This window comes from Bos taurus, chromosome 26 (genome assembly GCF_002263795.3).
Source record: "Bos taurus isolate L1 Dominette 01449 registration number 42190680 breed Hereford chromosome 26, ARS-UCD2.0, whole genome shotgun sequence".
Lineage (NCBI taxonomy): Eukaryota > Metazoa > Chordata > Mammalia > Artiodactyla > Bovidae > Bos > Bos taurus.
In genome coordinates this window covers 21,579,155-21,721,372 of record NC_037353.1, presented here as the reverse complement: position 1 = coordinate 21,721,372, position 142,218 = coordinate 21,579,155, and the positions used below count along the sequence as shown (strand labels likewise).

Sequence of the window (142,218 nt, the reverse complement as noted above, 5' to 3'; positions counted from 1 at the left end):
CGCATAGCCTTTCTGCCCTCTCGCTGGGAGGTGCAGGCAGGAGGCTAGGGGCCCTGGGGCCCAGGAGATGGGGCAAGGGGGCCTTTCAGAGTCAACCTAGCCAGGGGTTGGGGGCAGGGCCCTGGGGGAGCACACACAATGGCTGGAGGTTGGAGGGTCTGAAACTGGAGACTTTAATAAAAGCCACTGACAGCAAATAAAGCTGCCAGGGGAGTCCCATTACCCACAACAAGGACCCTTTGTGAGCTGAGCAGTGCTGAACTGACCCTTCTCCACCAGCCTGGCCCCATACCCACCCACCTCGGCCCCATCGCCCTGCTAGTGGGCTCCTTAGCCCCCTCCCCAGCCCAGCAGGACTCAGCTCAGGGGCTCTCCAATGCTAAAGGAACCCAAACAATGTGTCACAGACTGAAAATCCTCCTCTCTGTCTAACCCTAATTTCTCTACTTTCTCATGCTATTAGCCTTTGGTTGTTTTGTCCTCTTAACAAGCATCCAGTAGGTCTGCTGCAGGAGCGTGCATGTATGGTGCTAAGTCGCTTAGTCGTGTCCGACTCTGTGTGACCCTATGGACTGTAGCCCGCCAGGCTTCTCTGGCCCTGGGATTCTCCAGGCAAGAATACTGGAGTGGGTTGCCATGCCCTCCTCCAGGGGATCTTCCTGACCCAGGGATCAAACCCATATCTCCTATGCCTCCTGCATTGGCAGGCGGGTCTTTACCACCAGTGCCACCTGGGAAGACCCTGCGGCAGGAGCACCTTCTGTTAAATGAGAGGGAAAACTGAGCTGGGACATGGGATTCACCCGCCTTGGTCCAGAGGTGGGACAGAGGATGGAAATTCATGGCTATCCTAACCCTGATACACATCCTGCTGCAGTCCTTAATCCTGAGACTACCCTGACCCTCGTGACCCAGTGCCGACCCCAGCACTGTGGTAGATCAGCAGGGCCACTGAACCAGGGGTCAGGAAGACCTGTATTGAGTCCTGGGACTGGTACCTATGAGCTGTGTGAGCAAATCATTTCTCCTCCGGAGCCTCAGTTTCCTCATCTTAAAATTAGGCTGATTTAAAAGGGCTCCATGGGCATAACACATAAAATCTTTAAAGCACCCCACGAATTGGGGTCATTATAACCACTTGCCTCACCCTCAGTGGGGAACCAAATTATGACCTGAACATCGATCTTCACAGATTCTGGGTCCTGCACTGATACCCATACTGGCAACAATATTAAGGACATAGGAAGCTTGATGAATAGCTGTTACGTGAAAAATTGAAGAAAGGGATGGAACGTAGTCTAATCTCTGATATCAGGCAAGAAGCTGGCCTGGTCAGTGGAGAGTTTGGGGGAGTCAGCTGGGGAATAGAGAAAGTCGGGTTGGACCATTGACCTGGAGTTGGGGAGACTTTGGGGGAATCAGGAAAAGCTTGTTCAGGGCCATTGGGGGGCTCTGAAGCAGAGTTGGGGATGTGCAGAGGGCAAGTCTGAGGTTGGATGGTAAGGCAAGACTTGGAAAAGGGGGGCCACCCTGGGATTTGAGGTTGCAGCTGTAAGGGTGAGGTGGGGCCCCAGCACGAAATTGGAAGGTGGGGGTCCAGCCAACATAAGTCTCTGGGGTCTGGCAGGAGGGGATTCTGGTGCTGGGCGGGGAGGGGGATTAGGAGGCGCTCTCAATTGCCTTAATGGGCTCTAAGAGGCGGGATCCTATTACAGCTCGGGGTGCCCCGGGGTGCCTTGCTGGGAAGACAAGCTAATCTGCCATGCAAATTAAATCCTGCCTCAAGACGCAAGGCCTGCTTAATGTGATCCATTACACAGTTTACTTGTTTATATCTAATATTGGAACAGGCAGCCCGGGCGGGCGGCAGCGGCAGGCGGAGCGGCCCAAAAGCAGGAGAGTAAATTACCAGCAAAATGAGCTTTTCCATCCTCAGCCGCCGCCGCCCGCGCCTCCGCGGCTCTCCGCGTCCTGGGCGCCCCCTCCCGCCGCCCGCCCGCAGCGTCCCCTCGCTCTCCCGGCTGTCCCGCGCTCTCTGGGTGGGTCTTCAGGGCTCGCTCTTCTCTTTGTCTTTCTCTCTCTGTTCTTTGGCCGGAGTCTCTGCCTCTCTCTGTGACCTCGTCTTCTTATCTCCCAGTCTCTGTCTCAGGCTCAGTCTTCTCAGTCTTTTTGGCTGTTTCTTGCTCTGGGGCTTGGGTTTCTATTGCTCACCTGGGCTTTTCTCCTCCTGCAAGAGGGTCAGGGACCCGGAGAGCCCCAGGAGGCTTCAGAATGCAGTGTGGATGCAGGGGATGGCGAGCCCAGGCCCGGGATACCCACAGTGTACACACCTGCTGAAAGAGGCCAGGCCTTGGAACGCCTGGCTTGGGACTCAGTGGCCACAGAGTTACTGTTTTAGTGGCAACTCTGATCCTGGTTTCGAGGGCCTTGAGATGTGTATATAGGAAGTGTCTTTGTGACCTCGTTTGTGTGTGTGTGGCCATGTGCATCTGTGAGCGGCTGTGGATGGGACCCGCCTCCATGGGCCTGTGAGCCTGCATTTAAGATAGTGTTTGAATAATCCCTGGGAGAGGTTCCCACCCTCTGTCCCACAAAGGTTTCAGTGGGTCCTCCCTTCTTTCACCAGGTCAGCCTCAAAGGGGACGTGAGGCTTCCTTCCCCTTCCTCACACTTTATGGCCTTCAGGCCACTCTCTTTCCAGTTCCCTGAACTGCCATGAGGCTTTCAATGCCCCAGGATCACCCAAATGTCCACCATGGGAGTTCCTTGGGTCTAATGCTTTGTCCTGCTTCGTCTCTGTCCAGCTTCTTATGCTCCCTCTGGCCTGTACCCCTCTGTGGAGCCACCACCCATCTGGCTGGACATCAGTGAGGCTCTAACCTGTACTTCCAGGAGGGTCAGAGGCCAAAACAGAGCCAGAGGCGGACAGAAGAGACTGAGAGATGAGAGAGACAAAAACTAACACAGAAGTTGAGAGAGACAAACAGAACACTGAGTCAGAGGTGAAAAGAAGTGCTGGATAAGGAAGGGCCATAGACAGGGGTCAGGCCACAGGAAGGCAGAAGAGGGTAGGAGGGGTCCCACAGAGGCCAACCACCTGGTACTAAGGGGCCATCCCAGCCTGGCAGGCTACAGTCCATGGGTCACAAGAGTTGGACACGACTTAGTAACTAAATCATCACCCAGACTCTGAAGCTGTTTGGGGCTGGAGGGGTATGGGAAGAGAGGCTGCCCAGCCTCTGGACTTGATGGGGCACCTGCCCTGAGGCCTCCTGCTAAGGAGGAGACATGAGTAACTCGTCTAAGCCTCTGGACCCCTGGTCTGTGACTTTGGTCCCAAGAGGAGGCAGCTCTCTCTGCAAGGGTCTGAGAGCCTCAGGCCCCAGGGAAGACAGGGGGCAGAGGGAGAGGAAGCTCCCACAGCCGCTGATGTGCACAGCTGCTGCTTTCGTGCCCTCCCCTGCTCACACGCTTTGCTCACATGTGCCACGTGCCAGACTGGAGGCTTGCCAATGAGGCTCCCCTGGCCCTGGTCCATGCTTCCTGTACCAGGGACCCAACCACACTGTTTATGCCCAGGACTCCTGACTGCCTCACCTCTTGCTTCCCAAGGGCCTTGCCCCTTCCCAGGCCAGTGGGTGGGTGGTCCTAACCCTAACTCTCCCTTCCTCAAGAACCCTGGAGTCCCCAGCTTTCCAACTTCCAGGCACATGTCTTCTTGTCCCTGACCCTTGGCTCAGATCTGTGGGGGGGAATCCTGACGGGTGGAGGAGGTAGGAGGGAAGGTGTGAGTCTGTATGTCTGTGTGGAACGGGGGCTGTTTAGATAAACAGATGGCAACAAATGGCATAAAATTATATACCCATAATGTCAGTTCATAACATTTTGTTCGACATACTTGATTTAATCGCTTAGCTGACGATTTGGCTTTTGGGCCCATATGGTGGGGAATGAAGCTGCGTGGCACCCGCTCCAATCTGGCTCTTTTATCACCGAGGCTGGGGGGGTGGAGATGGGGGGGTGAGAAGCGGGGAGGAGAAGGGATGCAGATGGAAAGAGAATGAGCTGACAGGAGGGGGGCCAGGGAGGGGTTGACTATAGGGACTGGAGAGGGCCGGACCCTGGCTGGGCAGGGAAGGCTGTCTGGAGACAGGGTGGGTCAGCCCTGAGTCAGGGGGGATGGATGGGACTGGCGCAAGGAATCCAGGCCCCATGAGTGACCTCACTGGACTCTCTAGGGTGATGGCCACAGATCTGCCTCCATGAGCCTGGGAGCCTGTGACTGTCTTTTCTTTTCAAATCTGAGACCCAGACATCCAGCTCCCAATCTTTGGGGATATTCCCATTGCTTTTGCCAAACTGAGTAATCTGTGTGTGTGTATATATGTGAGTGCATGTGTGCCCACCCACTTATGGGTATGAGTGAGGGGCCTGGGCGATGGTGAGATCCCTTGTGTGATGAATTATGTCTGTGTGGATTGCTTGATTTGCTCTCGGAGCCACTGGGAGGGGTTGAATGAGTGTTGGTGGCTGTCTGTGATAGGGTATGTGGCAGTGAGTGGGGGTATGACACTTTAGGTCAGCCTGGGGCTTGTGACCTGTGGACACATGAGTGCTTGAGGGTATGTAGGAGGGATGATGGGTGATGGCAGGGGGATGAGTGTGGGTGTGGCACTGATCTGTGGGGTTGAGGGTTGTGTGGGGTGTGACTGTGTGAATGGTTCAGAGGGGCTGTGGCATGTAATAGGCGCTCAAATAGTGTTGCTGACTTTGTCCATCCAGACACCTTGCAGTGCTTGGCTCTGAGTGTGAATGCTGGGCTAGGGAATGGTGTGAGTGTGAGTGCGTGTGTGTGTGTGTGTGTGTGTGTGTTTGTGTGTGGCTATTCCTACTCCCTGCTCCACTGTGACTGCCCCTTCAGGGGACCCACCCTGTACTCTCTGCACACAGAAGTCAGGCACCTGCAGGGAGTGCTGCTCTCGAGTCCTTGGTCGCCTGGACTCCAGCTAGCACTCAGAGAAGAGAACTAGGCACTTCCCCAGACTGATGGCTGGTCAGCCCCACATTCGCCCAGTCCACCCCCTCCCGGTCTCGGAACTGTGCCAGGCCCCCCAAGCACCTCGAATCTGGGTCCAAATCCGCGCCCATCACTCACGTTGCAGCCTCATCTGCCCCCTGCTGCGTGCCGCCCGCCAGCCTGTTGGCTCAGGAATGGGGGTGGGGAGTCTGCTTAAGATAAGGGGGCATCTGCAGGGGAGTTGGGAGCCTGCTGTCTTCTCCCCGGCCCCTGGGACCCTGTCCCCCAGCTTCAGCCTTGTCGATGTGAGCCCAGAGGCTTCCGGGCTGCACTTGGGGTCTTGCTGCCCCCCTGCCCATCCTGTGTCTCTACTGCAGTCTCTCTTTGTCTCTTCCCCTTTGTGCCTTCATAAGGACCACCCTCCCTCTCCCCCTTTCCCTGTCTCTGCCTTTCTTTCACATCCTGCTCCCCTCTGCCCACTGCTTTCCTCTCCTTGTGCCTCTGGGGGTTTCTAAAGGTGGTCATCAGGCTGGGCCAGAGCTGAGGTCAAGGTCTCCAGGAATTTCCTCCCTAGTTGGGAAATTCTGTTACCACCGTACCCTTCAGCAAGGAGACAGGGGTCCTGGCTGGTAGTAGTCGCAGGTACTTAGGTCTGTGACAGGGCCCTATGGCCAGGCAAGCTTACTGTTCTTCCTGTCTCTGAGATTAAGTGCCTCCAACACCCTACTTCCCACAGAATGCTGTGGCTGGACCAAACCCTCACCTCCGTCTCAGGCCATTTGGTCATTCTTTCGTTCAACAATCAGAGGGCACGTATGATCTGCTAAGCATTATGCCAGCCAACCTGAGGGACAGACCCTTGAGGGAGGGAGGACTTGAGGGAGACAGGTGTGCAAACAGATCAAGATTCTGGTTTTCCAGGGGGTGGGAGAGAGGGCCCAGTGAGGACCAAAGAAGGCTGAAAATTCTATGGGTAGGGTGTGGAAGCCTGGGGAGAATCATAGAGAAGGGGGCTTTTTGCTGCACTCAAAACATTTTCTCTTTACAAAAATAATCTTGCTCAATGCAGAATGCTGAGAGAGCACAAGAAAGTTCAAAGGAAAACAAAAACAAAATAGAGCCTCTGAAGAAAACTGTGGAGGGTCTTACACAATGATTGAGTTTTACCTAGTGAATAGTAGGTGGTGATGGGGAAACTGGGGGTGGTGTTGGAGAAGGGCATTCCGGGCAGGGGTGGGGCATGAGTCCAGGCACCCTGGCATAAATTCATGAAGCTTGATAGCTGTGGGAGGAAGGGTTCTGCAGGCTGGCTGAGAGGCCTGGCCCTTGTTCGATAGAGGGGCCACCCTGGAGAACAGGGAGCAAGTGACTGGTGCCATCCTATTTTCCAAGTTAGGATAGTTATTCTGGAGGATGGATTGAGGTGGTTGAGGCTTGAAGCAGGGAGATGAATTAGGAAATCAGTGCAAGAGAGACAATGAGAAGTCATGACTGGGTTATTACAGTGGGAGAGGAAACCATTGGGAAGGCAGAATGAATAGGACAGGAGACTGGTGCAATGTGGGGGTAGGGGTGAGAGACAGGGAGGAGCCAAGAATGAAGGCCGGGCCCTTGGCTTGGTCACTAGTGTGGCTGGTGGTGCCATTCATTAGGAAGGGAAACTCAGAAGAGGGGCAGGATCAGCGTGGGGGTCGGGGGTGGGGGGGCTGAGTGTGAGATGGAAATAACCAGATAGAAATGTTCAGTTGACAGTGGAATACAAAGGTCTAGAGCTTGGGGGGGTACATTTGGAAGTCACTGTTCATTTCTACATATTAATCAAGTATTTACTGAGTGTGATATTATAGATTGGGCTGGGGATGTGGTGGTGAGTGAGGCAGGCTGTGCTCCTCCCTGGTGGGGCTCACAGCCATCATTGGAGAGGTGGTCACTGCAGCCATGAGTGTGGATGAACTTCCCAGAGGAAGAAGAGAGGAAAGAGTCAGCATCACAGGGTTGGAAGAGCAGTGGCCATGGAACCACGGTCTCTGTCTCCCTCAAATCCTGGAAGTTCGTCCAGGACGCTTGTTCCATTTTCTTCCTAGATAAGCTTTGCTTGGATGTCGCCTGCGGTCCCCAGCTCTCCCGGCTTGCTCCCTGCCAGTGAGCCCATGGACACACACACGTGTGTGTGAAGCAGCCAGGCTCCCTGTGTCTGCCCTGCTTCCACATATCGGGTCATGGAAGATCAGCCCAACAGACTCCAGTTCTAGCTGACATGTCAATCCTCTTTCAGCTCCCGACTTTGTTTGAAAGACAATGAGACTCCAAACCCCTTCTTGATCTGGCCTCTGCCCAGGTACCCCGACTCAACTCCAGCCCAACCTCCAGAAGCTCCAATGGCTATCTTCCCAAACTAACTCCCAACCTCTGGTCAGCCCTTGCTCTCCCCACCTCCAAGCCTGGAACATGCTCTTTCTCTGACACCATCTCCCTCTTTCATCCAGCCAGGTCAGCTAACTCTTAGTTACCCAGCTCAAGTGTCTCCCAACTGAGGGCTTTTCCTCTCTGTCAGAGCCCTCTGAGGGTCCCTGTCATGAGCTTCTCTTTATGAAGAGCTTATTAGCTCTGTAGTGATTTGTCTATTTGCTTGTCTGTCTCTAACTCTATGTAAGGAGATACTTTAAGGTAAGGCTTGTTTTTTGTTCATGTTTATAGTCCCAGTGACTAGTGCAGGTGCTCAAAATTATAGGCTGTGCATATTGAAGGTGGGCTGATGTTGAGATAGGGCTGGGGTTGGAGGTGGGGCATGTTGAGATAGGGCTGGGGTTGGAGGTGGGGCTGGGTGTTGAGGGGAGGTGGGCTTGGGCATACGGGTAGGGCCGGTGGGGGTAGGACAGAATATTGAAGGAGGGGCTGGGTGTTAGAGGTGGAATGGGTGGGTGCAAGAGAAAGGGTGGTTGTTGAGGTAGGGCTGTGTTGAAGGTGGGCTAGGTGCTAGAGGTGGGGTGGTGTTTGTGTAGTGCTGTTTGGGGTCTGGAGGGACGATAGTAAAGCAGTGTTGAGTGGTGAATAGGCAACTGGGTGTGGGAGAAAGGGGGCTGGGTGTTAAGGGAGATGCATTTGGGAGCACAAGAAGAGCCCCCTGGAGACCTCTTCAGAGTTCTGACTTTTAATGCTGCTGATCCAGCTCTTCCTCGCAACCAGCTTCTCCCCAGAAGGGGAGAAGAAGAAGAGAGGAGACCCGGGGAGAAGAGCCTAAAAGGGTGAAGAAGGATTTTCATTATGAAGTTAATTAGCTTCAGAGCCGCTGCACCTTTCAGGACGAGGAATTAGAGGGATTTAATTGCTTTATCAGCCTTCCCTTTGATTTTCAGCAATCAGGCCGATTCCATTTAATTTAACTGCCACAGACGAGGAGAAAATTGATGCGCTCACCTGCCTCCGAGCAGAAAGAGAGAGAGTGGGGAAGAGGGAGAGGGGGAGCCAGAGAGACTGGCGAACAGAGTCTGCAGATTAATGAAAACCAACAGCATTTGCTCGCAACTGGAGATGAAGTGTGCTCTCGAGATGTTTAGAATTGTGTGTGTGGCTGTGTGATTGTGTGCGCACGACCGTGTGGGAGTGTTTGTGACTCTGAGTAACTTGGTTGATGTGGAGGTAGGAATGCGGGTGAATGTTGGTACTTGGCTGTAGGTGAGTGACAGCAGAGGTGTGTGACAGACTCTTGAAGACTCCTCATACATGAAGAACAGCAGTGTGCACACGGATGATTGTGTCTGCTGTGTAGCCACGAATGGTGACTACCTGTGTGTCACTCATAGGTAAGAATTTCGCTGTTTGTAAAGTGCACACCTATTAGTTCATTTCTTCAGCAAGCACTCAGTGAATCCCTGCTTAGAGCCAGATGCAGTGCTGTGGGGCAAAGATGATGAAGATAGGGTCCCTGGCTTAGGATTCATAGTCCAACAGAGAAGACGGATGAGTAAATAAATGTCATAGTATTGTGCTGCATGGCTTGCTCTGGGAGCACTGTTCTGGAAGGCCTCCCGGAAGAGGTGACTTAAAAGACAAGGAAGTTTCCAAGAGGAGGAGGGATTGATGGAGTTGTGGTGTAAGAAGGGCATTCACCCAGAGGGAACAGTGTATGGCGCGTAAGGAAAGGTGGGCTTCCCAGGAGGGCAGACCCCAGAGCAAGAAGGATTTTGGGTCAGACTAAGAGATGGACTTTTCCTATAGGGTACTGAGTGGGAAGTAACCCTGCCAGATATGTGTATTAGAAAGGCTTTGACAGAGGATGGATTAGCAAAAGCAAGAGCCAGAAGTCAGGAAGCTAGTAACAACCATTGCAAGATCCAGGGGTGAGACTGTGAGGTCAGAGGGAAGGTGGAAGAAAGAATGGATTAGATGGAATGGGCAGAATTTGGGGAGAGGGATAGGGCAGAAAGTATTGAAAATTTATAAGCATCTTAGTAGTAGGTGATTACATAATGGGAGGTATTAGAGGAAGAGCAAGTTGGGAGATAAAGTCTTGAATATGTACGGTTTGAGATGAAACTGAATATCCAGGTTCAGGTATACAGCAGGCAGCTGGATATGAGTCTGAAAGCTCAGCAGAGACTTCTAGCCTAGAGACAAAATGAAAAGAGCCATCAGCATGTGCGGGTAGAAAATAATGCCATAGGAATGGATGCGACTAGCCAGGGGAGGTATGGAGATCAAGAAAAGAAAAGGGTCAAGGGCAAAATCCTGGAGATCACTCATGTGAGTGAGACTGGAGGAAGAAACAGAATCAGGGAAAGATGATGAAGAATCAGACAAAATTGAGAGAAAGTTAGAAAAGAGGAGAACATTGAGAGGTTGAGTTTGGTTTTGGAAACATTGAATTTGAGCTTTGCTATGAGACATCCATGTGGAGGTGTCCAGGGGACAGGATTTAGGACTCAGAGCTCTCAGCATGAGTGAAAGCTTGGGGCTGTGAAAGTTCATGATGGAACCTGGTACGGCTGACATATAGGATGAATGGATGTAGAAGACAATGAGATTGGAGAAGAGTTGGAGTATATAGGGTTGTGAATAGCAGCTTATAGGTTAGTACTTTAATCTGAGGGCACGAGTTTTTGACTGTTTTGAGTAAGGCAGATGACTTAATCAAATGTTCATTTGATAAATATCATTCTATATTTAGAGGCAGATGACTTGATCAAATGTTCATTTGATATATATCATTCTATATCTAGAGATTTCCCCTTCAAATCAGAGCTTGAGACAAAGACTTTATTTGGGAGATGATCCCAGGGAGGAGTAGTGGAGGAGTGGGAAGGGTGAGACAGAACAAAGCTGGTGGCCATTGTGGGTAACTGGGGCCCAATCCTTGGCCCCCTCAGTAATCATGTAGAATGTATGTCAGAATTGTCCCTCTAAAGCATAGGAAGCTGAGTGTTTATATACTGACTGGTTGAAGGTTGCCCTCTGGGCCATTACATTCCCTTTCTTAGGCAAGCTGCACTGAAATCAGAAGTGGGCTGAGAAAAGGAGTTGCTCAAAGTAATAAAAGCATCTGCTATTTTCTGACAGTCACTTGGGAGATGGATTAAAGAGAGAGAGGTGAGAGATAGAGATACCAGTGAGATGACTGTCATATTCAGACAATTCGAGATGAAGAATGTAGGTAGGAACTGATGGAAGGATCATTTTAGAAGCATAAAATTAATGGGATTTGAAGATAGGGCATTTGGGGTTTGTGGTAGGTAGAATAAGGGCCCCTCAATATCCATATCCTAATCCCAAGAACTGGTGAATATGTTGTGTTACATGGCAGGGAGAAGTAAGGTTGCAGATGGAATTAAAGTTGATAATCAGGTCCAAGAGATTATTTTACATTATCTAAGTGGCCCAGTGTACTCACAACGGCCTTTGAAAGTGAAAGGAAAGCAGGAAAGTCAGAGAGTAGCTATGCTACTGGTTTTGAAGATGGAGAAAGGAGCTATTAGCCAAGGAATGTACACAGCCTCCAGAAGTTGGAAAAGTCAAGGGAACAGATTCTCCCCTACAACCTTCAAGAAGGAATGCAGCCTTGCCAACACCTTGATTTGAATGCAGTGAGACCCCTTTTAGACTTCTGATCTCCAGACCTGAAAGATATTATTGTTTGAAGCTGAGCTTGTGGTAATTTGTTAAAGCCACGACAGAAAACTTATTAGTTTAATAAAGGGTCCAAGAAAGAGGACTCTCAAATGATTCCAAGATTTCTAGCTTGGGCTAGATAGGGAGGAATTCACTGAGAAAGGGAAGAGAAGTAAATCTGGGCAAAAAGCTTCTGAGCTATTTTAACCATGCTTTGTGTAGCTAGAGAGACGTCCATGTGGAGCTACACCTATGGAATATGAAACCAGAGTAGGAAAGAGTGAGGGTAAGAACTCTCCATCAGTGCAGTGCCATTTAAAGCTGTGGAAGCAGATGAAGTTACCTAGCAGAGGATGAGGACAGAACCTTGGGGAAATGCCAGTGAGTTGGAGTTGATGGTGTTGTTGCTGATGTTGGCGGTCTGTTGATTTTTGTTTCCTCTTCTTTTATTTTAATAATTTTATATTTTTATATTTTGGCTGTGATGGGTCTTTATCATTACTTGGGCTTTTCTCTTTGTCACGGCAAGCAGGGGCAACTCTCTAGTTGCAGTGCATGGGCTTCTTTTTGCGGTGGCTTCTCTTATTGCTGAGCATGGGCTCTAGGGCATGGGCGTCGGTAGTTGCAACTTCCAGGCTCTAGAGCACAGACTCAGCAGTTGTGGCGCACAGGCTTAGTTGCTCCTCGGCATGTGGGATCTTCCCGGATCAGGGATTGAACCCTTATCTTCTGCATTGGCAGGTGGATTCTTTACCACTGAGTCACCAGGGAAGCCCAATCTCCGTTTCCTCTTTTTTTTTTTTTTTAAATTTTTATTTATTATTATTATTTTTTACTTTACAATATTGTATTGGTTTTGCCATACATCAACATGCATCCGCCACTGGTGTACACGTGTTCCCCATCCTCCCACCCTCCCATCTCCCTCCCCATACCATCCCTCTGGGTCATCCCAGTGCACCAGCCCCAAGCTTCCTGCATCGAACCTGGACTGGCGATTCATTCCCTCTTAATGAACTGTTTGATTTCCAGTGTTAGTTTGGTGGCTTCTACTCTCAATCCTTCACTGTCCCCCACCTTCCCTAGTCCCTTTCTCAGGAGGTGGCCTGCTGGGCTGCTCTGTACTGTTGTACAGGTTGTACACTGCACAACTCTAAGGACGTCATTCACCAGACTTTGGTATGAATATGGTGCCCTCCTAGAGTTGTCAGTGTACAACCTTGCTAACAGTCCATGAAGGCTTCCTCAGCCTGTTTAGAGAGATAAGGAAAGAGACTCTTCCTAGCCTCTGACTATATATCCAGAGTGTCAGCCTTGGCTTGAATCCAAGATGCAAAAGAGGTCTCAGGAGCAAGGCCCAGACTGAGACTGGGAGCAGCCTCTGGAAGGGATGGGACCCTGGAGGCAGGCTGTCAGGTGTTCAGGCCTGGGCCTTCTGTCAACCCCCATTCCTTGGGAGGACGGCTCTTCCCTCTTCCCCTGGCACCCCACCCCTGTTGACTGCCTTTTGATTAGAATGTGGGCTCTAACTTGGAATTAACCTGATTAATGTAATGAAGGCAGGGCCGGCTCAGCACCGCCTGGTGATGAGGGGAGATGGATCGGGAGCGAAGGCGCTCAGATGGAGGCGAGGCCGTAATTGCTGCGTTTACTGCTACCTGCCTCGCTGACCCTGCTGTTTAGCCCATTAATGATGATGCACAAACCTCACTTTCCAGAGATAATGACAGAGGATCTCAGGGGAGGGGACAATTGGAAGCAGAGGGAACTGGGGGTATGGGGTCTCAGGAAGACATGGGTCTGAGGATGGCTTCCTGGAGAGGGTGAGAGATGAGGGACATAAGGCACAGAAGTGTATGGGGAGACAGAGGGTGCAAAGGTAAAATCTGGGGGCTTTCTCTAGGCGCCTGCCTCCTTAGGATAGTTTAGGAGAACTGCCTGGAGCAGGGGCTGCTACAGCTGGCAGGGCTCTCTGCCTGGGCGGGAGGCCAACACCGCTGCCTCCCCAACTCAGGAGGACTTCCTGAAGAAGGGGCCTTGGGAAGAGGAAAGAAAGCCCAGGGAGCTGGGCAAGGGCTAGCAGTGCCTTTCACCTTGCCTCCAGCACTGGCCTAGGGCAGGGAGGAAAGCATTGTGGGAGGTCAAGCAGAGTCTGAGGGGGCATGGTGTGGGCACATATATGTGCACTCATGTATTCAGCACGAAGAATCTGTGGGTAAGTCAGTGGGAAGCCTTATCACCTTGATTAACTCCTTTTGTTTTATTTTTGGCTGCGCTGGGTCTTTGTTGCTGCAGTGGGCTTTCTCTAGTTGTGACAGAGAGGGGGCTACTCTGTAGTTGCAGTTCATGGGCTTTTCATTGCAGTGGCCTCTTTTGTTGTGGAGCCAGGCTCTAGCGCACAAGGACTTCAGTAGTTACAGCACTTGGGCTCAGTAGTTGCAGCTTGGGTGCTCTAGAGCACGGGCTCAGTAGTTGCCGTGCACAGGCTTAGTTGCTCTGCAGCCTTTGGGATCTTCCCCTGGACCAGGGATTGAACCCATATTCCCTGCACTGGCAGGTGGATTCCTAACCACTGGACCACCAGGGAAGTCTCTGATTAAACTCCTTGATGCCTCGAAGAAGATGAAACATGTGTTCCTGATCTTATATGCTGCCTTTCCATGTACTTTATCCTTATCCATCCATGTACTTCATTCATTCCTTCAAGACAGTTCAAGGATTGTACTGGTTCTGCTGCAAACCTGCTGACCCCACTGGGCCCTTTCCCCTTCTGGCCTCAGTTGGCAACTCTGTAAATGAGGGGCTGGAGCAGGGGATTAGCCCTGATGTGTGGTGCAGGGGTCCAGCCTCTCTTTACTGACACCTGTAGTCTGCCTGGGACTCCCAGTGGGTGGAGGGCCCTCTCAGAGGAGCCCTGAGACAGTGGGAAGCTTCCCTGCGTCTGCTGGACCCCGCTGGGGCTCCTACACCTATGTCCTAGCTTTCTAGTAGTTGCTTTGAATTTAGTAGTGGCTTTGAGAACCCACATTAAGCTCATCAACAGCAACTCCCTGGTTACTCTCACATGTTGTTGTTTGTTTGCTAAGTCATGTCTGACCCTTTTGTGACCCTAGGGACTTGTAGCCCACCAGGCTCCTCTGTTTGTGGGATTTCCTAGGCAAGAATACTAGAGTGAGTTGCCATTTCCTTTTCCAGGGGATCTTCCTGACCCAGAGACCGAATCTGAATCTCCTGCTTGGCAGGCGATTGTTTACCACTGTGCCACCGGGGAAGCCCTGTTCTCATATGAGCCGCTGACAAACTCTGTCTTGGGGCACTGGAGTGATCGATTTGTGACACAAATCCAGACTTTGTATTTATCCCTTAAATTACATTATGTTAATTTTGATCCATTACTCCAAGCTGTCTCTGAGACCCTAATTTTTTCCTCTACCATTTAACAAATTTTATATCTTCTGATAATCGGATGAGCTTGGAGGTCATTAACAAAAACAGAGAATAGGAGGGCCAATAATGCAGTCATGGGAGCAAGCTCTGGCAAATTCTTTTCAACCTTACAGCATCTCCTTTTTCCTTTCCTTTCTGCATTTTGACCACTGGTTCTCGGTGAACCTACCCTGGTTTTTCTGTGCACAGATGTTCTCTGTTTAGTGCTCATGCACTGTGAGTGATGCATTTTCCAGCCAGAGTGCAAACCCCATGAAGACAAGAACCACAATTTCCCTGTTTGTCATGGAATCACCAGTGTCTGGCTCTTCTGAGACTTAGAGGGTGCTTACTATAGAGTCATTGAGAGACTTAACGACGTAAATGACTCCTCTGACAGAAATGAGGGTGGTACTGGTATTAGGGTAGGACAATTATGGTACAGTTGTGCAAAATGTTGGGAACATAATATGTGTATGGGGCTTCCCGGGTGACTCACTGGTAAAGAATCAACCTGCCAATGCAGGAGACGCAGATTGGATCCCTAAGTCAGGAAAGTCCCCTGGAGGAGGAAATAGTGACCCACTCCAGTATTCTTGCCTAAGAAATTGCATGTACAGGAGAGCCTGGCAGGCTGCAGTCAAGGGGTGGTAAGATTCAGACACAACTGGGCCACTGAGCACACACACATACACTGTGTACTCAGACCCCCACCTTCCAGCCTCTGCCACTAAGCCTTTGGTGTGAACGGGTAGAGAGGAGAGGGATATTTGGTGGAAAATTTTAAGCAAGAACTCTGGAGTACTTCTAAAGAGAGAGAGAGTGTGTATGGAAAGTGGGGAAAGAGTGCAAGTGAGCATGCTTTGGGGTTGGGTAGATTTGGCTTTGAATTTTTTTTGTTCATTAGCTGAATAATGGAAGGTGATTGCTTATCATTTTAGAGCCTCCATTTTTCATCTGTAAAATGAGCCTAATAATATCTATCCCCCTCAGTTATTGTGAGGAGTAAACACAATGACAAAGTCCCTTAGTCCCCGGCTGAGGCTCAGCTCTGTGCCAGTGAACAGGAGCCCCACCTCCTTCTCCCCTCCCCTCCTTCTTCATTATAATGGAGATTGAAACTTTCAGGGAGAAAGACACAAGAGAGTGTGAGGAATGTTATTTGTGCTCCAAAATTAGTATTTTCTGCACAATTACCTGGGAATTCAACTTTAGTCTGGGAAGTCAACTTTGAAACTTTTTTAAAAAAAGCTGTTTCCCCTCATTATATGGATTCAGTTCAGTTCAGTCACTCAGTTGTGTCTGACTCTTTGTGACTCCATGGACTGCAGCATGCCAGGCTTCCCTGTCCATCACCAACTCCCAGAGGTTGCTCAAAATCATGTCCATCGAGTCGGTGATGCCATCCAACCATCTCATCCTCTGTCGTCCCCTTCTCCTCCTGCCTTCAATCCCTGCCAGCATCAGGATATTTTCCAATGAGTCAGTTCTTCGCATCAGGTGGCCAAAGTATTGGAGTTTCAATTTCAGCATCAGTCCTACCAATGAATATTCAGGATTGATTTCCTTTAGAATTGTCTGGTTTGATCTTCTTGCTGTCCAAGGGACTCTCAAGAGTCTTATCCAATGCCACAGTTAAAAAGCATCAATTCTTCGGTGCTCAGCTTTCTTTATGGTCCAACTCTCATATCCATACATGACTACTGGAAAAACCATAGCTTTGGCTACACAGACCTTTGTCAGCAAAGTCATGTCTCTGTTTTTTAATATGCTGTCTAGGTTTGTCATAACTTTTCTTCCAAGGAGCAATTGTCTTTTAATTTCTTGGCTGCAGTCACTATCTGCAGTGATTTTGGAGCTCAAGAAAATAAAGTCTGTCACTGTTTCCATTGTTTCCCCATCTATTTGCCATGAAGTGATGAGACTGGATGCCATGATCTTAGTTTTTTGAATGTTGAGTTTTAAGCCAACTTTTTCACTCTCCTCTTTCATTTTCATCAAGAGGCTCTTTAGTTCTTCTTCACTATCTGCCATAAGGGTGGTGTCATCTGCGTTTCTGAGGTTATTGATATTTCTCCCAGCAATCATGATTCCAGCTTGTGCTTCATCCAACCTGGCATTTCACATGATTTACTTTGCATATAAGTTAAATAAGCAAGGTGACAGTATACAGCCTTGGCATACTCCTTTCCCAATTTGGAACCAGTCCGGTGTTCCATGCCCAGTTCTAACTTGCTTCTTGACCTGCATATGGATTTCTCAGGAGGCAGGTAAGGTGGTCTGGTATTCCCATCTCCTTAAGAATTTTCCACAGTTTGTTGTGATCCACACAGTCAAAGGTTTTAGCATACTCCATGAAGCAGAAGTAGATGTTTTTCTGGAATTCTCTTGCTTTAACATCCATAACCCATTATATGGGCTATGGCTGTTAATTGAAGAAAAACTAGAAAATTCAGATATCCAAAATATAGCATTTAATCCTACCACCCACAAATGTGTGTGTGCTTATGGGGAACATGTTGCACTATTTAGTTTTAAACACATTGACTTGGGGTTGCAGAGGAACTTCCAGGTGGAGGTGTCTGTTAGGCTGATGGACATGTGAAACTGGGAGACAGTGAGCAGAGCTGAAGATAACAGGTTAGGAGTTGTCAGTGTGTCTGTGTGACCTCTGCAGCTGTGGAAAGGGTCACGGTGACTGAGGAGGGGTCGGGTTGACGGCTAAGGGTGGGACCTGGCAGCATCAGCCTGTGAGGGGCAGGTAGAGTTGGAGCAGCCAGTGATTAAGGCTGAGCATCCCCATCAGAGAGGCTGGGAAAAAATCAGGAGTGTGTCATCAGGAAGCTGAGAGAGAAGAGTGGCCCAAGCAGGTGGGAGTGGGCAGCAGTGTGACCTGCTGCAGGGATGTCAGAGAGACCAGTGGGGTTTGCAATGGGAGCACATGAAGACTGTGGCTTTGTAAATCAACTATACTCCAATATAAAATAAAAATTAAGAAAAAGACCTTGGTTGAAACAGTTTGCCTAGGATAGTGGGGGTGGAAGACAGGTGATAATGTGATGCTTTTGAGATTCATCCATGTTATAGCCTATATCAGAACTTCATTCCTTTCTATGACCAAGTGACATATTCCATTGTACAGATAAACCACATTATATACCACATTTTGTTTCTCTTTTTGTTGATGAATGGGCATTTTCCCTCTAAATCAGAAATCCATTCATTCAAATGAAACATTCTTTATCAAAATACTAACTTGGAGCCTGTTTTCCATTATTTTAAACGGGAAAAATGGAAACAGGTTGTGTGTCAACTTGAATCTTTCAACAAATTTCCTAAAAAATATAACTCAGTTCAGTTCAGTTGTTCAGTCATGTCCGACTCTTTGTGACCCCATGAATTGCAGCACGCCGGGCCTCCCTGTCCATCACCATCTCCTGGAGTTCACTCAAATTCACGTCCATCGAGTCGGTGATGCCATCCAGCCACCTCATCCTCTGTCGTCCCCTTTTCCTCCTGCCCCCAATCCCTCCCAGCATCAGAGTCTTTTCCAATGAGTCAACTCTTCGCATGAGGTGGCCACAGTACTGGAGTTTCAGCTTTAGCATCATTCCTTCCAAAGAACACCCAGAGCTGATCTCCTTTAGAATGAACTGGTTGGATCTCCTTGCAGTCCAAGAGACTCTCAAGAGTCTTCTCCAACAACACAGTTCAAAAGCATCAATCCTTCAGCTCTCAGCTTTCTTCACAGTCCAACTCTCACATCCATACATGACCACTGGTAAAACCATAGCCTTGACTAGACAGACCTTTGTTGGCAAAGTAATGTCTCTGCTTTTGAATATGCTATCTAGGTTGGTCATAACTTTTCTTCCAAGGAGTAAGTGTCTTTTAATTTCATGGCTGCAGTCACCATCTGCAGTGATTTTGGAGCCAAAAAAAAAAAAAAAGTCTGATACTGTTTCCACTGTTTCCCCATCTTTTCTCATGAAGTGATGGGACCAGATGCCATGATCTTCATTTTCTGAATGTTGAGCTTTAAGCCAACTTTTTCACTCTCCTCTTTCACTCTCATCAAAATGTAACTAGATCCCAGTAAATGCCTATACAGAATTAACAAATTATTACATTAGGATGTAAAAAGCTCAGTATATTGCTTCGTGATAACCAAACAAGAATATAGCTGTAATGAATGGTTGCTTTGTTAGCAGTAAGTCTTCTTAGCCTCAGTCACACTCCAGACTCACATCCCATTTGTTGACACTTTTCAAAACATTTACACATGATTCTGATACCCTATCAATTCTATTTGAAATGTAACTTGGGATTTTTCCCATCCATCAATATGTTTAGAATGCCATATTGAGCTTTGGGGATGCAAATACATATATATTTTCCCTCTGTAAACAAAAACTGACAAACATTACTGTGATTGATATACATGGGTTCTCTAAGGTTGGGGTACTAAAAGCCTAATGGTGTTTTTCCGGAAAATATTAATAAGGGAACATTTTCTACAGGATATGCCAACATAGTTAAACAAAAAATCCAAAGTATATGTTCTATATGTACATGTGTGTGTGTAAGTGCATGGAAGAACATACACCAATCTAGTAACAATAAAGAATGGGCAGAGATCTATAGAGATATTTCTCCAAAGAAGACATACAGATGGCCAAGAGGCACATGGAAAGATGATCAACATCACTAATTATTAGAGAAATGCAAATCAAAACTACAATGAGATATCACCTTACACAAGTCAGAATGGCCATCACCAAAAAATCTGCAAACAATGAATGCTGGAGAGGGGGTAGAGAGAAAGGAACCCTCCTACACTGTTGGTAGGAATGAAATTGATACAGCCACCACAGAGAACAGTATGGAGATTCCTTAAAAAACTAAAAATAGAGCTACCATGTTATCAAGTAAGCCCACTTTTTGCCATATATTCAGAGAAAAAACATGGTTTGAAAGGATATATGCACCCCAGTGTTCACTGCAGCACTGTTTACAATAGCCAAAACATGAAAGCAACCTAAATGTCCACCAGCAGATGAATGGATAAAGAAGATTTCGTACATATATACAATGGAATATAACCCAGCCATTAAAAAGCATGAAATAATGCCATTTGCAGCAACATGGATGGGCCTAGAGTTTATCATACTAATTGAAGTAAGTTAGTCAGAGAAAGACAAATATCATGTGATATTGCTTATATGCAGAATCTAAAAAAATGATGAAAATGAACTTATTTTCAAAACAGTAACAGACTCAAAGACTTATAGAATGAACTTGGGGTTACAGGGAGGGATAGAATGGGAGTTTGGGATTGACATGTACACACTTCTATATTTCAAATAAAATGCCTTTCCAAATATAAAATAAAAATGAGAAATAAAAAAATGAATATAATAAAAGAATGAACTAGAATTAGAAGGACTGATCAATGATAAAGGTTTGGCTTTATCTGTAATATTTGCATTTTAATAAGTATGTAATACTTGTGTGATTAAACATAAATGAATGAATGGATGGGTGAATGAATTAATGAATGAATAAATAAGTAAATAAAATTTTAAAATGTGTTTAATACCCAGAACAACCTTTGGGTTGTTGACGTTATCCAAAGACAGAGAAAAGAGCTGCTATCTATTCTTTTTCCTTCTTTCCAGAGTGTTGAGGAGAATGACTTTAAATCAGAAATAGCAGGAAAAATTATGATTAAAAAGATCTAGGTCCAGACAAGTGTCAAAATCACATGCAATTAGGAATCTGCTTTTGGTGACCTTCATGGAATCCTGGCAGGTCAGAGGGGTGCTACAGCATGTAAATGGACAAGGACTACCGTAATGCTCAGCAAGGAGTAGACAATAGATTTGGAAATTGAGGACTGTCAAGATTGAGATTGACTCCTGGCAAAATTCTAGAAATGATTATTATATATAGGGTCTGGCAATGCCTAACAAGGAAAACATGTCTACCTTTTGGCAGAAGCCAACATGAGTTCTTTAGGAATACATGCCAAAGAGTAGATAAGGACACTTTTGTTGATAAGGACACTGAACAAGGAGGTTAGGGGAATCCTGAAGATACTGTTCTTTGATTTCAACAGGGGATGAAGCAGTTTGTCCTATTATCTTTGTGGATGCAATGAAGAAATGTGGGCTGATGATGACCCTGCTTGGAGCATTCATAAATGGTGACTCACTGTACCCAAAGAAGTGTGATGATGGTAGGGGTTATGTCTTTCCAGTTGGAGGTTTTTGAACCTGGTCATGTGATGTTTCTATCAGTGGCTCAAATGAAGATGTAGGTGTCCAGCTCATCACACTTCCAGATGACAAAAAGAGGACCAGAATCACTAACAGGCTGGATGACAGAATTGCAATTAGAATGATCATGACAGGCTGGAACAATGATCCTACATGAACAAATGACACTTGGAGGAGAGTGGATGTGGAGTCCTACAGGCAGGCTAAAAAGGTCAGAGATGCAAACATAGGCCTGGGAGTCCTGGTTTAGGGATGAATCACTTGAAAAAGACTGAGTTTATGTGACAGCTAATTCATTGTGGATCAATTGTATGATCCGGAAGTATGATGACTCCCAGGCTCCCTACCTGCCTTAGTAGATGCAGAAAGCTTGAAACAGGAAAGATTAATGGTCCCACTAAGGGTCCATATTTGGAGAAGGAAATGGCAACCCACTCCAGTGTTCTTGCCTGGAAAATCCCAGCAACGGGGGAGCCTGGTGGTCTGCCATCTATGGGGTTGCACAGAGTTGGACACGACTGAAGTGACTTAGCAGCAGTAGCAGCAGACTAGTTTTTGGAGAAGGAAATGACAACCCACTCCAGTACTCTTGCCTGGAAAATCCCATGGACAGAGGAGCCTGGTGGGCTGCAGTCCATGGGGTCGCTGAGTCAGACATGACTGAGCGACTTCACTTTCACTTTTCACTTTCATGCATTGGAGGAGGAAATGGCAACCCACCCCAGTGTTCTTGCCTGGAGAATCCCAGGGACAGAGGAGCCTGGTGGGCTGCAGTCCATGGGGTCGCTGAGTCAGACACGACTGAGCGACTTCACTTTCACTTTTCACTTTCATGCATTGGAGAAGGAAATGGCAACCCACTCCAGTGTTCTTGCCTGGAGAATCCCAGGAACGGCGGAGCCTGGTGGGCTGCCGTCTATGGGGTCGCACAGAGTCGGACATGACTGAAGCGACTTAGCAGCAGCAGCAGCAAGGGTTCATATTTTGCTAGGTTCAAGGCTGAAGACACTTCTTCAGAGTAATGTCCAGGGTAGGGCAACCCACATTGGAAAGGACCTAAATACCAAATCCTATTAGAAGAGTGGCCATAAAATATTACCTAAACTACAGTACATTTGACAGTAAAAGAAAGTGTTATTAACAATTGCAATGCATAATAATTCTACTTTTGAAGCATCATTGGAAGAACTGGGATTTTTATACAAAAAAAGAAAAGGAAAAAAAAAAGAATGCTGGTAGCCAAATGGCTATCATATGAGAAGGGGAATAGATTTCTATGGTCTATTTTTTCTTGACAGGTAAGTAGGTTTTACTTTTTTACTAGTGGGTATGAGTTAAGAGGGGACAGTACTGTGTCTCTCATGAGTGCAGGACCCACCATTTGTCCAGGGAGCCACAATTAGGGATATATTTGACCCCACAGCCATCTGGGGAGAGCCGCTCTTCTGCCACTATCTTTTCAAAGTCATCTCCATTAAACTTAGTAACTCAGCTGGTTAAGAATCCTCCTGCAGTGCAGGAGACCCTAATTTGATTCTTGGGTAGGGAAGATAAAATACTGAAAATTCAAATAAATCATACTGTATTTTTGAAAGTTAGTCTTAAAAGGTACAACCTTTTCCCTGGAGAAGGGATAGGGTACCTATTCTAGTATTCTTGGGCTTCCCTGGTGGCTCAGATAAAGAATCCACCTGCAATGCTGGAGACCTGGGTTCGATGCCTGGGTTGGGAAGATCTGCTGGAGGAGGGCATGGCAATCCCCATGGACTGAGAAGCCTGGTGGGCTACAGTCCATGAAATCGCAGAGTCGGACACGACTGAGCAACTAAGCACACACACAAACTTAGTAAATCCTCACTTCTTGGAGATGTGGATCTTCTGATGGCCAGGGAGCTTGAACCTGGCCCTGAGGAGGGCCTCAGCCACACGCTCTTTGTTCTGCAGCTTGGTGCAGATAGACACTATGATTTGGCCAACGTGGACCCTGGTCGCTGTGCCCTGGGGCCTTCCAAAGGCACTGCGCCTACCGGTCTGGAACCTAGATTGAGGACAGCACGCCAGCATGAAGGTCCTGGAAAGGGCTGTCTCCAGGGTCCCTTTGAGCAACCCACATGGACAACAGGCTGCATATACTGTTTGCAGGCATTGCACACTCGACCCTGATGGGGAAAAGCGCACAGTCGGTTTAACTGGCTGCAAATCTATGGCCTATTTAAAAAAATTATTGTTTAAAAAGGGATACTTTCTCACTGAAAAAACTTGAAATGATAGCCAACTCTTTTCTGTCAAATTGGGATGATAGTAGTATCCACCTCAAACTGTTCTGAGGGTCAAATGAACAGTGAATGTATGAATTTGTAAGATAGCATTTAAAATGTAACTGTTTACATTTGTTTTTTCTGTTTAACAGAAAAAAATTCTCCCTTTCCTCACTACATTTCATCCCCTATATCCATCATGTGCCTCAGAGGTAGCCATATTATTGATTTGTTAACATTTTTTAATGAAAAAAATTTAAACTTTATGCCTACATGATACAGGTGTGGCAACATCTTGATATTGGCTAACTCTGAGTGGTTAGAATATGGGAATTCACTGACTATTCTATTTTCTTATATCTCCGAAATTTTCATTAAAGATAATTATGTAACTCAAAAATTTAACTAATAAAGGTGAGAGCTATTCCGTATTAGGTCCTCATGGACTACCATTGAAAATTGTTGAGTGACATCTTCTGATATTTGCTTCCCTATTTCTATTGAAATATCATGTTTATCTTGCTTTTTTGACTTTTCATTTTTTAGATACTTTTATTGACTATCTATTATGGAAGATGAGAATTGGGCTATCTTATACCATCATCTATATTCATTTTATCTATGTTCATTCTTTCAATATACTTTTGTCACAATTCAGAGTAAAATCAATATTTTGTGTTTATGTATATAAAAGTGTAAATATTTCTTTTCTTTTTTTTAACGGCTGAGTTATGTTGTGACTTTCATCACATTTTATTTCTTGCATATCTTTTCTGTTTTTCTTGGAGTTAATAATTGCTTCAGGTCCTCCCCTGCCACCAGTGGTTTGCTAAATTTTCTAGTTACTTATTTCTAATCATTTCCAAATTCTCAACAGAAATATGAAATATTTTATTATTGTCAAGCATATTTTGTAATCTACTGTTACCATATTTTTATTGGTGGCATCCTTTTCGGACCTATAATTTTCCTATTCAAGGCCATCACTAACACACATGTCCCTTCTGAGTAAATTTTAAATTAATTAATTAATTAATTTTTGCCCATACCATGCAGCTTATGGGATCTTAATTCCCTGACCAGAGATTGAACCCACACCCTTGACGGTGAAAGACCAGAGTCCTAACCACTGGACCACCAGGAAATTCCCTTGAGCAAAATTTTTTATAAGGAAGCCCCTCTGGCCAGAAGGATTGTAGAAAAGAGCTTCTTGAGTTGACAAATTACAGAATAGTGCTCTCTTTGGGAAGACTGATTAGTAAGGGTATCTTCTTCCCCAAGGTTTGATGCACCCCTTCACCAGAAATGTGACTTGGGAAGCAGAGCACTAAATGGGTTTTGGTTCTCACTCATGGTCCCCACACGAGACATCTTTGGTCAATTACACAGCTGTATGTGGTATACCTGTTCTAGTTCCTGTGTGTACTGGTTCCATGGATACACAGCACACCTGTCATTTTGGGTTTTTCCTTCTCCATAATTTTTGTGATTCCCCTCATTTTTCTCCTGTGTTAGATCTTTTGCTTACTGAGTTGCAAGTATTCCTCTTTCTTAGTTTGGCCTCTTTTTTTTTTTTTTGGCTGCACCATGTACCTTGTAGGATCTTCGTTCCCTGACCAGGAATGGAATCCAGGTCCATGACAGTGAAAGCGCAGTCCTAAGCACTGGACTGCCAGGGAATTCCCTAGTCATCCAGTTATTTTTAAGGAAAGAAAGCATGGGGATTTTTGGAAGCTTTGGAATTGTGAAAAATATTTTATTCTCACACTTGAGTGATATTTTGTTTGAATATAGAATTATACATTTGAAATCCTTTTTTCCTAAGAATTTTGAGGGTATTGTTCTTTTATCTAATAGTTCCGTTGTTGCTGTTGAGACGTTTGCTGCCATTATTATTTTCAAATTGCTGTATTTCCCCTCTTTCTTTCATTCTGGAAGCTTCTTTTTAACTTTCGGTGTTCTAAAACTTTATTATTATGTGCTTTGATGTGGTACTTTGTAAATCCTTTGTGCTGGGTATTTGATTGTCCTTTTCAATCTAGAAATTTCGTGCCCTTCAACTTGGGAAAATTTTTGGAATTATTTTAAAAATAATTTTAAACTTTTAACTTTAATGAACCTTTTAACTTTCATTTTCTTTGTCCTATTTTTTTTTTTTCTGAGAGTCCCATTAGATGTTTATACTTTCTGTACTTATCCTTTATTTTTCTTATTTTTTTCTTTTCTAATTTTATCTCTGAGACTGTTCTTCTACCTTCTGGATATTTTCTTAACTTTACCTTGAAAATCTTCTATTAAATATTTTTACTTTTGATGTTATGTTTATGAATATACACCTATTCATATATGCACATATCAGTTCAGTCAGTTCAGTCACTCAGTCATGTCCAACTCTTTGCGACCCCATGAATTGCAGCATGCCAGGCCTCCTTGTCCATCACCAACTCCCGGAGTCCACCCAGACTCACGTCCATCGAGTCAGTGATGCCATCCAGCCATCTCGTCCTCTGTCGTCCCCTTCTCCTCCTGCTCCCAATACCTCCCAGCATCAGAGTCTTTTCCAATGAGTCAACTCTTCGCATGAGGTGGCCAAAGTACTGGAGTTTCAGCTTTAGCATCATTCCTTCCAAAGAAATCCCAGGGCTGATCTCCTTCAGGATGGACTGGTTGGATCTCCTTGCAGTCCCAAGGGACTCTCAAGAGTCTTCTCCAACAACACAATTCAAAAGCATCAATTCTTCGGCTCTCAGCCGTCTTCACAGTCCAACTCTCACATCCATACATGACCACAGGAAAAACCATAGCCTTGACTAGACGGACCTTTGTTGGCAAAGTAATGTCTCTGCTTTTCAATATACTATCTAGGTTGGTCATAACTTTCCTTCCAAGGAGTAAGCATCTTTTAATTTCATGGCTGCAGTCACCATCTGCAGTGATTTTGGAGCCCAAAAAAATAAAGTCTGACACTGTTTCCACTGTTTCCCCATCTATTTCCCATGAAGTGATGGGACCAGATGCCATGATCTTCGTTTTCTGAATGTTGAGCTTTAAGCCAACTTTTTCACTCTCCTCTTTCACTTTCATCAAAAGGCTTTTAAATTCCTCTTCACTTTCTGCCATAAGAGTGGTGTCATCTGCATATCTGAGGTTATTGATATTTCTCCCGGCAATCTTGATTCCAGCTTGTGCTTCTTCCAATCCAGCGTTTCTCATGATGTACTCTGCATATGAGTTAAATAAGCAGGGTGACAATATACAGCCTTGATGTACTCCTTTTCCTTTATACATAGGTATTAATATCTAGAAGATTACTAATTATTATTATTCTCTGAATGTGCCTTAAAAATACACAATTTTTGTTTCACAGAGGTCAGTTTCTTTACATCTCAGACTATTAATTATAGATTTTGGGGGGGGGGATTGTTTTTAGTTTTATTCTTTTCCCTGAACTGACTTTGATTCTTTCACATTTTTTTTTGTGGTAGTTAATTCTGGCCTTTATTTCAAGTTAGAAGCTTATTTTAAATCATTAGTATCCTTTCTAGTCCATCAACACAAAAGTAAGGCAATAAAAGATTGAAAACACTGTGTGCATGTTTGAGATCTGTTGATTAGGAGATACCATTTAAAAGTGATAAGGTGGGGACCCAGATGTTTTGTGGAAGACCCCAATTGCCAGAATCTAGAGGTATTTTATTTTGGACTGGTCATTTTCTTCAGAATCTCTATCTTGGACAACTAAGCAACTGAATTTCTAAAAAGTCAAAAGAGAGGAGACAGAGATCCCCAAATTTAACTAGTTTATTTTAATACAAAAGTGGTTTAAAATTTTATTATTTCAAACATATATAAAAATAGAGGGACTAGTATAACAAGCATAACTAACAATTATCCATTTATAGCCAGTCTTGTTTTATATAGTTCCCCACCACTCCAACCCCCAGACTTGTTTCATAGCAAATCCCAGACACCATATCATATAATTTGTATATAAGTTTATATTTCTAAAATAAAATGACTTCTTAAAATGATCATCATATCACTAGCACATCTGAATGTGTAATTTGTGTCATATTTATTTTTTCCTGATTACCTTGTAACTTCTCCTCTTCCTAATCCTCTTCCTCTTTTTAACTACTTGCAGGATTCAAGTATATTGCAATTAGTGAATATGTTTTTTAAGTCTCTTTTAGTCCACCCTTTTCCCCCCTTGCAATTTCTTCATTGAAGAAGAGATTATTTGCACTAAAGTTTCTCACAGTCTGTGGAAACTATGCAAAGAAGAGCCTAGATCATAGGACTTCTTAGTGGTCCCGTGGCTAAGACGCCATGCTTTGATTCGATCCCTGGTCAGGGAAGTAGATCTCACATACCACAACTAAGAGTTTGAAGGCTGCAACCAAAGATCCTGTGAGCGTCTACTAAGACCCAGAATAACCAAATAAATAAATATTAAAAAGAAAAAAGAGAAGAAGAAGAGCTTGGATCAGATTGCATCCTTGCGATTTCTCTATTTGCTTATTTTTGGCTGTACTGGGTCTTTGTTGCTGTGCTCGGGCTTTCTCTAGTTGCAATGAGTAGGGGCTACGCTCCAGCTGTGGTGCACGGGTTTCTCATTTGTGGTGGCTTCTTTTATTGTGCAGCATGGGTTCTAGAGCATACAGGCTCAGTAGTTGTGGTGCACGGGCTTAGTTGCCACACAGCATGTGGAATCCTTCGTGATCAGGTTTCAAACTCATGTCTGCTGAATTGGCAGGTAGATTTTTAACCACTGGACCACCAGGGAAGTCCCTTGTGGTTTCTTTGTTTATTCTGTTTCCTGTAAAATGGTAGTTACAGCTAAAGGCTTGATCAGATTCAGGTTTGATTTTTTTTTAAATACTACTTTTAAAGATTTTTTTGTTTCTTTGTATTTTCATTAAGAGGCACATAGTGTTCTGTTGTTTCTCTTTTTGTGAAACTAACAGCCATTGACAATCACTGAAATCTGTTACTCCACTGGGGTCGCAAAATGGTGATGCTCTAATTTTATCCATTCCTTCTTCCTTTGTTAGTTGGAAGACTTCTATAAAGAGAAACTTCCCTTCTTCCACTATTTGATTTCCTGAAGTACAGTTCTTATAAGAAAAGTAGTAGAAATGCTTGATTCCTTTTATTTATCAGTTTCCCAAATAATGAGTTAGTTCCCTCCCTCCTCTAAAGAAGATCATGAAGATTTTTCTTTTAAGTATAATGATGAACTCATGGGTTTAAATATGTCTGATGAATTTCAGTCAGATCATTGATGCTCAATTATTGGTCAATAGGAGCCTCTAATGGGCACCTAAGTCCTTTTAACATGATCCTAGTAATCTTTGATAGCTTTCTCGCTTCCTGTTATGACAAGATTTCCTTGATCATCTTGTGTATTAATTTTTCAAATCTGACATCTTCCGTTTCCCCAAAGAGTCCTGGGTGCTTTTAGTGCAAAGTGGTATTTAAAGACCAGAGTCTAGGAACAAGAGGTGCTTACAGCTATCGAGTTGGTTAGTTTCTTGTCCTTTTCAGTGCACAGAGCCAGGAATTGAATTTTTTAAAAGATAAAATGCATCAAGAGTTACTATTTATACATCCAATTAAATCCAGAACTATGGGGGTTTTACTTATCTTAATTGATCTTCCATTTGGTTTGTTTGCTTCTCCCACACCAAAAAAAAAAAAAAAACTCCAAGCATACAAATATCATTGCTTATTTGCTTAATCAGTGTATGCCCCACTAGAGAATATATATTTGGTCAACTACTAGGTTTCAAATTACTTGGAATAATTTCTCTATATGTGGTTATTATACGAATTCAATAGAGTTAAGTTCATTTGTTTTATTTGGCTTTTGCTTTTGGGGGGATTGCTTATTGATTTAATTTTGTTGTGACATTATGTAAAATATTTACATGGTTCTAAAGTCATATCTCGGAGAAGGCAATGGCACCCCACTCCAGTGCTCTTGCCTGGAAAATCCCATGGATGGAGGAGCCTGGAAGGCTGCAGTCCATGGGGTCGCTGAGGGTCGGACATGACTGAACGACTTCACTTTCACTTTTCACTTTCATGTTTTGGAGAAGGAAATGGCAACCCACTCCAGTGTTCTTGCCTGGAGAATCCCAGGGATGGGCGAGCCTGGTGGGCTGCCGTCTATGGAGTCGCACAGAGTCGGACATGACTGAAGTGACTTAGCAGCAGCAGCAGCAGCAAAGTCATATCTACAATATAAGATATCAGTGATGGCAACCTTCTACCCTGTCTTCTCCATTTTGTTTCCTCATTTCTTCTATAGATGAATGTTTTAAAAAACCTTGTTATCTTTCCATTTTGTAAAATGATACATTCATAAAATATGCATTCATATTCCTCCTTTCTTATATAAATACTTGCCTATTATACACACTTTATCCACCTTAATATTGACCTTTTAATAAAATTTATGTCTAGGAATATGTTACATTATTTATGTTGTGATTCAACTTGTTCCCTGTTTTGCTTCTTACCTAGAGGGCCAAACTTCTTAAAGCAGATAACGCAATGTCAAGGGCATGGATGTACTTTAAAAGGGAGATGGACCTTGAATTCCAGCTCTACCCCTTTCTTGCCACATTACCACAATATAACTTCAGATTATTCACCAGTAAGGTCACCCATCATTTCCTGGTTGACATTAGTAAATTGTTGTATGGTTGTGCTGTTTTTGGATTATGCCACTACAGCCCTACCGAATCACTTATACCAGCTGACACATCCTTACACACTATATTATATCAGGGCCACAAGAACACGCAGAAGAACTATGCCAACAGGTCTTAATGACCCGAATAACCACGATGGTGAGATCACTCACCTAGAACCAGACATCCTGGAGTGTGAAGTCAAGTGGGCCTTAGGAAGCATTACTATGAGCAAAGCTAGTGGAAGTGATGGAATTCCAACTGAGCTATTTCAAATCCTGGAAGATGATGCTGTTAAAGTGTTGCACTCAATATGTCAGCAAAGTTGGAAAACTCAGCAGTGGCCACAGGACTGGAAAGGGTTAGTTTTCATCCCAATTCCAAAGAAAAGCAATGCCAAAGAACGTCCAAACTACTGCACGATTGTGCTCATTTCACATGCTAACAAGGTAATGCTCAAAATCCTTCAAGTTAGGCTTCAGCAGTATGCGAAATGAGAACTTTCAGATGTACAAGCTGGATTCAGAAAAGGCAGAGGAACTGTTGCAGGAAGGGGAACCCTTTCCAGGGCCTGAAACTGGGCTCTTATCTAACGCTCAGAAATGAATTGTCTGAGGAGACACATGTGTTGACAAAGCAAGAGATTTTATTGGGAAAGGGCACCCAGGTGGAGAGCAGTAGGGTAAGGGAACCCAGGAGAACTGCTCTGTCACGTGGCTCGCAGTCTCGGGTTTTATGGTGATGGGATTAGTTTCCAGGTTGTCTTTAGCCAATCATTCTGACTCAGAGTCCTTCCTGGTGGTGCACGCCTTGTTCAGCCAAGATGGGTGCCAGAGAGAAGGATTCTGGGAGGTGGTCGGACATGTGGTGTCTCCTTTTGACCTTTCCTGAACTCTTCCAGTTGCTGGAGGCTTATTAGTTCTGTGTTCCTTACCAGGACCTCTTGTCATAAAATAACTCATGCAAATGGTTACTATGGTGCCTGGCCAGGGTGGGCGGTTTCAATCAGTGTGCTTCTCCTAACAGAACCAGAGATCAAATTGCCAACATCTGTTGCATCATAGAAAAAGCAAGAGGCTTTTTCTGCTTCTCTATGCTAAAGCCTTTGACAGTGTGGATCACAATAAACTGTGGAAAATTCTTCAAGAGATGGGAATACCAGACCACCTTACCTGTCTCCTGAGAAACCTATATGCAGGACAAGAAGCAACAGTTAGAAACAGACATGGAACAATGGACTGGTTTAAAATTGGGAAAGGAGTATGTCAAGGCTGTATATTGTCACCCTGTTTACTTAACTTCTATGCAGAGTACATCATATGAAATGTTGAGCTGGATGAATCACAAGCTGGAATCAAGATTGCCAGGAGAAATACCAACAAACTCAGGCATGCAGATAACACCATGCTAATGGCAGAAAGTGAAGAGGAATTATAGAAGAGAGTGAAAAAGCTGGCTTAAAACTCAACATTCAAAAAACTAAGATCATGGCATCTGGTACCATCACTTCATGGTAAATAGATGGGGAAAAATTGAAAACAGTGACAGATTTTATTTTCTTAGGCTCCAAAATCACTGTGAATGGTGACTGCAGTCATGAAATTAAAAGATGCTTGCTCCTTAGAAGGAAAACTGTGACAAACCTAGGCAGCATATTAAAGAGCAGGAACATCACTTTGCCAAGAGTTTTTCCTTCTCCTCCTCGGATCAGCCCTGTGTTTCACATGCATCCACATTGCAGCACAGAGCATGCTTCCTCAGATCCTGGGTTTTGCTCTTTTAGCAAGCCCTGGCCATTTTCTCTACCATTCTAACCTCCAACTACCTGCAGCCTCCTTGGAACCCACCCAGCACAACTGACTTAAGTCAGTCTGATGGGCTCACAGATTGACTGAGTGTTCTCTGAGGGTTTCTCATCTTTCCAGCCACCCCAACATATCTTGGGTTCCCAAGAGAGGTCTGGCTCTGGGGAACATGGCTCCAGAGTCAGGCCAGGCTTAGGGCCAAGACAAGATTAGGCTTTTATTCTTTCATTTATTTATTCAACAAGTATTTTCTGGTTTCTATTAAGTGCCAAGCTCAAAGGATAAAGACATGGAGTCCATTCTCATGAAACTTAACATTTGGTGGAAAGAGAGACAGTGCTGAAGTAGGGTGACATGTTGATGGATGGGTAAGTTTGGGAGCTGTGAAATCTAATCACAGGTTCAGGGAAAGCTTCCTGGAGGGAGTGACATTTAATCTGAAATCTCAAGGATGAATAGGAGTCAGTCAAGTGGTGGGGATTGCAGGGTAGAAAGAACTTTTCAGGCTGCAAGAACAGTGTCTGCAAAGGCAGGAAGGGAAGGTCGTTGGGGCTGGAGTAGAGAAAGCAGGGGGGAAGTGTGCTGGAGGCGAGGCTGGACTGGTGGCAGAGGTTAGGACTCTGTGGCTTGCGAGTCAAGAGTTTGGACTTCACCCCCTGCAGGCCCATGGTGGTCCACCAAAGAGTGTTAAACCAAAAAGTGTTAAACTGTGTATGTGTGTGCTGGCGGGGGAGTACACCAGAATATTATTTGCATTTTTAAAGATAACATTAGCTACAAGCAAGACAGAACAGGCAGAGTTGCTGAACGTGGTGATGGGGAGCTAGAAGCAGGTGGCCCAGATTTGCTGTTTCCAGGAGGCTGAACTGACAGGACTTGGATTCTGATTGGCTGAGTGGATGAGGGAGAGGGAGGAGTCAAGGAGAACTGGTAGGGATCTGACATAAGCAGTTGAGTGGAAGATGGTGCCATTCTCTCAGATTAGGATCAATGGTTGGGACAGTCATGCCTTGGACTCTGCACAGAGAGTCACTCAAGATGGTTGAGGGTAATGATGGGGGCACATATGGGGCCTAACCCAGTCAAGGGGCCAGAGAAGCCTTCCTGGTTTAGACAGCTGATGGCAAGGCCTTGACTAAGTGTGTCTGAGGGTCCAGGATATGAGGTTGGGCTTAGGGTTGGGATCTGGGGACACCTGGAAGTTGAGGGGGCAGGCGGCCTGGAGACTTGGAAGAGGACTTAGGGTGGCCAAGTCCTGGGTGACTCTAGCCTTGGTGAGTGACAGACGGCTGGGCTGGGCCGGGCTGCCCTCTCCTCCACTGATAATTAATCCCGCACGGGGGCCGCGGGCGATGACAGGGCTGTCTAGCGTGCACTTAAGCATTAAATGACCAATTTCTGTCAGACTAACTTCCCCAGCCTCCCTGTCCCCTCCTCTGCCGCCCACCCCCCGCCCACACCCCCTCCCTCTGCTCCCTGCACTCTGAGTTTTTCAGCAACTGATGGCTCCTGGTTCATTTCTGTGGAATTAATTGGTCCCTGAATGAATTCTGTTGACAGGGCAATTTATCATGTGTTTGGGCTGACAGTGCGGGTGTCGGGGGGTAGGGGGGTGGGGAGATGAATGGGGGGGCTGAGATGAAGGGGAGGAGGGGATCTGGGTTGGGGTGAGTATTGACCGTAGATAGGGACCTGGGAGGTGCCAGCCCCAGGGTTTGGGGTGCCATAGAGCACCCCCAATCATGGCTGTATGCTTTGCTACACATCCTTGATCCCACAAGTTTGAGAGAAAGCCCTAAATTGGAGAGGATCTCCAAACTTTATCTGACTTCTCCCCTACCCTTCAATCATCTCAAATGGGGTGTCTTCATTGGGGGAATTCAGCACCATGCTATGTTAATCCTCTGAAGGCTAGAATGGTGCTGGGGCTCTGGGATAGAATAAGGGAATGTGTGTGTGTGTGTGTGTGTGTGTGTGTGTGCATGCTCATGCACTCAAGGAGCAAAGGGACTGATTAGTCTGGGGGGTAAGGGGGCTGGTCCCCGGGGAGTTGGGCGCTCAGCCGGCCTGGCTAACAGGGGCCTAAGGGACTGGCTAATTAGAGTATTGGGATGATCTGGGCTGGGGGAGTGTTGTGGGGAGGCAGGACATGGAGTTGGCCCCCAACAGCTTCTTTCTTTGTCTCCCTCCCATGTACCTTATCCAGAACCCTCAGTGGTCTCCACCATTCACCTAGAGATCTCTGGGCAGACACTGGGGAGAGAGAGAGGGAAAGGCAGTAATGACTCCCAGGTGGGAGAGATAGCAACAAATAAATAAATCCATGCCTCCTTTCCTAGCTTAAAAAGTCCCCCATCCCCTTCCCTATCTGAATGTATCCAATCTTCCACAGAGCTTTCTTGAACTCCTCCTGACCGTAGAGATTGAAGGCTACCTACCACATATAACTGCAGAAGCTTAGAATGTCAAAGTGGGAAGGCATCCTAGAGGCCATCTGGTTTTACACAGGAGGCAAGGACAGAGACCCAAGGGGCTTGTTGAAGGTCACACAGTGATCACGGGAGCCAACTTCTGGGTTCATGCTGCTCTCAGCTTGGAGATGCCTCTGTACACACATGCTTTTCGTTCTGCCTAGAGGATGCATTTCCGGTCTGAGGATTCCTTAGGGAAGGGGTGGCTCTTCTATCAGTCAGTTCAGTTCAGTCGCTCAGTCGTGTCCGACTCTTTGCGACCCCATGAATTGCAGCATGCTAGGCCTCCCTGTCCATCACCAACTCCCCGAGTTCACTCAGACTCATGTCCATTGAGTCGGTGATGCCATCCAGCCATCTCATCCTCTGTCGTCCCCTTCTCCTCCTGCCCCCAATCCCTCCCAGCATCAGAGTCTTTTCCAATGAGTCAACTCTTCACATGAGGTGGCCAAAGTACTGGAGTTTCAGCTTTAGCATCATTCCTTCCAAAGAACACCCAGGGCTGATCTCCTTTAGAATGAACTGGTTGGATCTCCTTGCAGTCCAAGGGACTCTCAAGAGTCTTCTCCAACACCACAGTTCCAAGGCATCAATTCTTTGGCGCTCAGCTTTCTTCACAGTCCAACTCTCACATCCATACCTGACCACAGGAAAAATCATAGCCTTGACTAGATGGACCTTTGTTGGCAAAGTAATGTCTCTGCTTTTCAATATGTGGTCTAGGTTGGTCATAACTTTTCTTCCAAGGCTCTTCTATAGGCCTCTTCAACCAGGAAATTGAGGCTGAGCCCGGGCACTTGGGAATGGACAGTCACAAAGATCAGGCCGTGGGAACATACTGAGATGCATGTACTGAGATGCTGCTGGGGTTCAATCAAGCAGGGAGACCACACTGAGGAGGATGTGGGTCAGATGTGGGAGGGGAGAGCAGTGTAATCTGGGGGCCCCAAACCCTGGGTTCTGAGAGATGGAGCCAACCAGGGCAAGGGGAGCCCTGGATCAAGGCAATGATCTGCCACCCTCGTGTGCTCTCCTGCTGCAGGCCGGCGACGTGCTCATGCTCTCACAGACCACCTTCTAAATCTCCCAGGTTCTTCCAAAGCTCCCTACCCTCCACAAGGTGGGACCCAGTCCTGCTCCCCTCACTCTCAGCAGATAGCAACTGTGTCTCTTGCAAGCTTTCTGAGCAGCTTCTCAGCCCTATCCCCTCATGATCAGTTTCCCAGCAGAATTCTCTGATTCATCCCCACTCCTCAAACTGCACCCCATTCTTTCAGGCCTGTTTCCATAAGCCCCTCAGTCCATCTCTCAATAGCCCCTCCTTCCCTACTCAGACTCCACCCTCTGCCTCAGCCCCCAGGCGGGTTCACATAGCCCTTAGCTTGAAAGGACTCTCACTCGAGCTCACTGACCGCAGCATCTCCTGGCCCTTCTTGTGCCCTCTTCCCTTCCAAACTTTTCAAAAGAATTGTTGACCCTCTGCCTCCATCTGCTTCCTCGGTTCTTAGCTACCCCTCCCCCAGCAGCCCTGGGGGTTGGGTTACAACTGGCAGACACTCAACACATTTGCTTAAGTGATAAAAAGGAGAAGGTGCTGGCTTAGGACCCTAGAAGTGCCAAAGTGGCCTTGCTTCAGGCCTAGCTGGCTCCAGAGGCTCGAATGACACCAGCACAGCTCTCCTTCAGTCTGCCTCTCAGCTCTGAGTGTCCCAGCCTGACTCTGAGTGTGTCTGCACTGAGATCTCAGGCAGGGACTCTCCACATGGTGGGGAACTGTCCCTAGAGATTCAAAGCCCTCATCATTGCAGCTCACAGCCCAAAGAAAGAAGGGACCCTCTCTCTTCCAGCCCCAATAACAAGACTTCTGAGAGGACTCTTCCTACCTTGATGTGCTTTGAACAGGGACACGGGGGTCCCCATTGGACAGACATAGGTCTCAGGCCCACATCTATGGTCAGGAGCTCATGAGGCATTTTGACTGACAGTCCCATAAGAACTACACAGGATGGGGGAGGGACAGTTTCAAATGGAATGAGAGGTGCAGAGACCTTAAAGAAGTGGGGAGCTAGTCATGGGACTGCTTGGGGCACACTGAGAGCAAGTGTCTTGATGTCTTGAGGAGGCTCATGCTTGATGTAAATGAAGCATAGCACAGAGGCCAGCTAGCTCAGAGCACAGTGAGCTGGGGGTGGTGGTGGGGGGTACAGGGTGGACAGCCAGAACATGTAGGGCCTTATAGATCAGATTTAAGATTCTGACTTTGGCTCAGAAGGGGAATCATTGGGGGGCTCTGAGCAGAGAAGGAGCATGCTCTGCTCTACACTTTGGGGATCACTCTGCTGATGGGAGAGTAGACTGGGGTGGGTGAGGCGAAGATGGAAACAAGAAAGCTATATATGTATATATATATATATATATATATATATATATATATATTTTTTTTGCATTTCAAGGTGAAGGGTCATACTGGCTTAGACCGGAATGGTACAGTGCAGATCATCAGAAATGATCAAATTCTGTTAACCGTTTTTTTTTTCCCCCCTTTGGCTGCACTTTTTCATGTGATCTTAATTCTCTGACCAGGGATCAAACCTGAGCTCCCTGTAGTGGAAGTGGGTAGTTTTAACCACTGGACTGCCAGGGAAGTCCCTGGATCCATTTTAAAGGTAGAGCTGTCTGATTTTGCTGGTGGATCAGATAAGGGATGGGAGAGACAAGAGCAGTCAGGGAAGACTGAAAATCTCACATTCTAGTTTGAGGTTTTGGCTTGAGTGACTGATAGAATGGAGTTGTCCTTGACTGAGATGAAGAGGGCTGGAGAGGGCTTCCCTGATGGCCAGTGGTAAAAGAATCTGCCTGCCAATGTGGGAGGCATGGATTCAATCCCTGGTTGGGGAAGATCCCACGTGCTGAGGAGCAACTAAACCCGTGGGCCATAACTATTGACCCTGGGCTCTAGAGCTCCGGAACCGCAACTACTGAGCCCACGTGACACAACAGCGGAAACCCATGAGCCCTGGAGCCCATGCTCCGCAACTGGAGAAGCCACTTTAATGAGAAGCTCGAGCACCACAACTGGAAAGTAGTTGTGCTCTTCGCAGCTAGAGAAGAGCCCGTGCAGCACTGAAGACCCAGCGCAGCTAAAAATAAAACAAATAAATAAAATAAAGGGCTGCCGAATCCCCCAGTTTCCACTGGGCTTTGACTATATATCACAGCAATGGCACCCTACTCCAGTACTCTTGCCTGGAAAATCCCATGGATGGAGGAGCCTGATGGGCTGCAGTCCATGGGGTCACTAACAGTCGGACACGACTGAGCAACTTCACTTTCACTTTTCACTTTCATGGATTGGAGAAAGAAATGGCAACCCACTCCAGTAGTCTTGCCTGGAGAATCCCAGGGACCGGGGAGCCTAGTGAGCTGCTGTCTATGGGGTCACACAGAGTTGGACACAACTGAAGCGCCTTAGCAGCAGCACCAGCAGCAGCAGTATGGTCAAATGCCCTTATTCTCTCTGCTCCTCCCAGTTTTGTGTCCTGAGAGAGTGTAGTGATCAGCCTAGTTCAGTTTTGTGTGAGTCCAATTCTAGTAAAGTCGTTGGTGGATAGATGGTCAGGATGGGCTGTGAGTGGGACAGCTTCCTTAAAGAAGCCATGAGTGATGGATACCATCTGGACATTTCTAGTGTCCTGACTTTCAGTCACTTTTAAGTTTCATCTCTTGCCTCCTCTCCCAACCCCTTCTATCTTTCCCCAGGCAGCTGATACCCCACCCATTTCATCTGGTATATTTGCATGCCTCCATGTCTTTGCTACTGTTGTTTCCTAAACCCAGGACAGTTTCTAATTGTCATATTTGGTGAACCTCAGCTAGGAACTCTGTGGGAGCAGGGTGGGAACAGGGATAGCAGAATCAGAATTAGGTGAGTTCTGAGGAGCAACAGAGCTGGGGAACAGGCCCTGTTTGTGTTTGGGGCTGCATTTAGAACAGGCAACTGCTCAAGGATTGTAAAGCATGTTTTGGGCCCCTAAAGGCTGATTCTAGGAGGGAATATTCCCCAGGAGGGACACAGAATAAAAGTTTTTTTGGGTAGCGGTGGTCACTGTTGACAGCAGGCCCTCAAAATCCAATTTGGTATGAAGGAGACCAGAAAGAGAACAGAAGGTAAGAATTTCTGGTGGGACCCAGGTGAGATGCGCTGGCTCCCAATCTGATGAACTGAGCAGGACAGGGCTCCCATTCTGGGGCACCTGAAGGCAAAGCCAGGCACTGGGGGCCAGAGAACCACTCCATGTGATGTGTATGGCATTGCCTGGGCCAACCCAGTGCCCTGGCAGCATCCAGAATCCACTTGCTTGACTTCAGGCAATAAAATCAGGAGTTTTGCCACACTGGATTTGGGTTCTGAGCAGGCTCTCTGAAGTGGGGTAAACATTTTTGAGGGGTTGCAAAATAATCCATTTAGGCATGAGAAGAGAACATTGGAATTTCTTTGTATTCCAGTCTCATCCTTTTTCTATTTTATGTCTTATAAGATTTTTAATATGTTAGTTGAGTTTTTTATGGAATTTGTGAGTAAGTAAATATACTCATGGGCTTCCCAGGTGGCGCTAGTGGTAAAGAACCCACCTGCCAATACAGGAGACATAAGAAACACTGATTCGGGTCAGGAAGATCCCCTGGAGGAGGGCATGGCAACCCACTCCAGTATTCTTGCCTGGAGAATCCCATGGACAGAGGATCCTTGCCTACAGTCCACAGGTTCACAGTCAGTCAGACACTGCTGAAGCAACTGAGCACATATGCACAAATATATTTGGAGTACAAATTCAGAACTCTTTTTACTGCTAGGATATATGATCAAAGTAGTTTAAAGACCATTCTTCTAAGAGACTGGTGATTAAAAGGAGCAGTAGGGGCAAGTGGAAAGTGGGGCTGTCATTTAGTAATATGGGATTAGGGAGGAGACACAAGTGGTGATGCAGAAGGAAGCGGATGGACTTGACTGCTTCGGGGCTGGTTGATTTGTTGGGGCCCTGCAGCATCACGATGTGAGTAGGCTGGGAAAACAGGCCTGGGGAAAGACAGGCCTGTTGGAATCCTGATCGGAGGTAGGGGTCTAGGAGACAGTGTCCCCAGCCAATGGGAAAGGTCACTCCTTAGTTTGTCTCCAAGTCCTGCTTGCAGCTGCCCAGCCACCCCTGGCAGCTCAGAACTTCCAGAGTATTTCAAGCGGGAGGAGGCAGAGATGGAAGTTGAGCTGGGAAGGTTTCCCAGGGGTAGCGAAGGAAAGTATCCTAGGGCAGAGACCAGGTGGAGGCTGTGGCCTTTGTGGGAGGACTGGCGCTGGAGGTTGCTGAAGGGATGGAGGGCAGACCCCTTCCAAGTATAACAGAAGTAGGCTGGACAATCACTCCATCCCTCCCCTGAACAGGACAGAGAGACATAGGGACAGACACAGTCAGCCTTCACTGGACACCTGGGCACAAGAACAGTCAGGGTGTCTGAAAAAACTAACAGTTCTCCCATTTCCCTACCCCTAGACTCACACAGGAACATGCAGACCCACGCAGAACAACAGAAATGGGAGCCGGCGACCTACTGCATAATATGCGCCCTCAAGATACACCCAGACCGCTCCGATCCTAGCGGCTGCTCGCCCAGGCGGGGACTCCGCAAGATCCAGGGGGCGCGCGAGGTCGCTTGAGCCCGCAGGTTCCCCCGGGTCTCTATGGGACTGGATGCTGTCCTGGCTAAGAAATAAATGCGCAGCGAGAAAACTGGTGGCAAGCGTTTGTGGTCTCTGGGCGGACTGGGGATAAAAACTGCGGCTGCGCGGAGGAGTGGTGGAAGGAGACAGGACAGCAAACCATCTCCCTACCACGCGGAGAGTCTCCGACGGCGAGTTGTGAGAGACTGCACCCTGAGTTTGGGTGTGAGTGGAGAGGTAGAGCGACCAAATCACTCGAAGTTATTCTCAAGTTTTGCAAAGCGAAAACTCCTTGCTCCAAGGGCGGGGTGGGGGTCGGGTAGGGGTGGGGATGGGGCGGGGAAGGGTGGCTTCTGATGCGCCGCCGATAGGTCTGGGCTAAGGGGTGGGAGAGGGGTCGCAAAGGGAATGCAGCTGAGAGGATTATTGAGGGTTTATTTGAGATCGACTAGTATGAGGGAAGGCCTGTTCCAGAGACAGGTAGAGACAAACTTGGAGCCATGGGGAGTGACATACAAAATTTTATTATTTATTAATTATTATTTATTATTATTATTTATTTGTCATGTGCACAGAAAAGAAAAGAAAAAGAATCAAAACGAACCGACGCGCTGAAGGTGGCCAAGGAGACCAGAGCCATCCGGGAATCTTTCGAGGGTTCGGCTGGGTCCTGGGTTTGGGCCCCTGTCGCGCCAGCCCTACAGGGACTGGAATGGGCCGGGCCTCGGCGTCTGAACCTCGGCTCCCTCGCCGCCCCGCTTGGGCCACTGGAGCCTGGCTGGGCACCGGCAGTTCCCTTAACTATTCTCTTTTCTCGTTTTCCTTTTCAAATAAAAAGGCTCGAAGGAGAGAGAGATCTGGGCGAGGACTCCAAGCCTTTACGGATTTGTTCAAGGATTTTTATTTTTCACTTTTATTGACTTTGTTTCTGTTATTTCGAGTCGTCACGATCCACGGGTGAGGAGACATGCAGGGCGCATCGCCGCTACCGAGAGAGCAACTACGGGGCGGGGCGGCCCGGCCGCCGGTGGCCCAGAACCCACGGGGCACGGCCGCGAGGGGCGAACCTAGGGGCGGGCGCTGCCACCTCTGATCTAGCCTCAGGGGGGCAAGGCAGCCGGGGCAGGGCTGGGGAGAGAGGCCGAGGAAAGGACAGAGACAGAAAGACAAGAGAGACGAAGACTGAGAGAGACCGAGACAGAGGCGGAGAGAAGCAGAGACGAGAGCTGGAAAGGGGAGCGATGCAGAGAGATGAGGAGGAGAGAGCGAAAACACGGAATTACAGAGAAATAGCCAACAAAACAGAGGCGAGAGGAGTCCACAGGACCATGTTCGTCATTTTGCATAGAGATTTCTTTTCTTTTGTCATTTTTTGTAACATAAAAAAAAAGCCCCCCTCCCCCAGGGCGTGCTGTGCTTTAGTGGGCGTGTAGCTGTGTTCCCCCCTCCCCCCCCCAGCGAGCGGCGACTCTCACAGCACAGACAGCGGGGCGTTATCTACAGGCAAGGCGGGCGGGCACCTGGGACTCTACCGGGAGGGGCGGGGCTGGAGGGGCGGGGTTATATACACGTGGGTTCGCCTTCACAAGACACACACCGTCTTTCTAAAAAGCAGCAGCCTGTTGGGTGTTTTTGTTTTCCTTTTTTGCAAAGACCATCATATTAAATAAATGTAGACTTGACTTTTTGCGGTTCTGTTCAGTTCCTGCTAGAGGAAGAGGATGGAGGTGGGTGGAGTGGGCAGCCCCCCACCTTCCACTCCGCGCAGCTCAGACGCCAACTCACATCCTGCTCCTACCACCGGCAGATTGAGTCTGTGTCGGGGCGGGGGACGGGGGTCATCGGGTAACTGCTTGGGGGGACCAGTGCCGCGGCCTGCAGAAACTGGTCCTGAGGCAGGCACGGGGACAGACTCAGGTGAGGGCGGCGAGTTAGGGAAGAGAGATGCAGAGCGACGTGGGATCGGAAAGGACGGGTAGGAGGAGGAGCTGCGAGGTGGGTAGATGGAAGAGACGCCGAGGTAGGGGCAAGGCGGGGGCTGAGAAGCTGGTCACTAGTAGGGGCTGCCTGGGCCCTTGCGAACTGGGCAGTTCAGGTGGAGTTGGGAAGAGCCAAGGGTCGGACTCGGTGGGTGCGGGCTGCTGGGGCCTGTGTGCCTTGGGTCCCAACCTTGGAAACGCCTGACGATCCCCAAAGCGCATCCCTGAAGCCCGGCCCCCACGCCCCCATTCCCTTCCACCTTCTGGGCAGGGCACACTCAGAAGGTGGGGGCAATCTGGCTGAAGCCGGGATTCGGACATTTTCCCGAGGTCTCGGCAGGAGGCTCTTCCTCCTTCTGCAGAAAATCATTTTGTTCTTCATTTCCTTTGCCCAGTCCCTCCAGCGAAGCCTCCCGGCGCTCGCCGGAGCGTCCGAGGCGGGCTGCTCCCGGGCTGGGCCAGGCTGCAGTCCGCGCTGATTGTGTGTCACAGAAGCGTGTCCCCCGCGCGCAGCGGCGGGCCCGGCCAGAGTCCGGCGGTGCGGCTGGTGGGCTCCAGGCCAGCTCGGGCGAGGCGGGGACGAACTGGGTCGGGCCCTCCTCGCGACGCGGCCAGTCCAGCAGGCGGGAAGGGGCGGCGGGCCCGGGCCTGAGGGTCCCGCCCGCGGCGTCACTCGTCCTGTCCCGCCTTGGACGGGGTGAAGTGAAGAGCTGGAGGGGTCCTGGGAGGGGGATTGGGTCTGGGGCGGTGGCCGGGAGGCTTCGGGTCGCGTCGATCCTGCCTCCCTCCGGGGCGGGCGGTCAGACAGGGACGATGTGGAGGCCGAAGCTGTCGGCCTGAAGCTTGATGTGGTCCCCGCGGTAACTAGTGGCGGTCATAGGCAGCGGCAGCAGCGGCAGGGGCGGAGCCCCGGGGGGCGGCACTATAATAATAAGGGGAACCTGGAAGTTAACACAGGAGAAGAATGGGCTGGGTGAGAGGACAAACAGGAGAACAAAAAAGGAAAGAAAAGCAAAGCAGAGACCTCGTGCTGGGGTCTAGCAGGATCCGTGCAGGGAGGCCTTGGCTGAGTTGCGGGGCCGGTTGCCCTCAGGAGAACTGCATTCACCGGGTGGGAGAGGGACCCGATCGGTGACCGCCGCCGCCCGACTGCGGACCTCGAAGGGGGCCCAGGGTGGGGCGGCGCAGAGCCTTGCAGCCGCCGGGAACAGAGCGGAGCGGAGGGAGGGGCGGGAGGCACGGGCTTCCTCTAGGGATCCCGGGGCCTCAGAGCTGCGCTAACGAGCCTGCCCGGCTGGGCGCCCAAAAGTCCGGTGGGGGGTTGTCGAACCCGCACGGCCGAGCTGGCGGGCTGGCGGACCGACACGCTGAGCCGCCGGCCAGCCAGGTGGCGGTACTCACTTAGTAAGGCGGGGTTGCTGAATCTCCAAGCCTCGTTGTAGGCCGTGTACTGGGGGTGGCTGTACGGGTTGCCGGAGAACTCGCTCCCTGCGGGGGGGGCGGGGGAGTGGGGATCAGACACTCGCAAGGCCAGGGCGGGCCCGACGTGCCCGGCCAGGGGCCTCCCCCGGGTCCGAAGTGCAGATGCTTCGCCAGGCGGACGGGCGGAGAGAGAACAATCCACCTGGTCCGCAGGGGGAGACCCCGTGCTAATGGTGGTGGTAGTGGTGGTGGGGTGTGTGTGTCTGCAGAAGCACCGACGCGCCTCCCACAGCGCCGCGGAGGTAGTTTCGGGGCGCTCCCTCGGAAGCGCTCCGAGTCACCCAGGAAGGGCTTATTCTGAGTCCAGGGGCACCTACGCCCTGCGATGGGGACCAAAGCCTTTTTAGTGGAGACTCTGGTTCTAGGAGCCACAGCCCCACAGGGTGGAAGCGGGGGGAGGATGGCGAAGACAGGCTCTAGGGACACTTTGTCCCAGAAAGTCCGGGGAATGGCATCTCAGCACTGTGCCAATGCGAGGGGTGGGGGCTCTGCTGGGAAACACTCCCCTCTCATCTTTCCCTCTAGAGATTTGAAACGTGGGCCACGCAGCAGGGGAAGGAGGCGGCGGGAGGAGGCAGGTGGACTGCCCGCGGGTTCACAAACGGTGAACGGAGGGCCCCGTGGGCTGGGAGCCGTCGGAAGCTGCTTCCCTCCCTCCGCGCGAGAAAGGCCAGGCCCCCGGGTTTCCCCCTCGCCCTTTCTCCTGTGTGATGACCCCAGACTGTTTACAGTGATCCCTAACCGCGGGTTAAGTAGAGGAGAAGGGGCCCCTCTCGGAGAGGGAGCTGGGGTGGGGGTGGGGGATGCAGCCACTGGAAAGCCTGTTTATTGACGAGGAGGGAAAGCATGCGTGCAGCAGGATAATGAGCTTCTGAGCTCAACTGTGACCAAGAGGAACTGAGCTATCTCCTTCCCCATCGCTAATGAAACAAGTGTAATTTCCTCATCAGCACTAGATTCTGTTTAACGACTCCCCCCTTGCCACCATGAGCTCTCTGCGGTTCTCCTCACCCCATCTCCTTGCAGGCTATCCCCCCACCCCCGCACCCCCATCTCTCTGAGACCTCCAGTCTCCACCTGCTCTCGCCTGGGACCTTCCCAGAAGAATCTCCTTGCACCCAACACTCCTGTTCCCCCTACTCTAAATCTGGGCAGGAATCCCCCTACTCACACCCTCAACTCTTTTTACCCAGTTCCTCAGCCCCCTGTTCTGCAACTCCAGGCAGCAATCTCCCCCTCTGCAATCCCCCTCCCCTAGCTCTGCTGATCAAGGGCTGTCCCTGAATGGCCCATCCAGGAATAGGGCCAGTCACCCTATTCTATCCACACTCCCCCTTCCATGAGAGCTGAGCTTCAGGGAACGGGCACACAGAGGGTGCCCAGCAGGACAGGATGCAGGGCCAGTGACTCTCATCCTCTTTAAGACAAGAGTTTTTCGGTGTTGATGTGAATAGGAACTTCAACTCTCTGGCTTCAAGCCCAGCTCCCAATCTGGGGTGAGGGGTTGGGGAGAGCACGGCCTCCAGGTGTATTCACCAGATCCTGCACATGGCCCCTTTCTCTCTGATCCACACAGCCCAAACCCAGCTCCTCACAGAGGGGGACAGGTCAGAGCCCCCAGGAGCAGTGAAGGCCCAGGGCTCCTCTGAGACGTGGGGGCACTCTAGGTTGTCTCTCTGAAGCCCGCCTCTCTGGTTCCTGCCACAGCCTGTCTTCTGTTCCTCTCTCCTTAGGGACTGACTCCCTTCTCTCCCTGGGATGGGGTTGGCTCCTGGTCTTCCCAGTGGGTTGGTGTGGACCAGGGTGGCTTTGTCTGAGATGTGAGTCCCTTTGACCGACATGCCCCTGGAAATGGTTCTCGGCTCCAAGTTTCCATGGAAACCAGGGCAGGCTCTTCCGAGCAGTCAGCTGGCTGGGGGTGGGCTAGGGCACTGAGGGTGGAGCTGAGGCCGAGTGCTCCCAGGGCACAGGCTGGGGTGGGTGGGCACTGCAGAGGGGCCAGGACATACAGGGGGTACTTCTGCAGGCTCCCTCCATGGGGTGCTCAAGAGGGAGGGTGAGGGACCCCCGCTGCGGCCTCTAGGGAGACAGAGGGATAGAACAGCAGTAGTTTGTGGGAGAGGAGATATTGGGTCTCCCCCCCAGCCCCCAGTCTCAGACTACAGACCATGCAGCAGTTTACCCACAGTTCAGCTACCCCCACCTAAATCAGGCAGCTACAGCTGGGTCACATACCAGGCACCATTCCTGCCAGGGTGGAGGTGGGGTAGCTTCCCTGGCCAGTGGGGGGCACGTGAGGGGGGTAACCAGGCAGAGTGGTGCTCGCCATGTCACGACCTGGAAAAACACAAAGGGGGAAGGGGTGAGGCCTGGAAGAGAGGGGTCTGCCTCTGCTCACACCAGGGTGCTCTGTGGGAAAGAAGTATTGAGTGCAGACACGTGGGAGCAGAGCTGAATGAGGAGGTCCAGGTGAGCCCTTACATGTACCTAGCTTGTCACCTGAATGTCCCAGGATCAGCTGTGTGTATGCACCTCTGCTCAGTGTAGCTCTTTGTGTGTCTCCGTGCATGTGTGTTGCAGAAGACAATAGCAACCCACTCCAGTACTCTTGCCTGGAGAATCTCAGGGACAGGAGAGCCTGGTGGGCTGCCGTCTATGGGGTCGCATAGAGTCAGACGCGACTGAAGCGACTTAGCAGCAACAACAGCATTGCATATGTGTGTGTGTTTGCCTTTGCTTGTGTCTCTTTCTAGCCCAAACTCAGTTGGAGAAGGGAGGGAGACGACCTGGCTTTACTCTTCCTTCCCAGTGAGATACTCAGCTGTATCTCTCCAGTAGAAAAAACAACCTCTATCATCTTGCTCAGCTCTTCCCTCTCTGGTGCATATGGTTATTCCCTGTCCTCTCCAAGTGAAGCTGCAGGTGCTGGGCCTGGTGGGTGTGAAGAGCAGGGGCTGGCTGGTGGGCTATTTTCCTGTTAGTGTTTATGACATTTAAGTGATAGAAAACCATCTCCAAAGCAAATCAGGAGCTTTGAGCCAGCAATACAAGTAGATTAGACCAAGTTTCAATGAGCAAAGTCTGCTCTGCCCACTAGCTGCTGGACTTCTGTCCCTGGAGGTGTCCGTTGCTAAGAGTCTGGAGAGTGGGAGGAAGGGCTTTCCTACTGTCCTGGAGTGAAGGCGAAGCATGCCAGTCTGAGGGAGATACCCATGGTCCACAGACATCTCTGGAACACAGCTGTCCCTGAATGGCTTTCCTTCCTTGCAGACCCCCTCCATTGCCATAAAGTGGTCACTGCCTCCTTTGCAATTTAGCATGCTCCAGTCTCTAACAATAATTTGCCCTCTCCCATACTTTCATGCCCTAGAGACTCATTCATCCTCTCCTGGGTCCCAGGTCCCATCTCTCCTCTCCATATTCCCCTTAGTCTCCTCTTCAGCCAGTGCCACTCTCCCACTTCAGTGCCTCTGTCCAACCCTGGGAAGAGGTGTGGCTGGAAGAAGTCACAGAACTATGCATCTCTGGCCCACTTTCTTCTCATTGATGGCGCTAGACCTCATCCTCCTGATGGCTATTCCAAAGCGCTTCCCTCTCTCTCTCCTTGACAGTCTCCCCTTAAAGTTGACCTCCCCCCCAACTTCCCTGAAATGTGTGTTTGCTCACTGCTACCTTAACACATCTGAGTGAGTCATCCTTCCCTAAATAGACAAAGACACAGCTCAGGCCTTTGCATTCCCAGCTGCCCGTGAACCTTTTCATTAGCTGTCCCACCATCACCTCAAACCTGACAGGAATAAAAGTGATCATCTTCCCTATAGTCAGTTCTACTGACCCACTTGAAGACCATCAGACCAAAACCTCTGGAGTTGTTCTTGACATAGCTCCCACCCTCACCATATGAAGTCAGTCACTAAGTGCCGTCAGTTTTCCTTAGCAATGTCTATTAGAGCCATTCTGTTTCCATTTCCTCCATTTGTGTTCCCTGCCTCCACATTCTTCTTCAGTCTATCCCACGTGTGGCTGCTTGGTTAGCCCTCATGAAACATTGCTTTCATCACATCACTTCCCTTGTAAAACTACTGCAGATTCTCTGTAGTCTATAGTTTGAGTGTCTCTCTGGCAGTCTAAAGTCTACCAGGCTTTCAAAGCCTCTCTGGTACTCTTCCCACTCAGCTTTCTCAGCTCTGATTCTCACCCCTCCTGGTTTCGTTTGACTGCTGTCAATGGCTTGGGTGCTGTGAAATCTCTGCTTTTGCCATGTTATTTTCTTCTTACTATCATGTCCCTCTCCTTCCAGCTCAAGCCTTAAAACCCCTACTGTTCTACCTATCAGAGAAGTTTCTCTCTTCTGAAATTTTCTATTATTTCTGTCCTCCATGCTTTACCAGTCACTATAGTTCACGAAGCATCAGCCCTATTGTTTGCTTCCTCAAACAGATCATAACGGAACCAAGGGCAGGCCCTGTCTTCTGCTCTATCTTGCAGTTGAAAATATGGTAGATGCTCAATAAAAATTTACTGATTAATTCTCTCTCAGTCTATTGGATTTAATAGACTTAATTAATGGACTTCATTCCAGGTGGGTTATATTGTTTTCTGTTTCATATACGTTGGTGTCCTTTGGAGAGGAAAAGCTGAGCAAAATGTAAATTTTAAATCTGCTTTTTCTGTACAAATAGTTTGAATAATGGATTATGAATTTTTATAAGATGATGGAAGATTTATATAGGATGATGAAAATGAGGGACTCATATGTTGTGAGTCAGCTTTATCATGCCATGGAATGATAGTCTTTCTACCTATATAACATAGCTAATCTCTTACATTTCAAAACTGAAGAGCAGAACTGTCAAACAGAGATCACTTTGGACTCCCAGAGAGATAGAAGAATCTATGTTTGCTTTGTTGTGGGTTTTCTTTCATTGACTTCTATTGTCAACTAAATGTATGACCCTCCTTGACTATCTCTCAGTGGAGAGGACCAGAAGTGGACAAGTCAGCAACATCTATCAATTTCTAGGGAGATTAGTGATATGGCATTTTGTGGTCAAAAAAGTCCCAAGATAGAGGAGAGTTAGGGAGGATGTAGAAGCTTTGGTGGCTTAGACGGTAAAAAGCATCTGCCTACAATGCAGGAGACCCAGGTTCAATCCCTGAGTCGGGAAGATCCCCTGGATAAGGAAATGGCAACCCACTCCAGTACTCTTGCCTGGAAAATCCCATGGATGGAGGAGCCTGGTAGGCTACAGTTCATGGGGTCACAAAGAGTCAGAGAGGATTGAGGGACTTCACTTTCAGAGGTTTTGAATTACAAAAATATAGAAGACCAATTCTTGGTCTTGTGACCCTAATGGCCACCAAACAGCCAGGAAAAGAAGGACGCGTCTTCTCAATAAACAGGAATTTAAATGCATTTGAATTTTGATTTTCAGCTGCATGGTTCTCACAGCTTGTTACACACAAATTCTTTGTACTCTAAGGTTGTGTCACACAATACCTTACCTAGCTTCAGGAGAGAAGAGGAAATGTGGGATAACCAGAAAGGTGTTACCAGCTACCTGGAGGCACCACTATGCAATGTTTATTTCCACTGGAGTTTTTCTCTTGCAAATGATCCAGCTTGCAGCCACAGAACTGTTGATTGAGAGGCACATTTCTAAATTCTATTTAAAAAAACAACTGAATCTGGGAAGCGCTATTCAAATATTTTCGAAGTGTGAGATAAGACACCCACGATGAGGAAAAAGCATAGAAAGCTTCCTGATGTTCTGCACACAGCTGTGCTTATACTCTCCTGGATTCTGTAACATCAGTATCACCACCAAGAAGTGCCTGTTCAGGACCCCTGAGCCAACAAAGGTATAAGCCACTGCATACAAAGCACTCTCAACGGCTTCATTAGCACACAGGTGACACCCGAAGAGCAGGAGCAAATTGACCAAACTCTTGCCAGAGCCATATATCCTTCTGGAACACCACTGTCAATAATGGAAAACACATACTGCAGGAAGTTTTCAAATTACTAAGACCATCATACCATTTGCCCAGCAGCATTCTGTGAGCAAGCCTCTTTCAGTGAGTGAATATGAATGGGTAATGGAATCTTTGCAAGGAAGAATCAACAGAGGACTGGGCCTTGCATTACTACAGATGAGTGGACGAGTGGGAGTGCAGGCGGACTCTAAAACTGTATGACAGCATAACCACCTTCTTCAAACAAACAGGCAAAAGTGCAGAAAGAGGAGGAAACAGCTTCAGAGAAGAATACATGGCTCTAAATATGTATTATTTGACAGACATAGGAAGCAGTCAAGCATTTGCTTTGCTCACTGGTGATGCCAGGAACATGAAAGCGCGCCAAGCATCACACATGAATAAAACCCACATACTATAAGAGGATGGGCATTTCTCTTTGGATAATTGTTTCCTAAGATGACAAAGTTTTAAAGATGGAAGAGCCTTGGAGATGTTGGGTCTCACTTCCTTGTTTTAAAGTTAAGAAAACGGGGGCACAGAGAAGCATTGTGACTTTCCTATTGCTGCAGAGCTGGTAAATGACAAATGTGAAGCTCTGTCTGTACCACGCTGCCTTTCAATGATAACATGAAGCCAGATCCTCCCCAAATGCACCAAAGAAAAGGAAAAAGAAGTCCTCTGACAAACAGAATCTCATATTGTCACCACTGTTATTAGGATGAGGCAAGAAAAACAGGACACAAAGAACAAAATATTGACACTGAAAGTCTGCAGTAAAACTTCATGGGGTTGGGTATTAATCTCCTTTGAGAGTTTTCTGAGAAACAAAGAAGCTCTTCAAGAAACAGGAGTAGTTGAGAATCTAAAGTACCCAGAAGTGTTAGAAGCACTGTACTTGATGAGGATGTCTTCTCAGTTCAACTGCAGAAGTCCCTGAAGATTCTAAAGCCAATTTCTACAGCAATCGTTACATCTGAATCAGACAGCGCACTTCTGTCAGACACTCCTTACCAAATGGGCCAGATCAAATCAACTGTTTGGGAGAAACTAAGTGCAGTTCCTCCTACAAGTACAGAGAAAAGCAAAGTGAGGCTTTATTAAGAAAATTTCAGTCCCTGGTTAATTTATGCTACTTTGTCAGCTCTAAGATCCAAGGGCAGAGCTGTGTTTCTACTTGCACCTAGACTAGCTAGCATTCACTGAGCACCTACTAATTATGCTAGGCGTTGTCCTAAATATTTTCTATATATTATCTCATTTAGTCCCAATATCAACCTATGATGTTGATCTGGTTTTTTTAATCCACATTTTATAGATGAGAAACTGAACCTCAGAGGGGATAAGTATTATGTTCAAGATTTCACAGCTCATAGATGACAGAACCTGGACTACAGAACAAGCAGTATACTCGGAAATGGGTTCTAGAATGACATTCTCAACTACTGTAGACCCAGAAAATAGGTATTTGGTCCAGGAAAGCAACCTGGGATTATGCTAAGCAAATCCTTCCTATAATAGAACATTGCGTCACTTCTTGTTTCTTGCATATTTCAAGTTCTTCCATTTTCTATAGCAAGTGTTTTAAACTGGGGATCACTGATCCTATAGGGTATCATTGATGGGCTTAGGGAGTCCATATAAAGCTATACATAAGATGTCACAGTCATACTTATGCCATACTTAGATGGCTTTTTATCATGTTCTCAAAAGTATTCATGACTCAAAGATTAGTAGGCAGTGTTTATTAAAAAAAGACCAAAGACACTGATTAGTAAGAAAGACACTGGTTTGTTTGAAACCACTTGAATTGTACCAATAAACCAGATCATACAAAGAACAGTAGAATAACATGTGAAGAAATAGGAAGGCTTATCTCAAGTAAGACAAATGTCAGCATCCAGAAGACCAAGGAAATAATAAAAAGGAAGCCACCAAAGCAGCACAGATGCTTTCATTCAGTGATGGCAAGACAACAAGACTTATTAGACACAGATTTATACAGTAAAAGTTATATTCAATGAGCTTAGAGATGCCTTCCCTCAGCATCTTTCTCTGAAAATGAGCACTTTTGCTATCCACTTGACACTACGGAGGACCCTAAGGGGAGAAAACATAACTCTTGTTTTACTATCCTAACCTCAAGTTTTGTCTGCTTCTCATACGGTAGTGAAAATGAAGACATTAGATTGCTTCAAGGTTGGCAGTCTGTGCCTGCATTTGACACAAGCGTTTATAATACTTTCAAGAGCGCACAGTTATTAAACTTGTAGTTACTGTCTAAATATACTGTACATTTACATTCACTACATCAATTATGATCACTTTAGGACCAATCCCAGTTATATAGAACACACCAAAGCAACAACTTTAAATCTGTAAAAGATGTTTTAATAGGAGAGGGGAAGAAATTTCTACCTATTTCATTTTGTTCTTGATTTTCCAGGTTTCCAGATTCTCTGGAAGGTTTCTCCTGGGGGTCAGAGATGCCTGTGTGAGGGCCTGCAGCCCCAGGCTCTGTCTTGGCCCCATAGCTCCTCATCCAGAGGCTGGCCTGCCCTGGGCTCCAGCAGAGGGGGCTGTTTCTGCAGCTCAGGGCAGCTGCTCTCCCAGCCAGTCTGGCTTCCCACCCACAGCTGGACCTCTGTTCCCTGGGGTGTCCTAGGCAGGGATGCCACTCACAGCTTTGTGGGCGGAATGAGGCCTGCACCTTGACAGCCAACCTGCTGGACACAGTCAGTCGTGCTGTTACTGCCCTTCTGCCAGCACACAGTCCGACTGGGCCACGCTAGCCTGCTGGCCCAGGGCCCCACAAGAGGTGCTCCTATAACTCAGCTGGACCATGGATGGAGCTGCAGCCTTAGGATCCTGGGAGAAGGACAGGGAGTGCTGCAAGAATCGCATTCTCAAAGGACTGAAAGGGAACTTGACTATCCTCTAGTCTAAGTCCCTCATTTTGCAGAGGAGGAAAGTGAGGCCCAGAGAGAGCCTCTCCTCTTTCACTTCCCCAGGCTACCACCTTCTCTGGCTCCACTAACAAGTCACAAATGAAGAATGGAGTCTTTAGGTGCTGGCACTCTGGAGGCTGGGCCTGGGCTCGCTGATGGGCTCCCAGCCCCTCGTGCTGGGTGGGCAGAGGTTAAGCCTGTTTGCACAGTCTCTCGATGCTCCAGGTCTCCCAGTTCCTCTCTGGCTTTATTTTGTTCTCTGAGATTGCTGAATTGTCAGCTCTAATCCTTCCTGAAAGCGCAGCGTTTTTCAGGCACTCTGTGTAAGTGAGACCCTAATCCCAAGGAAAACGGCCACTTAAGCTGCCAGAGCATTAGGCTGCTCTCTGAGCCTACTGCAGGATTTCCTCCCTCCCCAGCCGCTCCCCGTCCCTACTCAGCCGACCAGAGGAGGAGAGGCGAGGATTTCAGGCTGAAGGTGTGCAAAGCCCTCTCCGAAGTAACAACAGTGGCAGGGCTTGCCTCCCAAAGCTCAGGGCTGAAAAAGTGCTGGTTTGTTTGTCCCGAGGCTACAGCTCAGAACCTGGGAAGGAAGGGTTCTGATTACCCTGGGGTGGGGATCTTCCTGTCACCTCGTCAGGGTGACTGGCTCTATAGGGGAAATGGCCTTTTACTTAGGTGATTCCGAGACCACCAGGGACATTTCTGAGTCCTTGGTGCCAATACATACCTATAACATTCACTGGGACACCACTATTTAGGGTTTCTGGTCCTTCAGGAAAGGCTGGGCTGGCTGACTTCACTTTTACTTAGCCAACCTCTTCTTCTTAGTACCGAATAACGGGATAAATAGGTTTAGTGCTGGGGGATCCCTCCTCCCACCTTTGGAGAACTCTCCTTTGGGACACTTCAAGCATCTCTAAATATCTACAGCAGCAGAAAGGTTCCCTATAACCCAGCTAACCATGAAAACAGTGCCCAGTGTTCTCTCTCTCTCTCTTTTTGGCTAGGTCACACAGCATACAGGAGGATCCTAGTTTCCAGACCAGAGATCAAACCCTCGCCCCCTGCACTAGAAGCATGGGGTCTTAAACCACTGGACCGCCAGGGAAGTCCCCAGTGACGTTTTCTACTAGGCAACACTTTTTTTTTTTTTTTTGTAGTTGGCTACTACATGCATTTGAAATAAAGATTGTTGCTCCCTCAAAAATATTTTGATTTAAATTCAAACTGTCCTCTCTCCATGATCTCTAAATAAATCAGTGAGACCATGCTGTGGAGGGCCAAATACAGTCCATTTGGCATGCTCAGCCTTTGGGTCTCATGGATGGAAGGAGGAGATGAAGGGAGGAGTCAAGAGGAGAAGCCCAAGGTAATGGGCCAAATTTGAGCTCAACTTAGAAGCCCATAGAATTACATCTTTGCTAAGATGCCGGAGAGCCCTTTATAACTTCTTCCTCTTCCCCATGCCTCTCCTTCCCTCAGTGGCTCCATTAGCAGCCCAGGGGGTTTTGTCCAAGGCACCCTGCTGGGGAGGGCAGCCCATCACTGCTGGGAGGGCAGCCCATCACTGCTGGGATAGCAGGTGAGCACAGTCATGGGTGTAGAATTGGGGCTGGAGATTAAGGTGGCACAGCTTTTATTGTGTTCAAATTTGACCTGACTCTCCCAGTCCTAGAGTAAATTAATGACTTTTATTTGAAATATCTTTTCCCTCTAGAGGTGGACTGAATGAAGGAGGAAGGGAAGGAGCCCTGATCCAATGACTCCCTAGGCTGCAGACCCACAGCACCCACATTATCTGTCAATGTCTCATTGCTATGGAAATGCCCCCATAATTAAATCAGAGTTGATGTCTGGGGGCTGGTGGTCCTTGGGGATGTGTCTGGAGGCCTCAGGGATGTTTGGAGGAGGCTAGCCTCTTATCAGTGGGCCTTCTCAGCTGAGGAGAAGCCCTCTTGGCTTCATTCAGCCGCCATAGCACGAGCTCTATGACTTGCTATGTGTCTGAAGTTGCCCTAGCCCTCTCCTTTCAAGGTTGGAGAGAAACTCTGATGTCTGTGCCCTAAATTCCTCTAGCTAATCAGGGGCTTTGAGCTGACAGACAAGGCTAGGAGACTCCTAGCCTCCTTCAGAAACATTTCTCAGCCTTTATTGCCCTCTCCTCCCCCAAGGGGCTGGCCAAGGGCTAAGCTGTTTGTTTTATGGAGGGAAATGCAGTCGCATTGGAACGGGGTTGTTAACTACAGGAAAGAGGCATTTCCTAGAGGTCCTCAGGACTCCTGGAGCAAGAGGAGGGTTTCCCAGGGTCCACACCTCTAGGCCACTTTCGCTCACCATCCCAGCTGTGGGTAAGAAGGCTGAACTTTTAATAGTCCGCAACCTTTTCTCAGAAGCTGAGCCCACACAACTCTGTCTAGGCCCCAGGGGCCAGTCCCTGGTTTTCTTTGAACTTTGCCTTACTGGTTTCCTCCACCTCTGCTCAAATTTACCAGCTTCCAGAAGAACCCCGTCTTCTGCTCCCTCCCCTGCCGTGGGTGGTATTTCCTGCTTAGGCAGCATCTCCTCCCAGATCTCAGCTACAGGTTCCTGCAGACCTGCAGTCTCTAGGCATCAAGAGAAATTTCCCTGAGCTCTTGAATAAAACCAGCTTATCCCCACCAGGGTGGGGAAGCTAACAAGGCTTTTTAGAAATTTCCCCATAAGGGAGGAATAGACCGTCCCTGCTACAGTTGTCCAATGTGCAGACATTTTTCCGAAAGGGAAGATTCTCTGCTGAGACTTAGCAGTATGGGAGCTTGGATAAGAAGGCGACAGGCTCTACTTTCAGGGCTGCCTGGGGGTCCTCTCTTTCCATGCCTCCAAGTCCCCAGAGAACACAATCTAGGTGTCTTCTTTGCCTTTTTAAGGTCACTATTACCTGACTAGTTGCTGAGCAGTGCTAAGGAAGGGGATGTGGGATCCAGATCTGTGATTAACACAAAACATACTTTTAGATGGAGGAATAAATGGCAACCCACTCCAGTATTCTTGCCTGGAGAATCCCCATGGACAGAGGAGCCTGGCGGGCTGTAGTCCATGGGGTCGCAAGAGTTGGACGCAACTGAGTGAGTAAGCACACCCACCCATACTTTTAGAAATACCTTTTAGAATTTTAAACACGCTTACTATATAGTTGCTTTTGGATTGTTCTGGATAGTTTTGGATTGTTATTATCTCTAATTCTTGGGGGGTACTAATTGTTCTGCTTATTACTTCTACTAACTCTCCCTCATAATAGTCTGTATTTATATGAGGTCTGTCATTTGTTGTACTGAGCTCATCTTTAGTGGTGGACTTGTTTCTGTGGGAGTCCCATGTCCTCTGGATTGTACGATGTCTCTGCAAAGAAGATTTGCCCTTGTCCTGCTGGGGTTTCTGAGCAGGTTACTATCCTGGATAAATTTGGATGTAAGTTCTTAGCTGGGAGTTCCTGCCACATCCCCATGGTGTAAATTTGGACTCAGGGTTAGGCTTGGGGTCTCCACTTCTCAGAGAGACATCACTTTGCCCTCGCTTGTTTCCGTGGGCCCTGGGGATGACTTTGCGGTTTCCCTTTCATAGACAGTGTTGTCCTGCTTTGTTCCTGACTTTATTCAGGGGAATACTCAGTTCCAGTTGTTGCTTCTCTGGGGCCCAAGATCATGTTTTCTGTCTGGTATGTTACAACCCCAGCCTCCCCCAGTTAGGGTCTGCCTCCACTGTGGCCTCTCACACTTTGCTCTGGGTTTGAATCTCCCTCTGTTTCTGATACCAGAGGGTGAGGTTTGGTTGTATATTAGCAATTCTCATTGTTATTTATCCAGCTGTGTTTTGGTGAGTTTAGCTTGCCTTGTTTCTGGACATTGATCTTATTCATCTGTCACCCCCTGGGACTTAGAGGGTGGGGAGAACTTTACTTGCATAAAGCTCCCTAGTGTTCAGCACTGAGCCTCACCAGAGGCTGTGAAGCCCACTCACTCAGGGCAGCAGCTCTGGGGCCCAGTGTATCCCTCGGGTTCTAGAGTGAACATGGAGAGCCACTGTACAAGCCCTGACTTCCCCCCCACACCATCTTGCTCCACTGGCGCTCCCAGGCAGGGAACCTGCTCTCATTATCAGGGTGGATCTTCACCAGGCAAAGGGACTCTCTAAATGCTCAGAAGCATCTGCAAGTGACTTTGGGAATCCTGAAACTAGTATTCATCTTACTCTTGCAGATCAACATCACTGCCAAGGTCCCTTCACACTCTCTGCAGCTGCAGACCTGGCCAGGCACACAAGAGGAGTCACAGTGAGGAGGTCATGGGAAAGAGAGGCTTTTTTCTACCAGTGATGGGAGACTTGGAGGCATCAGCACACAGTCAGAACCAGAGTCCTCCCTGAAAAGACCCTGACTCAAAGGCCCTTGGGACCACTGAGGGGTTGATGGCAGCCCTGCTCTGAGGTCCTTTGAAAGGGTAAGAAGGTGGTAGAAGGTTGCTGCAGCCAGGCAACCTGACGAAGCCTGGGGCTAGAGTGCCCCCCACCCCCTCTCTCATCCAGTTGGCCCCCTTTTCCTTATCACTTAGGAGAGACTCGGCTCTGTTCCAGACCAGCAGCCTAGAGCAGTGGGCTGGAGAGAAGAGATGCTGCTGAGCTGGAGCGGCCCAGCGGCGGAAGGGAAAGTGGGTGATAAATTTAAATAACCAGCTTGACTTGGCAGCTTGCTGAGTTGTGATGCGGTGAAATTAAAATCTCGGCAGAACTTGCAAACACTACCCAGAAAAATCCGTCTCCCTCTCTGGTTCCATGATGGAAGGTAGGGAGGGGAGGCATTCGGGCCAAGCCCCAGGCTTCAGCAGCCACCCTTGCTTGCAATGTGATTAGCTGTGTCCTGGCCCACTGGGCTCCACTCTCCCCTCCAAACAATAGTCCAGGTTCCTCTCTCTTCTCAGTCCTGACCTTGTGGAACAGCTGCATCAAGTGGCTGGTGAAGTTTGAAATCAGCCTCTAGTGCCAGGAGGTGGCAGGAATATCAATAAGGTCGGCTTGTCGGGTTGGGCTAGGGCTTCCTGAGCTGTTTCCTTAGGACTCACTTGCAGAGGTTTACAGCCTCAGCTGCCTGTCCCCTGGGAGGAAGATGAGCTGGGGGTTTAGTTTAGGATATAGGAGGTGAAGAGGGCTCCTCAAACACCTGAGCACATTCAAGCTGGACTGTGGCCACAGGATGCCCTCTCTTACCTGGAGCACACACCTGGCCAGAATCACCTGCTGGAAAGCTCCAGCCCTTTCCTCCCCAACCAAAGCCCTTCATACTCTCCAACCAAATAAAATCATAAAGAATCTTAGGGGGGTATTTTTTCAAATACACCAAAAGCCATTCCTGTATCTGAGCTGTGCTTGGAACCCAGTTCTAGATATCAACATCCTTCTAGAAAAACTCACCCGAAATCCACCTCTCTGATGTCCACTCTCTTTACATCACTGCTCACTGCTACCCACAAACTCCTGGCCTGAAGGCCAACTTGCTGGACCCAACTCCTGAGATGGTCCAGGAAACCTCTGGGCACTGCCCTGTTTCTCACCTTGACAGTACCTCCAGCAAATTCTGTTCGTCCCCATATTAAACACATCATGAATCATTCATCTTTAAGAGATTATGCAAATTAGGAGGACATAAAATCAACAAAGATCAATAACTGCAGCCGTTTAATTGCCAGCAAAAACATTTTAAGAATGAGCATAATCTGTAGCCCTTTCTTGGGTAATGGCACCATTAATCCAAACCTTGGATCTTGGCCTAAGTGTAGAAAAATCATTCCCTGCCCCCTTACCTCCTCCCATCGCCCCTCCCCCACTTCTCCACACTCTTCTCTCTTTTTGGTAATTTCCAGTTTCTGAGCGAGTTTCCCCGTCATTACCACTGGTGAACAGCTCCGAATGTTAATGGTTCTGCTTTTGTTACTCCTCGCTTGATTGAAATGTCGCATACAGATTGAGATGTTAGTGCTAACTTGCCACCTGGGAATGTCAAGCTGGGTCTGAAATGAACTTTTCTCACACTTGGATCCAGATGGATCAGCCGGAGATGTTCCCAGGCTGAGCTGGGACCGTTCCAGGGCCATGGGGGGGAGCGGGCGGGGGGATGCTCAAGGTGGAGGCACTTTTCTGCACCAGCCTGAGTTCTCCTGCTGTAGGAACCCTGCCCCAGAGATCCTTATCTCCACTCCAGAAAGCCTCTACCTTCTGGATGGTGGCCCTGGGCCCAGGGAAGCATAGCTGGGGTTAGAGAAGTCTCCTGGACTCTGATTTGCTGCTGCCTTGGGGTGGGCCACCTTTGGGAAGTGACGACTGTAACTCTCAGCAGATCAGAAGAAACGTGACCCATCCTAGGCCATCGCTCTTCCTTGGGTCGGAACGCCCACAGCTCAGAGAGCTTCTGTACTGGGCAATGGACTGTCTCCTGCTGAGGGCCAGTGGGTCCTGTGTTGTGTCCTGACCCAGCTTTTGGCTGTCACTCCCAAAAAGCCTGTCCAGAACTCAAACTCTGACTGCCTAGCTTAAGAGCTCTACTCTGTCCAGGCCAGAAACAGTGGGTCTGGGACACCCCTTAGGGAGAATATGGAACAGCAAGCATCAGGGCTCTCCCAAGCTCCCAGGTGGAAGACGGTGGCTGCTTGCAGCCTGTCTCAGACCTGAGCCGCGTTCAGAACAGCTCCAAGTCGGAACCTGTCCTCCAGTGGGGCCAAGCCCGCTCCCTGTCTCTGCTGCTGGCTGCTTACAGCTGGGCTGCCAGGTCCCCAGGCCACCTCCGCTCGCCTTGCTCGGCAAGTAATGCCTCAGCATCTCCCAATCCCCACCGAGACCCTTCTCAGTCATTCTCTCTCCCAAGGAACAAACGGCACATTGGCTTTATTGTCTCCAGAATAATTAGGTGAATTTTAATAACACCTCGATGTGTGTCTCTCCCACTTGGGCACTTTCCTGGCCCGGAAACCCTTTTCTGCAGTGCCAGCCCGCAGCTCAGAGGCCAGGAGTGTCATCAGCTGGGCCCTCCACTGCGCCGCACCTCGGCCTTCTTCCCCTCTAGCTGCCTCTGCTGCTCTGGATCCACCTGGATTAGGTGCCCCACCCCCTGCATCGAGGGATGGGACCCTGTCTGGCCTTGAAATCAAGCCTTGGTCTCAGTGATGTCTCTGAGAAGCTGGAGAAGGGCTGAACTAATTGAGCTTATCTATTACCACAGAACCAGATGCCATGCCCTGAAGCCCAAAGCCACAATTTTGGTACTCCCGGGCCACCCAGAGGAGAGGGACACAGGTCCTCCAGGGGACTTGAGGACACGGGAGTGTGGAGGCTCAACACTGAATGAGCACTCAGGCTCCATTCTTGCTAGCCTGGCTTATTTACCCTCCTTCTCCCATGCACATCCTAGCGAGAGGCTCATAATTCTCACCACCTTGGTAGAGGCAAGAAAAAAAGGCACAGAAAGAGGCAAAAGCATGGGCAGAAAGAACCAGCTATAACCCATCCTGGCTTTGACCTTTCCAGGCTGCAGCACACAGAGAGTCTGCCCATGGTGTTTTCTCCTACATCTGTACACGTCTGTTGAGGAAGTGCCCTGGCTTTTGGAGACTTGCTCTTTCTACAGAGATCATGGCAGGGAGCCCACTTGTCGCACTGGGCCCCAGATGGCATAGGCTGAGGCGCCCCCACCGAAAGCAGTTTCCCCACCCTCCTGGAAGCCCCCTTACCAGTCACAACAGGGTATGTCTGCGTGCCTGACACGTTGCTGCCCAGCTCGGGGTTGGTGGATGCAGATAGACTCGACTTGACTTCATCAAGCCCAGGGGTCAGGGCTGGGAGGGAGTACTCATTCCCCTGGGAGGAGAGAGAAAAGAGACAGCTCGCTATTGACGCACACATGCGGAGAGGCCTCGGTGTGCAGATGGGGAGGAGGGACGGGGAGCCCTCCCAGATGGGGTGGAAGGAGCTGGCCAGGCAGAGGGCGGGGAGGGTTGGGGGGGTGGGCTCAAGGGATGATGCAGAGTTGTGTGTGGGGGAGGCAGACCTGACTCTGGGAAGTTGAGGGGCAGCCTGTCCATTCTTGGTGGGTATCCGAGCACCCTTGACCTCTCTGCAGCCTCTCCTGCTTAAGAAGCCCCCAAGGGCGAGAGGTAGCAGTGGGAAACCCCCTGGTAAGAGGCCAGGGGTGTTTTCAGGTGCCCAGGGGTAGGGAGTCTCAGAGAGGAGAGATGAAGCCTGATGCGATGGCAGAGGCAGGAGCTGGGGGGAAGGGCCTAGTGGGGCCTCCAGCCTGGCACTGCTGGGCCGCTGATCGGGTGCTGGCGCCCCTTTTTAAAAAACAAACAAAGACAGCCTCACGGGCCCCTCGCTCTCTGCCTGTGCACTGGGGTATGAAATTGGGGAGGGGGAGAGTCCACATGGCTAACAGAAGGGTGGGAGGGGGCCAGTCATTGACTCTGAAAGGGTGTCCTGCCTGAAACACTCCGGTAATTGCCTTTTTATTGCAGCTACCGCCAAGCCAGACCCCAGAGCTGGGCTGACCAGGAGCCCGCACAAAGCAGGAAAAGTTGCTCTGATTAATATTACGTTAAATTAAAACTGATTTTCTGTGCTTTCGGGTCCGTTTTTTTCTCTTCCGCTTCCTGGCCCCCCCCCCCAGAGGACCCCCTCCCCTCCTTGGCTGGACAGGATTGCCTCGTCATTTCCAATTCCTTCTCGTATTGATCTTCCTGTAGAAATCAGTTTTGTAATTAGCTGCAAATTAGGCCTTCTACTGGGGGTGAAGCTGCCCCCTGATTTATCACCAGAGTAATTCGCTGTGATCGGAGAGAAATTAAAATGAACTCAATTAGGCTTCGGATTTGCTTTATGGGCCCTGCTCCGAGTTTCAGGGGGAAAAATGACTGTGCTGGTGTTTAATAGTCTAATGAAAGTAAATAAAGGTTATTCATTGTAATACAGCCGGGGACTCGGGGAGGGTGCACCAAGCCGTCGGCCTCGGCCGGCTCCTCCTTTGTTGGTTTATGGCTCAGGGCACCTTAAAAAGACTTTTGATTTTTGTTTTATGAAGACAAACAGCTTATGGGATAAAAGGACGGGCGGGGAGAAAGGCGAATGGCTGAGAGCTGTTGGAGTCCCAAGTAGAACTGTGCTGTGCAGAGTCTGCATGGCTGTGCTTGTGCATTGCGTGTGGGTGTGTGCTGAGTGTGCAAACATAGCAGGCCGTGCTGTGCTCACTGTGGGCCTGGCCTGGGCTGTAGTGTGGGGAGAATGTGTGTGTGCTCCCGTGTAGGAGCATGCACGTGCGGCGGTGGGCGGGGGGCTATCCTATCTTCTGGGTGAAGGCCGCCATGGAGGGGTGCTGAGTTGGTGGTCTGGGGGAGGGCACACCAACTGGCTGATGGGCTGTGGGGGAAGGGGTGGGGAGGGAGCAGGTGGGTGGTGGATCGTCTGTGAACACATGCACACGGTTAAGTGTCAGGAGTTAGGAGATGTGTTTTGTGTGTTGTGCTGGGGTGTTCTGGGTTGTTCTGCATCTGTGGGAAGTACTGGGTCTGAGGGGTGGGCTGTCAGCCTGCCTGGGGTCATGATGGACAGCCGGGTGGGGGAGCAGGAGGCGGGCACTGGGCTCTCTTCCTGACACCTCCTGGGGCAAGAAGAGCATCCAAGCTTCCTCAGACTTTCTGTAGGACTCTAGGGGCATTTAGGCAAGGGCTGTTCCTGAGTACCCTATGCCAGGAGCACAGGATGGCAGGGCTGGAAGCGACCTGTCAGGTCTTCCATCCAAGCCCTTCATTCTATAGACAGGGAACCTGAGGACGGGGCTGAAACAGAGGAGGTAAGACTCGCCTGCGGGCCATACTTGCACCAGAACTCACCATTTCTAACTGCAACATACCACGATGATTTTCTCAGCTTTGTCATAATGTCCTAGTGTGAGGGTGCTTATAGGGTGTGCACACACGACACACCTATAGGCAGCACGTATGATGCTGGGTGTGCACCTGGCCGACCTATGTGCATGTCCTCCAGAAGCCTTGCTCTGCCCAGTCCCTCTCCCTTCTCCAAGCAGAGAGCTCCTTCCTCACCTGCTCTGATTTGATGTGCTCTGATGCCTGGAAGACGTCAGGGTAGGAAGGACGCTCAAAGACCCGATCCAAAGCTTCCAGCTGCTGCTGGGTAAAGGTGTCGGCCCGCAAGTGCTTCCGCAAACTGTCCACGCCACTCTGGGAGTCTCCATTGGGGACTGAGCCCTCGGACACATCTGGAGGACACAGGGGCACTTGGGGCATGAGCGCAGGTGAGCAGAGACACAGAACAAAGCAGTGGGCAAAGGAGGTGGGCACTTGGCTGGGCCCCCGGGGCTCTGTACCCCTTCTAGGACTCCTACGCCCAGTTTTGAGGCTTAAGGGGCTGACCTAGGGGCTGGCCATGCGTCAGAGTCCTGACTGAGGGAGCCAGCGCCCCAGAACGACCTGGGAAGACAAAGGGAAGGTATAACAGCTGGGGGTGGGGGTGGGGGTGGGAAGGACTAGGCCGAGGTGGGGGAGCCAGAGGGGCTCTTGGGACATATCTCCCCTGAACCCCTCCTGTCCCTCAGCCCTGGGTCAGCCTGGGGGGAGGAGCTGGGTGTCTCAGGCCAGCATTACTGAGCCTGTGGAGAATTGAACTTGGCTCTGAGATGAATTTCAGTTCCACTGACTCCAAGGGTGGAAAATCATCAAATCTCTGAGGCTGACTGTAACACAGAGGCTGGGTGAAGTAATTAACTTCACCACTGAGGGAGGAGGGACTCGGGGCCCAGCGGAGGCGCTCTTCTTACGTTGGGTCAGGCCTGAGACTGGAGCAGGAGGAAGGCAGGTGACAGGGAGCCAGGAAACGCGACTCGGGCAGAGACTGAAGCCCAGGTCCTTGCAGATGCTGCTGTGCTCTGAGGCAACCCCCCCCTCAGCTTCTGTCCTTGACCTGAACTCCGGCTAAACTCTGCCAGAGGCCTGCTCCTTGGCCACTTGCTTCCTCCTGCCATCTCCACAGAGACCTGAGACCCACCCCAGGTCTGAAACACCAGGACAGTGCCACAGAGTGCCCACTCCCTGGGGCTGCAGGCCAGTCCCATCTGTGTGCTGCTTTCCCTGGGCCTCCCATCACTTGGCTACCCCTGCCTCCCTGGCCCTGCCCTCTCTATCTGACCCGCAGGGGTTTTCAGAGTGTACAGTGGGCCAAGCACCCACTCTGCCCACATTCCCTGAACCCCTGCCCCGCCACTCCCCGGGCCCAAAGCTGGGTCCTCGCAGCCACCGCTTGGCCACTCCTTTGCTTCCCTTAGCCCGAAACCAGCTGGGGAGTCTTGGGCCTGGGGCCAGCCATGCTGGAGGCCCCAGGGTGTTCCTCTGGGTCTGTTATATATATCAGTTTATAGGTGATTATATGATATGATATAATCAATATTGCATTATATACAGTAACACCATACAGTATCATTCAGGAGACCATAGAAAATATTACATATTGATTAACCTCAACCTGCAGCCATCGTCTCTTGCTGGTCTCCCAGATGGAGCAAGGGGATCTGCTTTCCTAATGGGACTTCCTGTCTTCACTCCATTCTGGAGGGGGTGGGAAAGCAAAGAAAGTGTGTTGTATGTGTGTGTGTGAAAGAGAGAGAAATGGAGACCAGGATGATGTCTGAGGTAGACAGACAGACACAGGGACAACATGAATGATATTTCTGTTTCCTGTGTTCCTAAGGCCACAAAACGTGTGTTTTTTCTGTGTAAGCCTCTGGGATGATTTTCTGTCTTAGAGGGAGTGTGTGCTTCTCTGTATCTGAGTCAGGTGGTGACATATTTATTTTCCCCTTTTGTGTATCTTCTGTGTATATGCATGCATTTGCACACATATACACATCCAGATAAGCGTCTGGGTATGTATAAGTGACAGCACAAGAACCTTGCTGAAAAGGTGTGTGTGTACAGGTGTGACTGCACAGGGAGTGTGAGCCCACATCCCTATGTTTCTCCTGTGCCTGCTTCTCTTTCAAGGCCGTGCCATCATCCTAAGGCCACCCCTTGGAGCCATTAATATCTGCATGTTTCATTGTGTCTAATCCTCTGTTGCTGGAGTCCTACCTTTTTGGGAAGCCTTTCTGTCAGGGCAGGGGGAGACAGTGAGTGTCTTTGTGTGTGGTTACTCCAGTGTCACCCATGGGTCCTGGGGAGTCAAGTGCATTTGTCTGTGAACACAGCCTCACATGCTATATGCATGGGTGTGTGCTATGTGTAGTGAGACTCATACTATGCCTCTCTGTAGATTTGTGTATATGCCTGTGTGTGGCTTGGCTCAGCCCGGGTGTGTGTGTGTGTGTGTGTGTGTGTGTGTAGGGGCTGAACTGAAGCTTTGTCCTTAGGTCACTGGCTGGAGGAGTCTCTTTTCCTTCATTTATTCAGGGGCCCTTCAGATCTTGACAAATCTGTCACTCTAAATTTGCGAGAGATTATGGTGCTCTCTCCCCAGCCCGCAGAGAGGTGATATATGATATCTGCTGCCCCTATTGATTGCCTGATCTGGTGGCAGAGGCCGGCGAAATGAACTTGAAATGAACATCATGCCTCAACTCATTGTGCGTATAATACACTACTTAATCCCACATTTTTCAGCCGCTATGGAATTCAATTGATCAATCATGTTCCACTGATAGTACTGTTTTAGGGGTTATTGCTGCTCCCTCCACTCACTGACCTTTTTATTTATTTATTTTTTTTCGTATACTCAGGCCCTGGTGATAAGACAGGTTACAGAGGCAGCCACAGGAAGGGGAGGGAGGGAGGAAAGAAAGGTGAAAGGAAGGCTGCTCCTGGAAGAGGTGGTGGGGAGACTGGGAACGGGGAGAAGGGAAGAGGGAAGGGGGGTGGGGTGGGGAAGAGACAGAAGGTGCCAGAAGGGCAGAAAAGCAAACCAGGGTGATGGAGGCATGAGGCTGCCAAAGGCTTGAGGAGACCCCCCAAAGGAGAAGGAAGGTGATAGGGAATGGGAAAGGCAGCAGTCGTGATGAATGGCGGAGGAGCACAAAGAAAGTTGTGGGGAACAGGGTGGAAAGTCGCAGGGGCAGGGAGAGGACAGTGGCATTACTGGTGGGGGACAGGGAGGCAGTGCCCCCCGGGTCAGCCCGTGGGCCCACAGGCTCTCACAGGCTCTCCCCAGAGACCAGGGTGGTACCCTTCCCTCGGCTAGAGAAGGGAGGCGGGAGCAAAGGCAGGAGGAAGGGTGGGGAAGGGAGGCAGGCAAGGAGGCCTGGACTCAGAGGTCCAAGGCGGAGGAAGCTCGGTGAAGGAGGAAAGCCAGAGACAGACAGGGCAGAAAGAAAGAGAGGAAGAAAGGGAAGAAGCTTCCCGCAGCAGATGCCTAGAGAAGCATAGGCTGTGCTGAGGGCATTTGCCCACTTGCTGTAGGAATGAGCCCAGCTGGCTCTGCTTTCCTGGAAGCTCGAGGATCCAGATGGGGAGCACAGCCCAGGACCCGGATCAGGGTGGGGCTGGAGGGTAGAGGGCAGAGGAGGAAAGAAGAAGAGAGTAGAGGAAGAACAGAGACCATGGAAGAAGAGAATTGAAAAGGAAGAGAACACAAAGCCATTGCCTGTGCCTCCCACTGGCGGGGGTGCATCCTCAGGATGTGGAGAAAGAGGGCCCGGGTGGGCCTTCCCAAGGGTGGAGTCTCAGAGGTGGCATCGGGGAGGGGTGGGGCTGGGCTAGGAGACACTGCCAGGCCCAAGCACTGGACAGCTCTCTGGGGCGAACATGGAGGAAGAGGCAGAAGCGAGTCTTGATCTGGGCTGAAGAGTGAGCAAGAAAGAAAGTGATTAGACAGCATCCACCTTGCTAAGGAGCCAGGCTGGGAGCTCCCCATAGGCAGGAATCATGACTAGTACGTCTCTATAGCTGCAGTGCCAGGCACGGTGCTGGGCACAGAGTTGGTACTCAATGAATGAATGAGTGAATGAGGCTATCCTGAGTAGCATTCAAAGCCAGACCCCTGGCAGAAGGTCTCTGAACCAGCCACCTGGCAGACTTGGCATCCCAGGACATCCAGTCACTTGTCAGGCAAGTCCCATGCAGCCCCAGGTGTCAGAGGGTGTGAGAAGCCCACAACAGGCCCCTGCATCGACTCACACACATTCCTCACCTGCTCCACTGCTTGTTAACTTCCAATAGCATCAACTGTGGTCCCTTCCCACTCACACCAACACCTTCCTGCCTACCTACAGTACCTCTGTCCAAGAAACAGAGCACGCTGTGTTCCCAGTTAAGAGTGAAACTTGACCTCGGAGCTGCAGATGCCGTCTAAGGCAGCCGGCAGAGGCTGCTTGAGAACAGGGCCCAGAGACGGCCCTTACGTTGGACTCCCCGCACCTCGGCTCTGGTCACAAGGTGTGGGATAAAGCGGGTCTACCTGCTCATTTCTGGTTCCAGGGAAGTCCTTCCCTAAATGACACAGTGGGCCCTCAACCTTCATCTTGATGGTAAAACCGGCCCAAGTCTTGTCAGGGCTCCAAGAGGAGGGCAGGAGTATGATGCCACATGTCCTGGGCTTTCTGGAGCAATTCTGATTTCCAATATCCTTTCCCACTCTCAGGCCCCACTTTCAGATTGAGGTTGGAAAATGTGGTTGCTGAAGGTTTAGTAACCTTGCCCCCTCCCCCGAGGGGACACCCTGCACTTGTATGTGGAGGGTTCAGCCCTGTTCTGCTGTCCCTGCTCAGCCACCATCCATTAGCAGCTCACAGCACTGACAGCTTGTTCCATTTAACCCTCCATCTGATCCTCCCAACAACCTGTGAGGTAGATGCTGTGATACCTCTTTTAAAGATAAGGATGGGACTTCTCTGGTAGTCCAGTGGTTAAGAATCCATCTGCCAATGCAGAGGACACGAGTTCGATCCCTGGTCCAGGAAGATGCCACTTGCCGCAGGGAGACTAAGCCACAACGACTGAGCCTGCACTGTAGAGTTGGTGCTCAGCAACGAGAGAAGCCACCTCAGTGAGAAGCCCACACACCACAATCAGAGAAAGCCTGCAAGCAGCAGCAACGAAGACCCAGCACAGCCAAAAATAAAAACATTTTTTAAAAAAGGAAACCGAGGCAGAGAGGTTAAGTGGCTTATCCAAGGCCATGCAGCTGGTAAATGAGTTGGGATTTGAATTCGGGTCTGTTTGAACCCAAAGCCTGCCCTCCACATCACTTCACTCTGCTGCCCAGGTTCCAAACCCAGGAGACCCAGCTGAGGGGCCCCTGACCCCATCGAGGACGCTGTGTCCCTCCCAGGGTCCCCCCTTTCCTGATTTGCACCCTCCCTACACTGAAGCTACAGCCTATGAGCTGCTGAGCCCAGACTGTATGAAGAATGATGAGGGGACACTTGGTCCAAACTCCTCATTTTAAGGTAATAAAACCCAGCAGGGTGGGCAGTGAGGTGGGGGAGGGGAGGTGATGTCCAAGGTCACACTACGAGGCAACAGGACTCTCAGAACTGGAGCCCATTCCAAGTGCCTTGTCCACTCTGGCATGAGCCATAGCATATCTGAAGGAGAGTGAGCTCCCGTAAGTCTTTTCCAGAAGGAGACAGCATATAAATAAATTAATTAAACAAACTGCTGAGTTAAAACTTTGACGCAGATTATTCTTTCAAAGGGAACAAAGGCTTGTATTGTCTTCTCTGACCGCTTCATATTTGCCTAGCAGTTAACAGAAAGCTTTCGTAGATCTTATGTTATTTGGGCTTCCTAACTACTCTCTAGGAGAAGGCAATGGCAACCCACTCCAGTGTTCTTTCCTGGAGAATCCCAGGGACGGGGGAGCCTGGTGGGCTGCCATCTATGGGGTCGCACAGAGTCGGACAAGACTGAAGCGATTTAGCAGCAGTAGCAGCAGCAACTACTCTCTAAGATAGCTAGGGATTATCATATGCTTTTTACTGGTGGCTCAGATGGTAGAGAATCCGCCTGCAATGCGGGAGACCTGGGTTTGGAAGATCCTCTGGAGAAGGGAACGTCTGTCCACCCCAGCATTCTTGCCTGGAGAATTCCATGGAAGGAGGAGCCTGGTGGGCTACTCCATGGGGTCCATGGGGTCGCAAAGAGTCGGACACCACTGAGCAACTTTCACTTTTTACTGGTGAGGAAACTAAGGTTCAGAGTAACTGAAGTGCAGGTTAAACAAGGATAAATGGCTAGATCAAGGGCATATCTACCAGGCTCTACCAGGGAGCCTGGCACACGGAAAGTCCCTGTGGACAGTTGTGGCCTGAGCAGCAACGAGTAGCAGTATCTGCCGGTCCAGCCCACAAGTAGGGCTCCAGCAGTGGGGCCCTGAACTCCATGCAAAAGAAGAGAATTGTAAAACCGAAGATCACCTTGACCAGGAGAGCCACCCACAGGGTAACAGTGATTACTCCCTGATCATGAGCAAATGCTTTACTTCTCATCTAAGTTTTTCCATATGATCCAGGCTTTGTACAAGAAGCACATACCACTTCGAGAATCATTAATAAAAATGACTTTTACTCCTCAACAAAAAAGGTGTTATCTTCTCATTCACTTAGCCTTGTCACTCCCCATCCATTCCTGGACTGCCTGGGAACATAGCCCTACCTCCCGCCCCTCTGATCCCAGGCCAGATCCCTCTGGCTGGCCAACCATGAATAGGGCTGGCCAGTGAGGTCTCAGAATCTTAGGGAGGAGGGCAGGCACTGATCACCACATATTAGGGATGAGGGCTCGAGACAAGGGACAAAACACAAGAGTTCTGTCTTCCTTTTGTGTTGACACTGTACCTGAATTCCCCAATGTAGGTGGGGGTGATGGTAATAGACAGAATAAAATTATGCCATTTCCTTGGTTAGAAAGCACCACGGTTCATCAAAGTCAATGTGGAATGAACAGGGGCTGTCCACTGAACCCAAGGAAGTAGGAATCAGGCATTTGAGAGGAATTCTTTTAAAGGATAGCAAAGAAGTATATTAATGTCAAATTAACCCAAATACACATGTCTACCCATCTATAGGGAAACTGACAACATCAGGGCTTCCACATACACGCATTAATCCATTCAATTTTATGAGGTATTTACTATCACTATTCTCATTTTTTCAGATGAGAGGCAAAAATTATTTGTTCAACATCTCCTAACTAGAAAGTAGCCAAAGGCTGGATTTGAACTCAAGAACGTCTGACTCTAAGGCTCTCTCCACTCTATCAGATTTGTTTTCCTTGTCAAAGATCATCATCACAGCCATTTACTGAGCACTAACTCTGCATGAGGCAGGCTCCAGGTGCTTTCCACACATTATCCCTAATCCCCCACAGAACACTTGCAGAAGAGATACCATTAGTCTAATGTTACAAACGGAGAAATAAGCTGAAGGAGAGTAAAAAACGTGTGTGATCACACAGCTAACAAGAAGCAAGCTCAGGGAAAGTAAGCCTTACTTCACCTGTAGACTAAAAATGACCTGGAAAAGTGATACAGGAAGAAAAGAGAAAAGTGTGGAGGAAGTGGGGACACTAAGTCATGGACCTCGGCCTCTAGGGGATTTGGGGAGCAGGAGCGATCAAGGGTACTGGGTCCAGGTGGGGGCTCTTTGCTGCATCCCATTCTGATTGGTGGCCTCTACCCCCCTCTCTCTGCCTTAGCTCCTCTCACACCACCTTCTTCCTCTGCGGGGTTCACCCCCAGGCCACCCCCAGTCTCCCCAGCTGCCAGTTGTTGCAGTTTCAAACTCAATTGTTCTCCTCGGTACTGAGGCAAATGGAGTCATTAATTACCTTCTATCGGCTGGGCTGAGTTCAGAACGCGATCAATATCCCCGCTTGTCATTCAGGGCAGCCCGCCTGTGCAGCCCCGGCCCCACCCCCACAGCGGCCAGGACCAGAGGTCTGGGCTGCCACCCTGGCCTCCCCTCTGATGGAGGGCTGGGAGAGAGGTCAGAGATGCTGAAGAATCAGGCTGCTCTCCAGACTGGGAGAAGAGCGAGGATTCAGAGAATGAAGAGGCGAGTGGGAAGGAGGAAGGAAAAGGAAGGGGATGAGGGGGTGAGGAGAGAAGGGCAGGAGACCAGAAAGGAAGGAGAAAGCAGGAGAGCGGAGTGCCACATGCTGGGAAGGGGCTGCAAGGACCAGGTGGGAGAAGGCGCTGATGTAAATAAACACTGTCCAGGGAGGTGGGATGACATTCTGGAACCATGGCCTCTCGTCCTTATATTAATACTAGACAATCCGTGGGACTGCCCTGGCCAGGCACCCCAAGCCAAGTTCAAGAGGAAAGCATAAAGAAGCCCTTGGAAACCTGGCCCGAAGCTTTGGCTCTGAGCAACAACAGCTTCTGCCCAGCCTTCCAGCCCTGGCAAACCTGCTAATTGTGACCAGGCTCTGCTTCTCAACACTCCATGTGTTCAGGACAGGGTGGAAGACAGGGGGTGGCTACCTGCCTGCCTGACCTCAGTCTTACTGTGCCAATTTACACCCATGTGTCTCTGGGGACATGAACTACATCTGTGGTCCTAACATAATACTGGACTAGGAGTAACATCTTGCTGGGCTGAAATTCTACTTTTATCCCTCACCTGCTATATGTCCTTGGCCACGTCTCTCGAGCTTTTCTAGACTCTTTCCTCAGATGAACACCAGAGGGTTGCTAACTCCTACCTCAGCAGGATTCACTTCTCTGTTCTCTGCGTTCCAACAAACATCTATCCAAACCTCTATTGTAGAAATAATAATAACTAAAATCGATCCAATTCCTATTATGGTACCAGACACTAAGCCTAACATAATCCAATGATTTAATCCTTACAATAACAGCAGCTAACATTAAGTGCTTACTATATATTGGGCACTCATCTAAGAAGTTTACATATATTAACTCATTTCATTTTTACCAGAACTTAAAGCAGGAAGCTTCTATTATTATCTCCATTTTGTAGGTAAGGAAATGGAAGTGCAGAGGTTCAGGAACTTTCCTAAGGTTACATAGCTAACTAGTGAAGGAGGAGGCAGAAGCAACCCAGGGGACATGCCTCTGGCAGCTGAGCTCATAACCTGGAGAAACTGAGAGCTAGCGAGGTTGGGCAACTCGCTCTAAAGCACTCGTTCCAGACAGTAAGTGGCAGAGTCAAATTTAGAATCCATATGTACTTAAGGTTTGTTTTTTTTTTTTGATGTTTGTTTTCTTCACTAAACTGTGACTATTTTAAAGCCAGGGACCCATCTTTTTTTCATTTTTGTAAATCTAGCCCAGAGCCTGACACATAGTAGCTGATAAAAGAATGCTGGCTGCTTTGTAGTATAGAATTCCCAAAGCAAAGATTGATTCATTCTTTACTTGCCTTACAGTTTACCTTTAGAAGGAAAAAGCAGCAGCATAGGACTTTACTAATTCACATAGGAATTCAGTGTTATCACATTTTATAGCTAGAAAGTATCATGGAGATAATTTAATCTGATGGCTTCTTACAGATTAAAAAAAAAAAAAGAGGCTCAGAAAGGTTGGGTGATTTTCCCATGTCACACAGCTAGTTATCCTTAGGATAGGAACGAAAGCTCTCAGTCTTATGCCCTTTTCCAGTATTCCAGGCTGCTTAATTCTGATCAAGAAAGAGGAAACTGATCACAGGGACGCACTGGGGATTTGGGAAGAAAAGAACCATGTCTAGAGTTGACAGTGGCAAAAGAAGAGGACTCGGGCAGAATCCGACTCGAGGAAAGCAAACTGCTACGCCTTGAGGGAAAGAACGGCTGTGTGCACCCACAGCAGGAGATTCTAGAGGGGAATATAATTCCATGAGGACAGGATGCTCTAAAAATGAAATTCCACTGCCACAAGCTCAAATAATCAACCTGACAAAGTAAAGAGAGTGGGAGTGGGGGAGGGGTGGAAAGAGAGGGCATTTAAGGGAAATCGTTGTTGCTGCACACGAATGAGCTTTAAAATATGATGAGCCTAGATTTTAAAAGGACATGTACATGGAACAGTGGAAGATTATGCAATCATTAAAAAAATCATGTTTTCAAAGAATATTTAATGATATGTGAAAATGGTCCTATATAATGTTAAGTGAAAAAAGTGAGATGCAAGCTGTATGTACAGTGTCATTCCAATTCTGATAAAAATTATACATATATATGTAATATATATAATTATACATAATATAAAGAATTATATACACACAGGAGACAAAAAGACTGTAAAGAATATGCCAAAATTCTAACAGTTGTTATCTCTTGGTGATGCGATTATGGGTAATTTCTTTTAAAAACGACTGTATCTTCTGAATATTTTTACAATGAGCATATATCACACTTAGTATCAGACCAGTTATTTTTTTCTTCTTATAAAGGACAGGAGGGAGGAGGGGACCATAACCAGGGATAGATATGAGAGTAGCAGGAGCCTGTCAGGAAGACAAAAGCTCAGAACAGTTGAAACAACAAAAGGGCCTTGGCAACCACGTTTGGAGAAAGAACAGAAAGGAAGGCAGGCGTAGGCTCAGTGCTCGGAAAGGAGGTAACACTGAGAGAAATGAAGGAGAAGGCAGAGCTTCTCAACCCCTGGCTTGACTTAGTCTTCTCCATCAAAGAAGACTCCTCAAAATGAGACCGGCAGGAGATGCCCAGGCAGGCGGGAGCCAGGTGCGTAACTCTTCACCATTTCAACTGAGTTACCTCTCCCAGGCTCAAATAACTCAAATATCAGGACCTCAGGTGGGGCAGGGTGGTGGGGTGAGGTAGACAGGATCCTAAATTTTTTGTTGATAATCCTTGAGCAGTCACAATGAAAGGGCAAGGCAGTGACAAGATCAATGCCATAGCGAAAAAGGGGGACAGGTAAGCTTATGCAAACAACACTCTAATATATTTACTATTAGGGTCTGGAAATCTTTAGAAGAAATTATCATGCAGGGGCTTCCCAGGTGGCACTAGTGGTAAAGAACCTGCCTACCAATGCAGGAGACATAAGAGTCATGGGTCCAATCCCTGGGTTGGGAAGATCCCCTGGAGGAGGGCACGGCAACCCACTCCCAGTATTCTTGCCTGGAGAATCCCATGGACAGAGGAGCCTGGTGGGCTATGGTCCATAGGGTCTCAAGAAGTCAGACATGACTGAAGCGACTTAGCACAGCACACACTGCATATCGTGAGTTAATTTGTGGGCATTAGAAAAAAGGGATACCATGGAGGCTGCATGCACTCACCAAGAGTAGGTTGTAGCAACCTAACTAGTTATCATTATTTAGGTCAAATGCCAGCCCCACCAAGACTTCCTCCATTGCCCTGGTGAGAAGCAACTGAACCCCTCTTTCTTGACATATATCATTAGCACTTTATACTTTGATCATAGATCTATCACAATCTGCTTGTATAACGGTATGCACTATCTATCTATCTATCTCCCTACTAGACTAGAAGGTTTTTGAGGTCAAGGACAGCGTCCTTCCTGTTTACCTTTGTTAAGTCAGTTCTGTTATGCTTTATCCATAGCAGACATTCAATCTGCTCAACAACTTATATTGGATTCTTTTAACTGATTGAGAAAACACGGCAGATATGGCAAATGTTAACATTTCACAGAAAATCTTTCTAAACTTTATGAACAAGATGAAGAACAGCGAAATGGGTGACGGTTGTTGGGCTCAATAATTCCTAAAACAGCCAGGAGGGACAGCTCTACTGGTGTGCCTTGTGGCTCTCCTTTATTTTAAAGGAAAATAACTCTTTAAAAAAAGCTACTTGGATGATGACATAGAAGACCTCCTTAAGATCTTATTCGGGTGAAATTAAGAGCCCAAACCAACAAGATAAAATTCAACAGGGATAAATGGAATGCCCTGTGTTTAGGGTTTTAAAAAATCAATTACACAAGTGCAGAATGGGGTAGACTTGGCTTGATAGCAATTGATGTGAAAAAGATCTCGAGGTTTTCGTTGACCACGAACTCAATATGAGCTTCAGTCTGACACGGCTGCTAAAAAATCGAAGGTAATCTTAGGCTACATTATGGATGTAGACTCTCCAGATGGACAATGGCAAGGATTCTACTGTACTTGGCTTTGGCTAGATTGTCTCTAGAGTTCAGTGGTCATTTAAGAGGGACTTTAACGGTCAAGAATGAATTCAGAGATGGTAACCAGGATGGTGAAGGACCTCCCTTAAGTGCAGGGACCACACCATGTGAGAAACTGAAATCCACCCAGGGCTCAGCCCAGTGTCTTTTCAGATGCTCATTAAACCAGATGGAATGAATGGAAGGGAGGGAGGAGGGGGAGAGAGGACTGTCGCATCTTGGCCTCCATTCTGTGTGGTAAGTGTTCTTATCTGTTTTAAAGATGAGGAAACAGATGCAGAGAGATTATGTAATCAGCCAGAGCAAGTAAGGAGCAGAGATGAAGCCCACATCCAGACATCGAGATCCCAAGTCCCATGTTCTCCCCTTACCACCACACTGACTCAGTACAAAGGCTGTGTCGCTACCAGTGACAACTGTCCATCTGGGTCCTGTGTCCAGGCAGGGGCCGTGACCTGTCAGGAAGAACTGCTGCTGCGGAGAGTTTTATGTGCATGGCAGATAAGACCAGATGACCTTTAGGAATCTGACTCCTCCTTGTCACCACTCTCAGCCCAGCCACTGGCCTCCCTCCATGGGGGAGACAGCCCTAGGGACAGCCTCTCCATATTTCAGCCATTTCCAGCTTCAAGTTCCATTTCCTGCCGGCTCTTCTAGCCACTTGCCTGGATTCCTACTGAACGCTCAGCCACGTGGCTCAGCATTGAATTAACAGCTTATCGTCTGATCTAGGCAAGCCTTGCCTCTCCAAAGACTGTGAGTGCTGTGAGGTACACATCTTGGTTATTTGCCTCTCTTATACATCCCAACACAGTGGGAACTTCCGCCCACAGAGAGCCCCAAAGAGGTCAGTGAAAGCTTTCTCAGTATCCCACAGGATCTCAGTTCTCTGAAACTGTTTGTGGGAAATATGCCTGTGGACAGAGGGATGGACTGAATGATCATTTAGGGAGAAGGGGGATATATGGAGGAGACCTAGAACCCCAGAGAATGATACTGGTACAGTTACTTTCCCTGTTTTGGATAAGTTAGCCTCCAGTTTGCAGAAAAGAAGTGCACAGGCTCCCGCTGCCAACACACTGCCAGCATGGTGCGTGTGACCTCCGATGGAGAAGCAGGAGGGTGAGCAGGGACAGGTAGGGGAAGGGGAGCAAACAGGTAGTGGGAGAGAGAACAGCTGCAGAGAGGAAGAGGAGGGGTGAGTTTGGGGTGGATTTGGGTGAATTCCCCACAGTGATCAACTTTCCTGGCCAAGAGTATGCGCTGTGCCTTCCTGTTGGCCGTGGGCAGAGGCTGGGGCTCTGGGCTCACTGGCCGCTGGCGGGGAAGGAGGGCTGGCTGGGGTTCTGTTTGGGTGGGACCTGAGGCCTCCTTTGGTCCTGTTTGGGCTCTCAGGAGGGCTGGGGCCTTCTGCCTGGGGCCGGGCTCCAGCTGTGGCCAGAATCAGTTAGAAACCTCTCTGGAGCCAGAAGGGAAGGGGGCTTTGTTAGCTCAAAGGACACAAGCAAGGCGAAAAATTACATACCAGGCCGCTCTAAGTATGCTTGTTTAGAGAAACTGCTTGCATTTATGAAGTCTTTGGTGCGGAAAGCAGGGTTGCAAATGACTGCATCAGAGCGACAGTAAAGGCCATTAATTTCCTGTTATGTTTTCCTGTGTTGGGGGCTTTATTAATTTAATTTTACACTGTCGAACAACAACGAGAGCTGACACTGCCACACCGCCACGGCTGGGGTTTTCTTTTTGTGTGTGGAGCAAGGCTTTGCCTGACATGCAAATCAACGCTATTACCGGAACCAATAAAGATGTGTGGAAGCAAGAGGGAAGGGATGAGGATGCGAAGGGAGGGAGAAAGGGAGAAAAGAGGAGAGAAAGGGCAAAAGCCATCCCTGGGCAGTTTCTGCCTTGCTCCATGCCTCAGGTCTCCTGGCTTCCCAGAGCATCCTCCTCAATCAGCGATTTCTAGCCACTCTTCCCCTCCTCCTTGACTTCCTGCCTTCAGGTGACTCCATCTCTGCTGTCTTTCTCTGTCCCAGCTCCTGGAAGAACGTGAGTAGGGACATGGGGCTCCCAGGAAGAGGTGTGTGTGTTGGGGGGGTGGGTAGGCTTCTCCCCTTGCCCATTCTCAGCCCAGGCATGTCAAGGAAGCACAGGGACAAGAGACTGGAGGTTGTCCTCTGTCCCCTCCACCTCTCCCCAGCCAGAGCTAAGGCCTCTGCTATATAGTTCCCTTTCCAGTCATTTTTCTTCACACTCCCCTTTCCTCTAAAGCTAAGGATTCTGGCCTGCTTACATATTATTAGTGAACACACACATGAACCCATGTGCTTGTGCACATGATGAAGAGTCTAGAAAGTGACTCCAGCTTGCTTGTCAGTCCCTCTGAGCACTCCCATAGCCTACCTGGTCAACCATTTATTTCCTTTGAATTCCCAGAAAAAGATACTGTCTCTGATTGTTTCTCCTTAAGAGATTCTTAAGTTTCTCCTTCAGAGCTGTCTTCAGTAGCCGCGAGGTATTACATTGGTCTAGACCAAGTTGCCAAAGAAAAATGGATCGCCAGTATCAGAAATACAGGCAGGTTCCTGGGAGACCACTTTTTGGTCCCTTTTCTTTCCAGGACCTCAAGATCACCCACACTGCCCTTCTCCCAGAGCTGCTTCCATAAGCTGGTTGCTCCAGTGGTCCACACTGCACAAGTGATGGAGATGGGGGTGGGGAAGTAAGAGGGCAGGGAAGCACCCGGGGACCCTCCTACCAAACACTTATCCGCATCCCTCATCGCAGGCTCTGCCGTCTGCTGGGGCTGAGAGGGATCTGTGAGAGCCAGAGAGAGAGGGGGAGAAAGAGAGTCCGTGCATCTTGCCCTCTATCACTGGCTTGCTCGCACTCCTGCCTGCACTTTCTGCTTTGGGAGCTGTCTGGCAGGCTTGGAGAGGCTGTTGGACAGATTCCAGCTCTCCCCAGGAGGAAAGCATAAACTTCATAAACTGCATTTACTTTAATGCAGGTTCCTGGGGCTGCTTTCCTCCAGCTTTTCTTTCCTCCCCTTGTCTGCTCTGTCTCGATCACATTTTATCTCTGCCCCTGTGTGCACCCGGACCACACACACACACACACACACACACACACACACACACACACACACAATGTGGCTAGTGCTCCTGAAAAAGCTGAAGTCGGGGCAGGAGGAAGACAGGCATGCATGTTGTAAAAGCTCTGTCTGAAGGAGAAAGCCTCAGCCTAGCCCCAGAGAGACCCTGTGAGATGCCCACACGCCTGTCTCCAGTGGAAATGAGCACAAAGGGTGCTTTGAGGCAAGCAGGCGGGCACCCCAGGGGAGGGAGGGATGCTGGCATTTCGCTGGGCCGGCCAAACGAGGAGCCACCTGAAGGCTGGGCCACGGGCTCCGAGGCCGGGAGGGAGAGAAGGCAATGCCTCCACACAGGTTGAGGTCTGTGAGGCCTCCCTTGTCTGGGGCTGTCAAGGTCAGCAGGTTTGGGTTCACCGAAGGGTCAGGATGGTTTGAATTACTGGCTCTGCGGCAACTCTGCTCTGAGGCTCGTGATCGGTCTCTCAGCCCTCCCCCAACCCTCCTGGAAGAATGGGGAGGGTCCCAGAGACCCCTACTGGCCACCAGGGCCCTGAGGAAGGCAAGTGATGGTGGGCGGAGGCTGGGGGGAGGCTTCCCTGGGCCCCAGCGCCCCTCTGGAGCAGACACTCATGGTTGGGAGTTTACTGGGACCCATTCCTCTAGCAGGCGGCAGGGCTGCGTCTCCCAGGCTGCCTTTTCCCTGACCCTTTTTCTGAGGGATCCTTTAGGACCCTGCCTTCTCATCTGCCCGTGGGCCTGCAGAGGAGATGGTGCCTGGAGGAGGCGAGCCTTCCAGCAGAAGGGCCTGAGGAGCAGCCTCAGGGCCCAGCTCTTCCCTCCATGGCCCCGCCTGAGGGAGAAGGGCAGAGCTGAGGCAGCGGAATTCTTGCTTGGTGCCCTTGCCCATGGGGGAAGGAGGACAATGCCTACCTGCAGGGCTTGAAGGGAGTTACCAAGTGAAGACATTCTGACAAGGTGGGTGTGCATACACAGATGTGGCGGTGGGAGGACCCGAGGTCTCTGCCCAGTGCCCTACTGCGCTCCTGCCACCCCAGTTTCCAGTGGTGGAGGGTCGCACACAGCCCCTCCAATGCGAGTCTGTGCATTCTTTCCTGGGGAGTGGGGTCGACCTATCCATTCTGACTTTTTTGACACTTTACCAAAAAAAAAATACATGCTTTTGTGCTAAACCTTAACATACTTCCTCAAACAACCAAATGTAACTCTTCATCCACAGCAGCATGAACTGGCTGGGAAACTAAGGTGGTTAATGACTCAGCTGCATACGCTGGTATAATTGCAGGTATTTATGTACAAATTCACGCACCTACGTCAGCTACACACAGTCATGGCTAAACCCTGGTTCCTCCCTACTGAAAAAGGTACGTTCAGGTGTACACAGGGCCCAAGGCAAAGGTCTTAATAAAACCTTTAAACCTACCTCTGTATAATGACCTGGTTGGCGTTCAACAGGCTCGTAGCCAACATTACCGAGAGTTTAGCTAAAATATGCGATCCAACTATGATAGAAAAATTCCCCGCTTAGGTATGAACGGTCTAATTTCCCAGGTTACTAGGAAGATATATTCATAACAATGAATGTGTGTTCAGAAGTGGATTTTTCGGGGGCGTGTGTGTCTTAGTGAATGCTGACCTTTGAACCTTAGTTCGCTCTTGGGCTGCATAGACAGCAGCCAGGTTTTGAATATTTGTTGGAAAATGAACATAGGCTGAGCTTTGTTCACGCAAGGTAAGGTCAGGTACCTGTCTGGATGGATGATTCCCTCTATGGAGATCTGGTTTCTGAACTTTCAGAGGACCTGGCTCCTGGGGGGTCAGAGTCTGTGACCTGTGCTAGGTAGCAGGCAGTGTGTGTGAAATCCTATCATTCCAGCAATGATCCACAGAAGCACTTTCCTTACAGAAACTCAAGCTCTGCATGACTTCCCTCTGCCAATCTGTCTTCCTGCAGTGCCTGGTCGGGGCCTGGAGGACAGGAAAAGCCAAAAAGGCTCTGCCATGCCCAGCCCATGATGTAAGCTCACTGCAGAGGTGTGAGAGCCCAGAACTTCTGGGTCCATGCTCCTGGGTGGGTCTTCTCTAAGAAGGAGCTGGATGGCTGGGTTTGGCTGTGATTTTAAGGGTTTGGTGGCAGAAAGACATAATTGCGCCCAAGTACCGAGTTTAGGTTAAGGAATCAGTGCAACCTCCTTTTGTTTACCCAACATAGTGCAACCTCACCTTGCCTTCTGGGCCCTCCTAGATCTGCGGACTCAGCAAAACATCCCTAAGATCTTTTCATGAAGGGAGCACTCAGATCCCTCTCTGCTTTCAGAAGCCCCCAGCCTCTGAACCAAAAGGTCAGAGAGAACCAGCCCTGTGGGCCCCAAAGAATTGGCTCCTGCCTCTGCCTCTAAATGTCCACCCGTGCAAACCTGCCACGGAGAACTCACCTGCTGACCCCCTCAACAGGACTGCAGGTCCAGGCCATGGACACCCAAAGAACCAGAGCCCGGCAGCTGGCCAGGGGCAGTCTCTCCTCTCTCCTGGGGTCCTCCTCGCCTGCCTTTTCTGACACCAGCACTCCTCCCACTGTCCCTCCGGAAAGACAGCGGGGAAGGGAGCCGGGTGACCAGGGCATGCCTGGTTTACATTAATGAGATACACCGAGGGTAATCCAGCCATGGAGGCAGCCTACAAAAGGAGGTGATCGCGGGCGGCCAGGAGCAGAGCGGCTCAGGTAATTGGTTTATCTATCTGGAAGCAGGGGGAGCAATCTCAGCACAGACAGACTAGCAGTAAAGTCTCTTCCTTAAGGCTATTTCCTTTGTCTTTTCAATTGCTTGCACATCCATGTGAGAGAGGGAGAGAGTGTTAAAGAGAGAGGGAGAGGGAGAAATGTTAATTTGTGAATTAATGGCTTTTCTCAGCGGAATTGTAAATTCAAATGTCACCTCACATGGTGACACCACGGCTGGTCTGCTGAAGAAGCAATGATAAGATCCCCCACCTCCCTCGGTGCCCCTCCCTCCCCAAAGATAGCTGCGGAGTGGAACATGCTACTTTTAATTTGCAATAACAACACAACAGAGGTATGCAGTAATGACTGCCTTCTTCTCCCCTCCTCCTGGCTTCCTGCACCCCCCCAGTCCAGTTGGCTCCCCACTTCCTCCCTCCCACCCCTGTGCTCTTCTGAAACAACACCTCACCTCACCCTGGCTCACCCCCCCCCCAACCCCACCCAGGCCCTGATCACATGGGGGGGGGTGTGCCTTTGGAATTGACGATGCTGCAACCCTCTCTTCTCCTTCAATAATCAGGGAATTAATGACCCTGAAGTTAAAGTGAGGCTGATACCGAGGCCCTGCCCAGCGTTGGGAAAAAGCCTTCATTGTTTTCAAGCAGGAGGCGGGCAGCAGAGAGGGAGATTCATGGATGGAGATTGAATATGCAATTTTCTTTCACCTTGCCAAGAGCTGCCCCTGGGCTGTGCCTGGCCTAAATTTTTCCTTTTACCATCTCTGCCTTATCCGGCCCTCCCACCTCCCTTCCATTCTTTCCAGAAAATTACCTTCAAAATTGATTTCCACTTTTACAAACAAATATAATGGGAACACAGGAAAAAACTTGGGCCGTGATGAATTAGGGCTGTCAGGTGCTTCCAGGTCTCCTTTGCTTTTGTTTTACTACCCGATCTGCTCTTTGTTTTTCCAAGGGCTGGAAAAAGTGCCCCCATCCACTGAGGGCCTGACCCTCCAGGCCACCAGGGCCTCAGCCCCCCAATCCAGCAGGGCCCAAGGCGGAAGTGAGCCAGGCCCTGAGACTCCGTTAGCCTTTGGTTTCCAGTGGAAGCCTGGGCCACCTCCTCCTAGTCTGCTCTCTGACCCTTAGGAACCCACTCACTAAAGAGTCTCTAACCGCCTCCCCAGCTCTCTCCCCTGGCCCCCTCACCAGGTTCCCTCTGGCCCCCATACCTCTTAAAGTCCAGACCAGATGCAAACCTCCACCTCCTCTAATGTGGGCAGGATCAGTGTATACCTCAACTAGAGCAAATAAGAGACAGACAGACACTGAGAGATCACGAAAGGTAGGCAGGTCAAAGACCAGAGGTAAATCCAGAGACTAGGAGACCAGGCTCCTCTGTGAGGGTCCCCAGCCTCAGTCTCCCTTGTGGTGGGGCCCAGGCCCCGCTGGAGGCAGGACCAGGACAGACCATCCTTTTGCCAACAGGGTAATGCTGACATGGGCCTTTGGGCAAAACTCTACATGCACATCTGTGTCTCAAGACCAGGCAGCCTGAGCACACCCAGGCCTGGCTCAGGACTCTCCCCATCCCCTGGCGCTGGTGTCAGGGACACAATTGTGCACCTGCTCACATTTGATCATCTCTCTGCCTGTATGCACTACCCAGAAAACTGTGTGCCTGCCCAATGCATGGCATTCCATGTCCCTTTCACCCAAAGGTATCAGAAAGGTACAAAACACACAATACCCACATCTGCATAAACCATGTGAGAAAGCACCTATGTGCACAAATCAAACACACATTTCCCAAGGTAAATAAATAAACGTGTGTGTGGGGGCAGAAATACACAGCAATGGAGGGAGGGAGGGAAGACTCCGTGTTGGGGAAGAGGAGGTCCTGGGTTTATTTACACACATCTGAAACACCTTTGGAGGCTAATAAGAGATGACACGTGGCCCAAGCGGATGGCCACAGAGCAAATGTGAAAACAGAGATGGACAGAGCTCCTCCCGGTTACACAGGGAGGCTGGCATCTTTCCTTGGCTGCCCTGGTCCCATCCAGGTTGGTTTATCCAGCATCAGCTTCCCTAGGCTGCTCTGTTTAAAAGGAACCGTACCAAGATGAGGGTGCTGGCACCCACAAAGTTTCCTTTTGACACAACTTCATTTCCCCTTGAAACATAAACCTACCAATTTTTCCTTCCTCCCCAGACACACAGTGAGCCATCTTCAAAGATGGAGTTGGCTCAGCCCATGTCCGTGATCTCATGTAGTCCTCTCCATGGTCCCCGTGAAGTCAGTGCTGTCACTACCTCCATTTTACAGAGGAGAGGACTGAGCTGATGAAGGCCAAGAGGCTTGCCCTAGGCACTACGATGCAAACCCAGCTGCGCCTCCCTCCAGAGCCCTTCCCCACTAAGTCACATTGCCCAGCCCAGCCCAGGCAGGGATTGCCTGCTGGCCTCTCTACCGAATCCTCCTTCTACACGGGGCCCTTTGCAGCCTTCACTTGCTTGAAGCCTGGGATCCTAGATGGGGCAGGAGCTGCTCCTTCCTACAGCATAATCCCTTCATCTGCTCAAAGTCAAACCCCAGCAACACACAAGGGACTTCAAGGAGAGAAACTAAGGAAATCACTTCTCACAGTGACGGCTTCAGCCAAAGCAGAAGGGAGCTATTAAAGGCAGTGACAGGGCTTGGCTGCTTGCAGCCATGCAACCTGCTCTGCCTGCAAACGTACAACTGCACTGCCTTGGCACCACTCAACTGCACAATTCATTGTGTACCTAATTAATGGAAGGCAGAGTCATGGCCCCCTGCAATCCCATGCATCAAAGGATGATACTGACACACCTCCCCTTGCACCGATCTAAAGACTCACACCATACGACTTCATTTGGATTTTTGGACAAGTGATGTAATGGTTCTGGGCTTCACCACCACTGATGGACGGCAATGCTTTAAACCATGGCCAAAAGCAACTGGGTGAAGGCAAAGGACTTTGGTCCTGGAAAAATACAAGAGTCCCTGTTCTGCAGTCACATCAGCCAGCTCATGCAATGTTCGGTGATGCAGTGTCCCTAAAAAGGACTCTAACATACCCACTCATAGTTAGAGCCAAGAAGAGGGACAGATTTCAAGAGGGTACTGAATGGGAATCTACTTTCTCAGACTGATGGATGGCCTGTCTGCCAGGTGCTTTATGACATAACTTCCCCATCTATTCCTGGTCTGTCTACCTGTCTCATTCCAGGATCTTCTGGACTCTTGGGGGGAAGGAGGAGGGTCAACGCTTCTTGACTAGCACCTTTCTCAAAGGAAAAGTCTGGAGATTTTTCCATCCTTCCAAAGGCCAGGGCATGAGAGGGCATCTCAAGCAGGCTCACAGTCACTGTTGGTTTCCTTTTTCCCCAGAGTCACAGCTGATCGGTCCTTTACTAATGTCCCCACAGATCTGATTGCTGCAGATACTAATAACGCTGTCCATATTCTGAGTGCCAACGCCAATAATGCACTGGGTATTATCACTGTGAACACCAATAACTACTGCTGAGATTGTGTCCAATAATGCCAGCACATGCCGCAGCGATTGTCCTCGCTAATGCCCGCCACCGTGACATTGTTAGAGCTAAAGAATAGGCCGCACACTGTACCCATAGGCAGGAGCAGGAGTGGCTTCCTTGAGGACAGAGACGCTCACAGCTGGCCCCTGGGCTATGACACTGCCAGGGAGATGCCCCCCATGTGTGGGGCCAAAATCAAGCTGGCCTGGCAGGGGCACAGGGCCCTCCAGTAGGAGACCTGTCCCTCCACTCCCGCAAGGTCTAGTGCCTTGATGAGCACCCTTTTCCCATCCCAGCCCCCCTCAGGTCCCTGGGCCAGCTCTCTCTTTCGCCTGCAGTGCCGGCGGTCCGGGAGCTGAAGGACACACCTGGGTGTCTCTGCGGCCCATGCCCGAGGCTGCCTCCTGCGCCCGGCCTGCCAGCCGCTGTGCTACCTTGGCCTGACTGCAGAGTTGGGCTACATCATCTTGACACTTAATTATCTCCCCTGTTCTTAATCATCTGAGCTGCTCCCTAATGCAAACTGGGCCTGGCTGCTTGGAGGTGCCCGGAGTTGGGGGAGGGGGTGGCTGTGGAGGGTCTGCCTTTCCTGTCCTCTCCCTTCCCACCTGGCCCGATGGATCAAGTGCGTGGATCATGTGTGGTGTGGGGTGTGTGTGTGTGTTGTGGCACAGGGTGGTCAGGGAGAACTGGCTTTCCTCATAGGTTCTGGCCTCCATGAGGGAAAGGACAGCTCCATCTGGCCTGGCATTGGTCAGAAGGAAGGGTGAGTCAAGGCAAAAGAACCACCCCACTTCCCCAAAAGAGAAGCAGGGTCTCTGATCCTTCTTGCCACTGAGCTAGGCCTTGGGGTACGTATTTATGCAATAAGAGTAAATTTAGAGACTGCCATTACCTCTCACCTAGAATTCAACTGCTTCCTGAGGTGTCTCCCTGCTGCCATCGCTACCACCACGCTGGACCCAGCCCTGCTCTTGTGCCCTTCCTGATCAGACACTTTTGGTGGCTTCTCATGTCTGCAGGCAAAAGTTCCGTCTTGGCCTGCTCTCCCATACCCCTAACCCCTCCACTTAGCCCTACCTCCACAACTTCCCCTCAGGCCCTTTCATCCAAGCCAAAGCACCCCTGTTTTCTCCGCACAGTACCTTCTGGCCACCAGACTCAGTCTGTCCCACAGAATTTCAACTACCATTGTCTTTGAACTGTGCCGCTCATCCATCTCTTAAGCCCCTCCTCAGAGGGCAGCCCTTCCTGGGGGCTCACTCCTTCCTCTGTCTGAGTTCCCACAGCCTGCAGCCCAGACCTCCATCACAACACAGATATCCAGATACCTGAGGGGCCTTTCTGCTCTCTGGGCTCATGTGTTTTACATGCCCCACTAGACTATAAGCTCCTTAAGGACCAGAATCATATCTTGTTCTGCTCTGGGAACCTAGAGCACCAAGCCTTTCTTATGAGTGATGCCCAGAAAAGGTTCACTGAATTGAATTGACTTGAAACAATGAATGTGATCAATTGCTCAGAGAGGAGAGCACTCTGTTCTGCCCACCTGCAGTGGCCACAGCCTCAGGCTAGTGCTTCTCTATCTCCAGCCTCCTTCCTTGACCTACAGGAGTCCAGGAAGCAGTGGACATGCTTGACCCCAACTTCAGACCAGTGGGGAGGAGTCCAAAGGGGGTCCTGTGGCCTCGCCCAACCCCCTGGTTGTCTCACAAGTGCTAAGCGTTTAAAGGAGAAATCCTCAGGGTCTGAGGCAGAATCTTCCAGATTACTCAGGGTGCTGGGGAGCTTGGTGAAGGCCTGAGTATGGGGAAGCCCCAGGGAGAACTGAGACGCAGGCCCTTTCACACAGCCGCCCCCTGCCCATCAGTGGCTATTGCCAAAACAACCACAATGAAATTTAGTGAGTGGCAAAGGCCGTGGCAGCCAAATGTGTTTGGATATTTTGGAAGAAGGAGAAATAGAGCCAGACAAGCTGTTTTCCTGTGAAACGAGGCCATTAGGGCTTCTGGAAGGAGGCCAGACCCGGGTCATCACTGTCTTGCCAGACCCAGGCCTTTCCTACACACTGTCCCTTTCTGCTGGAGTCCGGGGCTCTCACACTCTCTTTTCCCTCAGCCTGGGCCTAGGGATTCTCAGCTTTGTCTCTTTTCTCCGTTCCTTACCCTCTAGAGCTGTCCCAATCAAGGGCTTGTCTATGCTTGGAATGACTGCAAGATTTACTGTCCAAATAGGACATTTTTGAGAGAAAAAGGAGATGCTGACTGGCCAAGATGCAGAGACAAAGGCATAAATTGAGACTGTCTGGATGAATGCGATATATGGTCCCCCACCTATGTTCATATTTAGAGGGTTCTATTTCATGGGAGATACCCTTAAAAGTTCATCCTCTCTAGATCAGGAAGTTACTGCTTCCCCAGCAGGGACGGTAAGATCAGGGCAGGAAGCAGGCTCCAGACACTGGGGTCTCCCTTTGTCTGGGCCTGCCAGCCCTGCGCCCTGGCCTCATGCATCAAAAGAGAACCAGATGGTCACCAAGGGACCCTTACTATCACAACATTTGAAAAACACCTTCTCCCAAGCTCATCGCCACCACTCTCTCCTCTGATTTTCTTTCCCTGCTTCTCCTCCTCTTCATCCCTCTCACTCTATAACTCCCTGCCCAACAGCTAGCTGCCCCCAAGGAATTACAGGGAATGAGGGGAAGGGCCAGAAAGGAGCCTGGAGGGTGTCTTCTCCCATGGCAAAGAGCAGAGAGGGCCCATGCCCAGCTCCCTTAGTGGTTTGAATGGGCACAGGGTCAATGTGTTACCAAGAAAGCGCAGTAGGGTCAGCTGCACGTGACATAACTCCCCCATTTCCTGATGGGTTGAGATCTGGGGAGGACAAGTCAGTTTAGCTTTTCATCCCCAGGTCAGAAACCAGCTGTCCCCTAACCTCCAAAACCTTCTCATGGTCCATGGTTCCTGCTTTTCCTCCTGGCATCCCACAGGGATGTTTGGGGTGAATCCCGGCGGAAGGTGAAGCAGTTGGGGCTGCTGAGCAGATGGTGAAGCTGACGGCCCCACCAGCAGCCTGCCTCCCTCTCTCCAGGAGCCAGCAGGGTAGTGGAGGGACCTGGGCTTTGCTACTAAAAGTGATCTCACAGCAAAGCAGCTGCGAAGCTGGGCCGAAACCGGAGCTCTGAATCCAAGGACAAAGCATGCACAGGGGAAGCCAAGCCTCTTCCCTCCTCCCTACCTTCATCACGTTTCCTCTTCTCGCCATTGGAGCGAGGGATCCCCAGGATCCCATTGATGGAGTAGGATCCCACTGGATCATTGGAAGCGCTGGAAACAGGAGGGGAGGCAGTACTGGGAACTGGATGGGAGGAAGGAGGAAATGCCATCAGGATAGTGGTTGTGATCGCAGGCCAAAGCCCCAAGTCTGGGGGCAGAGAGAGGCAGAGGGAATGAGCGGGGATGGGGAGCCCATAGTCTCCTTTCTCTGAGATTTAAGGGGGAACGAGTTGCTGCATACAATTCAGGCTCTTCAGTGCTGTCCACCCTGGGCTTAGTGGGGACCAGTCAACCCAGGCCTTCTCTGCAGACCTGGAGATTTCATTCACTCACTATAGGTTGAACCCACTCTTGAGGATGGATGGAAACAGCAAAGCGGACTCAACCTAGAAAGTGGTTCAGGGGTCCTGAGAGCACAGCCGCTTCTTGCACAGCTCATCCCCAGATCCCTGGGGCTGGGCAAATCCATTTAAACAAGTCCCAGCCCATTGTTTCTAGTCTCCTAGGCAGAGTCTTTCCCAGTCCTGATTTAGAGTCTGTGGCTTTCTAAGATCTCTCTGATTCTCTTAGAGACACATGAATGGGCCTGATACTCCCCAGGGGTATGAAGCTCTTCACTCCGACCTGTTGCTTCTGGTCTTGAAATCACCTGAGAAGTTCCTAATTTCCCCTTCAGGGCACAGAGTAGTGAACACATTCACTCGGCAGTGATCAACTCAGGTACAGCTCGATCCAACCCTCCCCCTCAGCACACGCTGCAACCCAGGCCTAGCAAACAGGGCTCCTGCCAACTCCCGGAGGGCTGGGACCAGCCCTTTTCACTTTCTGCTGGTCCAGAGAGAGGGGACAGCTGCCAAGAGGGACAGCAGGAGAAATTTAACCACATCCCAGTCCCTCAAGATCTCACCTATGGCTTCGGCAGCACTGAGCGCCCTTGGGTCAAAGGGAAGACAGTGCGTGGGAGGGAGGGAGGGGGTGCTGGCAGGTGTTCTGGTGGGACTGGTCGTGTCTCTGCAAGGCTGTGAGCGAGGGTCAATAAATGAGGGGGCTGGAGAGGGCAGAAGGTATGGCAGATGAGAGAGAGAGACAAAGACATCAAGCGAGATGAACTGAGAGGAGCGAGACCATGAGGAGGGAGGGGTACAGACAGAGGAAGAGGTCCAGGGCCACCTGGACAGAGAGGAGAGGAGAGGGAAAGGCAGAAGGGGGAGAAAGAGGAGAGAAGACAGAGGGGGAGAGAAGAGAGGAGGAGAATCTTAAAAATTAACAAAACAAAAATGGAATAAGCAAGTAGACATGAAAGAGAGAAGGACAGAGAACAAGAGATGGAACAGGAGGAGGATGGGAAGGAGAAGGAAAACTAGAGAAAAGGGAGGGAGAGAGACAGACACACAGACTGATAAAGGCAAGGAGATGCGGGCAGGAGGCAGAGCGCGGTCCTCGTGAGCTGGTCTCTCAGGCAGATCCTGCACCTCTAGAGAGCGCAGGCCTTGGGCCTCAGACAGTGTGCATTCCCCAGGGCTGGAGCTGCACTGCCCAGCTCTCAGGGGGCCCAGCATTCCCCCTTCCCTAAGTCCTCTTACCAATGGTGTGGCCAGGGGCAGTCACTCCAGTCCCGGCTCCATCCGGCGTTGGGTGGAAAGGCTGCTGAACTTTGGTCCGGATGATCCTGCAACAGCATCACCAACAGCATCACACGTCACATGCCCTCTGATGCCCTGGCCAGCTCCAGCCAAGCCCTATGGAGGTGGCTCCCCCAAGCTCCCTAGCTCCCTCCTCCCTCAGCTGCTCTCTGCACCCCCGCCCTTCCTGACTGCTGCAAGGCAGGAGCTTGCCCTCCTGTTGGTTCTGCGGATCCAGGTTCAGCGCATCCCTGGGCCAAGGCAGTCTGCATTCTATCCTGCAGTGCATTGATCAAATTGCCGTTTGATGTCTGGTAGCAAGGATCAGGGTAGTGGAGCGAGCAGACCACAGCCTCCTTCCCTTTTCTGGGAGTTGCCCTGGTGACTCGCTGTCCACCCTTCCCTTCTGGAGATCATTTTGGAGCTGGCTTTCCTATTGGGACTGTATCACAGTCCTCCAGGATCAGGGAGGGGGTGACATCTCCCCATTTCCTGAGCTAAAGACAGAGTCAGGGAAGGGCTGGGTCACAGTAACCCTTTCGTCTCCAGGGTTCCAACACAGCACACAGTCCCTGTCAGGCCCTGAGCAACTCCTTGAACCATTCAGTGCTTTCACACCCCACAAAGTCCTGTTGCTGCCCAGCTCGCTGGCACACTGGCCTCCTTCCCAGAGGCGTTACTTGAATCTCAGCTTCTTTACCTGATTGGGTGAAGAGACTGGTGCCTTCCCCATGCACTCCAGGTGAGGGTGGGGGTGAGGGCTCCAGATCCAACATTGCAGGGCTGAGGCCTGTCAGTGATCCAAGGGCCCAGGGCTCAGGGACGCAAAAGACCAACCCTAGGGCCAGCATCGAGGAACATTTCCCTCCACCCACTGGTCCATCAGGTGCCCTTGGAAGCCACTTTTCTGAAGGCAAGTCCCCCTCCCCGCAGAGAGGTGTGTGAGCCAAGTTCATCTCAACCGGCCAGGTGAGTCACAAGCTGTGCATGGACTGGAACACTCGCAGGTGGCCAAGATAAGGTCTCTGCCTCCCAGGACTGGTAATAAAATTGGGTAGGGAGGTCACACCCTGAGAAACCTAAGTCACCCCGAGGGAGGGAACAGGCAGTAAGTACCAGGAAGATGCAGGAGAGGAGTCACCTGCTGTGCGTGGGGCAGAGGAAGGGGAATGGGAAAAAAGACACTGAGGAGGTGGAATCTGGAATTTGATGTAGAGCCTCCAAGCAGTGTAAGGCTGAATACACACACACACACACACACACACACACACACACAGACGAGCCAAAGGCACAGAGGATAGTGGAAAAGTCACTGGGCTACATGTCTAAAGTCTTGATTCTGCCATTAATTGGCCGCATAGCCTTGGCCTCATCATTTTCCTTCCAGGCCTCAGTTTCTTCAGTTATAAGGTAAAGAGGATAGATGACAGGCTCTCTAAGGTCTCTTTCCCCAGTGAAAAATAGCACGCTTTTAACGTGAACAAAGAAGTGGGAAAGAGGACGTTATAAGCAGATGCTGGAGGAGGGGGAAAGAAAAGCAAGGGAGGGAGCAGGGGGTGAGGGGGTAATCCCTATCCAGGAACGCTGGAGGGATGTAAGGGACTAAGAGGAAATGAGGCTGAAAAGTTGGAAGTAATGATGACAGCAGTGATTTTTCTATTTATTGAGTGTCTACTATGTGCCTTTATTACTGTACTTATAAAATTTTTAATTCTCATAACAATCTTCAAAGCAATACTATTATCCTCATTTTGCAGACTTAAAGTCAAAACTCAAAGAGGTTAAGGGGCTTCCTGAAGATTACACTGTCAGCTTGTCAGTGGAGATTGTCAAAGAGGGGCGTGTTGGTTGGGATGAGAGGCCTAAGGAGGAGTCCCTGGAGGACATCTCCTAGCAGAGGCTAAAGTGGAGGGCTAAGGGCAGGGGTGGAATTCAGTCTAAAATGTGTACTTCTCATTACGTTGTCAGACCTCCCCCAGTATATAGGAACCAGGTTTACAGGGTCTTAAGCCATGAGTGATTTCTAAACAAAAGGAGACAGGTACAAACCGATGCAGGTAAAGCAACAGTCAGGCACAAGGCCATAAGGGGCTGGTCTCAGAAAAGAGAAGGAAAGGAGGGGGAAAAGGGAATTCCCTGGTGGTCCAGTGGTTAGGACTTGGTGCTTCCACTGCTGAGGGCCCAGGTTCAATCCCTGGTCGAGGAACTAAGATCCCACAAGCCACTCAGGGTGCCCCCCCACCAAAAAAAAGAGAAAGAAGAAAGAATTTGCAAGACACAGTAAAGGCAGAATGGCCAGGATTTGGCAACTAACTGGAGTCAACCATGACTCCACTAGTCTGCGGCTCTGAAACCACAGTGGTGCGTAACTGGAAGGCTGGTGGTTTGTCCAGCTCTCAGGAAGAGGAATGCAGCATGGTGACTGGCTGGTCCTTGACATGCCTCATTTGAGGAGGCAGGTGAGTGCCCAGGTGGAAGATTGTTCACTACCCAGAACAGCAGACACAGATTTAGGAGACTGTCAAAGAAGGGCATGTTGGTTGGGATGAGAGGCCTAAGGAGGAGTCCCTGGAAGACATCTCCTAACAGAGGCTAAGGAAAAGAACCTGACCTTGCACAGCACTCAGAATTGGTCATACAGGAAATGGCAGAACCAGGATCACGTAGTGTTAACCAAGTCAACAGAGAAGAACACTTCCAGAAGGAGAACATAACCCACAGCCTCCATGATGACACCATCCATGGTGACATAAAGTTTGAAGGGAACTGGAAATAAGAAGAGGCACAGATTTGGGGATTTTGGGTGGCCACTAATGACGTTGTGAGAGTGGTCTCAATAAAGCAACTGAGGCAGAAACCAGACAGGAAGAGATTTGGGAGTGGACAAGAGGAGAGGAAGGCAATGAAATAGATCATTGCTTCAGAAGTTTGTAGAAAAGGAGAGAGATGTGTGGAAGCTGAAGAAAGCAGGTGAGTGGAGGGAAGCCTGTTCAGGGCAGGAAAGGCCTGGACATGTCTGTAGGCCAAGGAGAAAGAACTGATGAAGAAGGAGAGGCTGAAGTTGCCAAAGAGAATGTGGGTGACCGCCAGACAAGGCAGAAGAAGGAGAGAACAGAATGGTGGGCACAGGGAGGAGGCAGCGAGAAATGGCATGTGGTGATGTGGCCCAGAGTTTCTGGGTTTGGAGCATGATCATGATGGCAAAGACCTGACAGTCGCTAAGGGCAGTGTAGTCTGGTCTACAGGAGAAGTCTAGAGGCTGAGCAACTCAAAGCAGCTGCTCCTAATTCACTGCAGCAAAAAAGTTTCTGGGGTCTCAGGGGGCTGGTAAGTGGCTCTGATTTGAGGGCTGATGAGCTGTGGACAGAGGGAGCCCCCAGACTGAGGCTGGGTGAGACAGACAACTGGGTGGCCTCATGCAGCTGCTGTCTTTGTTACCCAGAGCCTCTGACCCCTGGGGCGCTGGTGCAGATTTAGCTGAGGCAGCAAGTGATGGAAAATCACTACTTCCTGACAGCGGCTTGGTGGTGCACAGGAGAGGAGCTGGGCAGGATGCCTGCTGTGACTTACTAATGTCCATCCATGCCCCCCAGGCGGTGGACACTCACCAGTCCCCAAAGCTAGATCTCAGAATTTAAGGACCAGGACTGTGGAAACCTGATGGCCATCCATCACCCTCCTGCATCCCATACACAACCCAATGACTCATGGGAATATCCCTAAGGGTTAAATGGATACAGAGGTTGCTTTGGGTGACTGCCTGACACTATTTCCCCCTGTTTCTCCTTCTGTTCCTTCAATTCTTTTTCATTCTTGGCCCCATAAGACAGCCAAACACATCTGTAGCCCCCACAGCTCCAGGCAGAGTTGGCCTGGAAAGTCAAGTTCCCACACATGCATCCTTGGAGGAGACAGTCAGGAGTTCTGAGCACATTTACTGGGGGCCGGGAGGTGCCATTTCCTGCAGAAAGCCTGCCCTGCCGGGGTACCTGCTCTCCACTTCTCCTCCAGGCACACTTTCCTTGACAGGGATGTTCTTTCTCCCCCACCTTCCAGGGAACCTCCTGGAGTTCTCCTTGGCTCAGCACAGGGCCTGCAAGTACTCAGCATCTCCACTCATGAGGCTGTGAGCAGAGCAAAGGGGAGTAGAGGGTGGGCTCCGGGCTCAGTCTGCCTGAGCCCAAGTCCCAGTTCTGTTACTTATTGTCTGTGGAATGAATCCCAGGTGTTTCTCATTCTCTCATCTGTAAAATAAGATGACACTATCTACCTCATAGGACTGCTGTGGGGGTTAAATAGGATAATTCCTGTAAAATGATTAGTGTGATGCTTGGCTCAATAGATGCTAACTATAACTGTAACTACTACTATTATTATTCCTGTGGGTGACCCCCAGGCCAGGCTGCTCTCTATGGAGGGGCTAAACCAGGTGCAGGCGAGGAGGCCACTGAGGCCCATCTGCCCCAGCCTGGTCAACGCAGCTGCTTCCAGGACCCTGGGAGGCGCACTGAGAAGACAGGAAACAGGAGCAGCAGGTGTCAAGCCTGACCCGACAAGAGATGCGTCAGAGACTCTTGGGAAGACAGACTGGGGGCCCCGTCTGGCAGCGCTGGGAAGGGTCCTTAGACAGTAGGAGCAGCAGTTCCCTCAGGACCCAAAGATGCCATGGGTTTGTGGTAGAGCTTTGGAGTAAAGGAGGACAAGGCAGGTGAAGTCCCTCCCTCTTTGGTTAAATTCTCAGGAGGTCTCCACCCCTGGCCATGCTGGAGATCCAAAGAGTCTCATGAGGGGGGACTTCCCTGGTGGTCCAGTGATTAGGACTCTGCTTCCACTGCTGGGAGTACGGGTTCAATCCCTGGTCAGGGAACTAAGATCCTGCATACCCTGCAGTTATGGCCTAAATAAATAAACAAATTTAAAACCAAACCAAACCAAATTAAAAAAAAAAAAAAAAACCCAATCTCAACTGCTCTGTCAGTTAGCATGAAATCAGGTAATGAGGCTCCCATTAACAGTTTGTTAAACTCACGAAGAAAGAAAGACACTCTCGACTCTAAGAAAGCGCTGGGGGGGATTCTTCACTCCTGTTCTGATTTTCTTCCTCCTCTTCCTCCTCCTTCCTCTGCATCTCATTCTCTCTCTCCGCTTCCTATCTCTGCCCCTTCTCTGTCTCCCTTCTCTATGTCTGTCCGTCTGTCTCTTGGCACCCTGAAGTCCCACTGTGGCTGTGTGAGCTTATTGATTCCTGGGAGCTGGGGGAAAGCGGGAGGCAGGGCTGGGGTGCAGGCTCGGGGATGGAAATGGAAGGCTATAAATTATTTGTGACAGGAAAGCAATAGTGGCAGAGTGCTGAGCACAAGTCCTGTGTCACTATTAGATTCCTTTTAGCCTGATGACACTGTAAAAAAGGTTAAGTGTCTGCTGGAATCGTACACCTGGGGGGCCGGGGCAGCCTGGGAGCAGAACAAGCCACTGAGAGCAGGTATATCAATTCTCCAGGCCAATAATATTCCTCTCATTGATCGCCACGCAAAGTTCAAAAATCTCATTACAGCCAGGCAGACCGGGAACTTTTTACAAATCAATAGAATGATATAATGTATGTATACTTAGTACAAATGTATCTATTCATCTATCCATCCATCCACGGTCCGCCTCAGGGTTTCCAAGTTAACCTACCCATCATATTATGTTATGTTATGTATGATATTATATTGCATTATATTATATGATAATAAATGGTGTGCAAAAACTCCCCCTGAGGTGGAGACAAGAAGAGGCCCTATTAGCATTGAGGTGACCTCAGACAGCTCACCTTGGAGGGAGTCAGGTGGCAGCATTTCCAGGGCTGGGCTGCTCAGGATTTCTGGGAGCAGTGCTTCCTTAGCAGAGACTCCAGTAATAAAAACTTATTGTTTACTGAGTATTTACTATGAGCTAAACCCAGGTAGCTCAGTGGTAAAGAACCTGCCTGCCAATGCAGGAGATGTGGGTTCAATCCCTGGGTCAGGAAGTTCCCCTGGATAAGGAAATGGCGACCCAATCCAGTATTCTTCCCTGGAAAATCCCATGGACAGAGAAAGCTAGAGGGCTACGGTCCATGCAGTCACAAAGAGTTGGACATGAATGACCGACTAAACAAGAAAAAACAATGTTCTAAGTGCTTAAAACAAACAGTTCATTTAATCCTCACAACAACACATTTTGCATATAAGGCATATTATAACTTGCCTAAAGTTACCTATTTAAGAAACGGAAAATCTGGAGTTTTAATTCAGGCAGACTAACCCCAAGACCCCTACCCTTAACCGTGAAAACATACTGCCTCCAGGAAAGAGATACCCCAAAGCCCAGGATTCCATGGTTCTGTTCTCTTGTTCTATTGTGTTTTGAGAAATGAAGGATAAGGGACTCCCTGGGATTTAGCATTCCTTTCTATAAAATGGGAGTATAACGCCTGCTGGAACCAGCTGCTGACAGCATGATACACACACGGGACCTCCAAGCATGTCCCCACAAAAGCCTGCCCAGCTACCTAGAACAGACTGCTTTCTCCACTTTGGAAGTACTTCTTAGTAGAACCACAGGTTGGCCCAGGGCCTGGTCATATCGCTGATTTGCTGAAAGTGTCTTTGGAGCAACAAGTCAAGTATTAACATACATGTGTTGTGTACATATATAAACCAGTTTCAGTTGCCTACTTCTAGAGGTTTGCAGAAAATGTTTCACCTCTGGTATGGGGAAAGTCTTTCCTGATTGAGTAAATCAAAGGAACTCCAAGGTAAAGAATGTTTCAGACTAGCTGGCCCCACTGATTGTTAAGAAAATGATGGTGGGAGGGGCCTCTACCAGTGACTTTGAGCTGCCCGGGTATTACAGGCTGGATCATTCAAGAGCACAAAATATTTGCTTCAGCAAAGGCTATTTTGCACAACGAATGCAGGTAATTGATTTAACTCAGGCCTTTGAGAGCTGCCTTCAGCGGGCAGGAGTCCCTGGCTCTGCCCTGAGGCAAATTTGAGCTACAAAAACAGCTGGAGACTTTTCATGGCAGAACCTCAACTGAGATCTCATAGATTATTCAGGAAAATTTTGCCCTTCCCCAGAACAGTTCCTACGTCTCCCTACTCCTGAGAACTCTAAGAAACTGACATTCTCCACTCTGTACATCCCAGGAACTGAAGAACTGAAATTCATCCCCTCCTCCCCACAGGCACCAAAAGCAGACGGTAGCCACCCAGCCCTCCCCGTGGGTAGCCTGGAAGTCCTTCACATGAACTCTCTTTTCCTAGGCTCAGGTTCTACATTTGGTGCAGAGTTTAGAGTTGTTTGCCCACACCCGCTTGCATGCCCCTCAGGTTTCAGTTTGGACAACTGACCATATGGCAGGCAGGGTTCTGTGCATGAGAACAGCCCCTGATGAGTGGAACCTGAGGGCAGGCCCTTCCATTCTGGCTGCAGTACGGATATAATTAGAATACACAGGTTTCCCCTAAATGTGTTAAGAGTTTCTGCCTCTTTTGCTACTTCTCAGAGGTCATAACTGAGCTCCAAGAGATGACAGTCCTACCTAAATGCTTACAGAAAGTTGTCCCCAAACTACCATCCTTGAGCCACTGGCATTAGAATCCCCTGGGGTGCATGCTAACATGCACATCCCTGGAACCTCCTCCAGACCTTACCTTATGCATTTAGAATTGCTGATGGGATTGGGCTCAGAAATCTGTATTTAAGAAATTCTCCAGATTACTCTTAAACTCTCTGATATTTGAGAAACCTAGCTTAAGCCAAGGGGTAAGGAAACCATTCTCGAGAGAGCTGAGAGAACATCTTAGTGAGTTGAAGGTTTCTTACTCACATTCTAGCAATGCACGTCTCCCTCATCAGCTAATTCTGACTCCATCTGACACAGTAAACAAAACTCAAGAGGCTATCAGTTCCTCTGTGGAAACAAACAATAAGCCACAAATAAATATAATTTCAAAATAGTTTTTGGTACCTTCCCAGGCTGATGGGTTCCCAGTGGGTTGCTTAGATGCCAGGCATACTTTCTGCATCAGTTTAGCTTCCTAAGACTGGCACTGAGGATGATAATCCTTCTACCACGTGTCCCTGGGAGCCCAGGCCAGATACAATTTACCAGGCTAGATGGGCCATGGGGCTGGCCCAAGGGGGCAATAGTGACGGTTTATATGATGAATGGTAAGCATATGGATTGATTTAGCTTCAAGATATGCATAGGTTTAAAAATTAAGGGGCAATGTGATTAACTAACCATTTGGAAACCAGTCTGCAGTGCATGCCAAGCTCAGAGCGTGACCAGACTAGCTCCTCTCACCACCGGGCATGCCCTCATCTGTCAGGACTGCCCTGGGCTAGAGTTCGGGTCTACCAGCTGTCCACCGCACAGTCCAGCGGCTACAAGACTGCCTAATGTGATGGTGAAAGGGGTCCCTGTAGACTCGTTGCAGGGACAAGACGTCCCTATCCATCCTTCCCAGCCTTCCATAGGCAAGCAGAAGGGAGCCTGGAGAGGAGAGGTCTTCAGCGGCAGCAGCCAAGGTGGGACCTGCTAGCTGCTGCCTAGTCTGCCTCTGGACCCTCCCACTGCTCACCTTCTTACTCCATATTCAAAAACAATCCATTGGTCTCTCTATGCCTGCTCCTGAAAGAATGTGATGTGGCTAAACCCAACTATTGCTTCCTATTACCTACAGGATAAATTTAAAATTCCTCAACCTGGCCTTCAGAATGTTTCCCAATCTGGCTCTGCTCTGGTTTTCCAACCTATTTCTCTCTGATCCCCTCTCCCATGTAGGGTCCAGCACAGAGCTGAAACCTGTTTTTTTGTTTACTCAATCCACAGTGAGTCCTCCTCTGGACTCTGAGCTCTGTAAGGTCACATGTGACGCCTATTTTTCTCACCATTGTATTTCCCGCACTTAGCAACAGTGCTTGGCATGGTATAAGTACTTAAAAACTACTTGTTGAATAGCAAGTGAATGTTATTACTATTAAAAATAACAATAACATAATCTTAAGGGACATAGTGAACTAATATATGTTCGCTATGTGCCAAGGCACTCTGCTGAGTAAATGGATTCTTTGTTTTTCACAACTCCTTATGAAGACTATTATCCTGTTCTGCAGAAATGGAAGCTGAGGCTCAGAGAGGTTGTGTAACTTGCCAAAGGTCACACAGCTGTTAAGTACCAGAGCCAGGATATTTGAACTTGGGAGCCTGACTCCAAAACCCATGTTGCTAAACACTAGGTAGAATAAGTCAGTCAGATCAAGAACAGGTGGTAAAATCTATGAGACACTGGGCCTGGATAGAAGAGTGCATATAAAAATAGTAAAAGCAATAAGTATCATTTATTTCATACTCATTATATGACAAGCATTATAACAAATGCATTTTCTTATCCAAATCCTAACTATAACTCTCTCAGATGGAGACGTTTTCTATTTTCCTAAGGAGACAACAGAGAGGCTAAGCACCTCGCCCAAGGTCATGTGCTTAACAGCACTGGAGCCAGACTTTGGGTCTGTGACTCCAATGTCTATAGGCCGAACCATATCGCCTCTTCTGGACATTTTTGTTATTAATATTTCTTTTTATTAGCTGTTTGGGCATAAGCAAATTTTTTTCCTTCAGTCTTTTCAAATCCATGATCTGGACAGTTGTGCAAATGCATGTGTAGACAATAAACAGAGACTGAAGGTAGCTGTAACTCTAAACATACCTACCCTCTCCTGTGCACGTGCCACGGTTGTATTTGATAAGCATCCTGTCTGTGTTAGCCTCAATTTCAGGTTAAGTGGTTATGGTTTCACTGTATTTTATACATGAATACATTGGTAGGTTGGAGGGATAGATTTTCTAAATTCTTTGTATCTATCTATCTATCTTATCTGTCTACTTTCCCAATCATGTACACAATTCTGTGGCGATGCTGAATACAAATGTATTTGTCAGTTTCTAGAAACTATTTCTATGATTACTGTATCTTTATATTCATGTCTGCTCTAATGCATTGATCCAAGATTTATAATACTGGATATATTTATCAAAACTCCCCTCATGAATTCTGCCCAGTTATGCCTTTCTGTCAAATCTGTAAGCCACAGTCATACATGACTCCACACACATCACTGTTCTCTTCCCAAGGTGTTTCAGATGCTCACGTCACAACTGTGTTTTTATATTGGTCTGTGCACCGATATTGATGTGCATAAATGTGCATTTGTATACCTGTGTATCTTTCTGTCCATGGCCAGGATGGGGTGGGGGTGGGGGACTGTGGAAATGAGAGAATTATTAAATGCCAAGTAGATGTGCAATAAATTCCATTGATTTTATAAACTCCTACTTGTCTTCAGTCTCCTTCCATTCTTTATCCTGGGGGCATTACAACAAAAACCTATTTTAAATACCTTTACTCCCCCCTCCCCCTCCCCAAAAAAGTGTCAATATTTTATTTGGATTTTTAACTTCGCTCCATAACAGTTGTTTGACCTCCTGACTCGTGCAAGTCACATAAATTCTGGGACTTTATTCAGGAGCCATGTTCCTGCTATTGAATAAGCAATTTGGGAGGGTGAATTAATGACTTGTGCTGTTGCTGGAAAGTCCCTGAAGAAATATTAAAATTGCTTGCAGACTGAATCGATACTCAGTGAACACCCAGCAAGAGGGCTTCGGCTCTGGAATGGCCACAGGAGGCAGGGCTTGGTGGAGGAAGGGGAATTCCCGCACCCAGCCTGGCGAGCCCCCTCCCAGGCCACCTTGCTTGCCCTCCATCCCTGGAGCTCTGTCATTTTCAGCATCGGCCAAGTCTTATTAAACCCCAACCAGTAGACCGCTGATTTGTCCTGTCTCGGGAAGCAGGCTCAGGGGACAGTTTACTCTCTTACTAGCAACGAGAGCCCGGAGGCTTTATTGGAGGTGATGGTCTGGACACATCCACCTGCTGGAGAGATGGGAGGGCGCAGCTGCTGTCTGGCAGGCTGCACTGTGCTGGGGACCAGAGAGCTCTGGGTCTGGGGAGGCGGTGGCAATGATCTCTGCTGGGTGTGCAGGAGGGCTGGGTATTGCACTGCTGGCTCCATCTCCGTGTGTGCCCGACCAGTGTTTACTATCACTCAGGTGGCCACACTGTGCATGGGTGTGCCAGTGGGATGGAGTGCTTGAATTGTGTATGTTACATGTATTGCTGACACATTCTGGCAGTTGGCTTAAGGTTTGTTACTTGATGTTTTGTGGTATTGTATTAAGGTGACTGCACTTTGTGTAACACTGAGTTGGAGGAATTTGATTATTGTTCGGTGGCAATGTCTGTATTTCTGCTTTGAATTATTGCATTCGTTGATCATATCAGCATCTTTCTCTTTCATAATGTATGTCTCAGAGCTTAGGTTAATGGGTGTCTCCTCAGTGATGTGGGTTGAGTAACAATGTTGGATCTGGGTGGTGGTGTATGATACGGTAATTACTTTCTTGGTGGAGCTGTGGGTGAGAAGACCTATCCTTTAGCTTTTTTAGTTCACTCTGGCTTGGTCATTTGCCCTGCTCCTTTCCAGGAGGAGGATTCTAGAGATGCAGGACAAGTCTCTTCTTGATGACCATCTCTACAGTTCTATTATTCTTGGAAACATGCTTTCTCTGCTCAATGAAACAGATCTGATCTTACCACAGTGACACAGGTTCTGGTTCCATCTTCCCTTTATCTGTCTAATTTGGAGAGTTAAACCCCAGGGCCAAACCCTATGCCTGTCTAAAATCTAGATCCCTGGTAGAACTAGAGGAGGATGGATGGGACTAAACTCCCCAATCCCGACGGGAATAATAACACGAACTCTAGTTCAGAGAATCCCCGGTTCGCTCCACTCTGTGACTCTGGCCATCAGCATCTTCTTCCTTCCCAGCATTCCCAGATGATGTGGCTCAGCTGTGGCTTACATTTACAGGGACACACACACACACCAGGGAAGAATACAGAAACTCATACTAGGCATGACTTTCTATTAGGTGCAGAGCCTTTGTTCTGAGCTTGTAAGTAGAAGTATAAATACATCCCTGGGCATGAGACTGCAAAATATACAGAGCTGCCCAAGGAATGCCTGTACTTCCTTTGATCCAAAGCTGATACGAAGTATGGGGTAGTGGAAAAGCACAAAGGTTTTAGAGCCAGTATTGTAGGAGTTCAAATCCTAGTTGTGGTACTTAGCATGTGACCTGAATTAGTTACTCAGCTTCTCTGGATTCCAGTTACATTATCTATAGACAATCCTATAAAGCCCTATGGGGTTGTTTGAAAGTGAAAATGTTAGTTGCTCAGCTGTGTCCAATTATTTGCAACTTCATGAACTGTAGCCCACTAGGCTCCTCTGTCCATGGGATTCTCCAGGCAAGAATACTGCAGTGGGCTGCCCTTCCCTTCTCCAGGGGGTCTTCCCAACCCAGGGATTGAACCCAGGTCTCCTGCCTTGCAGGCAGATTCTTTACAGTCTGAGCCACCAGGCAAGCCCCTATGAGGTTGTTTATGAGGTTTAAATAAATTAATATATGCAACATGCTTATAACAGTTCCTACTGTAGTAAGTACTTGTTATTATTATTGAAAACATAGGACTTACCAAGTAAAGTGGCCATAAGATTGTCCTAATCATGTGTATAACCACATATGTTAATGTGAATACAATCCAAGATAAGTCAAGGGGTGTGTGTGTGTGTGTGTGTGTGTGTGATTAAGGCAGAGAAGTGCAAAAATTGCAGTGTGAAGGCACTTGGCTTTCTATCCTTGTGGAGAGTGGCAGGGGTTGGGGATTGATAAGAGTTCACCACTCCCCATCTCCATACTGAGGGCTGTACCCAGGTGATGAACAGGCAGAAAGAAAGATGGTAGCCCTTATACATTTGCAATTATAAAAAAAAATTCAGGATGATTGAGCTCTTTCAAGATTAAAAATATTTACATGTTAAAATATTATTAACTCACTAAAAATATTTACTTTCTAATTTTAAAAATCAGGACTAACAGCTAATAGGTGTCAGTAAGGAATAATGGAATCTAGGCATTAAATTGGGAACTAAAGAAGAGATAAGAAAAGAATCAGAGGAGTGAATATTAACGCATTTGGTATGGATTTTACAGAAGTCCATGGAGCTGGACTTGTTTACCTAACTAGGCCTGAGGGGCAGAGAGAACTTGGGGCCTCAGACTTATTCCACAGGCTTTCCCATAAAGATAGCAAGCCAGACTATATCATGAGTTTAGGAAATGTCAGTTTTCATTTTTGCTCATGGGCACAGATTAAGTAGGAGAAGTCACAGAGTCCAGTTACTTTGAGCCATTACACTGAGGACTTTAAGCCCAAAGTGATTTTTTTCTCCTGATTTTTAAAAATTATTTTACCCCTTAGTGGTGGAATAACTGCAATAATTATCAACCTCCCATGATTCCCTGGAATATCCAGGTATGCAGGGCCACAGGAGATAGATTTGGTTTGAATTTGTCAGATGTTTGCTCAGTTCTTCCTCTCTTCTTTCTTCATCCTTTACCTTATCTTCATTTTCTCTCCTCTTTTCTCCTCCTCCTTCTATTTATCTCCCTGTCCTCTCCCCTCTATGACATTTAAGAATCGGAGGAACCCTTCAAACCCATCAAATAAGGATTTTTCCCCCATAACCATTTCGTCTTTTAAAAAAACTACTAAATGCAAAGCACCACAACCCATGAAAATGCCATGAAGCCCAGAAAATGCCAACCTTCAGCTCCTCAAGCAATCGTAGGCTCGTTCCAGAGAAGGAGTGTGCAATCATTAAGTACACATGCACACACACACACAGACAGGCTGGGCTCTCAAACTAAGTGGATGAAGGGGGCAATTATCTGACTAATTCTGTTCAATGGTCAGATAACAGTCATAAGGGTTTCTATTTTTCTGGAAGTACACAGAGCAGATCCCCTTCTTAAATCCAGCTGGGCTTGCAGTGAACCATAATTCTCACTGGCATTCATGATACACAATTCTGTTCACGGAATATCCTTTTGGCTCCTCAAGCTTTTTTATTTCAAAGATTTCAGTGTTTATGCATGCACAAGCCAGAACTCATGTACACTGACAGACACATAACCTGATGATTACTATTGCTGTAATAATAACTAACATTTATTGAGTACTTGGTATCTGCCAGGTGCAATTCTAAGCAGGTTTATGTGGAATAATGCATTCAACCTTCACAAGAACCTATGGCAGTGCTATAGCTACATGATTACCTTCCATATTAGATCAGAGTAAGGAAACTGAGGTCCAGAGAGGACACTCCCACAACCACAGAGCCAAGGAGTAGGGGAGCTAGATCATCAACACAATGGACATGAGTTTGAGCAAACTCTGGGAGATAGTGAAGGACGAGAAGCCTGGCACATGAGAGTCCATGGGGTTGCAAAGAGTTGGATAAGACTTAGCAACTGAACAACATAACAACAAGGGAAGCTAGATTCAAACTCCGGCAATCACTTCCCAGAGCCCCCTTTCTTGTGTTCTCTGTACTGCATATGTTTATGTCTGGCACATAAGTCTTTGCTTAGCAAAGACTTTCGGAATGGGTGAATGAAAGAACAAATGAAGGATGGATTACATCTTAAGAACCTTGACATGCCCCTAAGATGGTGCAGTGGGTTCCCTTATGAAGCCAGGCCTATCAATAGCTTAAGCTTTATTTGGACAAAGTAATTTGCCCTCCCAAGCAATTTTCCGGGGAAAGTGTCCAGCAGCCATGCTTGCTCAGATATTAAATGTTCCTGACCACCAGCTCGCCATTTGACTTTCAAGCCAAATCCAGACTCCCTTCAAACCAGATATGAGACCCAAATACATCAAGGATGCTTTCTAACATTTTGTTTCCTAGAATATATCCCTCCAAAAACAGGTGTTTCCCAATACAATGAAACACCAGTGAAATGAAAATGGGTGTTGGTGCTGTGTCTGGATAAAAACTAAGAAATTCAATCAGTCATGCCAACATCTCTAAATCCCCAGATATTTGGCATCATATTGACAATGTTTATAGATGATTGTCTGAAGGTTTGAGTTTTCCTCCAGATGTTTGGGAGTTGCCACAGTCATTAACCTGTTTGTCAGCCAGTGCTCATGCATTTCTAAGAGACATAAGTGAACACTAAAGAGGGAAAGAATAACCCAGAATAAAACAGACTAAAGAGGAGTGGAGCAGCAGCCATTCGATGAAACTAGTCAAGCAGACTCCGTTCCGGGAATGGGCTGCTGCCCTGGAGATCCATTAGAATGTGGATCCAGCTCACCAGAGACTTACGTGCTCAAAGACCTTCAAAAACTTCTTAAGACTGTATTCTTGACTGTCTATCGAACCCTACCCCACCAGATTGCTGTGTGGCAGGGTGGATGGACCAGCCCCAGCATCGGCACAGAGAGCTCATGTTGTGGTCAATCCACCTTCGTACCAACCCAGCCTCAGCCACTCTCCGGACACCTCATGCCTGTGTACATAGTATGTCTACGCACTGTCAATCCAAGCCACCGACTTACACAAAGCTTGTCATAAATCTGGTTTGTGCCTTTGTTCGTGTCCCCATTTGTGATTTAGCACTCTGCCTTTTATCATCTCTCCTACCTCCATTTTCTTTCCCTCTCTACTTTTTAATGCTATTTACAACTTCCTTAGCCATACTGCAGCACAGCAATCTTTCAGTGTCTCTACTGATAAACCCAAATGATGTTTCTTGCCCAGGTTTTCTCTCTATTCGACTTAATTTATGTTTTGGTAAATAGGAACTTTAGGTCGTTCCATTCAATAGCATTTAGAGTTACCACTTTTATCAGAGGGATCAGGGCACTAAAGGACTCCCTGCAAGGCACATTTGTTTATTCTCATGAGTGATCAGCTCTCCCTACGTTCGAGAAGGCTGCGTGCGTGCGGGTGTGCATGCACAGCGTCCTCGGTTAGAGCCTCTATGCTCCACTGCCCTGTGTCAATGCCACTTGGCACTGGCAGGAAGAGCCCAGTGGAACCATTATGTGGACAGCAGCCGGCCCTCAAACTGCTGGAGATAAATCCAAGCCCTGGACCCTTGTCTGCTGATGACCACTTGGTTCTTTGAGGAGCAAGCCCACATCTGCTGGCAAGGCTGCTTCTCCAAACTCTCCCTCCCATATCCGCCCTTCTTCCCTGAACTGCAGGGGAGGCTTGTCAGGACATTACTCACAAGCAACGTCTGGGGTCCCTTCTCCTAGAGGTGGGTGTTGGAGGGGGAAGGTGGGAAATGGGGATAACGCCTCTTTCTCTATTTCTGGGCTATCTATTGTCTTTTTCTCCTTTTCAATTCTTTCCACACCTTCCCCTCTATTTCTAACTCTATTTGACCTTGAACTCTGGCCTCTCCCTTCACACCAGAATGTGTCCCAAGGATGACAGAACCTCCAAAGGAGCAGTTACCTGGCTTGACAGGCCGGGAGACCAGTAGCCAGAGGGGCCAGCCCGTCACTCCACTCCTGGAAATAAATTCCATTGTATTTGCATTTTAATTTTCCACATAAACAAAGGCCCAGAGTACTCGCTTGGGCAGCATCACTGGACGAATTTAATTAGAAATGAAAAGTTTATAGGGCCCTCTTTAATGCGATTAATGCTCAGTTAACATTTATCACATTCGTATGCTGGAATCGCCTTTTTTAAGCAGCCACTGGCCATGAAATGAATTTCTCTCAACTTTTTTTTTGTATCCAACCTGGGAAGCCATCTCTTGAGGGGTCTGCACTGCCCTCCAAGCTGTCTCCCTGGGGTCAGGAATTACTGTGTCTTCAAAGCCAAGTTAAAGGGAGACAAGGGTAGGGAAAGAGGCATACGTGTGCTGGATTGGGAGGGCAAAGGGTGGGAGAGGGAGCGTGAACACAATTTCTAGGAGGGCTGTACCCTCTGCAGCGAGCTGAGTGATCAGCCCAGCAGACTGGCTAAAAGATCTCAGAGTCTCTACCCCCATCCCCACCCCCAAAAAAAGACACTCCCCCGACTCCCTTCCCAACACACATACTCAGTCAAAAGCCAGGCTTTGGCTCTCGCTTCTCTCCATCTCAGCCATCTCTCTTCTACCACTTTTCTCTCTCATCCTGGGCTCTCTTAGACTTTCCTCCCCAGGCCCATGGTGAGCAGGAAAGGCAGCCCTAGTCTCAAGCCCAGGGATACGCCCTCTTCTCCGGCTCTCGCAGTCACAGTCTGCAGGAAGGCGACTGTCCTGGTGTGTCAGCTCCTCCAGAGAGGCAGAGCAGAGTGTGCGGAACACGAAACCTCTTTTGGTCCCTAGAGGAACGATGGCCTTCCTGATCTTATCGAATTCTCTTTACTCTTCCCTTAGAGTCTACTGAGATTCGCCGCCTAACTCAAACCAGCTAACCTGAGTAATGTTGAGGAAGAGAGAGAGAAAGGAGAGGACAAGGGATGAGGGGAGGGAGGGGAGGTACCCACTCCACAGATGATAAAAGGAGATAAATAGCTTGACCTTTGTCCCTATCTAAATGTACACTCCCTGTGAGGACCTCAGCAGACACCAGCCAAGCAGCTGCTGCTAGTATTCCCAGTAGCGTGTCACACACACACCGGTCCCGCATCGCACACGGCTCCACACCCTCACCTCCAGCAGAGTAAGTGCACACGTGCCTGCACACAGACTAAACTGTGCTGGGACCCTCTGTGCACCCAATAGGGCCCCCCTCATCCACCCACTGAGATGCTGACCATCTCATCAACCCCATGATTTTCAGACAACATCCCAAACAGGCGGGCCATCCTGGTGAAGGCAGAGACTTTTGTCCTGAAAACCAAAAATGCCTTCAGCTGGAAACCCTCTGAAAGGCAAACCAGTTTGCTGTTGCCCACTGGACAAGATGGGCAGCTAAAGCCTTTTAAGAGCTCCTGGTGATGCCAGGCCCTTTGAGACAGCTTCCCAGGGCATGAATGCAAGACTTGGCCAGATGCCACGAGCCCACCCACTCTTTCCAAAACAGAGCTACATGGAGACCCCCAACACAGACGCACCAACCCCTCTCACTACCACACGCTAGGCGGGCACCATCTTGTCCTCTAGAATTAGGATGAAAGGTCACGGGATACAGGGCAGAATGAAGGCCTCTTCCCTAACCATCTCTGGGGCCTGTCGGGCTGGGGGCTGCCCACAGGCTCCTGGTCACCCTAGGCTTCCTTCACCAACCCAGCAGAGACCCTGGGGCCATGAGGGCGCATGAGGCCCGGGGGCAGCTGTCCCAGTGCTCGCTCCCGTGTGTTCATGCTGGAGGGCCCCAGCGCTCTCCCTTCTGCCCTCCTCCAGTCTCCTGAGTCCTTCTCATCATTTCTCCAACTGACTATGCTTACAGTGGGCACAGCTCCCCTTGCAGCCTGCTGCTTGTCTCACAGCCCTTTCTCCTCCTGCTGCCAGGAGCCACCCAGCTCGTCCTTTGGCTTCCTCTGTTCCTGAATGGCTTCGGGAGGGGTTCGCTGCAGCGGAGTTCGTGCCGGGCTGAAAGCAGGCAGAGGAGTCCAGAGCCAAGTGGCCAGGGCTCCCAGGTGGAGGGGGCTCTAACCTGGAACACCCAGGAAGCCGGCCCTCCCTTCCTTCCTCTTGGCTTCCCTCCCACTCTCCCTTCTGCCAGGGACCAGGCTGGAGTGGCCGCACTGCAGCAGCCCCGCAGCTGCTGCCCGCCTGCCTTGCGGCATGCTCCCTGGTACAGGCAACCGTGGGCTCCAGGTCTTAAGACTTTAGCTCCCACACCACATCCTTTGCTCCGCCACCTTTCTCCTCCCAGGCTGGCCTCCCCTTTTCTCCTTAACAACCTTCCGAGCCTCTCCTGGAGGCCACCCCAGCAGCCTGCTCTACCAGCCGCTCAGAGCTCTGGCTCCCTGCAACCTTCTCACACATTCGGTCCCAGGCAAGCCCAGCCCAGCGAAGCCAGGTCCCAAGCCTCTGCCTTTCACCTCTCAGCCTCATCACCTCCTTCCTCACTCTTCCTCCTCATTCTTACTTTTGTCCTTCCCTTTCCACATACATCACCCCCTCCCCTCCTCTAGCTATGGGGACTTAGAACTCGTTCCCTTCCTCAGGGGCTCCAGGACTCAGGGGCTCTGGAAATGTCACATCCCCGATACCCACCCTGAGGTGACAGTTCTGGTCTGAAGCCAAGAGGTAAGTTATGTCCAGTTACGCAGACCAGGGGCTGCAGACCAGTGGCCCATGAACTGAATCATGCCCAGAGATGTATTTTATTTGACCAACACAGAGTTTTTAAAAGCGAAATCTCAGCACCTCTAGGCTGGGCCTGTGCAATCCAGCTCCTGATTGTGTGGCTCTCACCACCTCTGCCCCAGCCTCCTCAGCTCTCCCACCAACCTTCCTCGTGGGGTCCTGGAGGCACCTGTCCTCACGACTCCTGCAGCCATACAGCAGCTCCACTAACGTGTTTGTCACCAGTCTGGACTTCAGGGCACTGCTTTCCTTCCCGCATAGCCCCACAATAGACCCCAGCCTCTTCAGGATGCCAATAACTCTGTTTCTCTCTCATGAAAAACTCAAATACCTTCTTATCATATTATCACTCAAAACCCACAAGAGTCCAGTTCTTTTTGTGGTTGTTGAGGATGAGCCACAGAGGAGCCTGGCTCCGCAGCCTCGCCCATCTCCCTCCTACGTGCCTTCTCCTCCTAGCAAAGAGCTCCCAGGTCTACACAGGGCCATGCTTCTTCTTCTCCTGTCCCAGGTCATCCTCCTCTGGTTTCCCACACCCTCCATAGCTCCCCTGCGCCCAGACCCCAAGCATCTGCCTCTGCCATCATGCCCCGCGGGGTTTGGTGTCCAAGCCCTCTTTGGTTCCCAGCTGTTTCTGCCCTCCCCTCCCCCGCCCTGCCCTGCCCCAGCTTCTTATTTCCCTGGCACCTGGATTCCTCAGGCAGGATTTGGAGGCTGGAACTCAGGCCTGGCACTTGGGAGCTATGCCCATGACCGTGTCCCAGTGCTGCTGCCATGCTTCCTGCTGGGGGCATGGTGGGCCTTGATGGGCCACTGCACCGTAACTCTGCAGCAAGGGGGTGCACCAGGAAGGGCATCTTCTTAGCTGCTTTTGCAATTGGTCCTTTACTAGTTCTGCTGACAGGGCTGGGACTCAAGTGTCAAAGTGGAGATGGACAGTGGATCACACAGCTCTCTATCATAAAGGAGCATCACTGTAGCAAAGCCCCTCATATTGAGGGCTAAATAGAGTGCTACAGTACAAATAAAAATTGAAGAAAAACTTGGCCCCAGTTTTTCCAAATTTGGAATGAGGACTCCTCAACTCAGCCCTATTACTGTTGCCCAGTGGCCTGATGACCGCATCAACGATTGGCCTGATGGTCCCAGGGACAAGGTGTCCAGTCTGTCTGTGACTGCAGGCCACGCTGTGTGGGCCTTCCTCTGTTTTCTGCTCTTGACCTCAGAGCCCATTTACCAAGGAACAGACACAAGTAGGCACAAACACACACAAATCCACAACCTCTGTTGCCCATAAACCATCATGAATGTATTCAAGCTGCACCTTCAGAGCACCGAAACAACGACCTGCTCAACGGGAGAAAAACATTTCAACCCAGTAGTTCAGTGGTAGACAGATAAACCCACAGTGATTTAATTTTAAACCCATTCAATACTTTACCTGTTACTGGGCACTGGTTGTGAGACACTGTCCCACACCCATGAGATCTACCAGAGGCCCTTCTCTCTTCTCTAGGCTCACCCACGTGGCTGGATGAGTGGCACTGGACGTGGCTGCACCTGTACCTGTTTCCCCAGCATGAATGCAAGAAACTCCCCCTTGGAGAATCTGACTAGGGGAGGGCCGGTGGAGGGAGTGGGGGGTGAGGTGAAACAGCAGGGATTCAGGGAAGTGGCAGGCCAGGTTCACACCCTATACTACATTCTTTTAAAGAACAGGAAGTGAGAGAGGAATTCTTTCCAGTATACAGTTTCCTCTTAAAAGAAGAACTCCAACTCCAGGTAGCAATAAGGAAGGGCTAAGAACAGACCTGAACTTTAAGAGGTGAAGTTTCAGAGCAGTTGGAGTTGGAGATCTAGGGAGCTGGGGACAGAAAATGAAGCCCCTGGTTTAAGGCACTCCTTTGTGGACTCAGAGGGAGAGAGTGCAGGCTGGGGAGGGTGGGGAGTGGGGAGGTTGATTCATCTTCCACATCAGTTACTACTATCGCTATTCTTTCTATGCAAGCATAACGATCTAGTCCACAAACACACCACCACATATACAACCACACTGTCTCACATACTGGAACAAGCCCACTTCCCAACTGTTCCCTAGCACCCGAGCTTCCAACGGTGCCTCCAGTCCCCTGGGTCTACTTTGCACAATAATTCCTTCTTATATGCACACAAAGCCATTGCTCCATCTCACTCCCTCCCAAATATTCCCTTCACTAGGCACCCTGTCTCCCTTCTCCAGGGGCTCCTCCTGTCTGGTCTATCTCCACTTGGCTAATTCCCCCCGTGGCCCCTGTATTGAACTGTTGTGTTGTCCATTTCCCTGTGACAAGGGCTCTGGTTACAGAGTTATTGATTGGTTTTCATGCAGACAGATGGGCCCTTCCGAGCTCCCATCGAAATCCCTGGCTGTATGGGCTGATTGTTGCCTCTCGGGGTGTAGGATTGCACTGGAGACCACCCTCTACGCAAGCTCCTTTGCCCAGACTGTGGACGGTAATAAATGGAGGCAGCCTGAGCGATAATAAAAGCAATTGAGTAGGTTACCTGTGCAGACACAAGATTTATGCCTCTTCATATTTGATGTGATTGTTTTATTGAGTTCTCGGAATAGTTGGGACACACTTTATTTATTTAGGGTTCCCCCCTCTAGTTTCCTCTTCGAATCACCCTCCAAAATGCACCTGGAGTTTTCGTTACGGACAACCCCTCCTGTCTTCCTGTTTCCTAGGGTTGCCAGTGGAGGTAAGAACTCAGGGCAACCAGCCATCACTCTCACCTGAAAGCCACCTTGTGGCCTGGCCTCCCACTCAAAGCCTGCCCACAGGGAAACAGTTGGACCAATACAACTGCTGGCCAAGACATCTAAAATAACTAAGTGAACAAAGATGGCTTTTCAGGGGGACAACTCCAGCTCATTTAAAGAAATAAGAGTGCCAGCAGTCGTGACTACTTCACGTGCTATTCTAATGAGGAGAAGCCTTGTTAGAAGCAGGAGACATTCTGTGGGGAAGGACAGGTAGGCAAGGGTCTTCCGACAGAAACTGGCACATCTGTCCCTAGAGGTGGCCTGATCCAGAAGACCGAGGGGCACACAAAGCAAGTCCTTTATCCTTATTTTTCCCATTCCTCTGTGGGGAGAAGCCTTCTTCTTAACCTACCTACTTGCCTTGGCTCTTGGCCACGAGACCAACAGCCCTGACCACCAAACAAGTGCAAGGGTACAGAAATGTGGTGGGCAATGCAGCCTCTCTGGTCCAGCTTTGTGCCAAACCAGGTCTGTCCAAGAGTCAAATATGCAATGTTCTAGAACCTGAGTCTCAGAAAAGACACAGACCCCAGCCCTGAACGTGTCTTCAGCATTCCCTTGGCTGGGATGAGTGGCTCCCAGCTTCCTTGGAAAGACCTCTGAATGAACAGCTAGACCACCTGTCACCCCAGTGCCAGATTCTGACGAAGACCTGCAGGTGACACAAGATGGAACTGTTTAACAGCCCTGGGGCTGGTGCCTTCTTGAAGCCAGTGTTGCCACCGCTAGGAGAATACATATGTTCACTTATAAGCCAAACAGGTAAAGGAAGGGTGTGGGTAGCAGGTGATTGGTGGGAAATTGACTTTGGGAGGGTCCACTTGAAAGATCTAGGAGCTGGGAGTGCCCTGGTCCCACAAAATATAGTGCCGGCTGAGAAAGCTAAAAGATCGATGGCCTCTTTGTCAGCTCAGTCCAAGACAGTACCCTCAGGGGATCTTCAAGAACACTTGACTCTCACTGGAGTCTGCGCCTGTGCCTTCAAAGGAGCTACATTCCCTTCCCAGAGCAACGGCCAAACCTGAAGACGTTGGCATATAATCAGGAAAATCCTTCCTGCCTAGCCAATTGCTCAGCGACGTAACTAGGTAGGTGACTGTTAGCAGGGTGGGTGTCCTTCCATCTCCTCCCCACTCTGGGCCATTTCCCACACGAGCTTTCAGTCTCAAGTCACCTGTTTATAAACACCACCCCCCCCCCACATACACAGCAGCAGTGTTTAAGCACAAGCTGAAGAGCTGGCAACTCCACACTCAATGACCAGTAACCCAAAATTGAGAGCCATTCAGATAAATTCCACATGCTAAACAATCCAGTTCAGCTTCCGGATTTTGATGGTGGTTTCTGGGAGTGAGGGTGAGATTGGGAAGGCCCCCCTTATCTACTCCATTGGCTCAGAGAGGTACTGCTATGAGGATTTGCCAATGGAGAAGGGGAGTTGGATGTCCAAGCCTTTATCACGACAGGATCAGAAAAAGCCAAAACCATTTTTAAAGCAGGAAAAGCAATTTAGTTTATAACCATAATAGCATATTTCAAGTGCGGCGACAGCATCTGTTTGGGGGAGGAGAAGATGAAAACCCTTGCGATTTGGCGCGTGGACTTCCTTTCTTGCCAACAGCCAGTACAGACACATCCTCGACTGTGAGTATTATAAAGTGCCCAACACAAGGGGCACCTCACCCACAGTAAAGGTCTAAACTTGAGAACCACCCAGTCCCCAACACACCATACTTTCGACACAGAAGAACATCTCCAGGTTCCTCCTACGGGGAGTGAGAATTCACAAAGTTCCTGGCATCAGCAGTACCAGCAGAAATCCCACTATTAGAAGCCTTTGGGGTGAAGCAATGCATCTCAGATAAACCTTCCCCTTCAGAGCAAAGCATCTGGAGGCATAATGCTAAGGGCATTGGGCCCAGATGCATTCCCCCAGACCCGATTCAGCAGCATACCAGGAAGCTCCCAGAATTCTTTCCCACATATGAATCACAATGCAAAATCAAGAAAACTCTGACCAAGCCTTGTTGACAAAGCCAGATAGGAAGCCTCACTGCAGACCCAGGGCTGGCTGCCCGTGCTGTCAGCGGCTTCCCGTTCTCTTCCCACTCCCTTGCCATCTCCAGCAACACCACAGATGGCTATTGTTCCACACCCAAAGGTAGCCTCTGTGTCCCTCCGGTGATCACGCTCTGTGTTGAGCAAATTCTGCTGCTGTCAGAGCTGTTAAACCGAGGTCGTTCTCCCACTCTCATCCCACTAGCAGCTCACTCTTCTACTTTCTCCCCGTTCTGGTGAGTGCACCTCAAGGCCTCTGGAGCTTGGTCCTGGGGTCATCTGTCCCCTGCTCTCCGTGGCTTTTCAGAATGAGAGCATTCCCAAACTTGTGCATAAGCCAGCTTCCCAAAAACATCTTAGCCAGTGAGGGGTATATAGTGGGGAGAGGGGGGAAGAAGGGGTGCTAGGCAAGGGGTGCTGCCACCACACCTGCATTGACTGCCCCAATCTTCCATGCCCCCAGAGCGAAGCGCACTGCTTTAACCAAACATATCTTGGGCTCCTCCAAAGGCTTGCAAATCCTATCACAACAAGATTGCTCCAGAACACTAGCACCCAGTCCCAGCAACACTGCTCCTCAGCAGGGCTTCTCTCCTCCCAAGACCCCAGTTCAAACCCACTCCCTAGACCAGTAACCAGCCTAGAGGTTGAAAGGAGACACTGCTTTGTACCCTTCCCACTCCTGCTCCAGCCCCAGAGCTTCTCCAGCCTCCTCCACTGGCTTTTAAATGCAAAAGACTCATTCCTCTCCCAGTGCGGGGTGGGGGTGGGGAGGACCCAGTCTTTCTCCAGCTCCTTTGGAAGGTGTCTGAATGTCAAACCGCTATGCTCTCAATACCTAGCTGAGCCAGGCCCAGGGAGCTGGAGGGTTTTCGGAGGGTGTATAATTAGCTGATCAGTATTATGTTACCCTGTTCATAACTGAATAACCATTTTAATACAGATGGCACACAGTGGGATAATTTCTGGGGTCGCCTCGCAGTACGTTACAGCACGAGTGTGGCAGAGGGAATCTTCTTTAGCCAAGGTACATTCTACCAGCTAATTTTACCTGCTGTTTTCAGGATGATTTGGGATAATTCCATATCATTTGCAAAATATTTTTTAAAAAAAAAGAACCTTGATACGTGATGCCAGTTTCAGAAAAAGGCACCAGCTGAATTATTAGTTGCTCTGATAATGAGCCTATGAAGAGTGTAAAGAAAAACACAGGTATGAAACCCTCAGCCTTTTTCTCATTTGGGGATTTGCCTTAAAATGCAAGGGGCCGGGGTTGAAAAGCTGGCCAAGGCTGTCTGGAATTTGCACAGGGTCTCTGCTGATGTCAGCTTGCACAGTTCTGTGATGGGAAAGCCATCCTGGGTCCCCATCTCCAAGTGCTCCTGTTATGTGCTGTACCTGCCACATGTGTACACTGGCCTGGGTGGGGTGGTAAATACGTGGAGTGTGCACGTATCCTGGAGAGCACACTGGAGTGGCTCGAAGATTGGGAGGCTAACTTGTGCTACTGTATATTGAACTGACTCCAGCCTGAGTTGTCACCCTGTGCCTGAACCCATCATCAGTGCAGCCTCAGGCCTGGACACAGGTACTCTAGGTGGTTGGAGGCATCTCCTGAGGTTCAGCCTCAGGGTCCAGAGTTCTCCCTCCTGACCTGGCATCCCACTCCTTGTCTAGCTTCTCTGCTCCCTGCCAGCGGTTTGCTGGTCATTGGTGTTTGCTCCACAGGCCTGGATACTGGTGCTAATAGGCCAGAAATTTGTGTGGAGCTGGCTAACAAGGCCTGGGTTCCCAAGGCCACCTTTATAGGAGTCAGCAAAGATGATGGGTGGGGGGAGGTGGGGAGCCAGGACAGGTGGCTGCCCCTGGGGAAGGGAGCATGCCTTTAGAAAGGAAAGTCTGTTTAGAGGCCATGAATAGGACACTGGTCATTTTAAAGGCTTCAGCTGTGGGCTGTGATTGTCTCTAGATACCGAGGCTCGTAATCTTGGAGTCTTAATTACCACAAACACTTGGATTCATTTCCAGGACTCTGGCGGGAGAAGCCTGGCAGGAAATACCCAGTCCTGAGCTGGAGACAGCCCTGTCTGTCTGTCTTTCTCTCTGCCTCCCAGGTCCCCTCTCCCTGCCCAAAGGACCTGGGGGCCTAGGAGCAAGGGCAGGCAGAGGCTGGAGAAAGAATGAAGCTGGAGCTGGGAGAAACTCTGGTGCATGGGAGCCCCACCCTGCAGCCCAGCGTAGCTTACTCACCTGTTGATGGAAGAGACGCTGGGCACTGTGTCGTTGTCACAGATGCCCTCTGCCAGAAGCCGGTCCCGGATCTCCCAGGCAAACATAGTTGGGTTCTGTCGCTTGTATTCAGCAATCTTGTCCACAACTTTGGGTGTTGCCACTTTTGGCTTGGAGCCACCGATCACTCCGGGTTTGATGCTGCCGGTCTCGTAGTACCTGCACGGGGAAAGCAAGCAGGGTCAGTGAGAAGCAGGTGGTGGCAGAGAGTGGGGCTGCAGGCTCTGGAGCCGCTGAGCCACTCTCCCGCAGCAGGCGGTGGTGCGGAGGGAAAAGACCTAGCGTGTCTGAGTGGGCTTCCAGAGCCACTCGGCTAAGGCAGGGATACATCGGAGGATGAGGGCAGGGACAACAGGGACACTCTCTCCTGGAAGGTGGTCAAACCAAAGGCTGCACACACAGCAGCTGCAATAGGCGATGGGGGAAGCCTGGCCTTTCATTTGAGAAGAGCGGGAGGAACAGCACTTGGAGGCCTCCCGCCCATTCCCACTGAGCACAGGGCCCCTATGGGAACCAGGACTAACCTTGCACCTCTCAAGCTGATTCTTCTTTTCTCGGGGCACCCATCTTTACCTTTACCCTATTCATCCAACCCTCCCTTCCAAAGAGAAGAGCTGTCCTTCCGTTTCTGAAGACAGGAATCCGGCTCTCTCCCAGGGAGGACGCTGGAGCCTGGCAAGCGCGCTGGACGGCGCTTCTGGGGCCGCAGTCACCACCTGCGTGCCCTTGCCAAAAGGAGCCGCTCTCCAGACAGCCCCAGTCAGGGATCTCCCACGCCCGCTAGCGACCTGCACTTTTAGCCAAGCCCTCAGCTGGAGACCCAGGGCTGTCCTGCCCGCGAAGCAGACGGGGGCATCTCTCAGGGGCGGCTCCACGACCCTCACCTGCCCAGGATTTTGCTGACACAGCCGTGGCTGACCCGCAGCTGCCGGGAGATGTCGCAGGGCCGCACGCCCTGGTGGGCCAGCTCCACGATGCGCTGCCTCACCACGTCGGGCAGGGGCCTGCCGTTCACAAACACCCCCCCGAGCTGGTTCACACCCCCGTGCCCTGCTGGGGAGAGACAAGAAAAAGACACAACACCCCACACACAGCAGGGACCGGCCATTAGTCAGGGTCCGCGCGCGGCCCAGGATGGGCGAAGGGAGCAGGCAGGGCGGGAGGGCATGTTCCTGGGCTCGCGGGCGAACGGCGGACGCCGATCACAATGCAGGGGATTAGGGACAGGGAGCCGCGGGGCTGTAGAGACGCGGAAGCGCAGAGGCTGGGCGGCGGGCTGGGAAAGGACGCGCGACTCGAAAACCGGTACGATGCCAGGGAGAAAGTGAGGAAGGGATGGGCAGCGGGGCGAGAGGGGGTAAAGGGGGAAGAAGGGGAGAAAAGCAGCCAAGTGGGAATCAAAGCCGGCAGGAAAGAATGTAGGCAAGAGAGGGCCGGGCGGAGGACCGTGCGGAATCCCGCCTGAGCCGCAGGCGAGAGGGAGTTGTCGGAGCCTGCTTGGACGTGGATGATTCTGGGGTGTTGGGTAGGATAGGAGCTAAGTCCCTGACATTCTCCCCTCTGCTCCCTATTTCCTTGTATTTATTTGGAATTGGAGTCTTCCTACATCTTTCCCCGTGTTTTTATTGTGATTTTTTTTGGGGGGGGCAGGGAGTTTTTCTTTCCTTTATGTTTTTTATCTTTAGGTATTTGGGGAGCCATATTTTCCCCCCTGCCTAGTGTTTAAAGTTCAAAGAAAGCCAACTGAAGGAAGGAAGGGGCTAGGCTGTAGAGGCAGGGGCCCAGAGTCTGCTGCGCTCTGAGACAGGGAGGCAGTGGAGAGCCGTGAGGTGCCCGCTAGCAACCACAGAATGCAGACTGCTTGGGTTCATTCTCCTGCAGCGCTGCGCCAGGCTGGGGACCCATCGCCTCGCCCAGGACTCATGGTACAGGTCACCTAGGTGGGCTCAAGGTTCACAGGGCACCCTGTGCAGCCAGCCTCAGCCAGCTCGCGTTCCTCTGACCTTTTAGACCTCCGCTGCCGCTCAGGAAAGGGAACAACAAGGGCGTTTGCTCTCCTGGGCAAGAGGAGGGTGCTGGGTCTCCAACCTGACTCCTACTGCAGGCGCCCAACCTCGGAGCCAAGGTGGTCGCCAGATGCCAGGCCTGAAGGCGCTGCCTGGCGCCCCATTCTCCCTGACTCACAGCAGTCAAGAAATCCTGCACCCAGAGCCATCAACACGCAGTCGCAGTTACTGAGCAATCCAAGCACAGAGTTCTAGCGGCAGAGTCCGACCTGACCGGACCAACAACCTGCAGCCCTGTCCTGCTGGCCTCTGGCGACTTTCGGAGAAAGCGGGGACACCTGCACCCGGCTCGCTGCTCTCTCGTCCCCTTCTGGGGGGACCGAGAATAGGGGCCGGCTAAACCTCTAGGGAGAGGCCTCCAATCTCCAGGCCGGGGGAGGCCGAAGCCTCTTACCCTACCCCTCACCCATGCGAGGTTCCCTACCTCTAGCCCCACTCCTCACCCCTCCCCTCCCTCCAAAGCCGACCATCAATAATTTAGGCCCCGGGAGAACTCGCGTTACCAGTATGAAAAGGCGGCAGCTGCGGGCAGATTAAAGATGAATAATTCAGCCTCCCCGGGCTCCGGGCCCGGCCCCTCGACCCCAATCTAAGGGGTGGGGAAAGAAAGGGGGTACCGCGGGAGTCCAGGGCTGGGGCCGAGGGCCGGTGCTGAGTCGGGCCTAGACTGCGCCACCGCCGCCGCCGGCGCCGACTCCGGCTGCCGCTGCTGGCCGGCTAGCCCGCGCCGCGATCTCGCCCTTCCTTCGACCACCTTCGGCTCGCCTTGCTCCCCTTTGGGCTTCAAAGTGGTACCCAGTGGGCGGCCAGGACTCGGCAGTTCACCCGCGGAATCGGCGAGAGAGGAGAGAAAGAGCAGAGGCAGCGGGGCCAGGAGGCCGGCTGGCTGGGCGAAGACGGTGTGGTAGCCTGGTTCCACTCCCTCCGAAAAGGAGACAGGATTTCAGGCTCGGCTCGCACAAACCGGCGGCAGCCGGAGGTCTCTGGCTCGGATTTCCTGTGTATGCTTGGAAATTATTTAGGGAAATATATTTTATCCCAGGAGTACTTTTAAAAGCATATATACACATATATATGCTAAATAAATGCTTAGAGAAAAATGCAGCTCTCCCTCCCTCCTGGGCTCTCTTGTCCAAAGCACAGATCCAAGCCAGCTCTAAAAAGTTTCCTTGTGAAAAGTTACAAATCATCCTTGATTATTAATCTACAGAGAAGTTTTCTATTTAGAATCTATTTACCTTTGGGGGGGGGGCAGAAAAAGCCTGCAAAAAAAAAAAAATCTCTGAATTGTTTTCCAAGCTAAAGACATAGGACAAGAATTAGATAAATTCAAATTTAAATAGTCCTCCTTTCCTATTTTAAATTTATTTTCTCCCCTTCTCTTTTTTCCTGTAACATTTTTTTTTTTCTGTTTTCTTGCTCTTTCTTAGCCCTGGTTTTGGTTTCTCTCTCCTTTCTCCCCAGCTTTGGCATTTGCCTTCCTTTTGTTCTTCTCACCTCCTTTTCTCCCTCTTTTCTGATCCCCTGGCCAGGTTACTGGCTGGATCATCCTTACCAGGGAGTGGGAGACTGGCAAGGAGTGTTTAGAACTAGAAGGAGAGCAAAGCTTTGGGACCGCCTGGAAGGCTTTTCTATGTGATTCTCGCTGACTTCGATTTCTCCTTGGAACCCCTCTTTGTTTTTAGAGCATCTCCCCAGGAAAGGTAGAGAAAGATGACCACCAGGTCCGGCCAATCTCAGACTCCCAACTCCAGGACACCAGAGGGGAAGTAGGATGGAAGGCAAGAAAGAAAAGATGAGAAAGGAAGTATTTCAAACCAGCCCGAATGAAGCCTTGCCTGGGCTGGTAGGGCCAGGAGAAGCTGGGAGCTGAGGGTCAGGAGGGGGCACCCCACCCCCACGCTCTTCTGCCTGATTGTCCTGACACTGAGGCTGCCTGTGCGGGGAGTCTTCTCCTGGACAACCACACTCTAAGTTCGAGAAAGGTACAGATGAGAGGAAGGATGGGGAGGCAAACAGAGAGAGAAAACAAAGTAAGCATAACAAAAAACCCTAAAAACTGCCTGCCCATTAGTCTCCCAGCCCCAGGCAAGAGGGTGGCCAGGGGAGCGGTGGTTGGAGCCAGGGTCATGGGCTGTGGATCCACTATTTAAGAAGAAGCAGGTGGAAGGAAGGAAGAAAGGATGGGCACCCGGGAGGTAGGAAGGCAGGTAGTAGGAGAAGTATGAGTGACATAAGGCAGAAGGAAGAGAAGGGTCTTTAGATATACCGAGAAATGGGAGAAAGAGGAAAAACGAAAAGTGGGGACTAGGAGAAGCCAGGGTGGCCTCCAAGATGTGACCTGAGCATAAGAGGCCAGAGACGCCTCAGGACAGTACAGGACAGGACAGGACAGGCTAGGGTGGGACGGGGAGCCCCGAGCTGGGACAGGAGCCGGGCGCCGGTACTCACGGTGCATCGCGGAGAAGGGGTCTGCTTTGCAGTGCATATCCATGGGGAGGCAGAGGAGCGGGAGCAGCGCGGCCGCCGCCGCCGTGTCGCCTCTCAAACTCAACTTCAGGACTTGAGGAGAAAAGGGAGGGACGGGGGGGGGGGGAGGGTGAGTGGGCTCCCGGCTGCGACCCGGCGCTCGAGAGCTGGGGGCGCTGCGCTGCGCTCCCCGCGGGGACTCCTCCCGGGCCGGTCGGAGCTCGCAACCGCAGCGGCCGCAACTTCCCACCGTCGGGGCGCGGGGCTGGACGGTCAGCAGAACGGCCCCGGGGCGGCAGGCCGAACCGGGGGGACCTGGGGGCGCATGGCGCGCGCGGCAGCTGCGGCCAGGGCTGAGGCTGGGCGGGGAGACGGCTCGCTCAGCTCCCCTGGAACCCGGGCATCCAGAGGCGGCAGTCGGGAGTGGGCGAGGAGCAGGGGCGGCCCGAGGGCGCCGGGCGGGGAGCCGGGCCGCTCCAAGTGCTGGTGAGTTGAAGAAGTTGGCAAAGAAGTAGCAATCCTCGGGATGTCCGAGTCGGCGCCTTCCGGAGGGGAGAGCGCGAGCCGGGCCCCCGCCCCCGGAAAAGGCTTGCGCGCGCCGCCGCGGCCGAAGGACCGGGAGGGAGGGAGGGAGCCGAACAACGCCGGCAGCACTGGACTGGCCCCAGGTGGGTTGCGTTTGCGAGAAGACTCGGCCGCAGACTGGAGCCTGGGCTCCCGGTGTGTCTCTCTCTAAAAGCTGCAAAGCCCCCTCCAGACCCCCTCCCCCTCCCCGCGCTGGGAGATGGATGACTTGTCAGACAAAGGCAATAGATTCCACCACTCTGTGATTCGCCAGCGCCGGAGCCCGGAGCTTCGGCGAGGAGGGCCCCGCGCCTGTCACTCCGGTGCCGGCGAGGGGAGGGCAGGGGAGGGGGAAACGGGAGGGAGGGAGAGAGCAGCGGGCGAAGGAAGAGGGAGGGAGGGGAGTGGGCCAGGGGGAGGGGGAAGGGGAGCCTGGGATTAAAACTACACTGAGAAACGAAACTCGCCGATAAGATAAACGTTAGATAAGGATAAAGAACGGCCAGTCTAATGAATATTCAGGTAACGACAGAGGGCCGCAGAGCGCGCCACGCTCCGAATCCGGCTCGAAGTCTCAACTCACCCAGCCCTGCCATCCACCGGCCAGAGCCCGCATGAGCCACGGAGCCCCCAGCTCGGTCCGCATCCCTAGTCCTGTTTCCCCCGCTACTCTCAGCTGAGTTCCCTTCCGTTCCTCCTGGTTCTTCCTTCCTCTCTCTGGTCCTTCCCTTTCGCCTGTCCCTCCTGAGGTACCTCCCCACCCCACACCCCCAATTCTCATTCCGGGGCAAAGTGTCCGGCAATTTGTCCTCTCCCGTCCCACTCTCGGCTGCGTGCAAGGCTTCCCTCGTCCCCTTGCCTAAAGGGGTCTGGACAGTCCAGAACGCTCAGTGTAGAATCGAGCTGGAGACCTCCGGCGGGGACCCACCTGCCTCAGTGGGACCCAACGGACGGTGCGGGAACCCGGGGACTTGGCTCCTGGACCCTCGGGTGGCCGGGGAGGGGGCTTAGGGAGACAGTGCAGAACGACCGGTCGCTGGCGGCAGAGGAGGCGGGAGATCGAGGCTCGCTCTCCCCGGCTGGGGAGAAGAGGCTGCGAACGAGGCTGAGCGCCGCCCGCTGCCAGCTCGGCGGATCCAGAGCCAGCGCAGGAGGCGCTGCGCGCTCGACCCGGCCAAGCCGCCGCAGCCCTCGTCCGCACTCGCTCCCTCGCTCGCTCGCTCAGGTTAGCTCTCGCACGCACCAGGCAGGAGAAGCCCTTTGTCTCCTAACTGGTTAAGTACAGAATATCCGGGAGATCTTTATGAAATATTTTCCCTCCTGTCATAAATCATCTTGGCACTTCAGCTGATGTTTTAACTCTCTCCCTCCTTCGCTCTCTCCGCACCCTGCCACCTTCCTGGGTCTGCAAAAGGGCGGCTCAGGGAAGCCCGCGATGCGCTCTTGCAGCCGGTACTGGAGGCAACTCTGGCCCCTGCCTGCTGACCCTGGCGCCTGCAGAAGAGCCGCGGACTCAAGCCGCTGTCTCTCTGTCCGGAACCTAGGCTGCAGCTAGGTTGGGGGCCGAACGCGGCGGCCCCCCCCCTCACCCCCCGCTCCGACTCAGGTAGGAGGAAACTCCTATAAGGCCTCTTGCACGGGGGTTTTCAGAACTCCCTTCATCCTTGGGCCAGTTTGGGCCAGGTTCAGACCCACAGGGTTTCAAGCTTCCCACTCTTTAGAAGGTCGGATCTGCTGGGATCCTGGCATTTCCTCTCCTTCCTGGATCCTCCGGAGCCCAGTTCGTTTAATCCACTTGCGGAGTAACTTCTGGAAGGAAAAGTCTCCTCCCCACCTGCCCCCGCCTTCCCAGCTCTCAGCCCCACATCCCTTGGGCGGCCCAGCTGGTTCCCTCCGGCGGGAGATGAAAGACGCAGGGTCCAGCCCCGAAGGTCAGTCTCTTCCTCTCGAGACCTGCAGATGGCGCTCCTGGGTTTCCTTTGGCCTCACAGTCCCACGAACACGCACTAACTTGGTGTGGGGAGCGAGAAAGGAAAACCGTTCCTGGCAGCCTAAACGGAATGGCTCTCGGGCCTGGGAGCAAGGGGCTCTCGGGTGATATTAGCTAGTACAGCTTCGGGCTTCTTTCAGGGAGGTAATTAAGTCACAATTGAGATGAGGGGGCCCCCCCGCATGGAAGAAGGGTCTTCTTCACTGAGAAGGAGCTCAATACTAAAGGAGCCCTTTGCCCCAGGTCTCCTTATGTTGGTCTAGGAAGTTGTCTTAGGGAGTCTGAACTCTTGGAAAAACTGGACAGTGGACAGCACCCCTGTCTGCACAGAGACTCAGATTTTTCTAGAATCAGCCAGCCATATCCTTAGGTTACACAAACTATGAAGAAGTCTGGGTGCAGACAACAGGCTTTTTTTACATAGCAAGGAAGAGGGATTTTCTTCTCTTGTAAGGAAGGAGACAGTGCACAAAGTGTGCTGGAAGTTACGCTCACACACCTATACTTGACATGTACCCCCTGAGAAGTGAAGACCCTTCCATGACAGTCCAGTTCCCAGGTAGTCCCTGAGACTCCAGAACCCTACTCGCCCTGCTCCTGAGACACTTTTCCCTGCACTACGCCAGCTGGACATCCACCCTCCCACCAAGCCAGCCCCTGGCAGCTTCCTTTTTGGCTCCAGCCCATTCAAGGACCTAGAAAACCAAAGAGCAATATTCCATGATGATTAGAAACCCTTTTAGTCAAGCCCCTGCCTTCTCCCAGGGCTCCAGGCTGAAGGGCTGGCACAGATTACTCTCCAGAGGCGCTGGTCTCTCCCTCTGATGTTCTCTTTCCTGTTCTTCCCTTTCTTCTTCTATAGTCTTAGTAGAGGAGGAGAGGGGGAGAAAAAGCCAGAAAGGAAAAAAAGGAAAGAAGAGGAAAAGAAAGAAAAAGAAAGAAAACAACCCACCCCCAAACACAACCCGGGCTCCGACCTGTCAGGGTTGGTTGCTTTTCCCGTCTGCCTCTAAATGAACCTTTTCTCTCTGGTGTTTTCAAAGCAGCCCTTCCACCCCCCCAACCTAGGGGCATTTACACTTCAAACAAGGCGCCCGCCTCCCTGCGGAAATTTAAAGGCAAATAAACTTTTGGGGAGTTGCTCTGATACCCATCTCGGGATTTGCTTCATTAGCCGCCTCTGTGCATCTGATCTGCCCAATAAATCTTCCTTGTGGATCTCTGCTCCTTCACCTTCTCTGCTCCCTTCCCTGCCAGACTCGCTGGGCGCCTGGCGCCCCCGCCCTTGCCTCCTTCCTCGCTGATGAGCACTGGCCGCCTGACTCTCCGGCTGTCTCCTGCCTACTCTGCCGGGTGTAGGTGTCTTCGAGGCTATGGTCTCCACTGAGCTTCTCTCTCCTCCCCCACAGCATACACACGCAAAGGCGCCCCAAGCCAAGAGCAACTAGCACCCAGAGCTCCCAGATGCATTTCTGGGTAGACTGTGCTTGAACTGAAGTGCTCAAAACCCTGTCCGCTACCCCTAATTGCACCCTCTCCCTACACAATCCTTCGGCTCCTTTTCACGTTTCCCATGTAATTTACTGGACTGAATTCCCTAGTCTGGCCCAGTGCTTTCTGCCCTGGTGAAGAAAGGCTGAGGGTTGGCTGCCTACCCTCTGCAGGCAGGGCCCTGACCCAGGGCCTGGATGCCTGACCTGGAGCAGTTGGGGAAGGTGGCTGGGCCTCTGAGGGGAGGGGTTGGTGGGGGCCCAGGGAGCATCTCAGTCATGCCCCTCCTGGACACCTCGGCCAGCCTTCCTCCTTCCACTCCTTCCACCTCCAGGGGAGCGGCAAGGGGAGCCAGGGCTGGGGCTCTGAGTGAGGGGATTAGAAATTCCGAAATTAAATGTATCTCCCTAGGAAATGCTCCCCACAGTGCGGACCAAATTAAATGCATTAAAGTTCAAGGCGGGGAAAGCTGTTTAGAACCAAGGGGGAAAAAAAAAAAAAAAACAAAACTAGTCCAAAGGGAAGAAAAGCGAAAACAGAGGAGGGAAGAGAGGAGGGTGGAGCAGAGCATCAGCTCCACAGCCAAGCTCCTTTTCAGAATTATTCCTAGTTTTGGAAGTCACCACCACCAGAAAAAAAAATTACAAGAAAAGAAAAAAAAAGTTCGACTGACAATCTAAGTCTTGGACAGCCAAGGCCCACTGGCCCCCAGGGTCCCGGGGTGCCCCTGGGGCGCATCCTCTCTGGGATCAGGTCCCAAGCGGCAGGCTCACGCACTCGGGCCCCACTCCAGCTCGCCCTGACCAGCTCCGGCCCGACCCTTTCTCCTCCTCCTCCCGCTTCTCTCCCCGCCCCTCCCCCTTCCTAGCCCTCTGGTCACGTTGGAGGATGGTTTTTTTTTTTTTTGGAAGAGCTTCTGGTACAATATGGAGCACCATGGGCTGCAATTTCACACTCCACGGCACATTCCCCCTAAAGCTACTTTCTTTTTTTTTCATCTAAGACCCCCTAATTTCTGCTTCCTCGCTCCCTCCCTTGCTCCCTCCCTCCCTCCTGCGCTCACTCTTCTTTCCCCGCTTTTGTTCCCAATATTTGGGCTCCCTGCGTGAAGCCCGGGGGACCTGACTCCCGGCTGGCCCCGCCCGCTCTGTCTGTTGGTCCTGAGGAGGCCGGGCGCACGTGCTGCGCCTTTATCCTCCCCGGCCCCTCCTCCTTTAACCCGGCTTTTCCTCACAAGAGGTCCTAGCGACCTGCCGGCCCTTCACAGTCCCTTTGACGAGAAACGACAATGCAAGCCACTTGGCCACCAAAGCGGCCTCTTAGCGGCACGGGCCTGCCAGGTGGCTGCCGCCAGTGGGCCACCGGACTGGGGAGCAGGGAAAAAAAAAAACAAAACACAAAAACTGTCAAGCCAGGAGAAACTGGGCCAGCAAAGCTATAGGGTAGGAGGTAACGTAATGAATTCTCTGTACAACAGAGAACAAGCTAGAGGCGGTGAGGGGGACACAAGAGGCCCAGTGAGGCTCTAGTACTCCAGGACACAGCCAGCCCTCCCCCTCTGCTTCTAGACCCCTGCACAGCTAAGGGGCCACTCACCCAGGGAAGGAGCAATAGCTTCCACGTGCACAGTCCCTTTGCCTCTTTGAGCCTCAGTTTTCTTGCCTGTAAAATAGGGATAATTCCACCTGTCTTGCTTCTCCATGGAGTTAGCCAATAGGAAAGCATTTTAAAAACCAACATGTCTACAGTAGATTGAGGAATAAGTGCCTAGCTTTCTGAACACTTAACCTTTCACAAAGAGGGAAGAGAGGGATCTAGGCACTCGGGTAGGGCAGGGGGTGATGTTTCTCATCCAACTTCTACCCTATAAAGGTAAAGAGGATTCCTCACTGCTTTCCTTTCTGTGTTCCTCCCTTTCAGACTTTTTTCTTTCTGTTGTCGAAATGCACCCTTGTCCATGTTCATCACTCTACTTTTTTTTCCCTGCCTTTCTTCCATTCCCACTTCTTCCTGCGCCCCTCTCCCCACTGCAACTGCTAGAGGATCAGTTAAATACCCACCCCCACCCCTCGGCCAACAGCCCAGGTTAAGTGTGGCCTCAGGCGTGGTCCCCTTTGGGCAAAATGGTTGGGAGGAAGTGGCTTGCTGGTGGAGACAGTAAGGAAATCCCGTCCAGTTCGGTTCCAAACAAAGAAAGTTGTTCCTCCCAGGACCTGCAGTCAACCTGCCAAAGCCAGAGCGGAGATAAGCTGGCAGGGAGAGGCCTGACCAAGGGTAGGAGTGGAAGAAGGGAGAGAGGAGGAAAAGAAAGGGATGTGAAAGGTGCTGAGGGACCAGAGAAGGCACGTGTCTCTGGAAGGGCCTAGGAGGCTGGTTGGGGCCAAGCCGAGGTGCCCACCTGGCCATCTGCCCTCTTCACTTCCTCCCCCAGGGTGAGAGAGTCCCAGTGAGGCTGAGGGTCTGTGGCGAGTAATGATTAACCCTCTTCTCAGCCAGGCCCTGAGCCCTGAGCCTGACCTGGCTGGTGAAGGGCGATTGTGCCGGCGGACCTCGGACGTCCCCAGCGACACCTTCCAAGCCACCGCCAAGGAGGGGGCTGCGGAGGAAGGGGACAGAAGGTAACATGCGGAAAACCAAAAGGCAACGGAGTACAGGGCAGGGGGAACGCAACTTCAGATGCTGGGCAGACCGGGGAAGTGAAATAGCCACCGCCAACGTACAAGGAAAGGAAGGGGCCAAACGCGGGCGAGGGCGCGCGGCTCCGAGGCGCTGAGGAATAGTTGAAGAGGGGCGGGCTGAGTTTTCTTCGAGTTGCAGCAAGCACCAAATCTACTCTCTCGGATCCGTCCGCGGCGCTCCCGCCCTCCCTGCCTCCTCTTCCAGCAGCTGTGCGGACGTGAGGAGCAGGCGGAGAACGCGCCAGAGCCGAGAGCGGGTAAGGAAGGCAGGGGGAGCCCCGCCAGCCAAACAGGGAAGCCAGGGGCAGGGCCGCCCAGGCAGGGGCCAGGCTGCTCGGCGCCGCTAAGTGGCCGGAGACAAAGGACCGGAGCGGAGGGGAGAGGGTACCACGGTGGGGAGAGAAGGGCTGATGAGACGGGGAGAGTACCAAGGAAAAGGGGTCTCTCTGGGGACCGGCCGAGGGTCGTCTGCCCCTGTCGCCTCTGCCCACCCCAGCCTGGAACTGGGATGTCCCGGGGGCTCACTATCGCTTGGCTTCCAAGCCGGAGGGCCTGTGGCCTGGAATCGGGCAGCGGGGTGTTGCTGTGTCTGTGGGGTCGTGTGTTTGTGTGTCTGTGCGCGCGCACGTGCGCGCGCGCGACTCGGTTTAAGGAAGGGGGGAGGGGTGGAGAGGGGAGGGCCTTCGCCTTTGGGTCAGACCCTTATCCCTGGCTGCCACAAGCCTCCGCCCTCTATCCTGCGCGGTCCAGAGCGGTCCATCCACCGAACTTGAAACAAAAGGGCTTAACCGAATCCCTCTGGAGTCGGGGCACGAACTCTTTCTAGAGAAAGTGCTTTGGTCTGAGACTTTAAGGGTTACCTGCATCCAGGATTGTTTCTTAACTTTCTGCAACTGTTCCTGGGAGGAGGGGCGGGGAGGGTGGGGGGAGATACAAAGTATATCTCGGACAGAGAAAAAGCCCAGGTCTCAGTAGTTCACTCCGGCTATGTCTGAACAGGCTGGTCGGGAAGTCTAAGACCTGCGGATAACGAAGGTAGAGAAGAAACTGATGGAGAGAGGAAGCCTCTTTCAATTTCTAAATCTATGGAGAATTTCTGATGTGTCTCCTTGAGGGCTGAACGCCTCTTGGTGAAGGGATCCTGTGAGTGTGTGAGTGTTGTGAGGGTGAGAAAGATCTGTGAGGCAGGTGGAGTAAGTGTCTAGGCAAACAGCTGTGTCCCAGGCGGGGCTGAGATAGGCGCTCAGGACCCATACCCAGCACCTCCCCCTCCCCTCTCTGCCCTCAGCCGAGGCTGCACGGAGGCCAAGGCCTCCGCAGCCTCTTCCAGCGGGGCCGCCAATCAATCCTGCAGGTCAACACAGCAATTAATAACGGGGTGAGGAGGCCTGGCAAATGAGGGCGGGAGGCGTCAGGCTGTGTCTCCCCCAGGCCCCGAGGGCCCGGCTGCAGGAGTAGGGAGTAGGAGGGGTGGGGGTGGGGGATAAAGACCCCTGAGAACTCAGCGTGGGCTCAGAGCCACAGGAGGGAGAGGCAGGGGATCAGTGACAAGGAGGCAGAGAACCTGCTGGGTCAGGCCAGTGGAGTAAAAGGAAGGTTATTAAATAAAGGACTTATTTTTATGGTTCTGAGAGTAGAGGCGTCGATGGCCAAAAACCACAATTGACCTGATAGCCGATCCTTTCCAGTTACCCCCTCCCTCGCTTTATCCTGGTGGTCTTCGCTGTTTCCGGACAGGCTCAGCGATACTAAATAAAACCCGCCTCCTTCGCAAACCCGTCTGCGCCGGTTGCGCCAGCGCGTCCTCCAGGCACGCTCGCTCCTGCGCTTCATTTTGAACCAGCCGTATGGGTCTAAGAGGGGACCCGGGGCCCTCTAGGGCACGCAGAGTCCTGGTTTGTGCTGTGCCTCGGCCAGAGGTGTTCAAAAAAGAGGGGAGAGCCGAGGGACCGGAGGAAGGCAGTGAAAAAAGAGTGAAGGCGCCTTGGAAGGGAAACATTTCCTTGCTCAGACCCAGCCCTGCCTCCTGCCCTGTTCCGCAGCTCCTCCCTACCCTTCCCCAAGGCCCGGCTGGGCTGGCGGGAATGTGATCCCCGCGTCGGCCAAAGCGGGGAAAGGAGGGAAGGGAAAATTGGAATGCTATGCGCAGCCGGTCTTCCCCGGCCGCCGGGCCGACCGCGCCGGGAGAGTGGATCATCGGGCAGATGCAGGTAGGCGCAGGCGGCCCTGGGTAAGCGCCCTCGCCTCTTGTGGAGTATCCCCAACGCCAGGAAGCTTGAGATGAGGGCCCGGAGAGGTGCCCCAGGATGCCCCCACCGCTCTGCCTTCTCCTTCCCGAGGCTCTGGGGATTGGGTCGGGCTATGTCTTCCGGGAGACTTACAGGGACTGGGAGCCAGGTCCATACACCCCAGGCCTGCGAGGCAGTGAGAGCCGCCTTCCACGAGGGAAAATGGCAAAGTGGGAGTGTCGTGAGCCTGAGCAGACAGGACCGGGAAGAAAGAGGGGTGGGGGCAGGAGGCGGTAGGAGGCAAAATAAATAGATTCAGAGGGAGAGAGAAGCTCTGTGCAGGAGGGGAAGAAAGGGGGAGAGAGGTTCCCAGGAAGGCCCAGCCATTAGGTCTGTCCTTGGGCTGCATATTTATACGGTCGAGGGGGTGCACAGATGGGCTCTCAATTGAATTCCATCTTCAACACCATCAGAGATTGATTTTGTACTCGCTTTTAATTTTGCCATAATTAATTAGATCATTACAACTGTTTGCTATTGATCTCCCTACTTAAACCTCTGGTGCGGAGGGGTGGCCCAGATCCCTAAAAGCCCAAGAGGCCCCAGTTGACACTCCTGAGGACCCAAGTTCCCCCAGTGAGGACAAGGCCCCCAAGAGGGAATGGAGGTAGCCGAGGGACTAGGCCAAGAAGCTACAGAAAGGGCAGTGCTGAGGGTGGATAAGCAGTTGAAAGAACTAGAGCCTGAGCTGGTAGATGTGGGGAGGAGGGAGAGGAAGAAGGTGATTTGGAGAAGGAGAGGAGTGAGGCAAAAAGGTCTGGAGTTAGTCCTTGACCTCTGTGGTATTATTTGAAAAACTCTTGGAAACCTGATCCAACCCTCTCCCTCCTTGACAATCTGAAACTAAACTTGGGTCCCTGGCTTTCCACCCTGTGCTTCATCAGGAAACCTAGTGGGCAGACAGTGGAGGTGGCCGTCCTGGGGGAGGGAAAAGAGAGAGGGAGAACAGCCTTCCACTGCCTTAGCCCGCTGGGTAAGAGCTTCAGATTCTCCTCCCTACTCGGGTCCCCTGGGGCCTGCCATCCCTCTTCTTGTCCCAGGCCTCCCTGGAGTTGTTTATTTTGGGAGGAACCTTCTCTCCACACACTTTATCTACACCAGTGCTTACACTCTCGCTCATACTCAAGTACACAAGACCCTCACACATGTGCACAGACACTTGTGCACACAGCCTGTCCCCACCCACTAGCACACAGGCACATGCACCCACATTCCATCCCCATTAGAAACTAAGGCCTTCCCAGTGCTCCCAACTTGGGGGAAGTCGGGTAAAATATTTCTACACTGAAGGAAAGCAAAGGGGAAAGATCAAGTCCTAAACTCAAAGCAAGAGAGCAAAGGCCAGATTCTGCAAAGAGACCAAGAGAAGTTGTAAAACTCACGTTTTCTGGGTGGAAAGTTTTTCGTCGGTTTAGAGGACACTGGGACGGAAGGCGGGAGGCCTCAGCGGTGGGAAAGAGGCCCCAGGGTCCCAGTCCCCAGCCGTGCCGCCCGGCAAGCACCAGAAATAAAGAGAAGTGGAGTCCTCAGTTGGCCGCCCCCGTGCGTTTCAGTCACCCCCTTGCCTGTGGCGCCTCAGGGTCCTCCTCGCTCTTACCTGCCCGGCCCGCGCGCTGTTCCATGCTCTGCTCCCCGCCGCTGCCGTCTGGGCCTGGGTCTCGCTTCTCGGCTTCTCTGCGGCCCGACAGCGCGTCTCGCCTTTGCCGCCGCCGCCCTGAGATCTGGGCGCAGTCACCCAAGACCGAGCGGCTCAGATAACCTGGGCTGCCCGCCGCCTTGGCTGTGCGTTCCGCTCGCGCCCGCGCTCACCCAGCCGGCCGCGCCGAGGCACAGCCACGCGCCCGAGAGCCCCAGGCTCTCCGTCCCGCGCACACGCGCGCACACGCACCCCGGCCCCGAGCTCGCCGCAGGCAAGCCGCCGCCGCGCTGCCGCAGGCACCCAGAGACCGAATCCCCAGCCTAGACGCCGGCACACCCTCTCACCCCACCCCCCTCTTCTTCGCTGTCACTCGCTCCCGTCAGTCGCCAGCCTTACACGCAGGGGCGTCTTCACTCTCATGCGTTCCCCAACTTTGTGCGTTCCTCTTCTCCACGACGCTCAGCGTTCGCCCCCTGCCACTTTCTCCACCAGCACTTGCTCCGCCGCCTGCCACACACGCCTTAGTCTTAATACATGTTTCCAAGATTCCTACAGACGCACCCCAACTTTCTTGGGCGACATAATCACTCTTTGTCGCCAATACATTGTGGAACTGCTCGCTAAATCCCTTACAAGCCTCTCCTGCTCCAAATTTTCTTTCCATTCTTCATTAAAAAAAAAAAAATCAGAATAAAAGGAAAAGGTTCTGGCTTCCCTGCCTTCAGGAGATGAGGCAGGCTCAGAAGAAAGGGAGAAAGCCCAGAAACCTCCCTGGCTCCGGCTGTGCTCAGAGGCCCACCCGTCTGAACCACCCCCTTCCGCATTATTCTGGTCTTCTCACTCCAAGTTTCTTGGACTCTCAGATTCACACCTCTCAAGCACACTCATGCTTTCCATCCCTGATCAAAGGCTCACTTGAGCTTTGTCCCACTTCGGGGCTCTCCCAACCTGGAATTTACACCTCTCACACCTTGGTCACAAGTTCTCCCTCAAACTTCTACACCACTTTGCCCACACACACCCTCTTATACTCCTTCTTACACACTCACACACTTCTCAAGCACCACTACTCCCACTTCTACCCCCCAGGAACTCTTTTCTCATCTGCCCCATTTCACACTCCCACTCACTTGCTCTGGGCCTCCCACTCTCTTGCAGCCTTTGCTTACACATGCTGAGTAACACTGAGAAGCAGGCAAGATAAGTGCTGGGTGAGCCCCAGTGTGCAGGCAGAGGTCTGTGGCTGGTCCCATCTCCTGCACAAACACCTCCAGGCTCCAGGCAGAAGGCACCAAAGCAAGGACCGAGGCCCAGGTCCGAAAGGCCTACCAAGACCACTTAGTAATGGATGCTCTTTAGCGAGAGTCCCAGATACTTCAGTTGAAGTTCCTTCAAAAAGACTGTGCACCTCAGGACTGGAGAGGCATAGGCACCCAGAGGCCAAACCCATATAATGGCTCCCCAACTTAAAAAAAAAATTTTTTTTTTGCCACGCACAGGTTTTGGGATCTTAGTTCCCTGACCAGGGGTTGAACCAGGGCCCTTGACAATGAAAGCTTGGGGTCCTAACCACTGTACCACCAGGAAATTCCCCTCCCCAGCTTAAATTAAAAAAAAATCATACTCCAGGACCATGAATCTCTACTCTTTCAGGCAAATCATGGCCGAGTTACCATCTCACCACCAGTGTGTAATTTAAAACATCAGACTTTGCTGGGGTTTCTTTTCTTCTTAACTTCTTTTTAAAAAAATCAAACAATGATTTTCCAATATAAGCGTATGGAAACTTAGAAGTAAAAAAAAAAAGTTTTTGCTTTTTGTTATACACAGAACACTATTCTCAAGGACAAGGATGGGAGAGCAATGTGTATAAATGAAACCCTAGTCTATCCCCTCCCCCCAATGCATTCTCACGCTGTTATTCCATTACACACAAGTGAGATGTTCACACACATAGACTCTCTGTCACCCACTCACATGGGCCATGACCTGCTGAGTCACACCTCCTCTGCAAGGCTCTTCGTGCCTTTGTTACCACTTCTAAAATAGTGATTATAATCCTTGCCCTTCTCCCATATTTCTCTTGAGAAACTTGGGTGAAAATGATTGATAGAATGTGAAGTGTGACCACAGACATATTCATTGCTTTTATTCCTGTGTTTTCAGAAGCAGGAACTGAGACCCAGCATTACACACACACACACACACACACACACAAGCAGGGAGGCACCCAGTGGGGAATCAGGTGTTTTGAACTGGGGACACTCACATACACAGCTTAGTGTCCCTGCCGGCTCCTGAGCCAGCTTGTCACAGTTACCTGAACACAGGGCCCAAGGTTGGGGCAGTGCCAGGACTGGGGCCTAGGCCCAGGGGAAGGCAGCTGAAGCCATTGTGCTAAGCAGCCTGTCGCATACCAGTGGGACCAAGAGGAGGAAGTTTTCTTAGCTCTTGGCTCTGATACTTTTGGAGGTTTGGGAATTCTGGAGACCTGCAAAGTGATGCCAGTCAAAGGGCAGGCCCTGTACCTTAGCCTCCCTCCAGCCTTCTCTTTGTCTCCCAGGCCTCACCCCTGTCCTACACAGTCTCTCAGGGCCCTCCTGCTCATTGCCCGCCCCATTGATTGAAAGTCTCTCTCAGGTTCTCCAAGGAGTCCCAGGAAAAATGATCCGCCAGCCTATTGATTCTTCATTAGAATTACATTTTCACGTGTGCTAAATTGGTTTTAAAAGCTTTTTCTGTTGTTATTGTCTTGTCAGACCCTGCGGTCCAGGGCAAACCAAGTTAAAACGTTGTGGCTTCTTAGAGAAAAAAAAAATCACCGGGGCCAGGTCTGTGATTACTTGCTTTCCTGCCTTATTGTTGTCATGATGACAATTGTGATTTTCTTTAAGTATCTTTAGGAAAAGAGCCCTGCAGGAGGCCACTCTTGTCAGACTAGGGCTGGCTAGGGGTGTGAGGGGGTGGATGTGTGTGGAGAGGGCTCTGAAGCCCATGGAGGAAGGACACAAGAGTAGTTTTTCTTTCTTTAAAAATTAAACTTAGCACTTGAACCTGTATTAATTGCTTCTGGGACAAGAGGAAAGGTGAAAGTTTTCGAAATCACTTTTGTTTTCTCTATCTCCTTCCAGATTGAACACAGGAGAAACAGAAAACACAACCTCACTTATTCTAGCTCCCTGCCGGTTCCCCTAAATAACTGGAGAGGGGGTGTGTCAGTATTTCACAAAGTGCTGAGGGCGAGGTTGCAGACTTCTGCTTTGTCGTGGGGCAGAAGCCCAGTCACAAGGATGCTTTTAATCATTACACTTTGTGCTGGGGGAGGAATGAATCCAAATGAGGGTAGAGAAGAGGGAAGAGAGAGGTAGGGATTCCTACAGAGAAAGGGGGCTGGGGGCCCAGACTATCAGAGAGAGACACACAAACAGACACAACCCAGAGTCAGTCTGATGGACTATTCCTTGCAGAGAAGCAGAGGATAAAGAAGAATTCAAGGAAGGAAGAAAGGAGGAAGAAAGAAGAGGGAAAAGAGGGACTGAGAAAAGGAAACGTATAGAGGAAGGGAAAGAAAGTGAAAAAGGTAGGCAGAGGAGCAAGCCCCGGGGAGTTGGCAGCCCCTCCAGCCCCGCCTTCTTCCTGGCCTGGCAGCCGGAGGCTGTACTGGGGTGTGGGTACAGGGCGGCTGCGGAGCCCAGGCAGGAGAGCCGAATGTCTCCGTGATGTGTTTATCCCCTAATCAGTTCATTAGTTATAAACAACATGACATTAGAAGTTAGGAGGCAGTTGATATTAATTTTTATTTAACTAGTTGATGTTTAATCCGTCACGCCAGGCTGGGTAGCAGCGAGAAAGATCTTCCTGACACAAAACCAGTTAGAACTTCATAAGGCGCAATCAGTGTCCGCGCGTTGAAACAAACAAGAGAGACAGAGACAGAGAGATAGGGAGAGACAGAGAGACAGAGGCAGCCTCGCCAGAAATGGAGGCTGCTAGGCGGCGGGGGCGGGGGAGGGCAGGAGAGAAGTAAGCTGGAAAGGCTGAGAATACAGAGAGGACTGCTCGGGCGAGTGGCTGGCAGTCCAGAACTGAGCCCCAGGCCCAGCACTGCCGGAGGCAGTATTGCCGGAGGCAATACTAAGGGGCTCAGCGCCCCCCGGCATGCCCGGTCCCAGGAGCGGTGGGGCCATGAGCTAGGGGCCCTGCCAAGCCGGGCCGCGGCCACCAGCAGCCTTCGGCCATGCAGTGCTTTGGGTGTCCGGCGGTCTGGAGGGTGGTCAGAGGCTAAAGTCCCAGCCAGGCTCGGCCCAGACTTTCCCATACGGTCCTCTCCGAAGCCCAGAACGCCGTCCTGTCCTGCTCCAGGAAGAGCGGCCGGCAAGGAGGGAAGTAGGGAAAGGCGAAGAGCCCGTGCCCAGCGGCTCAAGTCTGACAAAGTTTGTTGCGATCGCAAGCCAGAGCAGGATATGTGTGTGTGTGTGTGTGTGTGTGTGTTGGGGTGCTCGGTGGTGGCAAAGGGGGAGGAAGCGATCGACAGTCTAGCGATTCTGCAGGCGGGAAAGGGTTTTCCTCCCAAGTTGGCCAACCCCTCCAAGAGCGTCCCCGGTGCTGGACTCCCAAGTAGAGACCAGGCTGTGTCGGTCGCGGGTTCCTCGGGTGGCCTTGCCCAGTTAAGCTCCCTTCTCAACCCCGCCCCCAAGCACGAGCTGTTCGGCTTTTTCCACCTTCACCCCGGGCACCGGCCGGGCACTGGCTCGGTCACCGCTCGGTGACCCGGCACGGACGGGGAAGGGGGGTGGCTCGGGCTGTAGTTTTCCGCCCTCGCGAGGGACACTATTTGGAGGGGCCGAGGCATCCTCACCCGCGCGCAGACTCAAGCCGAGCATCTCACCATTTGCATGTTAATCTGCCTCCACCGCGAAAAGGAAATCGCTGAAATTCCGAAGAAAATTGCCTCTCGCCAGCGGTTAATAGTTAACTCAGACGGGAAAGTTCCCAGGGAAAGGCGAATGCTGGGGCGAGTGGCGCAGGGGAGGCGGCCTGGGAAGGCTGCGGCCCGGCTCCGGCCTCTCCCCTAGCCCGGCGCGCCCTCTCCCTTCGCCCGGCGCGCCTCCCCTCCTCGGGGCGGCGCGTCCCCCACCCCATAATTAGCATCGTTTAGTTCACAAAACCCTTCCTGGGAGAAATCTGTTCCCTCGTTCCGGGGCTCAGTTCAGCACCTGATTCCGCCGGGTGAGGCGAATAAATCACGCGGTGGTGGCGGCGGCGGGAGAGCCCGACTCGAGCCCGCCAGACTGGGGCAGCCGGGAAAACGAAAAAGTGAGAAAGAGGCGGCCAAGTCAGGAAAAACGATTTAGGGAGATGTTGCAGCCCTCGCGCAGGGAAAGCGAAGGGTCAGGGAGGGGAGATCCAAAGAAAGACAGGGACTCAGAGGCAGAGTCGGGACCAAAATAGAAGAGGGAGGTACAGAAAAGGACCGAGAGAAGAGAGGCAGAGACAGAGTGAGAACAAAAAAGCGAACGAAAAGGAAGGGAAAGGGGGAGGTTAGGGAAAAGGGAGGAAACAAAAGAATAAAGGAAATAAAAGAAATCCAAAAGATCAAATGCTTTTGTTGTTATATCAAAAAAAGAAAAAAACAAAACTCCCCTGCGAGGCTCATCTGTGGAAGCGCGCCCCGCGGCGGCCAGTGCTCCCTGCCCAAGGGCCGAAGACCCGGGAGCGCAGTTTGCGCCCTCAGCGCTCTAGGCCGGGTCGGCGTAGAACCCGACTCCCGTTTGAAGTTCCAGGGCACGGGGCGCACAGGAGTATCTGCCCTCGGAAGCAATGGAGTTTGCGTGTGGGATGTCCTCCTGGATAGATGGCCGGGAGCGGATGAGTAAATAAAAGGCGCACGGCTCTTTCTTGGGCGCGCACTGGGCACCAGGAACTTTCTGCCCCAGCGCGAAGGGAGCCAAGGACTGGGAGAGAAGAGGCTTCTGCTGCTTAGCTCAGAGACCAGCTTTCCCGTAGCTAGAACCCCCCTCCCACTACCACACATACTCTTTGGCAGGGTCCACCTGCTCCACCACCCGCTCCCCCACCAGCCCCCTTACAGATTCCTAGCGCCCAGGAGGGCTCTCAGGGGCACAGCTACGAGCAAAAAGTAACGCGTCGAGAACCGCGACCCGCACCAGCGGAGGGCGCATTTCCTGACTCTCCTTCCCGCGGCTAGAGAGGCGCGGCGCAGGTTCAGCTGGCTCTAGGGGCCTGGCACGGCATTGGGCTGCCCAGGCCAGAAGTTGGGGAGGAAGAAAGGGAAGAAGAGAAAGAAGCGGGGGAGGGGGTAGGGAACGTGCAGAAGAGAAGCAGAGAGAAATGAAAAGTGGAAATGCGGGCTGGAGGGAAAGGCAGAGCAAGGGTGTTAGGGAGCGTCTCCCCTTCGGTCTGACCCTCGTGGGAGTGCTCCCTCCCAGGTCTCAGTCATTTCGAGCCCCTGTCCTCTGGCCCTTCCTCAGGACGCCAGGCAGGAGACGGAGACCCGGAAAGGCCTCTGTGCGCGTGTGAACAGAGGGTGAGGAGAGACAGGCTTCCCTGCCAGCCGGGCAGACCCCAGGATGACAAGCATTCCCAAAATTTCCAACCTTTGGGACTTCCGGGTCAATGTGGTCCAGCCCACTTCGCCCCTCCTCCGGGCTTCTACCCCTTCCTCCTGTCTTGTTCCTCTAGCCTGCTCAGCCACTGAGCTGACTAGAGGAGTTGGGGGGGCGGGGGGCGGGGGGCGGGGTTAAATACCTCCAAGAAGAAAACCGGTAATTCAGTCAATTCCAACTTTTTCACAGGGACAGGAGAAACTGATATCTAGACCAGAACACTTTGGGCTGGGGAGGAGGCAGTGACCAAGCTGACTTATGTGGGAAAGCACTGGTCAGTCAGTTAGTACGACGTGGGGCTGCTCTGTGATGGACACTGGGTTTATGGTACTGTACCCCAAGTTCGTATGCCTGAGGCACAGTGAGGCCGAACAACACCAAAACGTTGGGAATTCGGAGCAGAAAAAGGTTTATTGCAGGGCCATGCAAGGAGAAAGGGTGGCTTATGACCCCATCAAACCCTGAACTCTGAAAGGTTTCAGCAAAGCATTTTTAAAGGCAAGGTGAAGAAGGGGCGTGGTTGGTTGTTGCAAACTTTCTGGTGGTGGAATCCTTTGTTCTTGCAGCTGTCCATGTAGGTCAGGTCCCTATAAATCTTCAACAAGGCAAATGCTATTCTTTGTTCTGCAACTTTGTATTTCTGTATGAATGGTAACCTGTTGTACCTTTAAAGACCAGAGCCTTGAGAATGGGCTATCCTGTATATTTCAGGCTACAGGCAACATTTTTAACTCAAAGCAAAAGCAACAGAATACAAAGATTGAAGTAAAATAAACATCTAATGTGGAGTCAGATTTTTTTCTTCCCTATTATTCAGTTCAGTTCAGTCGCTGAGTCCGACTCTTTGCCATCCCATGGCCTACAGCATGCCAGGCTTCCCTGTCCATCACCAACTTCCAGAGCTTGCTCAAACTCAGGTCCGTCAAGTTGGTGATGGCATCCAACCATCTCATCCTCTGTCATCCCCTTCTCCTCCTGCCTTCAATCTTTCCCAGCATCAGGGTCTTTTCCAGTGAGTCAGTGTTTTGCATCAGGTGGCCCAAGTATTGGCTACAGCTTCAGCATCAGTCCTTCCAATGAATATTCAGCACTGATTTCCTTTTGGATGGACTGGTTGGATCTCCTTACAGTCCAAGGGACTCTCAAGAATCTTCTCCAACCCCACAGTTCAAAAGCATCAATTCTTTGGTGCTCAGCTTTCTTTATAGTTCAACTCTCACATCCATATATGACTATTATATTTAAGTAGATAAATCACACACTGGCTCTGCTTTTAAGGAGGATATCACCTGGTGGCAAAAAGAAAGTTTTTGCCAAGAAACTCCAGAAAGTGTCACAATATGGACTGGAAGGGTGACTGAGACACAGGGGGTGTCAGAGAATGCTTTGTAAACAGATGAGGTCTTGCAAGATGATGAAATGTACACCAAATGCGGGGGATACCTGGCTGAAATATTCCCAGGCAGAAGATTAGGAGCAAAAGCATGGGGAGGATTCTGTGAGGCCAATATGGATGTGTGAGTTGAGTCAAGGGGAGCAAGGTTGGGAGGTAGGTAGGGCCTAGATCAAGGAGCACTTTTGCAAAGGAGTTTTGATTTCTCATTTAGGCCATGGAGTGTCATTGGAAGATTTTATACAGGGAAGAGAAAAGATCTGATCTGGAGAGGAAAGACCACTGCAAATGTAGATGGTGGGCTGGAGGTAGAGAAAGCAGCAGAGACTGGGAAAACTGTCTCAGCAAGAGAAGATAAGAGGTCTTGGAACAAAAACCTCTGAGGGAAATAAAGAAGAGAGGGTAGATGTGAGAGATGAAGGCAGGATGGTCAAGACTCAGGCACAGATTGGATGTGTGTGTATATTGTGGGGTGAGATGATAAATTAAGGTCTGTCTGGGTCTCTGGGTAACTTAAGTCTCAACTCTGATCCCTCGCCTCCCCCTCCCCTCTTGTCCCCTCCCCCTCCACCCATCCCCTTGCAAACCCTTCCCTTTCAGTGGTTATATAAGTGGAAACCCCATGTATCATATCTGGAGGCAACTCCTTTCCCCTTGTCTCACGCACCCTTACCAGGCAGTCCCATGTACATCACAGGAGAGGAAATTCTCATTAACTCTAAGACAGAGAAAGCAGCATCTAAGAGTGAAAGATGGAGCTGAGGTAGACCCCTCCCCTCTTTCAGTTCCAAAGCATACCAGTTTTCTGGTCTTGGGCACATCCCTTGAACTCCTTGTGCCTAAGTGTTCACATCTATAAAGTAAGGACAGGATATTTGACTTGGGGAATTATTGGGTGGTATTAAACATGGGGTATAGTAACCACTGACATATAGAAGCCCACCCCATGCCCAGACCTCTCGGCAAACACTGATTGAGCATTGTCTCATGCACAGGCACAGGGTGTCAGCGGGTATAAAGAGCAGTAATATAAAGATATTCGGGGAAGTTGTTGATCCAGAGGGAAGACCAGGTGTCTGACTGGAACAAAATACTAAAAACCAATATGTCTGAGAGCTTACTGCATGTTAGACATGCTTTGCATACATTAATTCTGTGTGTTCTGCCTACTATTTATTCCTAACTACTTTAAAGATGAGGAAACTGAGGCACAGAGAGTTTCAGTAACTTGTCCACAATCACACAGCGAATAGGTGGCAAAGGTAAGATCTGTACCCAGATACTGCCTCCATAACCTATGCTCCTAAGCACATGCTATGCCAAGTATTCCTAGGGCCCACTGCGGAGTCAGAGAGAAAAGAGACACAGGCTGTGGTTCAGAGGTTGGGTGGGTCCTTCAGCACATCCAGTTGGTGAAACCCAGGAACCCTTCTCCCCTCTTCTTCCAAATCCTCATACCTTTCACCATCTCTATACTCTTCTCTCTCCTCTCTTCTCTCTCTCTCTCCTCAGAGCCTTTGAATCTGGAAACCCAGAGTTAGGTCCTGTGACCTGGCCAGCCAATTCTGTGAGGCTGCAGGGCCAGCAGCCCTCACCCAGCCTTGCAAGAAGCTGGGAGCCCCACCCTAAGAGTTTTCCAGCCAGGCCTTGTCCCTTCCCATGAGACCTCAGGCTTTTCCAGCTTCCAGGCCAGCAACCTCAATATGGGGTGGGGGTGGGGGTGGGGGGCTCCCTGCCACTGGGCTTAGCCTCTGATCGGGCCTCGTGGATCCTGATCCTGAGCACCAGCCATGGCAAGAATTCCCTGGATTGAACCTGATGCCCTCCACCTACAAGCCTGACCTGGGTTGTCCCATTTGAATCCCCATGAGCTGGGCCAAAGCACCCTGGGAACTGCAGAGGAGCATGAAGGACCCTACTCATGAGCCCATCCTCATTACTGGCTCTTCTGGGTCCACAGAACAGCCACTGTGACAGGTACCTTTCCCCTATATGCTAGAATCATCCTATAGTTGCTCTTTTCCCTAAGCCTGCAGAGGTCTGTCTTTTTCCTCTTAGAGCAGGCGTTATCTTTGCCAAAGGCAGAAATTGAAGAAGTTCTGGAATAATCCAGGACTGTGGAAACTATCTTTAACCCTTCCAGTAAGAGTGAGACAGAAATGAATGTGTGTGGCAGGAGGAGGGTTTTGGGCCTTTGGGTTTGGAGGGGTCTCATTTTTTTTTTTTAACTGGAATTTAACCAATTCCCCACCTATTACACCGAATGGCCTTTTCTCAATGATCTGTGAGTTCTTTAAAATACTCACTGTGGCCAGGCAGATATTATACCCAAAGTGCCAGTGCTGTGGAGCAAAACCATTTATGAACTTTTGGGTGTCTGCCTTCCCAGGTTGCAGCCCAGTCTTTTGAAAATCTTCCTCCAAGATGGACAATGTGTTAGGCAATACGCTGGGTCACCCAGAACAGACACTAGGAATGAAGGTGACTGCATGGATGTGAATTAAGAGAGAGTTTTCTCTGTTGTTTCCTCCTCCGCCCTCCACCCCCCACAGCACTTGGTCAGGGGAAGCTGTCTGAGGGGTGGCGGGGGTGGGGCGGAGAGAAAGGCTGCCTGCAGCATCCTTAAAGTAAATATATCCCCTCCCAAGAACAAATTATTCTCTTAGTTTCCTCCTCTGAGTGAGGAGGCTCATCCATTCTGCCCGGCGAAACTAAAGAAATAAAGCCCCCAGCACAGCTCCTGGCACACGTAGGGGCTCGCATAAATGCTATTGTTCTTTTCGTTTGTCTCTAAAGGAGCCCCGCACTGCATCAGTCACAGGCTTGGGGTTGACGGGTGGGAGCTGGGAGCCCTGAGGGTGAGCTTCCTGCCGCAAAGCCGCGCCTCCTGGACCTGGGGCTGCGGACCCGACTTGTTCCCCTGGCGCAAAGCTGTACGTTCGGCTGCGCAGGCGCGCGGACCAGGGCTAGAGGTTGGACCACAGGTCAGATGTGGGATGGAGATGAGGGATGCGGACTGCGCTCGGAAGCCTCTGCATCCTCAGCCAGTCTGCAAAACGGTACTGGTGGCCGCCGCCGCGGAGCCCTCCAGGCTTGGAGCTGCCCGGAGCCCAGCGCATCTTCCGCGCTTCGAGCGCGCTTGCCCGCCGCCGGCTCCGCCCCGCTCGCCGAGAGCCCGCACTCGATTAATAATCATAAACCCCCCGCTCACCCTCCTCTTAAAATTAATAACTCTGTAATTAGAGTCATTTCAGAAGCCTCCTGAGCCGCCGAGGCCTGCCCGGCCGCTGGCCGACCCGCGCGCTTGGCCGAGAGGTAGAACGAGGCCCGGCGCGGCGGCCGCGGCATCTGCAGGTAGAGAATGAGAATTAAAATCGCTCTCAACAATCCAATACACTTTTTATCAGCCATCTATCTGAGAGCCGGGCCCATTCATCATCCGAGGCATTCTCCCTGAAAACAAGACCCATTCAGATTTTATACAAATTATCATATTTATCATCGTCTCCAACTCCGGAGTAACATCTCCGCAAAGTGTCTGCCGTCTCCCCGGGGAGCCGCTCGGCTCAGAGCGCCCGAGCGCCCGCCCGGCAATTCCCCCGCCGAGCCCCCTCCCTTCGCCCCTTCTTCCCCCTCCCCCTTCTCGGGTCTCGTCTCTGGCCTTTGATCCACTGTCTCTGCTTTCCCCACCGCTCTTTTCTCCCCACTTCCCATCAATCTCTCTCTCTCATCCCTCTCTCGCTCTCTTCTCCCTCTCATCTCGCCCTCTGGCCTTCGATCCGATCCATTGTCTCTCTGCTTTCCCCTCACCTCCTAGAACACTTACTCACACACTCTTCCTTGCACCACCCACCCCTGGCCCCCCAGTCCACCCCGTGTCTCCCACCTGGTCTCAAGGGCCTGGTCAGGTCTTTCTTCTCTTCCTATCTGTCTCTCTGTCTCCATTTCGGTCTGTCTCTCTGGATCTTTACTTTCACCCCACCCAGCAT

At 50.4% G+C, this 142,218-nt stretch overlaps 1 protein-coding gene, 1 non-coding gene and 1 pseudogene across 15 annotated transcripts; 1 reads left to right on the top strand and 2 right to left on the bottom strand.

Annotated features, from left to right (window-relative positions):
• Positions 1–22,905: 22,905 nt before the first annotated feature.
• On the bottom strand, positions 22,906–23,025 carry LOC112444556 (uncharacterized; annotated as a pseudogene).
• Positions 23,026–40,276: 17,251 nt separating this feature from the next.
• On the bottom strand, positions 40,277–131,296 carry PAX2 (paired box 2). 14 transcript variants are annotated; one of them, XM_015460715.3, is made up of 15 exons: positions 131,126–131,296; positions 130,607–130,717; positions 130,169–130,292; positions 125,202–125,267; positions 119,543–119,653; positions 115,910–116,078; positions 114,987–115,184; positions 88,558–88,643; positions 86,937–87,056; positions 81,362–81,430; positions 62,272–62,447; positions 59,911–60,037; positions 45,468–45,569; positions 43,152–43,238; positions 40,277–42,672 (listed from the first exon to the last, which is right to left on the bottom strand). In XM_015460715.3, exons 2-15 carry the CDS (start codon positions 130,628–130,630, stop codon positions 42,551–42,553), a joined length of 1,581 nt encoding a protein of 526 aa, XP_015316201.1. In that variant the 5' UTR covers positions 130,631–130,717; positions 131,126–131,296; the 3' UTR covers positions 40,277–42,550. The 14 variants fall into 14 exon arrangements, with proteins under 14 accessions (XP_015316201.1, XP_010818285.2, XP_010818286.2 ...); XM_010819983.4 differs by having other exon boundaries at positions 115,910–116,075; positions 130,607–131,296; XM_010819984.4 differs by having other exon boundaries at positions 40,277–42,691; positions 130,607–131,295.
• On the top strand, positions 90,730–90,802 carry TRNAG-UCC (transfer RNA glycine (anticodon UCC)). The gene has a single exon. It is a non-coding gene; the product is annotated as a tRNA-Gly (tRNA).
• Positions 131,297–142,218: the final 10,922 nt, after the last annotated feature.

Coding starts and splice junctions, on each gene's coding strand:
- PAX2 (XM_015460715.3), bottom strand. CDS start 130,630: ATGAGAGTGAAGACGCCCCTGCGT. Junction 60,038..62,271: donor AGCACATCAAATCAGAGCAG/GTGAGGAAGGAG, acceptor CTCTCCTCCCAG/GGGAATGAGTACTCCCTCCC. Junction 45,570..59,910: donor GACATACCCTGTTGTGACTG/GTAAGGGGGCTT, acceptor GTGTTTTTCCAG/GTCGTGACATGGCGAGCACC.